We start from the raw sequence: 128,588 nt of genomic DNA, 5'->3' as shown, positions 1-128,588 counted from the left end.
TTGGGTGTGCCTAATAAACTGGACACCGAGTGTATTTCTTTTATCAGTCACATCAGTTTGGTGAGATCCTGAAACAGTTTAACTTCCTAGTTTCCACGACCTGAACACTGTTCCAGCTGGCCAGCCGGATACACCAAGTACTTCTGTGTGTGTGTGTGTGTGTGTGTGTGTGTGTCTGCCTGCCTTTGTGTGCAAAAAAAGCAAATCTGTTTTTGGGCTCATGCTGTTCGTCCAAATGTGGGTGCCTGTGTTTGTATCTGGTGACATGTATGCATATGTGTGTGTGTGTTTGTGTTTTTCTTGTCTTTGAGTTTGAATGTGTGCGTGTGTGTGTGTGTGTGTGTGTGTGTGTGTCCTCTCAGGGATCCTGTGGCATTCAGTTCACAGGTTGGCAAGAGGATGTGAAGGTCAGTAAGCTCCACTGCAGGTCAACAGTCATTAAAACACATGTTACCACCCCCCCAACACACACACACACACACACACACACACACACTGATGTAACCCCTTTCCTCTCACAGTACTTTGACATGTTTTCATGAATCTAGTGTTGTGTGTTCAGGGTTAAAATTAAAACTTTAAAACATAATTATTAATAATGAAACTTGATACAACAGTCTGGATAAAAGAGATACATACAAGCCTAAAATGCAGAATAAGCTCAGTTGTTTTGGTGTGCGCAGGTGTGAACCAGACACCAGGGTCTTTGCATGAAATCTGAGGTCACTAAACAAAACTCTGACAACAAAATTCGATCCAGGACGTGATAGTCTTTGATTGTATCGACTAATATGGTAAATTATCATGCTGCACTTACGTGAAACACCCAAATGGTGTCAACCAGCATCAGTAAGGTTCATATCAGTGTAATAAAAGCCTGCTCCTCTGAAACATCTGTTTGCCAGACGACATCTTGCACATTCTGCCTCCTGAAAGGAAAAACTAAACTGGATCTTTTCAGCAGCAATCAGTGCAGTCAAAACATCAGACTGGGAGCAGTGAACTCAAACTGTAAACTGTGTTCTGATGCAGAAGAAATCAAATTCATGAAAACCGTGCACACAGATCATGCTGTCACTCCTGAAATCACAATACTGCGCTATTGACAAGCCAACTGCAACAATCCTCCTGCTCAGTGTTTTCTTTTCATCACGAGGTGAGGCCTCTGTTGTTCAATGCATTGAGGCGCTGAGCATCTAATCTGCACTGAGTGCTGCACATTTATCTTTTTTTTCTGGTGTCCGAGAGTTGAAAAATGTTGAACTTTGGGCAGGGACTTGTGGCATCAGAAACCAACGAAAAAAGGTGTAGTTTAACGTCGGCATGATACTCGGCCGGTTGCCATTATATTTTAACGGCGCCTGGCAGCGTCAGGGGGAAATACGGCGGGACAAGGATGAAAGTTAAGGCGGTGAAATCCGAATATGGCGGGCAGGAGGGGTGGTGGATTGTTTTCAACAAACACTGACTTTCACCCAAGAGCGATGTTTGCGTCCCGTAAGACTCTAAAGCCAAACCCTGTTCTTTTTTTCTCAAACTAACCACTTGTTTTTGTCGTTTGTCAGTGCTTTTATTTTGAAAGAGACTGTATGCAAACGTTAAATTTCCCGTGAAAACAGAAGTGTATTTTGAAAGAAGACAATGCATGTCACAGACTGAAGTTGACTGGGCGTCCGAGAACATCAGCAACCAACACACCCAGGGTACCTTGGATGTCAGTATGTGGACGTGGAAAGTCCATGACCAAAAGGTCAATATGTGACGAGGTTGGAGTGAGGATGTGTTGGGGGGTCTGCCCTCTCTCCTTACATGCTTCAACATTCCCTTCATCGATTACTCTACCTTGTGCCCATGTTTTTACTTCCGTGGATATTCCGTATGATGGCAACTTAACAAAACCAAAGTGTCTCAGCTGAAAAAATGCTGCGCCCTGTTACTGCACGCCTCATTGCCCCTCTGTGTTCTGTATTTAACAATGAACAAGTATTTAATATGTTTTAAAGCTGTGTCATCTTTACTGGATATTAGTCTAATAATAATGTTTATTTATATCTCACTAGAGTCAGGGTAAATAAAGTACTTTGCAAAAACAACAACAGCAAAAGAAGAGAGCGCTAATACCAGATATTACACTGCTGAGCTGCTGTTAATCACAACAGGGAAGTTCTTTAACAGCCGTACAAACTCTGTGAACTGCAGCCCCTGTAACTTTTCTTCCAAACAGCTGACCTAAAAAAAATAACATTACATAACAGCGACACATCTCATCATCCACCGACCTGTCGACTAAGTTGTACGCTTGGCCAACACACCTGTGCGGTATTTCCACATCCAGGTGATTTTCAGAAAGCGGGCTGTTTCAGACTTGTTTGACTGTTTGATGATGATGGATGATATTCGCTGTTAGCTCGTAAAACACTGTTCACACCACGATACGAGGCGTTTCATGTCTGCAGAGCCTCGTAAATTCTTTCCGCTCACTGTCCTGCACGACAAATGACCCTGGACTTACTGGGTTTCTGGGGTAACTTCCGCTGATGTGCACCGTCATTCATACACACACACACACACACACACAATCACAGACAGACAAACTGTATGTACACGCACAACAATGTTTTGGATCCTTGGGGTTACATCCACTCACACACACACACACTGAGACATGAGATATCATTCTCTGATGCAGCTACAAACACATACCAGAGATAAATGGTTAGACAGTCTTTGAAAACCAAATAAACCCTTTCATTATATAACTAACACACAGACACACACACACAGTTCCCAAGTGGCAGTGAACAGGAGGAATGTACATCTGTATTTGTTCTTGTCAGGACGGGACTGAGGCCTTGTTTGTATGTTTGATGTACAGGCTGACCCACGTAGACACAAACTGTCTGGAAGACAGACGACACGACGCACAACTTCCTCATTACTGTCGCTACTTTCCCCCAAAAAGAAATTATAGTACAAAAAATTATTGACCCATAATTTCAATGTGACTGTGACTGTCTGTACGATCTGGTTACACGTGTGAAGATGTGCTTCAATCTACTTGTTCTAATTTGTATTTTCAGTTTGTTCATAACACTTGAGTGGAAACAGCAAAAGTTTGAAACAAACTGAAAATATTGTAGAACGTTTTTTTTTTAGATTGGCTGAGGGTGAAACAGGTGATGAAATGATACCATTGAGGGGTTTTAGGGCATTACTTTGTATTGGATTGAAACCAAATTTTGAGGTATCACACACCCCTACTTGTTGCGTCCTCTTCCTCTGCAATGCTTTAATTTCATCAGACTGGATTAGTGCCACCTACTGTTTATCTTGATGACCCTAATATTCACATAACAGCAGTGGATGGAAACACATAAATTCACATTTAGTTTTGCAGTTTTTCTGAAAATTCAATTAACATTTGCACTACAGTTGGATATAAACCTGGTTTGATATAAAGTTGCATCTGGCACTGTATACAGTAGATGAGGCTTTGCTTTGGTGTGTTTTGGCGTCAGCTTGAGGTTTTTTGCTCTAAAAGAGAAGAGGAAAACATGAGAAGCTGCGCCACAGTGACTGGGTGTATTTACTGATTCACCAGTCAGACAGCTCTGTCTCATCCCCTCCAGATTAAACACAACACACTGATCCAACAGCTGCTGGTGAATGCAGAGTTGCTCACTGATGGCCCAGCATTCGATAACATTACCTCACTAGCTGTGTATGTTCACTCATTGTTTCCATCTCCCATCAGCTGAATCACCAGCATCTTGTCACGGTCAAATGTTTTTTGCATTAAAGCTGCACTAATTAACATTTTTATTAACAACAGAAATGAAGCTCAGAGAATTGTCACCCGCCTTTCAGCTGATTGTTTTGTATTTTACTTCACTTTGTGCAACTTTACTGTTCTGATCCAGTGGTACTATCTGTTATCACGACATGACTGTAAAGCCACTGTGCACTACCTGCTCAGCAGCAAACAGCAGACAGACACAGTAAGCGATGCTGGTGCTGGCTTCGCTTGGTTTGACTCGATGTAGCGGGGATTTGCATCTCCATAAACCAGGGTTTCCTGATGACGTCTTTGTGATTGTGAAGCAGCAGATCCATTTTCTGACTGTCCCACTGGTGTTTTTGTGGTCAACAACTTTCCTCTATCATTGTCAGAGTTTTTTTTTATTTCCTCTCAACACTGCACAATCCTCTCACTCTAAACAATAAGCAGCGCTTGTGCTTCTTGACGTTCTCTTTTCTGTTTGCTGTTTTTTTTTTTTAAGCAGTTGAAACTGATAAAGTATCTGCTATGTCTGGAAACAGAGGCTATTCAAACATGTTGTTCAACTGTCACTGAATGTTGATGCTGAATAATGATGACAAAGCCCATCTGGTGTCACAGCATCCCGCCTGGAGGCGGTTGGGCGTGCTTTGGTCCAACCCTGGTGATGGTCCATCACAGACATGATTCGGCATGTCTAAACTGATGACAGAAACACAAACTAGCAGATCATGGTTTACAGCAGCATGGCCAAAAGTGCCAATGGAGAAGCCCTATTGGACTTCAGGTCATCAAAAACACAAATGTGAATGTTGCCTCATGTCTGACGCAGATGATAACAGGCAACTGTTTGCTAACAGGTTTGCCGAAAAAACTTTAAAAGATACTGACATGTGAGTGTTGTCAGTTCGTTCTGCTGCCTACAAATGACAGAAAAAGAACAATTATTGCTGCTTTAATCCAGAAATTCACCACATTTGAAACAGTCTGAAGGCCAAGCGGCAACGTCCGGGGCTGGAAAATGAAGCCAACGCGGAAGTGCCAAAAACTGCAGGTCTTTGAACAGCCACTTGAGGCTGACTCCAGAAGCCAGTCAATCCCCATCAACCCCTCAATGTTAAAATGCTCAACTCTACAGTCGAAAATAAACATGTTTACAGCCTAGTACAAAAAACGGATTTGGTCTTCATAGCTTTCCCCCTTTATGACAGCTGTACGGATTGAATTTTTATACAACTCACCCATTTTCATGTTATTAAAGCTTCAAGTTATGCAAAATTGAGGGCGGGCTGCAAATAGTGTCCTCAGCTTCTCAGTCAGATCCACCCCTCACTCCTCCACAGCTTCAGTCTGTCATCCAAATATGGTCACTTCTGGCTCCAAAACACCAAAATGGTGAGGGCTGCTGAGGCTACAAAACAGGAGTCCACAAACCAATGGGTGACATCATGGTAGCTGCCGTGATATTTACTGTGCAGCAAACAACAATAGAAACAATTAGGAAGTGTTTCTGATAAAAAACTCAATGACTAAAACAAAAATCTTACCTAATATAACAACTTTGTTTCAATCTCATGCCGTCTTGACTTAAGTCATTTACTTTCCTCACTTTCATTTTGCCATTCAGAGTGATTTTATTCTCTTACGGGCTCCACGTCTCCAACCCCGATTCACAATGCTGAACCATCAAGGGAAAAGAAGCTAACTTAGTCCAACGATGCAGGACAAACACCACAAAAACTAGGGTGACAGACGCTCACCCACAGCCTGACGACTGGTGTGTCAGGGTCCTTACAAAACATTTAGCCAATATTAACGGTACATGTGTCTGCTGAGACAGTAGATCTCCCAACTGAGTGAATGAGAGCTGCTGCAGGTTTAGATTAAGATTAAAAACACAGAATCATTTCATGGAAAAAGCCGAAAGTCAGCGTTCACACAATCCTCCCATCTTCTTCCCCAGATCCTGTTTTGTTCCAGGGCATGACCACCACCACCACCTGGATATAATCTCTATTAACCATCATTAGCATTCCTCCCATATTTCCCATGCTCCGTTAGCTTCTGACAATTAGCATTCTGCTCATATTTCTCCAATTGCTCTGACAGGAAGATTCCTCACTGAGAGCTCCTGTCACCACCGGCAGCTGAACAGCTGTGAGCAACAGAAGATGATGTCTGCTGATGAGGCTCTTCTCTGAGGACAAACTGATACTGTCTCTATACTAAACCCATTAATGGCTGAACAAAGAGCGTCATCTGTCTGTCATTTGTCTTTTATCTGCCTTTTTTCTTTGGATATAACTTTTATCCTGAGCTCTTTCCTCCTTTCATCTTTCTTTATCTCTGACGTTCTCCTTCCAGTCAGTATCGGTATCGTCTCTGACGGCCTTTTCATTCTCGTCATATTTTCTGCTTTTTCGGCCTTATTTTCGCCGGTCTCCCTTCTCTCCTTCGCTTTTCACATCCTCTCCTTTTTTGGCCTGTCTGCATTTTCTCATGTTTCTTCTCTTTCCTCACCCCTCTGCCTGTCCATCACACTGATGTCGAGGTGATGACATACAGGAAGAGGATTGTGGTAAAGCAGAGCAGGTTTGGACAGTAGGCTCCTTTATCCCACTGTAGTACACAAAGAGAGCCCAGAGAGATGGGGGCCCCTTGACCACACTGTGAGGGATATGAGGTCCGGGGCCCCACTATAATACTGCTCCACTGCGCACACAGACAGACATGTGTTTTCACTGTGAGGATTCAAGACTTTATTCTTATCCAGTTTCCCTCTGACATTAAACACAACACTGAGCTTTACCCTGATCGTATTCTTAACCTTAATACGAAAGCTAATCCTGACCTTAACCTCTTCACCTCTACCTCAAACTTCAGCCCCAAAAGGACTCCAGATGATTTGCTCTTATTATTCCTGATTAGAGGTAGAACAACATCAATAGAAGATTTTTATCTACCTATTTTACTTTGTGAGCAGTCTCCTTGTTTTTGCATCGCTAAGCCCCCTTAAAAAATTGAAAATACATGAGTTCAGTATATTCTGAAGCTGATGTACCCGCATGATTCTAACTATGTTTGAGGTTAAATACACTTATTATACTGTATGTTGTTTGGATAAAAGGCACTCAGAGGATGAATCCTATTGGCTTTGGTGGTCCTCTGACCTTTCCTCTACTGCCACCATGAGATCAATATTTCAATTGGTCCAGTACTTTGATTTATTATTAACTATCTGCATTTAGCTCAGAGCACAGCAGAGGACGTATTTTAGCCATGTTTTTCAGACGTCCGTCTCACCAATGCCTTCTCATCCCAACTCATCAAATACCGATGCTTTGTTAGTGGACCTACATGTCAAGATATGACGCTGTAGGTACTCTCCTCCGTCAGTTTTGGAAGTTCAGGGAACGTGTGTCAATTTATGCTCCTGTAGGGATGCATACGTCTGCAACAAGAGAGAGGAACAGGATGCACGGTATCATTTTGTATCTCAGATAGCCGACTTTCAACAGTTCAGATTTTAAAATTCAGGTAGATAACAATGATGAGGCGGAGGAGGAGGAGGAGGAGGAGGAGGAGGAGGAGGAGGAGGAGGACCGCACACAGACTGATCAGCAGTGTGGAGAAAAGGAGGAAGGACAGGCAGATGTGGTGCCAAATGCCAGATGTGGACAGAGTGGCTACAGACAGGGAGGTAACTCCAGTGGTGGAGGAGCAAAGCAGCAAAAGTGTCTTCACATTTAGTTTTGTATAGCAATGAATAGAACAAAACACACCAGACTCAGTGTGTTAGGCTCATCTGCATTATGTTGTTTTTTAAGATGATGGATGGAAAATACACTTCCATAAACAAGAAACTTGGTGTGCAAAGGCCTGAACTTGTATTTGTGATTTGGTTTGGTTAAAAATACAACTAAACTGCTTTCAGTTCAAACATTACAATACTGAAACAACTGAATACAGCAGTCTAAGATGGAGCCTCTGTAAAGAGACACTGATGATCGGGTACAGTGCAGAGCACAGAAGAGTGAACATCTGAACAGCTGCTATGGCAATGTCAGTGATGTATTTAACCATATTTTATGAAGAGAAATAAAAAAGATAAAAGTCCTGGTACATTGAATCGAAGGGTGAAAACCAGTCAGAGAGACAGATTTTCATCTCTTCAGCACATAAAACCTGGATGAGCACCAATTTCCTGATGTTAAATTCAGACAAAACTGAAGTTATTGTTCTTGGCCCCAAACAACTCAGAGACTCTTTATCTGATGACACAGTTTCTCTAGATGGCATTGCTCTGGCCTCTAGCACTACCGTAAGAAACCTCGGAGTAATATTTGATCAAGATTTGTCTTTTAATTCTCATTTAAAACAAACCTCACGGACTGCATTTTTTCATCTGTGTAATATTGCGAAAATTAGGCCTATCCTGACCCGAAAAGATGCAGAAAAATTGGTCCACGCTTTTGTTACCTCAAGGCGGGATTACTGTAACTCTCTATTATCAGGTAGCTCTAGTAAGTCCTTAAAAACTCTCCAGCTAATTCAGAATGCAGCAGCACGTGTACTAACAGGAACTAAGAAACGAGATCATATTTCTCCTGTTTTAGCTTCTCTGCACTGGCTCCCTGTAAAATCCAGAATTGAATTTAAAATCCTACTGTTAACTTATAAAGCTCTAAATGGTCAAGCTCCGTCATATCTTAGAGAGCTCATAGTGCCATATTATCCCACCAGAACACTGTGCTCTGAGAACGCAGGGTTACTCGTGGTCCCTAAAGTCTCCAAAAGTAGATCAGGAGCCAGAGCCTTCAGCTATCAGGCTCCTCTCCTGTGGAATCATCTTCCTGCTACGGTCCGGGAGGCAGACACCGTCTCCACATTTAAGACTAGACTTAAGACTTTCCTCTTTGATAAAGCTTATAGTTAGGGCTGGCTCAGGCTTGCCCTGTACCAGCCCCTAGTTAGGCTGACTTAGGCCTAGTCTGCCGGAGGACCCCCCTATAATACACCAGGCACCTTCTCTCCTCTCTCTCTCTCTCTCTCTCGTACTGCATCTAGCTAACTCGGCCATTCTGGATGTCACTAACTCGGCTTCTTCTCTGGAGCCTTTGTGCTCCACTGTCTCTCAGATTAACGCCGGATTTCCACTGGATGCGTGTCCGTTGCGGAACGGCAGTGCTGGTTATCTGCTGCGTGCTCCGCCGTCCGTCAATACCCACCAGCTGCGTTTGCTGTACGGTGCAGTGCAGCTCCGCCGGAAGACATCTCGGTGCACTGCCATGATTAGTATCTCCTCGTCCATGGTGTCAGCGGGGTGAAATGATGTCTGAAAACCTCTGACCTGTTGACTTCAGGCCTGCCTCTGCCCATTATGTAGTTTTTAAGGTGTAGTGCAGGGAAATATGATCCGCCGTGAACACTGTGTATTTTATTTTGAAAATTAACCGGATGTTTTATTGTGTTTCTGTGCACGACTTCCTGCCCCGCACGATCTGCTCTGTGTTGAATTGCTGCGTTGTGCTCCGACGTCTGGAAAAAATAGAAGTCCTGCGTATCTGTTGCGGAGGGCTCCGGAGTGCCGGAGCTGAGACGGAGCCGGAACGCAGCACAGCCGCAGCCGGTGGAAGCACACACATTGACTAGAATTGAATCCTATCGGCTCCGCTGCCGTGCCGGAGCGGAGACGCAACCAACACGCATCTGGTGGAAATTGGCTGTAACTCATATCACAGCGGTGCCTGGACAGCGTGATGTGTGTGGTTGTGCTGCTGCCGTGGTCCTGCCAGATGCCTCCTGCTGCTGCTGCTGCCATCATTAGTCATTAGTCATACTTCTACTGTTATTATACACATATGACTATTGTCACACATGTATACTGCCAGATATTAATACATACTTTCAACATATTGTACCACAGTAGCCAGAACTATAACTATAATATTATTACTTTCATTAATGTTGTTGTAAGCTACTGTCATTACCTGCCTCTCTCTCTCTCTCTCTCTCTCTCTCTCTCTCTCTCTCTGTGTCATATGGATTACTGTTAATTTATCATGCTGATCTGTTCTGTACGACATCTATTGCACGTCTGTCCGTCCTGGAAGAGGGATCCCTCCTCAGTTGCTCTTCCTGAGGTTTCTACCGTTTTTTTCCCCGTTAAAGGGTTTTTTTTGGGGAGTTTTTCCTTATCCGCTGTGAGGGTCATAAGGACAGAGGGATGTCGTATGCTGTAAAGCCCTGTGAGGCAAATTGTGATTTGTGATATTGGGCTTTATAAATAAAATTGATTGATTGATTGATTGATTGAAAATATAAAATGAGGGATTATGTATTTTTAAAAAATATGCAGCAGAATGAGAGGCTGTCTTTCATCGTATGATTTGACAAAACAGAGTCAATGTAACAACTGTCCTTCTCGTTTTTAGATGGTAAAAAGAGGTTATATCCAATGTGAAGAAAAACAGCCAAACAACCTCATACTGTGGAGGGTTTAAAGTCATTGAAGTCTTTATGTAACAGAGAGGAGGTGGAGGTTAAGGGCTTGAATGAAGAATGAAGGTGTGTTCCTGTAGATGAGAACCTAAGAATGGGCCCTTTCATATGGCTCCTCATTCATCAGGAAGGATGCAGGAATGGAGGGAAAACGTGGAGGGCGTCAGTGTTTTGGGCACGTGAATCTCTCAGTTTGAAGTTTCACCCACATGATAGAGATTAGGAGCCCTGAGACCAAATGGTCTTGTGTTTCTACCCGTCTCCTTCCTCTTCTCTTGCACATGTTTGTCTTGCTAATGATGAGGAAGAGAAGGAGGAGGAGGAGAGGAAGGGAGAAAGAGTGCAGGAAGAGAGACACATGCCGCTCGGTTCCTCTCAGAATGTTCAACACGTGAGGTATGGAAGGAAAGTGGAGGCCTCCGTATTTGTAACAGTCCTCACAGATTTTGGTTCATATCGACATGACAGCATCACACAGTTGCTGCAGATTTGTCAGATTCATGATGTGAATCTCCCGTTCCACCACATCCCAAAGACGCTCTTTTGAATGGAGATCTGTTGACTGTGGAGGCCATTGGAGTCAAATGCACTCTGTTATTTTCAAGAAACCAGTTTGAGATGATGTGAGCTTTGTGACATGGTGCGTTATCCTGCTGGAAGTAGCCATCAGAAGATGGGTACACTGTGGTCATAAAGGGATGGACACGCTCAGCAACAATACTCAGGTAGGCTGTGGTGTTTAAACCATGCTCAGTTGGTACTAAGAAAATCTCCCCCACACCATTACACCACCAGCAGCAGCCTGAAGCGTTGATACAAGGCAGGATGGATCCACGCTCTCAAGTTGTTTATCAAAATTCTGGCTCTAATCTAATCTCCACTCTAAGATAATCTTAGTATAACCATCATGACTAAATGCCTGAAACCCTTAAGGTGTTTGCACACTAAGTCCATATCTTTTGTTTGCTTTTTAAAAAATCTGTCATCCAACAATTGTTAAGCACAGAAAGCCTTGCACACTGAGTCTGATGCGTTTTATTTGTTGTAAAAATCCACTGTACAGGTGAAGACAAACGTGCGCTCTTGCTTCTCTCTGATGGAGGTACCTTCCTGTCTGTCGCCACTTTCTGTCTTGCACTTGGCACTGCGGCTACTTGTTGGGGCTGAGCTGTCCTCCCTCACTGTCTCCACACTGTTTCTCTCCCTGTCTGTGTGAGGTCTTCATCCTCTATTAAATCCTCCTCATCATCTGAATATTACTATCTGACCTTTTGAAAGTAGGTTATCTGAGTTATGAAATGATACTGTGTGCCCCATTCTTTTCTCTTGTTGCAGATGTATGTGTCCCGCAGGTTTCGCCACATTTTTTTATGCTTTTTGTAATCAAACAACTCTCCGAAGGCTTTTGCCAGATGCGAGAAAGTGTGCAAACGTGACTGACACAACATGAGATCGAATTTATGTTAACATCCAACAATTCCAGACGAAAAATACAGACTTGGTGTGCAATGGCCTTTACTCTAACTTAAACCTAATTCTAAACCGAACCTTAAAGCCAAGTCTGAACCATCGAACTGCTTCTAAGGTCTGACTCAAATGAAAACTCAGATTGGTTCTCAAAAAGATAGAGGTACATACACACACACACACACACACTGAGTACAGTATTGTTGCTGAGTTCATCTCAGGTCAAAACATTCATACCTGCCTGCTGCTCTTCAGGAACAGCTGGAGCGAGCTCTCAGTTTGCACTCAGATAATGTCTCTACGATGTGATTAAATCTACAGAGAGAATTCAATGTAAGCACAGTCATGACGACACAGAGTCGTGTACTGATGCATCGTCCCTACATCAACTGAGAGAAAGTCTATGTCTCACTCATACACCACGAGATGACTGTTTTCTGTGAATGTAATCTAAAATGAATGAAGGACTTCCTCAGGTTCTGTCTGAGCTGATGAGAAGCAGCCATGTTAAGAATGAAAAGTATGCAACGGATGAAAAGAGAATGAATTTTGGGTTTACTGTAGAGCAATGCGGCCACGTGGGAGGTCCTGGCATGCCTGTGTGATTATCTCCTGCTTCACTTGTTTGGAACAAAAGAACTACACAAACTTAATAACTCAAAACTTAACTTCAAGAGATCAAACGTACAGTAGGAACAAAGACGAGAGTCGGCTGATGTCGGCTTTGTGAGTTTGTTGAGTTTTCGCTGCTACCAGACACTTTAATTAATTGGATTAACATAATAAGGATGAGGGCTTTAAAAGGGACAAAATGTGAGGCTGGCGCGGACGTGTTGGACGTGAGCCGAAAGGATTTCTGTCATCGCTCTGCTCTGCAGTCTGCTGTGTATCAAATCCGTAGTACAGCAGAAGATCACAGGCAACAGAAAACAGAACACAATGAAACCCATTATTCCTGAAACAAAAAGGTCAAATCAGGTTTTTTGGGGAGAGCAAAGCAAAGCTCGGGCAGCATTTTACTGTGGAAGCTTTGACTCTGACACACGTCCTCTCAGCTGCCTCTCAGCCTGAACTGATGATGGACTACTGAAATATACTGGGCCTCCTGCAAGAGGATTTTACATTTTTGTCTTTTATCTGTCACTTTTTTTCACGAGGTTTGCCTGTAGGAATGTTTCAAGTCAGATTCACCAAACTCTCTTAACTGCACAGACTTGTTTTCAAATCTCTTGTTTCGGCCTGATGAACGTCACCTGTTCACGAGCAGGTGTGTGTTAATGAGATAAGATCATCAGCATAATTAACCCAGCAAGCATTTTTTGGTTTAAAAAACATCTAATAGCTGTCTAAATGAAGACCTGACGTCTAGGCTAAATCACGGCTGAATTTGGGCTGTCAGTGAAAATTTGGTAGACGTCTAACCATAGTCAAAGTGTAGACATCATCAATTATACGGCTTTGTAGAGACCATGTCCAAAAAATGGAGACAAACATATTTTAATTACTGTTGACTCTCCATACGTGATTGAATATCATACCGCACGCCATCTGCAATGGCAAAAATTACATTTAATCAATTTCAAAATGAAATCGGCTAGATTTGGGTTACATGTAGCTAGACTAAATCGGTGCTAAATATAGCCAATAGGTTTAAATCACGACTATTGCTTGCTGGGAACACACCTGCAGTGAATTACCATATTAAGCTACTTCTTGTGTTCTGTTTGTGGGTTTCATTCACAAAAATGTTACCGAAGAGTAATAAGAAGAGTTTTACACTGTGGTGCTTCAAATACTGCTGACAGGAATCAAATACTGCTGTCAGGAATCAGCAGACACTCAAAATAATTACAACATATTAAAAGTGCAAATGTTAACGACTTGTCATCAGAGCAGAAACAGAGGTGTCACATTAAGTCAAAATGTATTCAAGAAGCAAAGCTGTTTATGACTGATATGGGAGTTATTCAAGGGGACAGGGCAGTCATGAAAATGGTTGAGTTACTATTATACAGTAGATGATGTTAAACTGGCATCCACATTATTATAATAAGACAATATTTGGAATCTGATGCAGTTCATGTAAACAGCATATTCAGTTTGGATTTTCTGAATTAGGCTTTTTACAAATTAGCATTTTCCAATTAAGTTAGTATTATATGGGTTTTAATAGCATTCTTTGGGCATGTTTTCAGACACTGAGTACTGTGATCCAGTCTGGTGGCGTAGCCTCAATGCCAAGAAGCTGGACACCGCACTCAACGCCACCCTTCACACTGACGGAGTTACTGACTGTAAACTGAACATAATTGCCTGAAGTCTTTTCAGCATGACACGCTTAAAGTTTCCAAACGTGGTTTTATTAATATCAAAGAAAACAGAAAATAAAAATTTACTCTAAACAGATAAAATGCATTAAATGTAACCGTTATGAGGAGTTACATTACATAATACTTTTCACAATATTTGATATTTTAAACATCAAACAGGCCTGTTTTATTCTATTTCTTGAAAGGTGTACTGTGTTTTCTCAATGGCACTAGTTTTTGTTAATTTTTGTAAAAACATTTTGCCTAAACTAAACTGAACTGTAAATGTCCTGAGCCCCTTCTGTCACTCACCAAAGTTTTGATGTTTCAGTGATTGAAAACATTCAGAAAAATCATCTGGGAGAAACTCGTGCTGCTGTTTCACTGCTCAACCCAAGTGAATTATTACAGTTTAACAACAAAGTGCCATTCACACACCCCCACATCCACACACACACACTCAGATTACACTTTAACTTCCATCTTTAACACAGAATACTGAGTTGAAAGCTTCTCAGAGGATCAGATGGGAAGCAGACAGAGTTTCACGGCTGCTTTCTCTCACAACCCTCGACCTTCAGCTCGCGTGTTCAATCTCCGGAAAAAACTTCCCCCTGCTCGCGGCAGTCAGTCTGTCCATCACACTGTAACTCTCTATAGGTCTCTGTTTAAATCTTTCAGGCACTCACAGTTCATTTTTTCCCACTCTGGGCTCTTTTATAACCTCTGAACACATCGTATAAACGTCTCTGTATCAGGGCAGTGTTACTCAGGCCTTTTTGTTACAGCGTTAATATTCACAGAGGCAAATTTGTACTTCTGAACTGTAGTGTGGACTGGGTTTACACACAAGTTCTTATGGATGACAACAGATCAGTGGTGGAAGAAGTATTCAGATCCTTCATTTCACGTCACTAAAGTAAAACTACTGATAGCACACTGTAAACACTATAAGTAAAAGCAAGCTTTGTATCATAACAACGTGGATAGTGTGTGTAAATAAACTGTGGTAGACTTCCCTCCATCTTGCCAGCACTCAGATCTCCCTGCTCATTTGCCAGCAAAAAGCATTTTATGTCATTCAGCGGATTTTCGCTGCTGTTGCTCGAACTACAGACTGTGCTTCCTCACTGCAGAGAGAGAGAGAGAGAGAGAGAGAGAGAGAGAGAGAGAGAGATGCTCCTCTCTCTTTTGTGATAAACAAAACACGTTGCTCTTGTTTGACTGAATCGTCTGTGCTGTTGCCTATTTCTTGCTGTCAGCTATTCTGTCAACGCATCCACATAAAACGGTTCATGTGATATCCTACAAACTGGCGCCCCATGAATGACGTTACATCCTTAACTATAAGTTACATAACTAATGTAAAGCTGGGGTTTGGTTTAGGAAAAGAAACATGGGGACTACGTACCTTAAAATGACACAAAGCTCACATCTTTCCAAGCATCGGTCTCCTGGGGAGAGTCCCTGGGGACGTCCTGTGTTTTGTGACAATTCCACCACCACAACCTGCCTCCTTATGGACTGCTCAGGACCACTTTCTTGTTTACTCCTGTCAGCGCATTTCTTAGTGAACACAGCCTTCCAAACTATGTGGTTTATGCACAAATTTGGGTACATTACTTTTTGTAGGAAAATGTACAAACAGTGCAGCCTGATTCTGTACCTTCACCAGGAACTGGTGTGATCTGGACTGAATTTTGACACCTTGTTTACTATCGTGGACAAATAACTATTTTTTCCAGCCTGCACAATTCACAATTAGTTTTTTAATCTGATTTTCCATCATATCCACAGAATATTTTAATCCAATGAACATGAACTATTAAGAAGACAAAGAGGGAAGATTGTGGTCCAGAAGTTACACACAGTTCTTTGACTCAGGAGCAGCAGTGATCCACAACGATAAAAATCAGTTTCTTTCAGATAACCAGACTTTGCTCCAAACATTCACCTGAGGGCTCCACCTCTGTCTCCAGGTGACAGACAGGGAGTCTAACTCTGCATGAAGAGGTGGAAGTTGGCTCTGGTGAACTCCTGATGGATGGTCTCTAACAGGATGTCGTCCTGCTGGTCTCCGTCCACGCCTCCCTCTCTCTTCCCTCCTCCTGCTGCTCCTCGGACGGATGGCGGTGGCTGGAGCTCAGGGGTGTAGGTGAAACTGAAGGACGTGCGATAGATCAGGCCATCCAATCGGATGAGAGACAGAGGGACGGTGATGATGCGGCGCAGACAGCGCCAGCCGTCACTGAACACGGAGACATCAGGAACGACACAGAGGAGAGATTTGGGAGACCTGAGACGAAAAAACAAGAAGACTTCTGTATTAAATTGTGCTGATGGAAAGCAGATGGACCCAGGCTGGACCAAGTAAAGGTTAAACTGGAATCCATCACAGTCCTTCTGTTAAATTATCTCCTATTAATACCTTAAAACCTGAGTTAACGGTAGATCAACAAATGTTCCAAATCAAGTAAATTCTGCTCTAATCAATATTTTATATAAACAATGGATCACGTGACTTCATGTATGTGAGAGGAGTGTCTAATTCTGATGAACCAAATTATCTTCTGACTCTGCAGCTCAAGAGAGTTTTACGGTTTGCAGTTTTACAAACTGGGTGTTGAGTCCCACATTCTTGGGAAAAATCACAAGCAATGCACAATCATTAATAATCCACTCTTACAGACACTGAAACATACATACATGCAAACACACTGTTTCTGCTGTGTTAATCCTTTCATTTTGCTGCAGCTGCAGGATTTATGAAAAAAAGCTGATAGAAATAAATAACCAGCCTGGTTTCAATCCTTACAGGGAACCCCCACTGGAACTGAGATGTAAGAGAGATGTGAGTTGCATGTAAAAGTGCTGTCACCCAATCCACAGTAATTCTGTCCTCCATAAACGCTGACCTATCAGATGGTGATGACTCTTTTGGAAAGTACAGCCAAGTAAAGTTTTGCTTACTCTTGCCATAAAACTGATTTTAAATAAATTTTGATTCAACATATTGTTAATCTACAGGTTTGTCTCAGCCGTCTGTCAGCAGCAGCTGCTGGGAGCTGAGTGGACAGCGCTAACCTGTCTTCACCAAGCTGACTGACAGCAGAAATAGTTTCCACATCATAGGAAGAAATGTGTTTTTATCAGGCTCCAACGACCACCACACAGTCTTACTTTCATTTTTTCCCAGTGGCCACTTGCAGTATTGCAGCGTTTCCCCCGTAGACCACCACTGCAAAAGACACGTCTGTAAAACCGTTGACAGGACACTTTGAACTGCAAACAAGATCAATTATGATTCTTTCTTTTAAAAGTTTTTGTTCCATCGAGGTTTTTAAGCAATTTAAAAATGTGTGACCTCATCTCAATGTAACTTGCAATGGGGCCAGCGTGAGAAACACTACTGCACATATTCGGAGGGCCGCATACTGTGGAAGTAAACCTGCAAGCTAGAAACTTTTTTTTGGCTTAACTCCATTAGACTGAATAGGCGCCATCTTGGTGTCCGGTATCTTGTTACGTTCAAAACACACATACAGGGGAACATTTGTGTGATTTTAACAGCTGTCTGTGCAGATTACACTTCACTAAATGTTACAATAATAGACTTGAAGCATAAAAAAACTGAGGGGGTGTCACCCAGTCAGTGTTGACTGACACATTTAATGAAATGGAAGTGTATCTTTTCTGTGAGATGCACAAGTGACGCTTCTAAAAACTCTTCCAGTCTGGACTGACCATCAGTCTGACAATAAACACACTGCATATACCACTTAGCGACACAGGAGCTGTGTAACTGAGTAACTGATTATTAAACTTAACTTACACAGAAATTTTTAAAACTGGAAAAAAAAAAAAAAAAAAAAAAAAAGACAAAACAATGTTTAACAACGCAGGTGTAAATGAGAAAGAAAACAAAAACTTTCTGATATTATTTTGTGTTGTTTTTGAGTTTTTGCAGCAGGACTTTCTTTTTATAAACTGAGCAACAACAACACCAGTGAAAACACTGATAAATGAACTATGGACAGACAAAGATTAAACATAATTCTGTGGTTGATAAGAAACACTAGCGAGCAGCAGAAACTTCAAATGCCCTTTTATACATACAGGTACTTCACTGAAGCCTACACTACACCTCTGGCTTGCATGGCAGTGAGAGATCATGTTCCTAATTGGCTGCAGCTTCTCGTACAAACAGCACATTGTGGATGACTGTGTTATATAAATACGGCTTTCCTCTTCGCTGCCGAGCTGCTGCTGATGGGAGGAATATTTGCAGAAGCCGGTGGCGAGCCGCTCTCAGCCAGAGACCCTGACTTACGATGCCTCAGCACTTCAGTTGTGGGTCTGAGGTGGACTCTGACGTCAGAGAGGTTGTTTTGATTTGGGATGCATCACATGAGATTCTGCGAGGAGACGCACTGAATGTCAGGTTTCTGCTGCGGCCTTCTCTAACTTCTCCTGCACAAGAGTTAGAGAGAGGATTGTTCCCTGAAAGCTGAGCTGAGTTCCTCCACCGATGTTGAATATAACATAAGGCCCTTTATGCCTCTCGGGTCAAAGCTTGGCTCACACTCTTTAAACGGATGAATTCAGGTAAGTTCAGTAGGAAAGTTCAGTACATTGAATGTCATGACTGTCAAGATTATTTTTAGTCAAACTTGTTGGGAAACTGCCCGCCTTCTATCCCCAATGAGTCTTAACAAACAAGATTCTTTTTCTTAACAAAGCCACAACAAAACTCTTTAAAACAGAATCAAACGCTGAAACAATTTGTCAATTAATCAATTAATTTAAAGCAGAAAATACAAACACTCACACATAAGAGCTTCTTCATTGAGAAGATTTGTTGCCTTTCCTTGTTGTAAATGATTGTAAACTGAATTCTGGCAGTTTGAACTGTTGTATGGACAAAACAAAATGTTTGAAGACATCACAATGTTCTCTGTAAACTAGGAAAGACGTGTGTCACTATTTCAGACACAATTTATGATCAACTGATGAAGAAAATATGTGACATATTAATGGATAATGAAAATAATAATTACTTTCAGTCGTAATCCATTGAAAGAGGTAGTTTAACATTTTGGGAAATGTGCTTTGAAGCTGCAGCCAGGAGCCTGTTAGCTTAGCTTAGCATAATGACTGGGACCATATGGAAAAAGCTAGCATGTTTGTTTTCACACTTTGGGTTTTGTATGGGTGAATCAAATGAAATATATGATATCTGGGCACAGACAGAGCAGTAGAACATAGGGTGTAGTGAAAGTCAACCTTAAACGTTCCTTGCACTGGTCCAAAAAAAGCAGCTGCTCTACTTGTCTGTTGATCTGATTGCATTGACTGGTCAACTGTTAACTCCACTAATCCAACTGCTGATCATAGACCCACATGAACGCAAAGACCTTTGAAATTGAGAGAGGGGAACCAGAATGACACACACTGAACAATAAAGTAACAAAAATGTTTCTGTCCCAGTGGATGGTCAGCTGGGACAACAATAATATATTGTATTGTGACATATTTTGACATATTGATGTATTATCACTAATCTGCACAAGAAATACCTAAACATATGTGTTTCCTGTGCAGATTAGTGATACATCAAACTTACTGGACAAGTCACCCTCACCTTAAAGTCATCATCTTTTCCTAAAACCAGCCACAGTCTTCAGCAGGACAGACACACTATGTTGTTCATTCATGGAAATTCCTCAACAAACTTCAAAATGACTGCTTTCAAATTCTGGGTCAAATGAAATATAATTTGCTTAGTTACATAACATTTGGTGCTGAAGTGCCACTTAATATGCCATAAAACCAACTTTTATGGGCAGCCAGCTTCACAGAGCTGAGCAGTCGTACTGAAACAAGACTAAAACTTTAATTTGCCCTTTGTGCTGCAGCTCGGCTCTACACCTGGTGTCTCTGTGGTGAAGCTGCATGAGAGCAAATGTCACAAAACGGTCATAAATAAAAGAAACAGGGCTTCCTAAACTGATTGTTAAAGCAAAAATTCACCTACACAGAAACGTTTTACAGGATCACCTTACATAACTCAAGTAGTATTTCGAGGTCAATCTACTTTAAGTATCTTATTTTATATTTAAAGGTCCAGTGTGTAGGATTTAGGGGGATAATTAACAGAAAAGTAATAAAATAAGTATGTTTTTTTCTTTAGTATATAATCACATTAAAAAAAAACAAAACTGTTGTGTTTTTGTTACCTTATGATGTGTTCACACTACAAGTGACACAGCAACAGGTTGCCTAGCTAAATTATCGCCAAGGTGACGTTTATGTATTTTCAGGCACTTGTTAACATAGTACCGTCGTTATGGGCACATGTGTGTCTGCTACCTGACACAAAGCACCTCCACTGAACGTCATCTAAAGTGTGTATTAGGACATAAAGTATCTGCTTATGATCAGTGTCTGAGCCCTTTTTCAACATCACATTTTGCCGCCCCCTTGTGTCTCTATATGCACCACAATACACAGAGAGTTAGCTCAGTGTCAGCTAACCAAACCAGCCATAAACAAACCACGTGATTGGTTGACACCTCACGGCATCACTGGAGTGCTGAAAACAGCACAAGCTAGCTCAAATTTCGTTAACTGCTTGTCACGTCCTCAGCGACAAGTGTCTGGCATCAGTTTGTGGTGTCATGACTGGCTTCCATTAAAAATGAATTGTGGTCTGTTGCTGTCTCACTCGTAGTGTGAACACAGCAGTAGAATGAGCCGTTTATAGTTACATAGGGAGGGTCCTCATCTGCAGAGATCACCATGTTGCACCGCCATGCTTCTACAGTAGCCCAGAAGGACAAACCAAACACTGGTTCTAAACAGGGCCATTCATGTTTTTGTGTCGGCCTCCAGAGTTAGCAGCTCCTCGGTGAGGAGAGCACCTAAAAACACTGATTTTTGATTTATTTAATGTTTTTACTGGTTTAAATTTTTTTGAAGAAGAGACCTCTTTAGAGATGTCACCGAAAAAAACAAAAGAAAAGTGAATTAGATGCGTTTTAATCAGCTGATTTGGAGCGAATTAACGAGGCTACAAAAAGCATAGTTTGGTCAGGTCAGTCGGTCCAGGCTACACTTCACGAATTCTACCAGTAAACAGAGTACAAGAAGTAAAGCTTGTGGACAAAAACAAAACAAGCTGCCTTGGCCATGTAACCAACTATGAGAGAAAAAGGAACACACTCCAGAAGTGGTTGCAGTTGGGCAAATTGAACATAATTATGCAATGATTCTAATGCAGTAGGAACAGCTGATCAGTCAGACGAGTTCATGTTTGCTACATCAGAACTTTTTTGGCAAAGGTGTTTCTATGACACCTTTAGAGAAGCGTAATTTAGTTTCCATTCAGCCTTTCTACTTCAAAATGTGCAAAAAATGTTTTTATGGAAAAACAGCTAATGTTTCATTTATATAAGTGTTTGAAACCCAGAGGAGTAAAACTCTCCAGTACTTCACAGAAAAGCTCAAATTTGATATATGGTTGAAAACTGAAAATAGATTTATGTATCAGAGCTTACACAGATAACTCACGACCCCTCAGATTTATGTGATAACCCTTTGGAGGGGCCCGACCCCGGGTTGGGAAACACTGGACCAGTACTGATTGAACTTTCCTAGGCCATGGAAATAACATGGGAAATATTAAGATAGGGAGTGCTCCCCTTTTTAACCACAGGACTTTTACTTGCTGTGTTGGTAGTTTTACTTGAGGATCTAAGTACTTTTTCCATGACTGCCAGAGACCAACTTTGATGACGGTCCTGGCACACCAAGCCAACAGTTAGCTGTCAGTCAATGTCAAGCTGTTGGTGAGTGTCTGTCACCCTAGTTTTTTCCCATGCCAATTCAGCATGTTGAATCAGTGTTGCAGACAGTGAAGCATGTTGGTGAATGATCTGATTGTCAGTTCAGCTCAGCAGACAAGAGGAGAAACGGAAGTGAGGATAGTAAACAAAGAGCTAAAATCAAGAGGGAGTAAGACTGAAACAGAAAATATGCACATGCAAAATATGAAAATACGCACAGTAAATATGCTGTTCTTTCAACGTTGGATTGTGTTGTTAATGTGCTAACTGGCTAACTAACATCAAGACAGTCCTCTGATTTCCCTTTTTGGTGATCACAGACTACCACCGTCTGCTGGTGTGGAGAGTTATTCCCTCTCACGCAGGCGCAGAACATATGTGCTGGTTGGCCATCAGCTGTAGTCTTTGCAGTGTATTCATGTGCAACTTTTTGGCTGAGACACAGAGGACGTCACATGTACAACAGTTAGTTTATGCCACCGCTGGTTCTTTGATGTTGGTTTGGTGTGTCTGGGCCTTTAGCAATCCCTTGATTTCAAAATATTACTGTAACTGTTATTTTCCTGTTTCTGTTGTTGCCATTGACTGCATGTTTGGTAAAATTATGATGTAACTTTACTGTAGCTGCCTCTGAGGAGCGAGTGAAAGCTGCAGTTAGGGGAACAGCTGAGAGGCAGAGGGAGAGGTTCAGGATGCCAGATGGCCCGTCCACCCCTGTTGTTGGACAAAGAAAGACGGTTTTGGTGAGTTTTGTTCGGTTGCTGTTGAGTTTGAATGAAGTGTGTTTTACGACGAGTTAACAAGGCAATCAAGCTGACGTTAGTGTTCGTTTAGTGGAAGAGAGAAACTTGGACTGGTGAACAGTGGTATTTTTCTGTTTAATAAGGGAAATAGGATAATAAGAATAGGCAAAAACTGTGTGTGACGCACTTTACGGCCCCACTGACGTGTGATGTCGTCATAACAACAACTAACAACAATTATCACTTTCTTTTGTAATTGTCTGGTAATGACAGCAATTAGTTCAATGTCTGCTCTACTCTCAAACTATTTCCATGGTTTCACTAGTAAAAGTGTTTTTTTAATCAAATTAATATTGTGTTTTAAAACATGTATTTTATTTGCCTGAGGCAGCATTCATTCTGTCAGATCTGGAGCAAGATATAAACAATATGTTTCACTGTCTGAAACAAAGTATTTTTCCCATGTGGCCTCCCGACTTTCCAGAAGCTATTAAAGCCAACCAGACAACAGAGCAGGCGGCCAGTAAAAGTATAATGACAACTGTTGGTACGTGCGTCTGCAGGTAATACTGTACGCTTGTTAATGGATCTGTGTTTATATTTCTTCCCTCCTTTCTGGTTTCTGGGTCAGTGTGTTCAGGAGAAGTCGTGCACACTGATGAAAAACCAGTAACACAGATACAGTTGCCAATGAATCCCATCAGGGTCTGTTTGATGAGCTTTATATCTGCTGTATGGCACCTGAAAGCTTCTAACAGTTCTGAAAATGCCAAATGTTTTGCCTCACTGAAATAGTATTTCCCCTTCATCTCCTCTAGATTTTTCTATTCTTCTCTTCATCCCTTTCACTGATCAGTCCTCATCCTGTCTTTTATCTGATCACTTCTTTTCTTACCTCTTCTCTGCATCCTACCTGTCCACACTTCTGACTGTCTGTTGACTTTAATAAATTTCCTCTTCTCCTCTCACATGCTGTTTTTGTATCTCCTGTTAACTCACTTAAACATCGTCTCAGCCTCACTGTTTCCAAACCAGACTTTGAGATGAGGGCTGAAGTTTTCTCCGTTGATCTCCAACATGGCGACGTGTCCTCCACCATTCACCTGCACACACACAGACACACACACACACACACGTTTGTTTTATCTTCAACTGCTCACATCACCACATATTGGTACAGGTTACAAAATGATGATGCTGAAGGATGATCTGCTGTACGTCAGGTGATTTTCAAGTGTTTGCAGGTTGATTTTTGTACTGAGGTAATAAAAAAGGTAGGAAAAAAATCCAGAAACATATTTTGTTTTGGAAAATGGTTGACATTAATGCTAATGACCCAATCCTGAATTATTTGACAAACACTCAAATAATAAGGGAGCAAACACAACCAGGATTTGTAGTTACATGTCTGAAAAATGCAAAACCATCATCTTTATGACCTGCAGCAGTCGTGTTTCCAGCTGGTTCACCTGTCTGTATAGTATAGCAGTCTGTATCGTCAATTATATAGTCTCTATTTCATCATTGTTGTTTTGAGTTTTTTCTCTACTAATATTTTTCTATGTAGCACTTTGTAACCCTGTTAAATGAGCAGTACATAAGACTTAGGGGGATTTAGTGGCATCTAGCGGTAAACACTGCAGATAATAGCCAGCTAAAACTTAAAAAATTCCAGGTTAGAATTCCTTCAGTGCTCATCATTCAGGAAGTTTTACCAGGAGCAGAGGTTGCTTCCTCTCCAGGGACCAGGTGTCGCATTTATAAACAGTGTGTACGCACAAAATGAGGCTTGAAAGAGGTGTATGTCACTTTCCACGCAAAAGTTGTGATCTATAATTAACAGACTTTGACCCATGCTTATTAATATTTTGTAGACTAGAAATTGGTGATGAAGATGGTGAGCTGGAAGCCTGACTGTAGAAATTGACGAATATTTTTTGGCGCATGCCATTTTTGGCTTTTTCCATACATCCATTTTTTGCATGGATCCTGAGCATTGTTTTAGAAATGAGACCCCTGGTGATTACAACAAGTAAAACATCATACAAATCAGTGTTTCTTCAATGCTGTGGAGGAGGTTTTCACTAGGAGGCTAGTCAATGAATAAATGAATCAATAAATCAATAAATAAACACTGTTTTCTTCCTGTATTCTCCTCATGGAGCCTAAATGAAAAGTATCTTTGTTTAAAACATTCCTGGAGAAAACAGTTCGTCCTCAGCAGCTGTGCTGACTGAGTTGGGGTGAACCAAACTGATTGACCTTTTAATTCCCCCGGCATGTGTGCATGTGTCAGTACCTGTCTTCCTGCCAAACTCACCTCTAACCCAGTGATAATAGGGAAAGGAGTGACTGGTGTCTGGATGCAGGCAGGACCCTGATTAAAGGTGAATTCCACTGCTTCCACTCCGATGATGGTCCAACAGGAGCCGTCGTTCAGCACCACCCTGCTTGGGTCTCTGACATTGGACGGTGCCTGAAGGAAGGAGAAGATGAAGATGTTTGAAAAGGAAGAGCAGAGGAAGAAGAGTGAGAGGAGAAACAGAAAGTGTGGGGGCTGAGAGGGTCTCACCTGGTACTGTATGATGGTGTCATTGGATAAACACAAGTATGTGTGTGGATTGTCTCTGAACTGGAAGGCACACTTGTGGAGCTGAGAGACCGGCTCATCCACGTCTAAGATGGCGTGCTGCTTGTTGACCTTACGAATAACCTGGAGACAAGAACAAGACGAGGGAAAAAATAACTCAATAAGCATGATCTAATATCTCAAGAATCTTTTCAGAACTGAAAATATGATTTCCTTTGAATAATCAAGATGATATTTTCTGTCATGATACCAGGAGCTCTTAGATTTGTCACAGATACACAGTCAGGAAAAGGGACAGAACATATGAATTTCTCACAGTGTATTTATTATAGGACTCGCATCATAACACACTGACAAGAATATCAGTGTCTCCTAAAATATAAACTCATCTTGACAAGACTGAGAGTCTACTGCCATGCTAGCAGCTCTGTGAGGCTGTACTTTGAGCAAAATGTAACATGCTGATGTAGGAAGGTTTACCATTATCCTAATTTAGCATGCTAACATTTTTATTTAGCACTGAACCCAGAGTCCAGCTGAGGATGGTGGAGATGTAATTTTAATTGGACAAATTAAAACGTTTGACCTGATGATGGCACTAGATGAAAAAAGAGGATCACCAAAGTTATTACAAGTCATCCTGAGGGGAACATGAGTCTTTACAAAAGTTCATGGCAATTCAGTCTGGACCAAAGTGTCGGACCTACAGACCATTATTTGCTTTCAAAGGTAAGAGCTTTCATTGAATAATAACATAAACCATCCCTATAACCTCCCTCTGAAATAAAAGACTTACCCAAATAATTTTACCCCCTGGCCTCCATATACTGTATGTGTTTTACTCCCCTAAATAAATTCACTATTAAAATTAATGATTTTTCTATTAAAACCATGAGTCAGTGTGTCAGATTTTGGGGGATTGAGTGTATTCTCATAGTGAGGACTGCAGACTGCTTAAACTTCTCCTAGTTAGAATTCCTTCAGTGTTCATTGTTCAGGAGGTTTTTACCAGGAGCTGAATTTTCCACAGAGGTCGCTCCCTCTCTGAAACAAACAGACCAGATGATTTAAACCAGTAAAAACACTGAATAAAGCAGTTTCACGTAAAAAATCAAGTATTCTTCCAACGCAGCTCGTCACAGATGGGCTTCTAACTACGGTGGCCAACCTAAAAAAACTAGTGTCACTATGTAGAGCCAGTGTTTGGTGTGTCCGTTCTGGGCTATTCTAGAAACATGGTGGTGACATGGTGATCTCTGTAGACGAGGATCTGCTCCCTATATAGATATAAACGTCTCATTCTGAGGTAACAAAAACACAAGGATCCTTTTTCAGGTGATTATACACTAAATAAAACATACTTATTATATTACATTCCACCTCTGCCAGTATATCCCCCTAAATCCTTCACACTGGACCTTCATGTCCAGAAATTTGCTGACCCTATGTAACCCTAATTAGGAATGAAATATGATGCATACTTTCAGTCACGTTCCTAACTGAATCCATAGCATAACCTAACTCCGCAGCCTCATGAGGGCAATAATAGAGCTTAAAAACAAAGATAACATAAATGTAATTGAGTGTTATCTTTCTGTTTTCTCTGTTAACAGAGCTGCAAACGTAACATCAAGAGGAAGAGACGGAGTTTAAGATCAATAGTTGGGTCAAAACATCCAGGAGTTATATACAATTACAAAAGGTCCCAAAAACAACAAAACTAGTTTACTTTATAAATGTAGAGTACGAAGAGAGTTTTAAATTAGAACATCACACAGCTGCCTTCAGGAAGCTGACACAGCCAGTGGACGGTTCAGTGATGGGATTTTAAAAAGGTGTGTACTCTAAATAAAAACCAGGTGGTCTGCACAATGAACTACTTCTGGTATCTGCAGACCTTGAGCCCCCAGTCCTAAGTATTAACACATTCAAACACACCCTTTACTGCGCCGCACGCAGATGATAAAACCCTTACATTTAAGTCTTTTCAGAGCTGCTGATCCAGCTGAACATTTCGGTCTATTCGTCTCCCTTCACCTCTTCAGCTCCTGAACGCTGACCACAACCAAACAACAGAGCCGAGCAGCTCGTCACGCAAAACGACTCAGCAGGAAACATTTCTCTATCTTCAAACAAACCATGCAGCAAAAGGCCTCAACTACAAAAACATATCAAGGTGCAATGTGTAGATATACCTTCACCATCCACCAGCAGGCAGCAGCTGAGGTTGTTATGACAGCAGTTTAGGAGGAGAAAGAGTCTGCTCAGCGGATTGTGAAGGATTCTGCTAAGAGGTTTGTCTAAGTTTAACTTAAAGTGGAGGTCGGGCTCAACAATAACAGCATTTATGGGATTATCGGGTTATGTAACACCTGCACAAACTCACATCTGTAAGACATATAGACTCAGAGTGATTATACCTAAACTTTGTGGTTGAAATGTTGGATAATCACACGAGACAGACATCTTTTTTCACTTTCCTGTGGTTATACAAACAGTCACACAGGGCTTGTTTTTGATGCCACAACAACTTTCATTACTTTTTGGCGGAATGGTCAACTGAGTGTGCATCTGTGCAGCTCTAACATAGACTTTATAAAAGAAGTGGATGTAGTCACCAGTAGGTTTGTTTACTTCCATTTTCAAGCAGGCATCCAGGTAGTGTGCCAAGCTTTGAAACCAATTTTCATAGTGGCCAAACAGTGTAATTACACTGTCACATGAGGCCCTGCGGCCAAAAAAGACTTTTACTGCATTAACTTAATGGCAAAAGAGACGTCTGCAAATCAGTGGATACATTTTTTTTTGAGCATCACAACATTCAAGTTATCAGAGGGCTAAACCGTAAGTAGCCAGCTCAGACAATGGAAGTCTCTAGCGTGCTGGCTCTATGGGCCGCACAGTGGGGAAGCAGTGCCAATCATTTAGGTAATTTATAGTAGATGAACTTTTTTGGCTTCATGAGCCCCTGAGAAACAGGGTACTGCCTCCAATGCTGCATTTAGCTCTCTTTATACATCCACGTTTTGAAGCCTCATGTTTGGCAATTGGCCGTCGCCATCTTGTTTTTTTATGCAACCAGAAGTGACCATTATATGGACAAGAGGTTGGACCTAGCTTGGCTAGCAAGGTGCGTCCGTAATTAACATTAACTGTGATATTTGGAATGCTGATTTTGGCTGGAAAAAACAGGTGCATTCCATTTGCATTGGAAAAGTTGAAATTTACAAATTCCCAGGCAGAAATGTGAACTGGAACTCCCCCTGAAGTCAGATATCAGACTGGGAGAGTCAGAGAAACCTCACCAAACCTGACCTAAAATCCAAGATAGCTGCCTCGCCCATCAACAGTAGTGAAAGCTGCAGTAATATACTGGTTATTAGTCTGTCTTATCTGTGTCTCAATAAATCAGTCAAACACACAGTCCTGTCCAACTTCCATCTGTGGACCTGTTACTACAGTGTTTGTGTGCACAAAATACAGCGTAATGCATTGTTATCAACAAGTATTGCTAACAATGGCTAACCTAGCTAGAACTGGTATTGCGGAGTTGTTGCACTGGAACACACGGTCAACTCAGGTCAGTTCCGATTTCAGACATCCAAAGGTAAATGCGACGCAGCACAAAACAAAATCTACTTACTGGAGAAAATGAGCAGACAAGCCCTCTGAGTGGCTTTCAAGACAACACAATGGTAGTCACTTGTCCATCACAAGATAGCCACACCCTAAAACACACCCTGCTGTATCATCTATTTTACTTTGAACAGGACAGTAAATCACAGAATGAACATCATGCTGAATTAAAGAAGTCTTGAAAGTAGCAAATAAGACTATAAACTCATTTAAAAAATGTTTACATCAAGAGAGAAGTCGGGTCATTTTCTCACAGGCTCCTAAGCTATCAGACTATCACAGCCAGTGTGGTCACCCCCTGCTGGCCATTATAAACAATGCAGGTTTCAGGCACTTTGACGTTAGCTTCAGTTTTCACACCAGCAGATTACACCTTGTGCTCGACACAAACAAACTAGTTTAAGAGAGTGAGATATTTCCTGCTGGTTGAAACAACATCACAGGATTTCTTTTCAAAAAAGGACTAAAACCCAACAATGATTAATCCTTTTCTAAATAACAGTGGCACTTTGAGGTGGTGGGAATTTAGTGTCTTGGGTAAAGGGGAAAAAAACACTCATATTCAAAATTCACATGTTGTTCCTATGGTCTGAGACAGACCAAAAATATTAGTTAACATGCACAACTGTCTCCCAAATCCAAAATACAGAGAGCTAAAATTTATATTGGTGATGTCATGGGGTATCAAGTCTGGGGCTGCTCCACAGATAATGAATGGTAAAAGATGTTACAGATGAAACTAAGAGCAGCCAGCAGAGTGTTCTGAGTATATAGGGACAGTTTCTGTTTCAGAGCTGAGAGCTCTACAATAGAACAAAGCTCATTTAGGCATAAAAAATAAAAAAAACATTTTGTAGGTCAACAAAATCAGAGTTTGAGACTTACTCTGGTTTCTGGCTTTGAGAGAGAGTAGCTCATGTTCACAAATATTGATTGAACTTTTCTTTCCTAGGACATAACAGCTTGGATTTCTTAATTTAGGTTGTGTTCCCCTTTAAGGACACCACAGCAGGTTGTACACTTAGAGACACGGAGATTTAAATACATTCTCAGTGAATCAGCAGGCTTTTAAAAATTCCTCACTGTTATTATTTTAATTTCCTGAACTGAGCTACGAAGGAAATCCAGTGGTTGCGAGGACATTTTATCACTGCTGAACTTTCAGGGTGATTTTAACTTGATGGTACATCTGATCCTTTTATGTGACTTTGTTTTGCACATAAATGAAAAACTGAGGAGAAGCATCCAGCTGTTGCTTTTATAGACACTCTGGGTCTTATTGTGTGATACAACAGAAAAGTCTGCAATCTTTTGTGTTTGTGTGTGTGTGTGTGTGTGTGTGTGTTTTACCATGGGTGGCAGAGCTACTCCAGACTCGGTGCACACTAACTGGACCACATAGCCGTAACAGATGAAGCCTTCGCTCAGCACAAAGTCCCCTTGGTCAGCACGCTGGTCCTCCACTACACACACACACACACACACACACACACACAAACTACACATGAATATTCAAACACATTCATGGACATACTCCCATGGAAACACACACACATTTTCAGTTATTAAATCTTTCCTCATTAAAAAAACACATTTCTTTCCTAGTATGGCTTACATTTCTACCAACAGATGGATAAAGACAAATGCAAATTGTGTGTGTGTGTGTGTGTGTGTGTGTGTGTGTGTGTGTGGTGATAGTAGAGAGGAGGAGCTGCAGACAGATGAATGATTGAGGTTTAGGTTTTGGTGGTGGGAGGTCTGTGCACACTGGGTTTAACTGTGTTAAATAAATAACCTCACAGATCTTTAGACTTTTCCAGACGTGTTTCAGGGAAACGCTGCTCACACACTGACTGTATTTATGCCCGGTGGCCGGGTGGTGAAAGACGCTGTCTAGTGACTGGAAAGTAACTACTTTAATGCCAGTGTTTATCACTGTTTCAGTGTCTTTGTCAAAGACTCCTGATGTAACCCCACAGATGTATGGATCTTAGAAAGTATCCACCATGTTTACAGTTGTAGCATGGAGTGACTCCAACTGAAGGAATGCAAAGAAAAACCCAAACATGTCTGAAATTGTCTCGTATCTATCCACCCATCTATTAATTTTCTTGGCAGCTTCACTTGTTTCGGGGTTGTGAAGAGCAGAAGTCTATCCCTACATGCACTGGGCAAGAGGTGAGGTAAAGTGAGGTGAGGTACAGCCTGCACAGGGTGTCAGTCTGTCACAAGGTTTATAATCAATGATTAGGATAAAATGGTTTAGAGACTTTTACTTTTGTAACTTATGGCTGTTTTTATTTTGTGTATGTTTATAGAAACTAAAAATCTTTAAATGATACCACAGCTCCTACAGTCGTCACTCCTCTGTTGCATTTTTATATATGCTGGATGCGAGGATTTTAGCAGGATTTGTGGGCATAGTTACTCTTTAATCAGTATTGGTATCTTAGCTTTAGTTTAGTTTATTACATTTATTTGTCAGGAACCTGAGAGAGAGATGCATTACGAGCTGTTTTCAGCTTGCGGTCCCTGAGCAGGTCGACACAAACACTAACAATTTCAATAATTACACACAATATATATAAATATAATAATAATTTGTGGCTATGTAGTGTAATGCAGAGGGTCAGGGGACACTGGCTGACCCTCGAGGTAACCGGCTGTCAGACTCTCTGTATCTCTGCTGTAAAGACAGGGGGCCAGATGCATAGACACTGTGTAGATTCACAACTAAAACTGTGTGTACGCACAAAGACAGAAATATTCATCTGTATTCTTTTCATTGGATTTATAAAGCTGTGCATGTGCCTGATTCTGTTTTATAAATATTGATCATTGTGGCACTGGGCGAAAGTTCACGAGCCTCATTTCCAAACCCACAGTTTGCCTTAAATGGACGTAGAAACACCCTTCAACATACTGATAGTTAATAAGTAGATGCTTCTTGTAATCTTCATTTTAAACATCAGTTCAAGTTACGCTCTTGTGTGCAGTGCATCTGCTTGTTTAATATCAGTCTGATGTTTCCTGCCATCACCTGCACTAAGTTATAAGGACTGACAGTGCTTTTGAATGAGAGACCATTTGACATCTGTTTGCATACCGATACTTGTGGCCCTCCACCATTCATTAGACCTGTCCATGTGAAATGCGGCAAAGAAAGTGCAGTTTCACTGACTGCATCACATCACTGAGGTTCTCCAAAGGTGCCAGAGCAACTGTCATTACACATGGCCATTGATATTTGTCGTGCCTAATCATTATGATTATTAAAGAGTAGAAGAAAGGACAATGATTATTCACAGCGCTCGTGATAAAACAGACTTTACAAAGGGCTTCACAGGATCACATTAAACCATGACTGACAGAGATGAATGTAAATTAAAATAATGATAAGTTTAAAGTTTAATCACTTATAAATTATTTAAAATTAACTTGATGAATGCACATTTTGATTGACATTTTACAGAACACCATTTAAGCTGCAAAAATAATAAAACAAAGAAATTGGCAAAAAAATCTTAAAACAATGTCATTCGTGTCTCAGCTTATATTTAATTTCCTTCTTATCACATCACCTGCAGCAATCTCAGCTAAGAACTGTGTGTACGCCTGCTCTGAAGAATGCATGCGCACACTCTCCTTTTATTAATACCAGTTTATGTGTGGGAAAAGAGGTAAACATGATTTTTGTTTATGCATCTGTCTCAAGAAGTCTGGTGGAGCTTCGATTGTCACAACAAGCACATACGAGAGAGTCACTGTGTGGGTACATGTGTTGAAGCAGAGCTGGTAGCTTTACTACTAGAGACACTTTGTGACCTTTACAGTATCGTTATCACACAAGTGGTGACACACACACAAACAAACACACACACACACACACACACACACACACACACACACACACACATACATACCCAGGGTGATGGTGAAGGCTGTCCATTGTCTGGCGCTGGCGATGAAGGCTCCTCTGTCCACTGAGAGGTAACGTGTGCTGACCGTCTGTGAGCGTAAACGGTTGAACAAAGCTACTCTGGAGCATGACGAGATACACACTGAAAACACACACACACACACACACACAGAAAGAGAGAAATGCTGTAAAGATAAAACGTACACTGACACACACACACACACAGAAACACACACTGTACAACACAGGGCTCAGTCCCTGTCTGCCTGCAGGAATTTGCATTTTATTGGTTGATGCATCATTTGCAACCTGTTGGACACACACACACGCACACACACACACACACACACACACCATTTGTCTTTCTATACTTGTGAGGACTCTCATTGACATAATGCATTCCCTTGCTCCTTAACCTGACCTTAACCACCATGACTGTCTCACCCCAGCTCTCACCCTCAGCTTATCTAACCTGAATCTTAAAACCAAGTCTGAACCTTCAGAGAGCCCTTTTAAGTCTGTTCCGCACTGAGGATCGCCAAAAATGTCCTCACTTTCCAACAATGTCCTCTCTCCCAAAGTCTAAACCTGAACTTGTTCTTACAAAGACAGATGTACAAGTACAAACACAAGCACTAAAAGGAGATGTCACTCTGAGCTGAGAGATGAGAAAGCAGATCAGGTGCCGTCAGATCGCTCAGGTTACTGTGACTGACTGTGTGCGTGTGTGTGTGTGTGTGTGTGTGTGTGCGTGCGCGTGCAGTTTTTAAATGACTGAATAAGACTGACCCTGGGGTCTGCAGTGACCCAACAAGTACAGGAAGTCATACAACACAACACTCAGCCAAACCTGGGAGCAATCTATGAGGTCATGAGATGTAAGAAATAACTAGTGAAAATTATACGCATAAGAAAAGACAGAAAAAAAGTTGATTCACATGTTACAAAACACTCGTCAACAGGACTAAAAAGTATATAAAAATGTGTATATTAGAATAAACTAAAAGTATATTTTTCCAAAAGGTTAGACTATTCCTTGATAGGTAGGTGTTAAATCAATCATTTGCCTGATTGAGAATACACAGAAACGTGACTCACGGTCGGCGTTCTTCATGGACTGTCTCTTCTGAGACGGCTTGGAGATGACTTTGATCATCCTGCTCTGGAACGAACCCACTTCCTGTCTGTTGCCCAAAAAGAGTCGCAGCAGCAGACAGAAATGTTTCCTCTTGTCCTGATCAGAGATGAACAGCGACTTGGCACAGGCAAACATCTGATGGAGAAACACAGTGAGTGAATGAGTGAGTGAATGAGGGAATGAGTGAGTGAGGGAGAGCAGGATGTGTCTGGAAAACTTCCATCATACCAAACTTTATTAAAACACTGAGAGGAGACGAAGCCTTAGATGTTTTCTAATATCTAGTCCATGATCAGAAGATGAAGAGTCTTCGGGATGTTGTGCAGATGAAGAGATTATACAGCAGACTTGTACTCGAGGTGGACTCGAATCACATATTTGATGACTTTAGACTCAACTTGACGAAATCAAAAAATATTTGCAACTTGACTTGGACTTATACACCAATGACTTGTGACCTCACTTGGACTTGAGCCTTTTGAATTCAGAACACCTGACACCTCCCCTCAAACCCAAAGATTAAAAAGTATGTTATTACAAAGGTGCGCAACACATTCATTCATTTCCTGAACCTACAAACATTTATCTTTTTAATTCCTTTAGACAATTAAACACAAAACATGGAACAACATAAATTATCACTTTAAAGGAAGAGTACAGGAAGAGAAAGTAATAGACATTTCTCCAATATAAGATGGGTAAAATAAACAAGACGGGACAGAAACATACATGATTCATTCTGCTGTGGTTAATAGTGCTATATCTTATGAAAGTGCCATGTCTTTTTTAAATTATTAAGTTCAGTTACACTTTTCATAACAGACTTTTTATTAATAATAATAATAAGAATTTCACACTTACTTGCTCTGCTATTAAAAAGCCATTACATTTGGCAAAGAGCACATACTGGTTCAGGACTTGAAACTCAAAGTTTAGGACTTGGGACTTGCCTGTTTTTATCTGGGACTTGACTTGGTACATGAGAGCAGAGACTTGAGACTTACTTGTGACTTGCAAAACAATGACTTGGTCCCACCACTGCTGTACAGTAACACAGATGTTGGATCTCTGTGTCTTGTGTTGTCCCTCAGCCAGTAAATGAGGAAGAGGCCGGAGAACACACACAGAGTGTTTACAGTGGCGTAGTTTTACAGTTCGACATGACTGTTTGTCGAGTCAACAGTGCTCTGTAATAAAAGAGGTGATTGTCTCGTCTGGGTGAGCAGACACAGAGCTGTCTGTCGCTCAGACACAACACACTGCAGGTCTGAGGTCAGGTGCAGTTTCCCATTGCTCATCGACAGCAGCAGTTTGACTGATCAACATGAATCAAATGTTAAGCATTACAGTATCGCTTTAGAAGCATAACTTTTTGGTCTCAAGTTAATCTAGCACTCGAGACAAACCTGAAGATTAGCTGAAACCTAAAAATCTGTTTCTACCAACTTACACAGAGTTTTTAAGAATATTTGACAGACAGTCAGTTACAAAGGAGCATAAATCGTATGATGAGTAAGTACATGAGACAACACATTGAACCACTGGAGCTCTGGCTGCCGCAAATCCCGCAAGAACGCAAACTGTCGCAACACCAGCAGTAGTTTGCAGTCTTTATGTGCAGTAAAGGCCAAAAGGACTGTACACAAATATTAAACATGTACCTGGACCTGTACCAATTTAGTCTGATTAGTTGTCACGTCCAGATCATGTCCATGATTTTTAGAAACAGTCATGATGTGTGTCGCAGCCTTAAAACTGTCTCTGAAACAGAGGACGCTCGAAACAACCCCATTCTCACTTTCTGTCACTGATCATGTTTCAGTCATTTAGTGTCCTTCTATCGTGTGCACATTGCCACACATCGTTGGAGTGATGGAGACTTGGGTATGTTTGAAACAAACAAGGATGTACGATGTGTTGTCTGAAAAAAAAAAGTATACATGGATGGCTGCACTTAAAGTCAGGGTGAAAAGTCTGATATCGTAGAGAAGAGCGAGACAGTAATTGACTAAAAAGCCATTTATTCCTCTGGCAAAAACCAAACTTAAGCTGCAGTAAGGTGACGCGCAACATAAGGATGGAAGAAGGTTATGTGAACTCATAGACAGGGGGGCGTGCAATATGTAGGGACGTATTTCTTTTTAATTGTGTCTACGTTATGTCTATTGTTAGTCAAAGTTGTAGATGGGATAACAGAGCACATTATCGCATGAAAAGTAACGGTAATTAATGGTTTGAAATTTTTAAAAAGAGAGCTGTGGAGGGAGGTGGTTTCAGACAACAGGTTTTCACTTTGTTTGAAGCATACTGACACCATTAGTCATTCACTCCAGTGAAGGGTAAATGGTGGACAGCGTTGGACCCCAGGGGACAGATGCATAAACAATGTGTACACACAAAAAACACGTGTACGCCACTCCTCACACATAACTGGTATTTATAAAGGAAGAATGGGCGCACCTCACATATTCTTCAGAGCAGGCGTACACATGGTTTTAGCTGAGACAGCTGCAGGTGAGATGATGAGAAGGAGATTAAATATAAGTTAAGAGATGAACAACATTGTTTTGAGGTTGTTTTCCAATTTCACTGATTGTTATTATTTTTGCAGCTTACATGGCGTTCTGTAAAGTGTCAATTGAAGGCACATTTATAAAGTTAATTTGTAATTATTTATTATTTATGAGTGATTCAATTTATCATCTTTTTTTTAACACTGATCTCCCTGTTAGTGATTGTTTGATTTTATGCTGTGAAGCATTTTGTAAAGTCAGTTTCAACATGAGCACCATGAATGAATCATAATCTTGTTGATGCTTAATAATAATAATAATGATATTAATAATGATTAGGACTTAATCAGAACAGTGGTGTATCGTGATGAATTAGTGGCACTGACGCTACAAACATCCACAGCAGTGCATAATGACGCGTGCTCTGGCACCATTGGAGAACCTCATCGATGTGACACAGTCAGGAAAACTGCACGTCCTTTGTTGTAATTCTCACTGACAGATCTAATGAGTGGTGAGGGGCACAAGTATCGACATGCAAACAGATGTTAAATGGTGTTTCTACATCCACTTATGGTGAACTGTGGGGGTGGAAATGAGACGCATGTCCGTGTGCCCAGCAGTGATTCAAAGCACAATCAGGTGTCTGCACAGCTTTATAAATCTGCCAAAAAGGATGCGTATGCATATTTCTGCATTAGTTAATACACACAGTTTTAGTCACGAATTAATACAGATTTTTATGCATCTGGTCTCAGATCGTTATTTTTTTCACAGGAAAAAACTTCACAGTACTATTGGTTTATATTGATAATGTGTGAAAATAATAAAACTATAAATTCTACAAATCTACAACCCAATAAATATTGATCTGATCCACTGCCGAGGAGGAAGAAGGAAGATGGATACAGCAGAACTTCTGCTGTTTCAAGAGGAATTTAAGGGATAATTGATCCGGGACAAAAGCCAGTTTAAACTGCCAGAAAATTGGTGCCTGTCGCTGACGGAATTTGACAGACGAGCGGAGACGGTGTGGACAGAAACAGTCAAACACAGCAGACAGGTATGCACATGGCATTACATCAGATAAATCTCTCTCTCTCTCTCTCTCTCTCACACACACACACACACACACACACACACACACGGTGCTCTCACCCTGGAGTTTGGCTGCTCATCGAAGACCAGTTTGAATGTGTCGGCCTGAGACTGACTGGAGCTGTCCAGACACATGTAACCACACACTCGATACACAGAGTCTCCATAGCCAGCAGCTGGAGGAGAGGAGAAGTAACAATGGAAGGATGAAGAGCGAGAAACACAGTGAGGAACAGAGGAAGGAAGGAAGGAAGGAAGGAAGAGCGTTTTGGACTCAGATTCAAAGAGCTGTATTCAACATTTTCCTCTGACACTGATTATATTTTCATTTCTTCACCTTTCAGATGGTCCTGCATGACTCTCCATCCGTGACCGCTGATGTAAACACAGGGAGGAGGGCAGAAGAACCTGTGGGTCATACAACGGTTCAGGCTTAAACTACTGAATCAAACATACTATTGAACATGAACACGAGCTGTGTGCGCAAACATTTTTATATATAATTAAATAAGTTATGTTTTGGCACTAAAACTGTTCACTACAGGTAACTCATGAAAATACCTGAAATGCACACAAATCTCAACTGTACCACATTTATAAAACACATTATAGGCTCTACATGAATACTGTATATCAGCCTGTATCTCCAGTGGTGTTCTGTAATCAAGTACAAATTTGAGGTACTTGTACTTTAACTTCAGTATTTCTATTTTATGCAGCTTTTTACTTCTACATATCTCAGAGGTAAATATTGTCCTTTTTACTACACTACATTTGTCTGACGGCTCCTTCCCGTCCAGTGATAACCATGTATCTCTAGATGTGCTGATGTTGAATGTTTGTGATAGACTGAAGGATGAAGTGTTCCTTTATGTGTTGAGAAATGTCTCCTCCTTCTGAAACTAAATAAACTCTTTAAAAACCGTCTGGGATCAGCTGGAAAAGTCGGCGTCACAAAGCTGAAAACAGGCTGTTTTTCTGACCTTTTAGAGATATGAGGTTCTCCCAGGACAGCCACGCTACATACATATGATGATCTTATAGACCATGATGCATTGCTGTAGATTAAACTACCCAACAGGATATAAAGGAGTTAAAATGAGCACAACCTTAAACATCTACAGTGGTAAAATGACAGACATTAAAGCAGCAGTGCTATTCATCCAAACACATCAGGTAGAAGAAAAACTCTGACAGCATGAAACACTTTACTGCACCATCAATACTTCTACTTCCTCCACCCTCCCCTACCTCTCTCCTCTTGTAAGGACTAGATGTGATGAGTGTATTTTTAGTGTGTTGCATGTTTATTCAGCTAACTGTCTGAAAAGTTGCTCAGAATCATCATCAAACCTTTTCTCATTGCCGTAGGACTTCTGAGCGACCTTGGCGTGCAGGATGGTGACACTCTGGTCTGCGTGAGCTTCTTTTCCTGGTTCCCTCGTTGTTCCCAGTAACTGACAGCCTTGAAGCCCCAGGTCCAGTCTACTGATTGGACAAGGACAAACTGTCAGTCACAAACAACCAGGGAATTTGTATTTGTGTGGGGCAGAGTCACAATGTTAAGTTGTCCCAGTGGCCAATTGTGGTACTGCAAGCTTAATTACTAACTGATTATTTTATACACTCCTACGACTTCAGCTGCTCAATTGAGAGGTATTCTGTGGGTGGTTTTAATTGAAAAGTTAATTGAAACGCAGCGTGTGAAGGTTCCTGTACAAATTAATCTTAAACACAGTCTCCTTAAAGTGAACTGAGTGATGTGCTCACTTTCTGATGTACAAACATAAGTCGTAGGACTATATAAAATAATGAACGTAGCTACCATGATGTCACCAATTAGTTTATGGATTCCAGTTTTGAAGCCTTGGGTTTTGACTGTCACCGTCTTGGGGATTTTTGGAGCCAGAATTGACCATATTTAGATGAGAGGGTGGAGCTGTGGAGGAGCGAATGTTGGATATGACTCACAGACTGTGGTGACACCTCACAGACAGCCTAAGCAGCGCTGCTCTTAATTATGTGTAACTTTAGGCCTTCATAACATTTTAACAGGTAAGTTATACTAAACCCGCTCTGCTGACTCGCTCCTGGTGTCAGCCTCAAGTGGCCATTAGAGGAACTGCAGTTTTTGGCACTTTGTGTTTGCTTCATTTTCTAGCCGTGGAGCTTGCCACTTGACTGAAGTGCATTTAAACAGTGATGTGTTCACTTACTGATGTATATACTGAAGTGAATGTGGTTAGTGGCAGCGATGCAACATTACAGATGCTGGCTGCTGTCGTTAAACTCCAAAGACAAAGAGGAAGAAGAAGAAGGAGAATGTGTCTGATGACAAATCTTTGAACTGAAGTGAAGAAGGTAAGTCACACTTCTACCATGCTGAAGTTTCTCAGGCTGGATTGATAAATGTCATTAAAACCAATAAATGTCCACTAACAACGTGTGTAACAAAGTTGCATCTCTAACACACTGACAGAGGGCATCATAAACTACAACATCATCACTCAGCTGTATCTGAAACACTCTGACAGACAAGTGGAAGTGTTTAAAGTTTTCTTCAGTCCCTCAGACTAAACACTCTGTCATCATGTTCAGACACTCCGTCCATCTTTATAATGGACTTGTTAACAGTGAGACATAAATAAAGACGCACCAAACATAGTTTCCGATATGGGAGAACTGCATTAGTGACACATTGTACAATGGAAGAGTTATTTTTGTATCTTAAAAATGTGCTTTTACTTCTTACTGTGACTGACACCAGAGACACACAGTCACAGTGAAATACAATTATGATGACGTCCCTTTTGTTACTTATTTTCACACATTTTACTGACTAGAAATTTTTCTACAAATAAAAACAAATCTAGAAGATTCACATTATACAGCAGAAGTAATGATTCATTACTTATACAAGCTCTCTAAACTAAAACAGATTGTTGAAGGGAATTTAGATGTCTGTTGCTTTTTGTCAAAATATTTTGACTGATTGATTCAGTTATTTTTTCCTTCATTTTTTTGGCCTACTTTATTAAAGTTGATAAAAAGAGGCATTTAAAATAATTAAAGTCTGGGACATTTTGTGACAGCAGCAATCAAACAGCAGGTAAACATCTGCAAGAACCAAGTTTAACTAACTGGAACAAAAGGCAGTTGTGTGGATAATGATTTAATTTACACAAAATCATTCATGCTTTCACTCATCTCTGCAGTTGTGTAATACAGTTTTGATATTTTTGTGAGTTAACAATTCAACAATAACATAAAGAAGAAACACATTTGAATTCTTTGTGACTAGATTTCCTGTAATTCATCTCTGTAAAACTATAAAGTGAAGAATGTGGTGAAAACTTATTTATTCTTCAGTTTGAGCAGCTAATGTGAAATAGTTTGTTGGTGACCAGATTGAAACAGAAACATGGTCTGCAAACTCATCTGTGTGATTAGATCTCATTAAAAGTTCAGCTGAACAGCAGGTAAGTGACTGAGGGAACAGAAACATTAGCGGACCGAGTGGCCCCGTGTTGCTCCGCTAACAATAGCTGCTGTCACATTAGCTGTGTTTCTCTCTGCAGTAACGATGTAATGAAGAGTTACCACCCCGGGGCCAGGAGGCTGGAATGCTACTCATAATGAAGACTACTGACACGAGAGGGAGAGGAAGAGGAGGAGGATGTAGAAAATGCTGATGAGGAGTAGTGAATGATGAAGGAGATCACGGTCAGAATAACTGAGCAGTTAACTGCACCTGTTGCTTAAAATATATGATGTTTGCTTTGCAAGAAGTGAGTTGTGTACCTGAGAAACAAAAATTGTAAGATTAAAATTACAGGTGTGCTATTATCAGATTTAAGAGCTGTCGTATTTTTTAATTTTTTAAATTTGTATCAGTGTGTATGTAGTGTCCTCATGGTGACTGTCTTCTGGTAGTTTGGGAGAGAGGATATTTGTGAGACATGATAATCCACATGTCATTCCATATGCTGATTTCATTTCCTTATTTTCGGGATCATCTATAGGTCACCTGTTAGTCAGTATGTGGTGCTCCAGACAAGACCAGTGTCTGACTGAAAGATACATGAGTAAGTGCAGTTAACGTAATGACTTGTTTGTTGAAAGCTCTCTGCTATACTATAAAAATAGCGAACACTCCCTTGTTAGTCAGAGACTCTTCTGTTGTACTTTTGTAAATCATGGTCCCATTCAAATAGACCGTAAAGCAGGGGATGCACTGGGTCGCGGCTACCTCATGATTGACAAGGTGCTACTACAGGATCTGTCAGTCAGAACAGCGGCATAGTGATGCGTATCCACGGCACTGCGTGCATTACCATGAACTTGTTTTTGGGTGGTGTCCATGTTCTCGTCTTAGAACTCTGACCCTGTCACGGTGACCCTTACATATTAAACTAACGTACAAACCAGCACAGATCTGAGCACAGAAATCATCTAATTTGCGTGTGATTCATGAAACATTCATATCTCCCCAATCAGTGTGGGAATGATCGGTTGTTGATAAATGTTGCAGCTGAAAACAACAATCATTTAAATATCCCGCCCCCCATTTTCTCGGTGTAGAGAATAAACTCCCTAGAGTTTACGACATGGAAAGGGAGAAACTTCTCTGAGCTGGAAATGGAAACTCTGATGTCACAGGTTCAATTTAAACAGCTGGTTCAATCTGGCAGGCTGAAAAATGTCATCAAAGAAAGTCAGGAAAACGCAGTATGTAAAGAGACACTGCTGCGGTCAACAGCAGTGTACTGGACAATAAACAAGCTGAGATTGGAATATTTAATTTATACATCCATGTTATGTACCAATCAATAGTCTGTATATATTAATAATCATAGCCTACATACTATATAATATTGATAGTGTTATAATACTCACATCAAAGCTTATAATTGACCCAGACATGGGTCAATTAGCATGGCCACACGTATCTGGTCTGCTTCTATTTCGCGCATGGTGGAGGAGACACAGACGCACCACCTGTGTTCTCCAACTCAACCATATTTACGCTGCAGCACTGCCAGTCCAGGCTGATTCAAACTTGCGTAAATGACTTGAGACCTGATGTGAGATTTGATCGTAGCCTCCACTCACGTCCACATTATATTATATATCAAGCTTTGCAAGAAATGACCGAATCATTTCAGTTGGTAAATAAGGGCCAGTGTGTCTTCAGTTCATGGTCACCTAAAATAATCTTGTTTAGTGTTCAGTTGAACTAAAAGATACTCTAAGAAGACTGCTGTTCAGTTTTTGTGTTGAGTACTTTTTGTTTTCAGGCTGCTTAAAGGCAAAATTAGTGTCCCGATTTATATCACAGATAATGTGAATTACGGAGGCACCTTAGGAACAAAGCTCGTGAGCTAGTTACAGCTTTATAGTCTATGGTCAGATCCACCCCTCACTCCTCCACAGCCCCACTTACTTGTCCAAATATGGTCACATTTGGTTCCAAAACACCAAGATGACGACAATGAAAGTGCCAAACCTGAGGTTTCAAAACAGGATTCCACAAACCAATGAGTGACATCAAGTGTCCACTTCTTTTATACGGTCTAAAAGAAAGCGAATAGGTACTTTGCACACACATGTAAAACTATTCCTTCGAACCATTTTCAGTGAAAAAAGTAAACAAGTAAACTCTCTGCAGGATATCGGACCCACAGCCTGAGAAGTCCCAGATACCGTTAAAAACAACTGATACAGTACAAACAACATGACTACATAACTTCAACAAATCTTACAAATCAAAAAATTCTTATTTAGGCTACCTGCTCAGAAAGTGTCTGTGAACTTAGCTTCTCTTCATGTCAGTCTGAGCGTTGAGGAGAGAAGAGCAGAGCGACTCTCTAAAGCAGCAGGACGCCAGCTTTAACAAGGACAACTCAGAAACACCACCATCACACAGTCACAACGCACAGAGAGAACACACTCAGAGGCCAACTGAGTCAAAACTACAAGGGTGTTCTTCTCTGCTCATAAAATCACAACAGAAACTTTCGCCAGGATCTTCAGACTCAAAGTGAACAGGATTTAACTTATGTCTCATTTTGCATGAGTACGACCTGTTTCATAGAGTTTTAATAAAATAAACCTGATACAGTATCTACATCAGAATCAGAAACAGTTTTGTTACCAAGTAGGTTTGCACACTCAAGGAATTTGTCTGGGTGTTTTGGTGCATGATGATAAACACAATGATAAAGTCAAAAGTAGAAAAAGTTGAAACTGAAAAAATGAGAAAACATAAAAATACATAAACATTTTGCTGTTTTTAAAGTGGCAGAGCTGCACAGTGTTGTGCAAGGATGTGAAAAATTTGACACTGACCTGACACAGCACCTGTGACAGTGAAACATGGCCGCATGTTTAAAAGCATTTATAGAAATATTTCTGAACCTTTCCTAAAGTAATTCTAGCTTTGTAAAGAGAGAAAAAAATCACAGTCTAGTTGAGTATCTTTGCATTTGTCTCTTACATCATACTGTACGATGCAGCCAGGTGTATTGTTTAAATTCAACACAAGACTGATGATTATCTTTATGTAAAACACACTACCACCCCTTTTCCACCAGGAGACCAGCAGAGCAGAGCAGCATATATGACACTGCAGCAGATGAGTATGCCTTTCTGTGTGTGTGGATTTTTTTTTTGGTGTGTCACGTTGTATGTCCTGAACAGGTCAGGAAACAGGTTAGTAAACAGTAGAAAGCCGTATAGAGGCCTGTGAAAACGTCACAGTGGTAACTCCTTTTCATATATCTCTAACTTATTCAGTCACTCTTCAAACTTGGTGCCGACTAATCTGGACAGTGTTTGAGTGCTGCTTAGGTGGAGACGGAGTGTATTTTGTCATGGCACATCATTGCAACTTGCCAGTAAAGGAGCTAAAATTAGTGCATCGAAGCTGATCGGAGCCAGAGCTGATAAACACCAGTGACTACTGCAGAGTCATTTGACCTGGGTGTGAATGCTGACTGTAACCTTTCCCATTACATTAAAAAGCCAGATGTTAGTGGGTGTTAAAGTTTTTTTTTTTTTTTTTGGTGCAGTGGAAAAGGTGCTTAAGACTGAGTGTTAATTCATGCAGCAGAACATGTCGTCATGTTTTATGAATTGTTTCAAAAACGGGGCCAGTTATTGACAAATTATTTGAAGGGGAATATTAAAATTGAAAAACTTGTGACGTCCTAAAATTATCTGTGACACATTTTGTTTCCGTCTTTCTGCAAAGTAACATCAGCTAAACTCTTCATCGCGTCTTCAGTTGGATGCACCATGGATTGAACATGTTATTCATCTGTGTCTGTCTGTTTTCATAAAGAACTTTGCCTAAAGCTCTATTTTCTAACCTAGTTCCTGCCCTCACACAGCGGTACATGGATTCAGAGGAGAGCAGGCTGCTCCTTGTAAGGAGGAGAGTCTGTCTGAGCTGTATACTGAATGTTTTGTTCATACATGAGGGGGATCCCACTGACCCAGCACACCGCTCTCCACAGTTCACAGTTCAGGGTTCACACTTGACTGGCTCTGTGTGTGTGTGTGTGTGTGCTCAGTCACCAGGGTGCCAGCAGTAGACTAAATTAGATCTTTCCCTCTTCAAAGGTCAAAGGTCAGTGTGTCAGGCGCTCAGACCCTCTGGCATTTCACACTGAGAACAGAGAACGGACAGAAGGAAGACTGAAAGAGGGGGAGGAGAGCAGAGGAGCGCACATTCACCTCCAAAAAAGTACATCTTCTGCTCCAGAGGTTTTTCTGCTGGAGGCTGAAACTTGTAATGACTACAGTCATTCTTTGGTTTGTTAGTGAGAGCGACTCAACAGGTGTCAGTTTAGGAGTCTTTTAGAGGCGTCAACCTGAGGCCAGTGGTGGAAGGACTGAGATCAACAATCAGACACCTGAATACTGTAATGATCATGTATTTGACATGATTAGCCATGTTCACATGCTGAATATAACAAAAACTAGGACACTAATGTTTATGCAAACTTTTTTTGACATTGAAGTCTTAATCTGCTGATGATTTTTCAGTCTGACTGTGGTCAAGTTTTGGACTCTGATTTAATGTCCATGCTGTGTGGAGACATTCTGCTAGATACTGTGCAGAGTTGAATTGAAATGTGACGTCTAAGAGGTGCAGTTAGGATTTAGGGGGATGTTGGCAGAAATTGAATGTAATACAATATGTACGTTTTCTTTATTGTATAATCACCTGAAAATAAGAATCACTGTTTTTTCGTTACTTTAGAATGAGCCGTTATATCTACACAGGAAGCGGCTCCAGATAGGGCCATTCATGTTTGCAATCCACATGCATTTTAGCATGTTCGCAGCAAGTCAAAGACGTCCAGCACCTACTATGTGTGCTCACCCTTTTTCTCTGATAACCCAGTGTGTGCTCACCTTCTATCTGATCCAGACTTTCAGGAGGTTTGAATCATGAGCCAAATTATTTGTAGAGGTCTCCTCGTCTCCGAAATAAATGGACCAGGTGGGTTAAACCAGTAAAAACACTGAATAAAGCAGTGTCACATTAAAAAAGCAGTTTTTCAGTCGCTGCTTGTCGTGGAGGGGCTGCTAACTATGCTGGCAAACGCAAAAAATATCTGGATGTATTCCTGTCCAGAGCCAGTGTTTGGTTTGTCCATTGTGGGCTACTGTAGAAACACGGTGGTGAAACATGGTGATCTTAGAAGAGGAGGACCTGCTCCCTGTATAGATATAAATGGCTCATTCTAAGGTGACAAAAACATGATACTTATTTTTGGATGATTATAGACTAAAGAAAAACTTCATATTTATTAAAATACTATTGTATTGTATTCCATTTCTGCCATTATATCCTTCTAAATTCTGCACACTGGACCTTTAATGCAATTAAAAAATAAACAATAAACCAACATATCATGAGCTTCGGGAGCACATATTTGAACATACTTCCTACATAAAACGTAATGCAGCTCCTCCTGATGACTTGTAAATGAAAATACAATTAATATAGTACTCATTTAATTCATAAGCCTGTTTGTGAGATAAATCCAGCTGATCTCACAGAAAAAGGTCAGCGTGGCATTGAAGACATTTTAAACAACATATCTAAGCTTATGCAAATATTTAACAACTTTAAGGGCTTCAGATTCAGACAGTTATTCTTAAACAGTTTAAGACTGGTCAGTGATGCCACTCTGTCGTGCGCCTCGCTGCGCTCCGTGCGCCACGGCCCCACCTCACCTCTCCAAACGTCTCCAAGCTGCCTGCACAAACTCTGTTTCTCACTCACTGCTGTTCGGATTTCAAAAGGCAGAGGGGTGGGGTCTCTTCCTTCACAAAAACGTCTCCTTCTGTCGTTTTAATACCTCCACACCATCCCTCCACCACCTCATTCCACCAGTGAGTAAAACCGAGGAGAGGTCACGTAGCGAGAGACGCAGAGCGACCCCACCGTCCTGAACGCATTTTCACGCCCGAGCGCTCATTTATCACGAGACGGCGAGTTTTCTCTGAGAGAAAAGTTGGGGATAAACTTCAGCAAACCGTGACCTCACCTCTCTGAACCCGGGACATTGTCTGTGTGTAACGGACTTTCTGTTGCGGAGGCTGAGCATCCAGCTGGTTCGCCTGCCTTACCTGTCCCATCCGGCCGTCCTCGGTGCGTCGTGTCCCGCCAGCAGAGTCCCCAGGTGAGTGAGCGGGCTGACCGGGTCCGGGGACCGAGGAGGGGGGTAGAACAGAGCTGAGTCCGCCTGGGGGAATCCTGGCTGGGCCGCCGACGTGTCTGTCAGATTAAAAGAGACAAACTCAGATGCTCAGTTTGAAGGAACATTTGATTCAAAGCAAAGAGAAGCAGGAGGAGATCTGCAGGGTAACATTAGGACTGGGGCTTCATCATTAGAGATGTTCAGGATGCCAACAAGGCTGAAATCATTAGTCATACAAGAGAAAACAATTGTCCAAGAAAAAACAGTAAACCAAACTGAATATCATCGGGTTTTGAACTGCTAATCCACAAATCAAGACAGCTGCATGCCATTTTAAATCCTTTGAGAAACTGTGATCAGTGTGAGTCTTTATTCTTTGACACTTTATAGGCAAAACAATCAACTCATTATTCTGGGAAATAATTGACACATTCATCTGTAATGAAAATAATCTTAATTGCTGTTCTGAATGTCAACATTAGCTGCTTCGTTTAAAGTCTGCCTTTAAAAAAAGCTCTCAGTTTTGTCTAAAATTAACTTTTGAATTCTCGTCCTCCAGAGTCCAGTGTGGTATTAATAATACATGTTTGATATAGAGCTCTAATGAACTTAAAACACATTTGAACTGTTGTTGAGGCATTTATCTTTGTTGGTGTTGATATAAAGTTGTAAAGCCAAAAGTTTTTGATGATTTCTGAACATTTCTGCACAGCTTTGGTGCTGTGGTGAATGTTTGAAATGAAGTTAAACAATGAGACAAAAAAAAGTCTGGTCATCTTTTAGTCCTCTGATTCTATCAAGCTCAAGTCAGAAAAATGTGATGTGTTGTTGGCAGGCTTAGAAATAGATGTGAGTGAGTGAGTGAGTGAGCGAGCGTAATGCTTTGGGTTCACACTGGTTGCATGGAGGTGATGCTCTGCAGAGCTCAAAAGCAGCATTCATGCAGGAAGACAGATCAGTCAGCAGAGAGCAGAGAGACAGGCGGACAGTTAGACAGGCTGATGGACAAACAGACAGAGAGGAATACAGTTTAATGAGAAGTGAGTGCAGACCTGGTTTTACAAAGATATTTCAGACTGCTCTGTGGTGTTCAGTTTTAATTTTGCCCTTAGATTTATCCAATACAAGCTGGACGATTTGACGAAAATTAAGAAAAAGGTGAGGGCCTATCAGGTTAACTCTGAACTAAAGGAAGGGTCCATATAAATTCAACAAAAATTTTAACCCATTTTCAGGGAATTGGCAAAAAAAGTATGTCTCCATCTACTACAACTTTTAAAAGTTGTTTAATCAAACAGATGGTGCTAATTCTTCAGTCGGTGCCATTAAATGATGGAAGACAGGATGAGAAGAGGTCATTGAAAGAGCTCCAGTGAAATCTCAAACAATGGAAAACCATGTGGAAGAAAACATGATGACAATGACAGTTGTGTTTGTTCCATGTATTAATCGTTTACAGTCCTCTCATCGCTCCACACACAGCTTGTGTTTTCTGCTCTTCACTTTAAGTCATATGACTCATGTTCTGTCTCTGTTGCACTTTGTTAAAGCTTGTTTTCTATTAACTGATTGTTCTGATTTGTTTACTAAATTAAAGTACTGTCCACACATGGCTGGGAGGAAGGCAGGAATAATGAATGACATGTAAATGCTTTCCCATTTTTTAACATTCAATATTCTGTTTTCGAATTCCACTGTGTCTACTCAGCGCACAAAAACAACTGGATGCAACACACTTAAGTAATGGTTTAGGTTTTCTGTAGAGAGTTGGATGAAGTACTTCTCCATAGTCACTGTATTTCATACCATAGATGTTAGTCGGCACGCCCCCGGATTGGAGAAGCAGACTGGAGTCCGAAATGAAAGCTAAGCAATGTACTGCTGTGGACTGAGGCAGCAGCAAAACATATTTTAGCCACCTAAAAACCTTTAAGTCGGTTGAAGTGTATGCTATATTGAGAGTATTTTTACTGCTTTACCTAAATACCAGACAGTTTTTTCTAGCGGGAAAATGAAGCTTTTATATCACTCTCCTCAAAGCCAGACTCCATAGACAAAAACAGTAATTTAACATTGCAGAACACAGGAGCTGCTGGTCTACTGCTGCCTTGAAATGTTAATTTGTTTGCGTTATTGTGTGACTTTGGTGTTTAAAAGGTTTCATTTGGATGCACTAATGTCTCGCAATAGTAAAAACAAACTGGTTGACTAAGGCAGTGCTAGACCAGCAGCTCCTGTGTACAGCAAGCTAAAATTACTGTTTTTCTTAATGGAGTCTGGTGGTTTTGACGACAGCATAGACAGGGAACTGGAACTGTTAACAACTTCCCCACTGGAACAGGCTGTCTGACAGAAAGGTAAAGTGGTGAAAATACTCTCAATACAGTGCACACTTAAACTAATATGGATTTCTTCAAGGTGGCTTAAATAGGCAAAGTTTTGTTGCTGGCACGTCCACAGCAGTATATTGCTTAGTTTCTTTGGTGGTGCTCCAGCCTACTTCTCCAAACTGGAGGTGTGCCGACTGACGTCTACTGCAGGTCACACACTGACGATGGATAAGTGCTCCACACAACTGCGCCACAAAATGAAAACAGAGCTCATAATTTGTGGTTTGTTAACGATGTTGTGGAGCGTGTCATGAGAAGGGAAAAGAGTTGTTAGAGAGATCGGTAACACGTTGGAAACAGAAGTGAGGACCTTGTCTGTCTTTTTTGTTTAACCAAGGAAACTCTGCTGCCTGTTGAATTAGAGGAAGCCACAACATCTGTTAAACGTCTGCACAGGTTTTATGCTTCTGGAAGTTTTTGTATCATTACACTGTTCATGAATTTTCACATTTAAATGCCCTCATAACTGTTGAATTCTTCCACAAACATTTTATAAAGGGAGCTGAGTAGTTTGACATGGTTGCTTGATCAGCCATGTTTTTTTCAGTTTGAAAAATGTTTCAATTTACCCAGAATTCACAGCAAATTTTAGCTACTTAAAGGTCCAGTGTGTAGGGGGATTTAGTGGCTTCTAGCTGTGAGGACTGCAGATTAAAATCAGCTGAAACTTCTCCCAGTTAGAATTCCTTCAGTGTTCAGGAGGTTTTTACAGGGAGCTGAATCATCCACAGAGGTCTCTTCTTCTTTAAAACAAACAGACCAGGTAATTAAAACTAGTAAAACACTGAATACGGACCTGATCACACAGAATGTGTTTTAGCAGCTGGAGCCGGCTTTTTGTAATTGTTTTTAATGAAAATGAAGCTTTTTGCTCGCGTTAATTTATGTTGCCACATGTCTCGCATTTCTGCGCTCTAGGCACCTGATGTTCAGAGCGCTCTGAACTCCCCAAGTTAAAAAAACTTAAACTCAGATTGAAAAAGCACCCCACGTCATCTCTTTTTTCCCATTGTCCAACTGGATGATTTGAGAGGCGGGCCTTCTGTGGTGGTCGAAACAACAAGTTTACTGTAATGGAGGAGAAACTGGTGTTAACGTTTGCTGGATACCCAGAGCTACATGAGCCGATGATAGACAGCAGGTTGTCAAACTGCCCCCGAGTCCTCCTAAAATATGCCAGGAAACGTCCATCATAGATATAAATGGCTCACTGTAAGGCAGTGGCACTCAATTTACGGCCCACAGGCTAAATCTGGCCCGCCGTAGGTTGCTGGGTCACCCACCAACCATTTCAAAAAAAGTGATTTGAACTGGAAGCCTGAATGTCCTCAAATCCTAGAAACACTCCTGTGACGCCTGATCTGTTCCAGTCTGCTGTGACTGGATTTGCCTCTTGGCAAAGATGAGTGAGGAAAGCACATGTCCAAAGGTTGAAAGCAGTTAATTATATGTATTGATGAATATTAATAATGTTTGTTTAATAACTGGCCCCTGGCCTCCTGTCATTTTGCAAAGGTGGCCCCGGAGCAAAACAAGCTGAGTATCACTGCTTTAAAGAAATGAAAACACAATTCTCATCTTCAGGTGATTCTTAATTACTGTAATAAATTACATTGCTGCCAATATATCCCCCTCAATCCTACACACTGGAGCTTTAATTAAATCAAGAGCTGGACCGTTCTGACTTTTACCTGAAGACTGACCATCAGTGTGATCTAACCATAGTCCAGGTCTTCATGAAACCAGCCTCAGGTCTACAGTCAGACAGATAATCACACAGTCAGACAGACAAAGAGTCAGTCAGTCGTACAGGAAGTCAGGCAGTGAGACGGGCACACAGGTAGACAGTAAAACAGTCAGCAGTGAGTGAAACTGCTAACAGTAGCAGAGTCAACATCTGGTTCCAATCTAACGCTGCTAACAAGAAGTGCTGTGTCTTCATCTCAGTGTGGGCTCCAGCTGTCACTCCAACCACCTACAGTACCAACCACAGGCTCCCTGCTCACATCCACCCTCACTGTGCCCGTCTCCCTGCTCACATCCACCCTCACTGTGCCTGTCTCCCTGCTCACATCCACCCTCACTGTGCCTGTCTCTCTGCTCACATCCACCCTCACTGTGCCCGTCTCCCTGCTCACATCCACCCTCACTGTGCCTGTCTCCCTGCTCACATCCACCCTCACTGTGCCTGTCTCTCTGCTCACATCCACCCTCACTGTGCCTGTCTCTCTGCTCACATCCACCCTCACTGTGCCCGTCTCTCTGCTCACATCCACCCTCACTGTGCCTGTCTCTCTGCTCACATCCACCCTCACTGTGCCTGTCTCTCTGCTCACATCCACCCTCACTGTGCCTGTCTCTCTGCTCACATCCACCCTCACTGTGCCTGTCTCCCTGCTCACATCCACCCTCACTCTGCTGTCCTGTCTATCTCTCTGCTCACCTCCACCCTCACTCTGCTGTCCTGTCTGTCTCTCTGCTCACATCCACCCTCACTGTGCCTGTCTCTCTGCTCACATCCATCCTCACTGTGTCTGTCTCTCTGCTCACATCCACCCTCACTGTGCCTGTCTCTCTGCTCACATCCACTCTCACTCTGCTGTCCTGTCTATCTCTCTGCTCACCTCCACCCTCACTCTGCTGTCCTATCTGTCTCTCTGCTCACATCCACCCTCACTCTGCTGTCCTGTCTGTCTCTCTGCTCACCTCCACCCTCACTCTGCTGTCCTGTCTATCTCTCTGCTCACATCCACTCTCACTCTGCTGTCCTGTCTGTCTCTCTGCTCACCTCCACCCTCACTCTGCTGTCCTGTCTGTCTCTCTGCTCACCTCCACCCTCACTCTGCTGTCCTGTCTGTCTCTCTGCTCACCTCCACCCTCTCTCTGCTCTGTCTGTCAGAGATGGGACTATCAGACCTCTGCAGATAATTCAGCTCCTGGTAAAAACCTCCTGAACAGTGAACACTGAAGGAATTCTAACCAGGGGAAGTTTCAGCTGGTTGCAATCTGCAATCCTCACTGCTAGTTCCCATTAAATCCCCCTCAATCTCCCTAAATCTCAAACTCGTCCCAGTTTGTCGTCAGATTTTGGCCAGCTCAACCAAAAAGTTTTTTTTTTTTTTCACTTTGCTTTATTTATTGAAATAATGTATGGAGGCATAATTGTGAGTACATTATCTCCTTCTGTTCAAACAACTACATTAACCGTATCTGCACTCTGAATGGGTGGGGTTTAAATTGGAAGTGGATGGGACCTCACTGGAAGTTATTTTAAGCTTGAAATGAATATGAGGTAATCAGGAGTTGCTACATTAATTATTTATTAGAAAACATTTTTACCGAACAGCCTCAGAATTGAGCTTTTACTTGAATGACACTGGTGCTTGTAAAAAGTAGGAAGTGTTGTCATGATACTTAATTTTCTACCTTTGATACAATACCTTGAAAAAAATCAATATTCAATACCATTTTTGATACCACAGGGAAAAAGGCATAAAATTTAACATATTTATTAAAAGGTTAATATAACAAGGCTTTCGCATGACTACAACTACTTTTTTTCTTGGCTAATAGCAGACAACGGCAGAATAAATGTAGTAAACATTAACAATAAGAGAGAGTAAGAAAGAGCAGCTGGTAGCAGTGTAACAATACAGAGGAAAATGACAACAATTCAACAATTTCAAATATTCAGAATTGATACTCAACCTTAACACAAATTATGAGATATATAGGCTACCTGAAATTTAAAAATAGCAATAGAGGAAAAAAGTAATATGAAATCTTTATTTTGTGCAGATGAAAATATCCTTTCTTTCTATCCTTTTAACTATTTTACAACCCCTCAGATTTATCTAGTGACAACCAGGTTGAAACCCACACTGGTCTGCAGATTCAGCACCAGGTACTTTTTTTTGACAGTTTTTTTTAAGCTTGAATGTGTAATAGAGTCAATGTAGTCTCTGTTTTAATGACACATCAATACAAAATAATGTGTGTATGTTAATTCAAACACTGAACTGGCTGATTTAACAGGAGCATATCTTCTGCAAGTGCAGGAAGAACACACAACACACACTGACTGAAGTTTAACTACAACAACAGTGGAGACTACATATGGTGGAAGCTGTTGAGCTCCAAATCTGCAAAGACCTTGAAAAAAAACCCACATTTATCAGAGCACAGCACTCTGACGGTCAGATGAAGTTGAGTTTCTTTAACAACTCAAACTGTTTTATCAAGCAGCTCCTGCAGTATGTTAAGTCGTCCTTCCTCTGACAAACTGAGGAGCAGTTAGGATGTCAGAGACAGGGTCAAATATCTGTCACCTGTCACCGTTTCTCAACCTCAGGGTCACGACCCCGACAGGAGGTCGTGGGATGGTTATCAGGGGTCAGGAGTTGGATGATTGATTGAATGTGAAAAAAGTAAATGAGATATTATCACATAGTGTATTTTTAACATTGAAGTACACTTTCAGATTTGGTTTCTAGTTCTGTTTGGGAGCAGGTAATGCTTCTCTGCAGTTTGTCAAACAAAAATAATACCAGATTAAAATGTCCTTGTGTGGACAGAGAGACTCAAATCTTCTGCAGTTACAATGGCAGTCAATTAACACCTTTGTACACCAAGTCGGTATTTATCTCCTGAAATTGTTGCACTGTTATCACTTCACATTGAGTCAGTTATGTTTACACACTGACCACTGAACTTACGTCAGTCATTAAAGTTTTCGGAACAGGTTCAGTTTCAGCATTTTTCGCATTTGTGAAAAGCCTTCAGAGAGCTGTTTGATTAAGAAGCTGAGAGGAAAATGTGGCGTAACCTGCAGGACACTTAGATCTGCAACAAGAGAGGAAGGGGACGCACAGGATAATTTCTATCGCTATCATAACTGACATAGCCGACTTTCAACAGGTCAGATAGCAATAATCAGGTGGGTGATGATGATGATGAGGATGTAAAAGAAGATGAGGACCACACAAAGACAGAGAGAGATACAGAGTGAGAAAGTGAACGTGTAGAGACAGAGAGGACAGACAGCTCAGCAAAATTTGGAAAGTCTAGAAGAGCCGCAAGAATAAATCATTTTATCCCCATTCAAGTTAGTGGAGCTCTAAATAGGAAGTTAGCTGTTTGGCTGGCGGAAGTAAGGCTGCACTCGGTTGCGCTCAGCTGCCTCAAGTCTCCAGTGTGCCTGATCTACGGGCTGCATAATGCGGCAGCAGTGCCGTTCATCTGGGTAATTTTAAAAGCGGCAGTTGAACCATTTTGGCTTCATGTGCCACTGAGCAAGTTTCATAAGAATGAACAGGGCCCCGCTGCCAATGCTGTATCCGGCTCTCCTACTGCATCCACCGTACCAGCACAAAATGTTGTTATTAGAATAACTCCACTGACTTATAGTTTCACACGGGAAACAAACAGTGGGCTCCCTTGACTTTGTTGCTCTTTATACCATGGTAATTGCTGCCGGCATCGATGTCTGTTGTCGATGTCTTCCGACAAACTGGCAGTATTTGACAAGTTGGGAATGAGACATTTATGTTCCCCTCAGGATGACTTTTAATAGCTTTAATAAACGTGTCCAACACTTGCTACAGAACTACTGACACTCCCATCAGCCTCAAATGTTCTTTACCTTACATGTCAGAACTGTCTGCTGCTTGATGTCACTCTGAAATAACTCTGATATCAATAAGATGACAAACTCATCTTCTACTCACCTTTCCTGCCATCTTCTCCGATGTCTAACTCATCCATGATGGTCTCTGCTGACATTAAGAGGGGGCGTTCCTCAGGTCCATCATCACTGTTTTTAAGACAACTGTTAACTGTGATGATCTCTTTGTATGTGAAGGAGCTGCACAACAGATCCTGAGTGATGTGGATTAGCTGGACAAACAAATGCACACTTGGCAGATATTGTTATGGAAGACTAAAACAATGACTTCAGTGTCCATCAGCAGGTCTTCGAGCTGTGTAAATCGATTCATGCAGCTGTCCATTTAACGTCACGTTGGCTTTGTGTTGCAGCTTGATGGTCTGTTGAAATGTTAATATCTGTGTAAACTCATCCTGTGTAAACTAAACAAATCTGTCTAACTGGAGATGATGCATCATGGAGTTAAATGTCTAACAGACCCAAAAACAGACCATGAGAACTTGAAAATGAAGTAAAAACATGAAAAACTCATTAATATCCTCTTGTACTGTCAGTCAGACAACAGCTACACAATACATAACGAATAAATAAGCTCTGTTTATTGTTTGTGAGCGGGAGCTGACCTGAAATCAAGCTGGTGGTTAAGATCCTCTAGTTGTTCTCATGATGCAGGTTCAGCTTCTGTCCGTCCAGATGTTCCACACGCTTCAATGATGCACAGTTATCTCACAGTTTCACCATCATCACAGCAGTGCAGGTTAGCTTAGCTAAATATGTCCATCAGCCAGCGTAACCAGTCAGCATGTTTCCACCTCAGCGTACAGTCGATCTACAGTACAGAGGCTTTAGTGGAAAACATATTTAAGTGAGTGTGTGTGTGTGTTCATGTTTGCCCTCCATCCCGGATCTGTTATCTGACCACTAGTCTTGGCGTGTGTGTGTGTACATTACTGTATCTCTCAGTCTGTGTGGGTAAGGAGATAATCACCTGTTGCTGGACTGCAGCTTTCTCACACACACCTTTCCTCTTTGGCAAACACCACAGAGACGAGCTGCTTTTTCTGTAATATTTTGTTTTCATCAAGTGATCATATCAGTCTAAAATACACACCATGTCGCCATTCTTATGGCTGACCTCTTCTCCTATTAATTACACTTCAGTTTTTGTACAGATTAAACAAAGGAAACAAAAGTAGTCGTGAGCTTTAGATGTACTAGAGGGTGGATTTAGTTATCTGTGTTCTGAGCCACTGTGTCCACCTGTTTGCAGTCTTTATGCTAAGCTAACTGGCTGCTGATCGTAGTTTCATACTGAACAGACATATGCAGTGGTGGCACTTCCTGTAGGCGACATATGAGGCTTCCTAGGGCACCACCCAGAACAGGGTGTCAAATTTGCATCCAATTTTATTTACATTAAAAAAAAAAAAAAATCAAACATAAGGGAAAAAGTGATACAAAGATCTACTGCTAATGATCAGTTTGTAGTAAGGGTACTACCTCTAGTCCTGACAATGCAGTGCAGCAAAATGGGTTCATCAGTGAGTGATCATCACAGACAGAAAATGCTCGAGCATCGATGAGGATGGTGGAGTGTATGTTGAGGAGTAAAACACCTTTCTCACTGCTCAACAAACCCATTAACACCCACTAACATGTGGCTTTTGTATGTAATGGCAAAGGCTGCAATCAGTATTCATGCCTGTGTCAAATGACTGCAGTAGTCATGGCTATTTATTGGCTCTGACTTTGATTGGCAGTGATGGAAATACAACACCCAGGTGAACATGCTAATTTTAGCCCCTTTACAGGTAAAACGCAATGAAGCGCCACCTTAAAATACTGATCATCTCCGCCCAAGCAGCGCTCAAACATCATTCCAAATTAGTCTGCATCAAGTTTGAAAGAGAGACTGAATAAGTAAAAAATAAAAGAAGTAACACCATGACACTTTCACTGGCCTCCATGCTGCCTTCTACTGTTTACAAACCTGTTTTCTGGCCTGTCTGTGATGTCGAATATAACACGCCAGGAAAAAAAAAACACAGAAAGGCACACTTATCTGCTGCAGAGCTGTGTACACAGATCATGTCTACTGACAATGGGAAAGGAGTCTATCATATTTTTAGCATGTTTTTCCATGTTTAAAAAACCCTCCAGCACGTGTTAATTTTGATGGAATAGGCGTATAAGAGAAAGTAAAAAGCCTAAAGCCATCTGGGGATGCAGCACCGGGGCGCTAGGGAAAGCTGGCCTAGGGTGTCGGACATGCGAGGTCCAGCTCTGCAGATATGAGAGTGAAATCAAGCTTCTTGTTTAACTCTAAGCAAGACTAAAGAGTAAAAGTGTATTTTCCACAATGTTGAATTATTCCTTTAAAGTGAAAATAAAGCCAGTAATATGATTATAAAACAGTAGAAGCTGTCAGTAAAACAATATCACCCAACTATTTAGTTCAAATGCAACAAGGCTGATAAGTTTGTGCTCCCAGAGAAACAAAACTTGATGTTTACCTTCAGCAGCCTTTATCTTGCAGGGCTGACGTGTCCAGCAGCGTCCCTCTGTCACACAGTCAGAAGCTGCTAAAAGCATTACAATCTGATGAAAACAAACAGCAGGACTCGACAAGAGGTCTGCGTTTCCTATCAGACAGCAGGGAGAAAAACAACAAACAACAGTAAGGATGATCAATCCAAAAATAAATGCCTAAAACATGCTATAGTTTGAGATATTTACTGCCAACTGCGACCAATCACATTATTACTGGTTATTTAGAAATTCTGTTAAAGAGATTTTTTTGTTTAAGATGACGTGAGACGCCAGAGGAACAGTTTGAAGTCACATCAGTCAAACTCTGTTGAGCTGCGATGGAAAGACTTTGGAAGATTTAGAAAAGGATTGATCCAAAATAAACTGAAAAGTAATCAGTTTTGATTGAAATATGTCGTGTCTCTGCCTCGGCTCTGCATGAACGGCCAGCACAGGTCAAACTTTCAAATTTATCATTAATGTGATAAATCCATTTTTTTAAGAGCACATGGTCTGTACAAAAATGGGGTTGAATCGTGGGTAAGATAGAGAGGCCAGAGAAGTGAACATTTCCAACTGAGTCTGAAGTTCAAATACAGAGCACACACATGAGGTTTTTATCTCTATCTACTCTTTATTTCACCAGGACGTCTCTCTATCTATATGAGAAGAGAGACCTGATCTGGTTTAGGTTATATTAAAATAATGACATCCACAGTTAGTGTTATTTAAGAATAGTGGACAGGTGATCAAAACCAAACAGGACAAACATAGAAGATTGCTCCTCTAGAGCTGAAAGAATTTATCAATTAGTCAATCAACAAAATTCATTTGCAACTTCTTTGATAATCCTTGATCATTTCCAGGTTTTCTCCTGCATAGATAATTACAAGGTGGCCCCCTCTGTCAAATTTTGTCTCACCCCCACCTCTCGATAAAACTCTGATGGTGTCTTCAAGGAAAACATTTTCCAAACACTGAACTTTTGGATTTCTGTTATTTTAAGGGCAACTGCAGCATCATGCCAATGTGGTGACAATTTAGATATTGCATAACATCCCAACCCTCACCTGTGGTCATAAGCTTTGGGTCATGACTGAAAGAATGAGATTGTAGGTACAATCGGCCAAATTGAGTTTCCTCCATAGAGTGGCTTGGCTCAGCCTTGGAGATAGGGTGAGGAGCTCGGAGTAGAGCCGCTGCTCCTTCACGTCGTAAACGGTCAGTTGAGGTGGTTTGGGCATCCGATCAGGATCCTCCTGGGCACCTTCCATTAGAAGTGTTCTGGGCAAGTCCAACTGGTAGGAGGTCCTGGGCAGACCCAGAACATGCTGGAGGGATTACATGTCTCATGTGGCCTGGGAATGCCCAAGGATTCCCCAGGAGGAGCTGGAAAGCGCCACTGGTGAGAGGGACGTCTGGAGTACTTTGATCAGCCTGCTGCCCACATAACCCCGGATAAGCAGATGAAATTTCACTGCTGTATAATTGGACATGTGAGTCAATTGAGAAAATACTCAATGATAAATCAATAATCATAATAATCTTGAGTTGCACATGATTAAGTTGATGAACTGGTACATGCTGAGTGCAGCTGAGACTTGTTCTCTATAATCTGTTCTGCAGCAGTCACAGAGTGATGTTGGGGTCAGGTGAGGGTCCACTGACTGTTGTTTGAGTGGACATCAGGGGCCGAAACACAGGAAGTCTGGAAAATGAATTAACATGTTCTGCTCTATAGGGGGCGGCAGTAATGGGACACCCAAGCCTGTTATGTACATGTTAGTGTTCAGAGTGACACGATGCTGTTGTTTACGCTGCTGCTTCTTCATTAAACACAAAAGGGATTCTTTCTTCTCTCATTTCTTTTCTTCTTTTATTGAGAAGTGATCGTCTGTGCTTTGTGTTGTTCAGAATAAAGGAAGTGAAGTAAAGAGGTGCTGAAGCCTGAAGTGTTAAACTACTGTATTCTCAGGGTGAAGGGAAGAACAGATGTCTTTCAAAATGTCCTGAATGTGGAACCAGAATTTTATTTAATCTTCGAGAAATTAACTACATATATTTACTCATTACTGTATTTAAAATACAGTGTTTATTGTGTGTGCTGCTGCTGCAAAGACGACCAAAGTCTCATCAGAGCCCAGCGAATAATTACACTAATATCTGGGTTTCACAACGAGTACCAACACACTCACCTGTAAGCGTAAATGCACAGCAATAAAGAATAAAAAAGAATAAAGGTGAATGGCAAGAAACTAAAGGAAAAACACAGTCGTCATAATATAAATAACATATGACACTAAAACTAAACTTAACACCACATTAACATTAACACAGCACCAGTGATGACGTCACTTGGTGAGACAAAGTAAATTACTATCAAAACAAAGCAAACAAACTTGTATTGCAACAGACAAGCAAAATTATTACACAACAATGGGAACTTTTTACATACACTGATACTCTATCCAGGTGAGCAACGGTCGACGCATTACCTTTGTGCTGTAAATTGAGCAGTCGTTCATCAGCGTTTGGTTCGTCTGTTCTGGGCAACTGGTGCAACCATGGCACTGCAACATGGTGGGCAAGGACCCGCTCCCTGTGTAGACATAAAAGGTTCATTCTAAGTTAACTTAAATACAACAATTCTTATTTTCAGGTTATGATACACTAAAGAAAACATACCAACGCTTGAACAAGACTTGGGCTTCCACACTGAATGTCCACAGAGAGCTGTGGTCACTTGGATGTGGTTTTATTCATAGTACAACTCACAACCCGCTTTAGCCCCCATCAGTAGACGGGAGGGCCAGAAGGTGAGCTTACCGTCCTACTGCCGACACACTGGGTGAGAGTGAAACAAAATGATGCTGCTGTGTCTAGACTGAACGTCTGTCAAATATCCAACTTAAACATAACTTCGCCATGGTAAGACATCTGCGGCTGGCTTGGGACCAGACTGGAGTGTGCGGCAAGAGACTGGAGCAGGCGCAGTCCGCAGTGTCACATAAATGGGCTGCACGCAGACATCCACACAGGGGTCAGTGCAGACCCTCACGGATATGGGTAGATGACAACATTTATATCACATGGACCAGAGCACAAATGTTATTTGTACTTTAAATTAAGAAACAGATATTTATATTTATTTCCAACACTAATTTGGCTGTGCACCACACTGTAAGAGTTATATTTTTAAATATCCATCCTGTCTCATTAACTTCAGCTTCCTGCAGCCGACGGTCGCACTGCAGCTGGAAAGTTATAATAAAACAGGTTTTTTCTTTGAATCGTTGCTGCAGCATAAATCAGACTGGAGGAAATCCAACAGTTTATTTTTACTGCTTGAACTTGAAAAGACCTTTTAAGAAACAGCCACTGTTTCATTTGTCGTGGTAATCTCACATTCATGCCAACGTCAACAACTGCTGCTGCTCTTTGACTCCTGCAGCTCTGTAAACTGAACGCTTGGTCAACGCTCTGCTACTGTATGTGGCATTAAACTGCTCCAATATGTGCAGTTACCTGCTTTTCTTTTGTGTTTTCATGTTGAAATCACATTTTCTTCTAGATAACACATCAGTATTGAGATCATTTAGTTAATCATCCTGTAATTTCATGCAGTAGTTACACAACACAATTTAGTTCTATGAAGAAAATGTGCATCACAGTTTACAGAGTTCCCACAGCTGAGGTAAGTTAGGTTTGATACTTTAAAACATTTTTATGCTACTTTGAATTCAATTTAAGACCAATTTCACCAACCAAATCACCACATACTGATGCTTGGCCAGTAGCGCTTTGTTGTAGGACACTAAAGAACAGAGGCACAGTCAAGCAGCAGTATGAGATGCACCAGCAGCAGCATTTGGTGACACTTCAGGCAACTGCCGCAGTAGAAAGAGCGAGAAAAGTCTCCACAGGACAGGTGGGAGTGGAGGTGGATGGGTCAAACAAACTCCAGACCCTGACCCAGGAGACTGCTGTTCATGTCTCATGGGAAACCAAAAGTCAATCGAGTTAAAATGACCGTACTTATTTTATGCCGAACCTTGATGTTTTTTTTTCTAAACCTAATTAGGTGCTTTTGTTGCTTAAACCGAAGGAAGTTAACCTAAAAATTAAATGTTTTACCTACGTTTTAAGATTATTTCAAAAAGAGAAGATGTATGTAATGAGTGTAAATTGACACACCATCCCTGAACGTCCAAAACTGATGCAGGAGTGTACCTTGCACGTCATGTTTTGATGTCACAGGCTACTGGCCAAGCATCAACACCTTGACAAGTTTGGAATGAGCATGTGTTGATTTTACAGTAACCAAAAATGAAGACAAAACTAAATAAAACAACAGTTTTTACTTTGAGTTAAGAACAATTTTGCCCAAATGTTAATTGTAACATAAAACATGACATTTTTGATCAATAGAAAAAGTTAGATTTGGTTAAAGTGGGAAATATCTGGTGTTTTTTGGAGAGTTTTCTTGGCAATTTTGCGTCTCTCACTCTGCACATGGGATTCCACTGCTTTAATTCTCATCATGATGACTTCCAGTACAGATCCAGTAAATCAGAAATATAAATTATATATATAGAGAGATGTTACGGATCATTTTAGGATGTTCGAAAAATATGATGCATTAAATACTACTTTGCATGTCTGAGCATTTTAAAGACGTTTGAAAGACTGATGTAAGTCATTTTAATACCCATTAAGGTCTTATTTTTAGATGTATAAAGTCAAGACTTATGAAGGATCCACAGTGACTGTGGTTCACATTTAAACTCCGAGGGTGAACATGGTGTATTCCCAGAGGTGGCAAGAGAGCAGACACTGTTTTAATTTGTTTAAAGTGTTAATTGAGGGAAATAGGATCTCCACTTCTATATTTAACAGCTGAGTAAGAAACACACTATTAACTGACTCACAGTCACCACAAGCAGCAGCCTTCACCACCGACCAGTCAATGAAATGTTTAACAAGAAAATATCAGAGCTCAATGATTCGCTTTGTGGATAATTATAGAACATATGTTGGTCTGTGACCCACACTGAGGGGGAGCAGAGGGGTGTGTGTGTTGCACGTGCTCAGTAGTGGTGGGATGGTAGTAGATTGTTGTTTGGCGAGTGGCTGGTGAGAGAGACAGGAAAGGGGTGTTGGTAGTGGAGGTGTCGGGGGAGCGAGTCATACTGAGGGGTCTTTGTCCTACACATATACATACACACACGTAACACACACAAACACACAGTCCTACAAGACTTGGATCGAGCACAAACTCTGAAATTGGTTGATAGCTTGAAAACTCTCCTCTGTGTTTTCAGATAAGCTTAAGTGCATCATCTTTCTCCTTTACAGTATATGTCTCTATTAGTGTCCTATGAAATCACTGTGTAAAGACATGATGGACAATATCTTAATAAATACAGCTCAGTCACCGAAACAGCGCTGCAGTAATGAGTCTTAAAACCCAGAAATGAATTAGCATGTAGCACTCTTGGTTCCGGCGACTTGAAGTCAATGGGTTTTTGTGAATGTGTTTAAGGTCTGTGGTTAAGACAAGCTTAAGAGACTTTTACGTTTTGTTCCACAACATAAAACACTTCAGTAAATACCCCACTGTGAATCTTTAAGTTTTTATTTGTCTTAAAAAAAGGTGGTTCCTAACAACTGTCAGAACGTCATCATCTCGAACACGGCTTTACAGTCTTGTTGTGGTTGCAACATTAAATCTTGCATGATATACAGTACATGAAAAATATCACATTCTCAGTCTAATTAAAGTTTATTTATAGCCCTGTGCGTTTGCATTTTTCTCTTAATGTTGTTTTTGTTATGTTTAGGTTAGGTTTTCTAAAAATATTTTGTACTGTAATTAGACAGTTGGCAGGAGAGTGATGAGATGTAAATTACAGGAACAAATGTCTGCATGTGAACTAGGGACGCTGATGGCTGGCACCTCAACCCCTCAGCCACCAGGGCATCCCATATTTAAAGTAATAAGCTTGAAGATTTTCATTTAAATAAATGTCTGTTAAGTCATTACCAGTCACCGAATGAGGTAACACAACAGTGACTCGAGGCCCACTGATGAAAGCCCTTGCATCTGAAGCATTACAAACAGGGTGTCTGTGGCAACATTCTGGGAAAGATCCAGCCCAATCACCAGAGGAAAATGATGGCATTGTACATTTCTACAAACCACAAAAATGTTTCATTTGTACATTTCATACATATATCAGCATTTCTAGTGAGGTAACATATGAGCTGACTTTGTCATCTGGAGGTGGAGGGGATGGTGGATGGCGTGACACCTAGGCGAGATGGCTGCCAAGCTGCAGACCAACGTTTAAGACCAACAAACTACAAAACAAGTGATTCAGCGAGTCATTGCTGTGTTTCCAGCAACTTTTTAAGCATCAAATGTGGGTGTTTTGTAGCGACCAGTCACTGTTTTTTTTAGTGGCATTTTAGGCACAAAAAGCAGTTGTTTTTTTTATCAAGACACTGCTGCTTTTCTTGCCTCACAGTTAACCTTAAACGTGCTATTTTAAGCCAAACATGATTTTTTTCTAACCACAACCAAGTGAGGTTTGTTTGTTTGCCTAAAGCAACATTTTTTTTGTGTCTCTGCTGTGGTGACCATTTCATCATAAGACGAGCTGATAAATTCACCAGCCTTGTATCAAACCTTTCATCACCAGGTTCACTCATCTCGTCTCATCTCTTCCTCCCACTCCTTCCCTTCTGTCTTCCCACTCTCATTTACATCTGACATTAAACAGGCTGCCTATGACATCTCTTGGCATGTGAGTGTGTGTGTAGGCCTCTGTGCATTTTTTTCTTCTGAGAATTAGTTTTAGACTTTGCAGAATGTGGTCTTTGTTTCAAAACGCAATGCTGCTGGTTGGTCCGAGTTTTAATGTCGAGGAATGACATTATTATTGTTTTTTTTCATTGATTTAAAACTTTATGTCTCAGGTCTCATTTTAAGCACAGGACAAATCAAATCTGTTCCACCATAGTACTGATCCTGTACTAACAGTGTGTATGTTTGAGTAATGGCTGATTAAAGCTAGTAAATGATTCAGAGTTAGATCCTGTAATAGATTCATGAAAAACAGATGTAAAAGATAAGGTATGTAAGCTTGTTTGTTTGTTTTAAAAAAGATCCTGTATCACAGTATTAAGAAGGAAATGTTTTTTTGGCCCAGCCTTTTTTTCTGTTAAGTAGGTTTTGGGATATCCTGCTTCCCCCCCAAAAATATGACCCCCTTGCTGGAGGTAATGAGAAAAACATATAAACATGCACACAGAGTACACACAATACCACAGGACATCCAACACTGGTATATGAGTTGAACATATTAAAATGATATAAAACAGTTCAACATATCCACCTGGTCTGATGGGCGGGGATGACAGCCAAAACACAAACAGTTACCTTTTGTTTTAGTCTCACATGAAAGATTTCCAGCAGGCGGAGGAATAAAGAATGGATGTTATATGGGATCTGTGACCAAACTTAAATGGGACCTATAATGTTTTTGTCTTATTTTCTGTTTTTTATATACATATAATGTTATGTTATATATAAATAATGTTATATATAAAATGTCTGATTAAGTTTCAAATATGAGATAAACCTATATTTCCAACATTTTTTTATACTATGGCTACAAGCTGACGTCAGCTCATATATATATTTATATATGGTCATTTTCTCCTGCTACTGCAAGTGTTTACATTACATACACTGCTACATGTAGCTACATGCTAACGTCAGGGAAACACAAAATCTTGGTCGATGATGTTGCTAATTTCTCCACAATTTCGGATCATATTCCTGCGGGAACATGTTGGGTTGCAAAGATTTTGGATTAGAAACTTTTATTGGCAAATTCCGACCATAGAGAGAGCCGCTATTCTCCGTTACATTTACTCCCCGGCTGCAATTATGGTGCAGAGACACTGTGACATGCTTTTTCAGGACTCAGGCCCCAATCACACCGAGATGCGTCACTACAGGTGTGACCGCTTAAAAAATGCCTCGGAAAGGCGCATCAGGCAAAACAGAGTGGTACAACTGCGAAGCGGCGGCAATCAAATGTGATGAATGGAAAAAAACACAAATCTCTTTTGGTAATCCCTACAGGTCTGCAAATTTGATTGATGGATTGATAACTGAACTGCTAGTAAAATAAGACACATGAGAGGAGCGCATGCCGAACGTGCCACACCACAGGAAAACAATGCTTTTGCTGACTACCCATTTCTAAGGACTTGTGTCGTTGATCGGTACCTTTAAGAGAGTTCAATTTAATTCAGTTTTATTTATAAAGCCCAATATCACTAATCACAGTTTGCCTCAGAGGGCTTTACAGCATGCGGCATTCCTCTGTCCTTGGACCCTCACAGCCGATAATCTAACAGGGGGTGGGGGTGGAAGAGGCTAAAATGGAGCATCTCAGACACTAAAACATGTAAATGTGTTCTAGTTGGAACCTAAAATACAAGTACAAGCTTGAAAATGAGCATGAAAGGTCCCCTTTAAGAATGTGGACAATTCATTCTGTCCATGCCACTGTCAGAATGTAGAAGCCATTACCGCAGTAACAATAATAATGTGCACCAAATGTTTGGCTGACCCTCCGACCACGACAGAGATATAGAGATGAAGAGATGAAAATATGTGGATGACGGTGAGATGATGAGAGAAAGTGGGCAGCGAGCGACAAAGTGAGAGCCACGAAGAAAGACAATGAGACAAACAGAGACATAAATAAAGAAAAGAGCCTTTGTGCTCGGCTACATGTGTTGACTCATGACTCAGACCTGAGCCAGTGATGACCACAGGCTCTGGCTGCCACTCAGACAGCGATAAACCCCTGAAGGACCCTTCTCTGTGGACCAGAGGGAGAGAGGGGGCTTTCACTGTAACTGTTTGAATTGACCGTGTGCCCTGAACGTAAACACTTCCCAGACATTATCATTATCCCCGTGCTGCTGCTGCTGCTGCTGCTGGTGGAGCTGACAGCCTACAGGGATACTGACAGACACATGGGCAGATTAAGAACCATGTGTGTTTTTATCTGCAGCCTTCTATTAGCAGGAGTTACTGTGCACCTTCTCCAGGTGTTTGCAGTCGAGTGTTTTACGATGGGGCAGGACTGGAATGTCCCTCTGCTGCACGCCCCATCATCGACATTATAATCACTTTACAAACACACAAAGGGCAGGAATTTACTGGAGCTGCTACACTCATCACAGACGAGCGATTAGAGAGAGCAGAAACAACAGTAAATTCAGAACAGATTGAGCTTCACATGAATGAACGTCATGTGAAGCTCACAGGGAAAAACATGGGAACCAAAACTGGAGAAGTTAAAATATGAGGTACTCTAAGGTTCCTTTGTGTTGTTCTGGCCACATCAGGTAAATCTTTTTAAATGCATGATAACACGACCTTTAAACAGTCTTGGTTAATGTTTAACAAATTCTGTGCTCCATTTCTTTTCTCAGCCTCAGACTCCCAACAAGTCCTCCACATACAAATAAAAAATCCATCATGAATGACATGAAATAAACGTTTTCTGACCCGTCATTTGGGGGGAAGGGGACAGACTCCAGCTTACTGCTTCTGGCTGTACATTATTGGAAATATAGTGGTTTCGAAACTTTTATACTATTGTTCCTAACATTGAAGATTAATAGCATCTTGCAAATAGCTTAAGTAAAAAAAAAATAAAGGTTAGAGGGTGACATTATACACGATGTGAACTGGAAACAAGAAAAACTTTAAGATTTTTACCTCTCATGGATCTGTTTGTCGACTGAGGTGGAACCCAAAACACATTTCTGTGTTTGCACCTCCTTTAAAGCACACACAAGTTCAGCTGTTTCTTAAGTTCACTCCAACCTGTGAAAGTGAACTAACATATACATAGACACATAGAACTAACATAGACAACACAACATAGACAACACAATAAGATGACACTTAACATGAACCATGTGGTCATAACATGTTTCAAACAGTCATTAAAAACTATTTGTATCCTAGGTGTCGAATGAAAAATCACTTTTAAACCACATTTGGTCCATTTCTGACCTTGACATCTGGATCTGTCTGTTCTTTTGACACATCATTACATTTGTAAAAGTCAGCCATAAAGCTGAAATAATTCTGACTTTCCAAAGGGCACCATCAACTCAGGTCCTCTCATGTTCCCACAAATAACCTCTTTTGCATTCCTGTCTGCTTCCTTTCTATCTCACCCACCACAGTTTGATCCAGCTCCAGAATCCAGCTGTGAGTGACCTGTCTGTTAGATCAGTATCATCAGGATGAAGATGAGACAGCCCGGAGCTCTGTGTGGCTTCATTCTGCTGACCCTGACCGTCCTCGCCACCGCCAGGCCGAAAGCAGGTCAGTCTGCCGATACAGTGAGAAAAAAAAACATGAAGACAAAAGAAAGACTGTTTTTTATTAGCTTCCTCAACATGGGGACATGTGCCTCCTTCCAGTGGAACAGATGAAACTGAGCACACAATATATCTGGCAGTAAGTGGCTTGAGTTGTGAGAACACTGTTTCACGAGGCAACTGAGAGAAAGGGACTTTTCCTTCTTTATAAGATTGTGGAGAGAGTCTAGCTGCAGAGCTCCAGGCTCAGGCCCATCACCTCCGTCAGATCCTTTCTGGTCTCAAGCTTGAGGAGGAAGTTTTAAAACACTCACCAGGGACAATCATCAGGATATGGTGGTATGTGTTTATTCGTTTGAATAAGCCACATGACCTCCACCCAAAACACCAAGGTAAACAATACAACCTTAATATTTCAAACTGTAACTTATACAGGTATAAAGTTTAGGTAACATAACGTTAGCAGCAAATGACTTGAAATAAACTTATTGCTAACATGTCCAGGTAGTGTAGGATGACAATATGATGTAAGAAAGATGAGGTTGGCATGTGACATCTGTAAGATAATGGATTTTGGTTACTAACAACACAACTTAAAACCAACAAAATATCATCTGTCATCAGTGTTCTACATTAAATCGAGGATGGCATTAGACATTGCTCTGATATTGAATTTTGGTCACCCGACATCACAATATTAATTAAGAATAATTTCAACGTCTAACAGTGTCCTGTGCTAGCAGGGAGCTAGCTATGGTAATGTTGTGGGCCAACTAACTTTAACGTTAACTCAAAATTACATTAGTGTTCACTAACATTAGCTAGCTATGCTAATGTTGTTAGCAAAATAATGTTTACGTTAGCTGAAATGATGTTAATTTGCTAACAACAGCAATTTGCTGCTTAGCGTTATGTTAGCTAACTTTTTCCAGTTATAGTTATATCGAAAGTTGAGGCTTTATTGTTTACCTTGGTGTTATTAGTCGAGCGGGAGTGGTTTATTCAAACTAATGAACACATGCGTATATATCCTAATGATCATCCTCTAAACTTATTATACATTTTTTCATTAACATCAAGCACCACAAGCTAAACATATGTAGCCTAAATGTGAAAACAAATCTAATCAGTCAACTTATAATAGGCCTACTTATACACTGTCATGGACGTGATGCTCCGTATTAAATATATGATCAGTAGGCTACTTTATTATTGATAAGCGGGATAAAACAATGCCATGTGCAGTCTAATACAGTAGTATGTAAGTTTTAGTTATCGATAAGAAAGCAGGATAAATGTGATTTTCCATAATGGGTCCTGGCAATGGAGTTGGGCCTGAGAGTGGAGCTCTGCAGTGGGACCTCTATTGTATTTCGTTCATGTCATCTTCATTTTTAGAACAAAGAAATACATGGCAACAAAAACCAAAAAAACAAAAAACAAAAAACAAAAAAAAAAAACAATGTTAAAAGCATCTTCCTTGGGTGTAGACATTTAATAAAACATCAGCCGACATCACAAGCTGTCAGAAACTTAACTTCTAAGTAGTGAAAGCCTCCATGGTGTTTACTGAGCAGGACTCTTCTCATAAGCAGCTCAGTCATGACTTCACCTAGAGGCACTAATGTTTGGGGACATATCAGACTTGTACATTTTGACGTTGTTTACATTGTATCTGCAGCTGAAGGCTGACTTGATAAATATGGCCAGACAATGAGTCTGACATATTTATAACATGTTAAAAACCAGCCGCTGCTCGTCAGTTTGAAACTAAAGACAGATTCAACAACAATCCCACATGTCTACTCTTACTGACACCCAGTCTCCTGTACTGTGACTTTCAGTCGAAGCCTTTCTGAAGAAATCCTGGAAGTGCATGAATCAAACAATTCCTTCTTGACTCACAAAGCCACACAGAAAACACAGACTCGCCTCATACCTCATCCATGACTCCTGTGTTTTTGAACCAAGATGATGTTACAGCACGGGAGTGTGTTCAGTGATGTTGAAAAATTAAAGACAAAAACAGGTGCCTGAAGTCATGGAGGAGTGAGTTCAGATGGTAAATAATGTGAAAGTTACACTGGTGAACAAAGGCCTGAACCGCTGCTTCATTCCAGAGAACTGTAAAACTGAAAACCACACACACATACTTTTGAGGTCACAGACATTTGAAACATTCACATGCAAAAACAATGTCTCTCCCACATTATAGTATTCTGTGTTAAGTAGGTGACACCCTGTTCACAAAGTAAAAGTGTCACACATTAATTATAAAGACACTTCAGCTAGAGTTATTCTGTGTTAACGTATTGTATAAAGTCCCATGAAAAGAGCTGAACCAACAGTGTGTGTTAGTCCCACTCTGTCTGTGGCTCTCAGCTACAAACCCATTGGTTCCCACAAAAGATGTGTATCTTTAAAAACACAAATATATATTGTCATGTTTAAAAAAGTCTCAGTAATTTCCTAAAACAGCTGCTCACTGTAGTTTTTATCAAACAAACAGGAGAAAATAGTGCTTAGCTCTTAGGGACTATTTTCAGCAGTGGATTAATCCGTATTTGGTTCTGTAGTGAGTATTTGTGGCAGCAGGAGAGTGTGTGTGTGAGGCGACATGGTGGTGCAGTGGTTAGAATTGTCGCCTCACAGCAAGACTGTTTCCTGTTCAAACCCATGGTGGCGGGTCAACCCAGGGTGAGGAGCCCCTCTATGTGGAGTTTGCATGTTCTCCCTGTGTCAGCGTGGGTTTCCTCCAGGTGCTCCAGCTTCCTCCCACAGTCCAAAGACATGCAGGTTAATTGGTGACTCTAAATTGTCCGTAGGTGTGAATGTGAGTGTGAATGGTTGTCTGTCTCTATGTGTCAGCCCTGTGATAGTCTGGCGACCTGTCCAGGGTGAACCCTGCCTCTCACCCATTGTCAGCTGGGATAGGCTCCCACCACCAAAATTGTTTAATCCCACTGCTCTTCTAGACCTTCCAACTGTTATCAGAACAAATGGGTTAAATGTGGATAGTGAAATGAGTCATTTTGCAGGGGTTGTGATGCTCAAAAAAAATGCATCTACTGATTCAAAGATGTGAACTGAGAATGTTGATGAGAAAGTTGGTCCAGCTGGTGGGTGGTGCTAAATACTCTCGTTTCAGTGTATCCAACATGGCAGCTGGGTCAAAACTCTTGTTTTACAGCTAAACAGTACACTAAAATATGTTTCTGAAAATATTTGAGGTGAGAAACAGGCAATGCAGTGAAAGAATCTTGATTCATATTTGATCAGTGCTGCCTAGTTTGACCGCAGTTCATGGGCAGTGACTGACATGATTGACAGCTGCGCTAGAGACTCCTTGGCTCTGACTGGTTGTTTTTGTTCACGTGCAGTAACTCGTAACTCGGCCATAACTCGTGCTACACGGCCATAAAGTAGGCAGTGGAATCTATTTTTTCCACAGATTATCTGTCTCATTTAGCGCTGCGTGAATAGAGTGACAGTTTCAGCACAAAAGACAAAAATCATTTTTATAAAACTCATCAGCTACAGCTTTAAATTAGGCGAAAACAATTATGGGGATCAACTGGTTGAACATCTTAATTGTTTTCTTCAGTTCTTCTTCTTACATTGTATTCTACCTCAGTCTTCTCCTCGATTAGAAACTGAGATGAAAATGAGATTTTTTTCGATTTCATTACTCTAAATTGAATATTTTTATTCCTTGTGTCAGGTCCGGAGCAGAAATGTAAGTCTGGTCCAGTGGATCTGGTCTTCCTCATCGACAGCTCTCGCAGTGTCAGGCCACACGAGTTTGAGACCATGAGGAAGTTCATGATCGACATCCTTAACACCCTGGACATCGGACTCAATGCCACCAGAGTGGGAGTGGTTCAGTACTCCAGCCAGGTACTGCAGACACACCACATCCAGATCTTCATCCATGTTGTATTCTTTATTTAATCTTCCAGTGATGTTGTTCAGTGAAGTCTGATGATGAAGGTGAGGATGATACTTAGTCTCTGCTTTGATGAATATGAAAAGTGGATTTGGATGTAATGTTGTCTCGCTCCTCTTGTCTTCAGGTCCGCAGTGAGTTCTCTCTGAAGACACACGCCAAGCTGGACACCATGGTGAAAGGCATCAATCAGATCATCCCCCTCGCTCAGGGTACCATGACCGGACTCGCCATCAGATATGTGATGAATGTGGCTTTCACGGCGGAGGCGGGTGACAGGCCAAAGGTAGTGAAACACAAGTTACTGGTTTTGGTTCATAGTTTTACTACATTTCTGTCTTTTCATGTATTTATTTTAGACTCTGCATCTGACTGCGTACACACTGCCATACATCTTTAAATCACATGACATTTAATTTGTTAAACAAAGTGATTAGGTGGAGTGACGTAGAGTTGATGCTGATCTGACATCCTTCAGATATGAAGCAAAAAATGTATATTTTAATTTGTCTCAGTTTTAAAGTGTTTGTCCTTGTTGTAGTTTTGTGATCCTTTGAAACAGTTTTTCCATGAATGTAACACGACACCATGTCCTCTCTACATTACCTGAGCTCTGATCCTGTTGTCTCTCCTTCAGGTCCCCAACGTCGCTGTGATCGTGACGGACGGGCGTCCCCAGGACCGTGTGGCAGAGGTGGCAGCTGAGGCCAGAGAGAAAGGCATTGAGATTTACGCTGTGGGGGTGGCCAGAGCTGATATGGCATCACTGAGGGCGATGGCATCACCACCTTTTGAAGACCACGTCTTTCTGGTGGAGTCCTTCGACCTCATTCACCAGTTCGGTCTGCAGTTCCAGGACAAGCTCTGTGGTAAGACTTGAAGGAACCTCACTGTCTGTAAAAAATCCAAAGTACACATTACGTGTCATTAACATATTTGCCAAAACCATTTTTCAATCACGAGAGGATCTTTGAAGACGGTTGGTTTACTGTAAGACAAACCAGTCATTCATGTCAAAATCAAATGAGGTTTCACTCTGACTTGGTTTGGATGAGCTGTATAATTTCAGGTTTTGTTACATTAATTCTTTTCAGAAAGTGCAGAGTTTTATGTCAGTACAAAATGTGAGATGAGCAAAACATTTTCACAAAATTAATTTGACTGGAAATTTTATTGAAACATAAACCCTTACTCTCCCAAGACCATATTCGTTACAGATTAAAATACATCTCATAAATTAAATACCTGCCCTAGGAGAGGAGTAATGCTTTATGGATTTGACATCACATTTTTGTAAAATCTGAAGTCTGAAACCAATAAAGACCTTAATGCCACTGATGGATTATTTTTATTTGAAGCCACCTCAACATAAGACAAGTAAAAACCTGCAGCCATGTCTCTGGAATTTAAATTTCATGCTGTTGGCTTCATCTGGGGCAACACCTGATACTTTATGTCTTTAAAAACACAGTGAATGTCTAGTCTGAATAGAAAAAAATCACCATGCCCATCTAACCCCACAGAGCCTAATACTTTTTCATAACAGCATCCATAAATCCTTTAAGTGCAAGATATTTTCCCCTGCTGCTATTAATGTAGACTGATGTAAAAAAAAAAAAAAAAAATCTTTGGTTTTCCTCAGTGGGAGATGGAAAGGAAGAGCAAAAGCAGACAAAGTTTAAAACAGTGAATGAATACACAAAGAATAAAGGAAACAAACACTTAAGGGACCTCATACAGCAACATTCTCTTAAATGTCTTATACTTCTTCTTAGCTTTTTGTTGAGAGAAAAAATAAAAGTCAACTTGAGATTTGCACCAAATATTCTTACCCATCCAGATGTGTTCTCACCAAGGTGTGCTGAATGATGAATCCCATTTGATCATAAGAAAACTATTAGCATAGGTAACTCCCTCTAAGCACTTGGTAGATGTGGTGCAAAGAAGTTGATAAAGAAGTTGATGTTGGTAAAGTCCCTAAAATCAAATCTAATTAAGTACATCTCTAGAACATGAGAGGGAAACCTTCTTACACATTAAAGTGTGTATACAGATGTTAGGTGTGGAGTCAGAGAGAAGTGAGTTTACCAGACCGCTGTAGCCTTCTGCTCATCTCTGCTGCAGGCCAGAGGCTCCAGGATACAGTAGCTGCTGTTGGCATGACACACCTGAATCTCTGACCCAAATGTTGGTGGTCAAGTGGAATTGTGGGTAATGTAGGCACCAGATTTGAGAGGGGAGAAGAATGAGTGGAATAAAAAACAAGCTAGAAGAAACAATCAAAGTCGTACAGAGCTACAACAGAAGTAAAACACCTCACCTTTTTCCCAACTCAGCCTACATCAATCAGTGAGAATGTGTGTGTGTTCATGGAAGACTTGTGTGTTCCTGTAGGACCCTTAATACTGATAATGACCCTGCAGCTGATACTTATTTTGGCTACTGAAATGGATATCATCTCTGCTGTAGGTGTGGATCTGTGTCTGGAGTCGGACCACGGCTGTGAGCACATCTGTGAGAGCTCCCCGGGCTCCTACCACTGCCTCTGTCTGCCTGGATACACTCTGAATGATGACGGGAAAACATGTGCAGGTAACAAAAAAAAGGTCACACACAAGAAATAATATCAACAATATGGACAATTAGGTTGACACACTCACTGGAAACATGTTTATTCTACATTACAGGTGCAATGTGCTTTAGACCGGAGGTTTTCAAAGACACCTTAAGACTTTTTTTTGCCTGAATTTGTTTGTGTTTTGGCTCCATTAAAAGTATGCCAAATTAGCTATTAGCAGTTCCTGTTTGCAGTGTAGTCTTGAATGTACAGACAGCTGTCACTGGTTTACTTTGATATGGAAGAAAACATCAAACTGTGATGATTCTCAGGTAAGTTCTGCAGTCATATGGAGGGAGAACATGCCTCTCTGAGAAGGAGTAAGATGTTTGACTCAAATTGTGGCTATTGCATGGTAAGGGTTAATTACCTTGAGTTCCTCCATAAGCTGTGTGTCTCAGTCACTGCTGACTGTGTTGGTAAGTGGGCCAAACCTCAATAATTACCTTCCTGTTGTTTTCAGAACACAAGCATGTGCCGGCCCCTTTCACCGCACACAGTATCATTACCTCACGTCTCTCTCGGTCTGAAAACCTCTGTTTAAAAACAGAGTGTTAATTTGGTTAAAAGGCTCAGAGGAACATTCAAAGAGAGGAAGACTTTCAACACTCCTACCGGTATAAATGTCGCCTGACATGAAAGTTAAATTTATCGTGAGAGAAAAGACACCAAGGTTTTATTAACTCACCCAGTGCTTAAGATGCTTGAACGCAAACGGTGAAATTATTCATTAATCCACAATGAATGAAAATGCAGTTACTCAATAAATAACTGGCATGTGTGTGATGTGTGTTTCAGCCATTAATCTGTGTGCTGAGGGGAAACACGACTGTGAACAGATCTGCATCAGCTCTCCCGGTTCATTCACCTGCGACTGCAACAAAGGATACAAACTGAATGACGACAAGAAGACCTGCTCAAGTTAGTCTCACATACACACAAACACACATGTAGAAAACACATGTAGAAACTATGATACAACACATGTATTTAGTATCATTTCACACAACACACGTGATAACATCTGCTGATAGCTCCTGGCTTTACATTAAGAAGTGTGTTTGGCTTGAATTCATGTTCGTTCATGCTGAAATGGATTCTGAGCTTCACAAACTGCTGATTCATGATTTCTCTGCTGATTCATGAAGCTGACTTTGGGTTTGCACCATGTTCCTCCCTTTGTCTTAATAAAAGAAATAATTACTTAAATAATTTATATTTCAGCACGTCCTGGCTTGAGATCCTTCTTTTACAAGAAAGCCGTTAAATAAAAACACTAAGATATGTGATAAACAAACAAAAACAGCCATACTCGTAAATCATAAATCTTAAATATTTAAAACCTGATTTGCATTCAACCATAACTTTTGTTGTAATTTTGAGCTCTGAAAGATCACCTTAAAGACATAGTTCAGATATAAGTGGAACTATATGAATAATTTATCTGTAGTCAGTGTTTTATCTACAGTAGATGGCGGTCAGCACATCCCCAGTTTGGAGAAGCAGGCAGGAGTACAGACACAGAAACTAAGCAATGTACTACTGTGGAGTTTTAACGTCTGCCATATTTAGAATACTTTCATTGCTTTATCTTGGCATCAGACAGTGATTTACGATGGAGAACTGAAGCAGTTACATCACTTTCTAAAAAGCCAGACTTCATTGAGAAAAACAGTGATTTAACATGGCTGAACACAGAAGTTGCTGGTCTACTGATGCCTCTATGAGTCAATTTGTTTGTGTTATTGTGCGACTTTGGCGTTTAAAACAAGTTAGTTCGGATTCACCAAAGTCACACAATAACACAAATAAACTACCTATCGAGGCAGCGGTAGACCAGCAGCTCCTGTGTTCAGCAAGCTAAAAATACTGTTTTTCTCAATGGAGTCTGGAGGCTTTGACAAGCTCAAAGATGGTGAACTGAAGCTATTAACAACTTCCACGTTGGACGTTGCTGCTTACCTCTCCAAGCTGGGGGCGTGCCGACTGTCATCCACTGTAGATAATACATCAACTATGGAAAAGAAACCTGTACAACCCCACTGCAGAAGATCAGAACTATCCCTTTAAGGAGCAGAACTCAACATATTATTTCAGTGGTAGTCTTGATTTGTTTAAGGTAAGATTTATAGCGAGACAAAGGGAACATAGATGCAATCCCACACATGTTGCTGCTGTTCGCTCTGCTGCTTATGGCCTCGCTGCTTTCCTCCCCTCAGTGATCGACTACTGTTCGTTTGGGAACCACAGTTGTGATCATGAGTGTGTGAGTGTGCTCAATGGCTATCACTGCCGCTGTAACGAGGGCTACAGGCTGCTGGACGACGGCAAGACCTGCCAGGGTGAGTAACACACATGTGAGACACAACTCATGGTCATTGTTGATGACACAGATAAAAACACACAGTGTTGTCTGCCGCTGGCGTAATGGAGGTGAGGATCAGATTTTATACAGTAAAACCTGCCTGACAGAGCCGCTTACACACATGCATGATTTCAGTGGAAACACATAACCCTCCACAAACTGAAATACCGGCTACTGGCTCATTTTAAGAGTGAGTATGTGTGTAAATAAATGCACAGAAACACACACACTTTAACTTAATGTGTGTGTGTTATTTAGCCATTGACCTGTGTGCTGAGGGGAAACATGACTGTGAACAAATCTGCGTCAGCGCGCCGGGCGTCTTCACCTGCGACTGCAACAAAGGATACACACTCAATGAAGACAAGAAGACCTGCGCACGTTAGTCAGGCCCTCGTGCACACGCACACACACAGCTGTACACACACCAACAGTAACACACACAGTTACAATGAAGGGAAACTCCTGTTTGTGCATCTATCCTGCAGCAGGAGTGAGGCCTGTTCTGTCTCCATTTGTAATGTCAGTAACAACACAAAACAGTTTCTGCCTCAAAGCTTCTTAAATGTGAAGACTTGCTGCTTATGTTTCATGTCGTAATATGTTAAATCTTTTCAGATCTTTGGACTGTTGTTCAGGGGTAAATGAGCAGTTTTAATATACACCACTTTAGACAACTACTTAATAATGAACAGATTATTTAAGCTGTAGAATATTTTGTTTGAGTAGCTGCAACACGTAACTGTCTTTCTCTGGGTGATCAGTAGCATATTTCTTCTTCTTGTACTTTCTACTAAATACATGATCCTCTAGCTAAACCTGAACGTGTGCTTGAAGACATGTAAAACAACATACACACAGAAGTGGAAATAACTTTGTGTGTGTGTGTGTGTGTGTGTGTGTGTGTGTCTGTGTTATTCAGCCATTGACCTGTGTGCCGAGGGAAAGCATGATTGTGAGCAGATCTGTATCAGCGCTCCCGGCGTCTTCACCTGTGACTGCAACAAAGGATTCAAACTCAACAAAGACAAGAAGACCTGCACAAGTCAGTGAATCTCACACAAAAACATTTACTAATATCATGGGTTTTTACATCAGCTCATCTTATGTGAGATCTCACTCTTTTATCCCTGACTTAAAGATTTACCTCAGCTTCAGTTTGTTGTCAAGAATCAACCTGGACCCTGTTTTCCTATGTTTTAGCATCCAAGTGACTAATGGAGACAACACTTTTTGAAACTGACCCAGTATTGAGAGAGAGCGCTGCAGCTGGCTGCGGCCAAACAGGCTGCAATGTAACCACTCTGGCCATTTGTGCGTCATCGATGTACATCTACTAAAAGTGGTTGGTTTCATCACTGACAGGCTCAGATAATTATTCTAAGTGTCTGACAACATTATCGAAAGGATCCCTACAGAGACAGACCTTTTCGTTAAAGAGTAAGATCCTTTTTGTTGAACCAGAAACAGCCCCAAAATCGCCATCACCAAACCCACCAGATTCCATTTAGCGTGTATAGAGGCAGCTTATTTTCACACCAAACTGGTTGAACTGAGGATTTATTTCAACCAAACCAGAGCTGGTGATTGTTGGAGGAGTGCAAAAGCGAACCAAGATGGTTACTGTTAGTTTTGTTTTGTTTTTGTGCACTCTAAATGAAGTTTGCTTTAAGATGATAAAATTACTCTTAATTTAAATGTGTTTGGTGATGGTGATTTAGGGGCTGTTCCTGGTTATACAAAAAGAATCTAATAAATGTCTGTCTTTGTAGAAATCCTCTCCATAATGTCAGTTACTTAGAATAATAATCTGAGCCTGTCAGTGACAAAAACAAGCTTTTATAGTGGCCTTACATAGACAGCACACAAATGAACTTATCTCATGTGTTAAGTAAAGATTAAATAAAAATGGCAATGATAAAGTACCAAATTGTTAAAAGTATGTATTTGTACAGGTGTAATTTATATGTAATCTGTGTGTATTTGCAGACATGAACCTGTGTAACACAGTGGAGCACGGCTGTGAGCACCAGTGTGTGAGCACTCCAGGATCTTACTACTGCATCTGTCCTGAAGGACAACTGCTGCAGGAGGACGGAAAGAGCTGCGGCAGTAAGTCTACTCTGATAATAATCCGTATCATATAAAATCATCTGACCTGGCTGAGCAAACACGGAGGTACTGACTGTTGACAAGACTGTTGACCACGGCGTGCAATAATGGACAGGTTCACTGTTTCCTAAAGCAGACCTCATTATAACACTCATCACTCAGAGTCATGAAACACAACTTTATAGAATAATGGAGCAACTCACCACTGTGCTGCAGTCAGGGGGCTGCAGGGGCATGAAGACCCTGCAGGTCCTGCAGGACCCAAAGAAGCGTTGCAGGTGAAGTATTTAGGTGGAGCAGGACCTCTGAATCTCCCATCACATTTGTCTTCGTCACTCAGATGAGCTCTGCAAAGGAGAAAAACATCAAGAGCTGAGATTAGGATTAGAATAGGAGAAGGAAGGTTATTTCTCTGGAGATGAGAAATATCTGTGTGAAAATAAACCCAATCCCATGCTGATGTTAAAAGCAGCTCAGTTATGTCTGGCAGGACTTGGCTGGACAAAGATGGGATCTTCTTTTGAGTTTTCTTTTCCTCTGGGGAGACTGAGCCTGCCAGTATCCTCTATTTGAAGATTTGTGGCCGTGCAGACGGTCTCATTCATCATCCATCCAAGATTTATACTTGGAGACAACTGCTCCAGATAACTGCAACACATCCTCTGTCACCACGGCAACTCTCATAGTAACCAGAGAACCTGTGAGCGAAATATAATTTCTGTCTTATTTTGTTATGTCTGAAAATTTGAATAATACAGATCTATCAGTCAGCTGATATATTATACTGAGGACATATCGTTCATTTTCCAAAGAGAAAGCAGCAGTAATGGAAAAATAAGGCTGAGACAAAATAGTCTGTTCTTTTTTTCTCAACAAATCGTCACACAGGGTTCCCACACATTTTTACCATTTAATACTTGTTACCATGACTTTATTTAAGTACTGTCTTTTAGAGTAGGTCGGCCTATCTGAACACGCACTTCCAAGGCATTTGCAGATGAGCAAACTGGTAGCACTTGCTAACTTTCCTCGCTCATTAGACAGGGTACATAAAGGTACTTCACAAAACGTCAAGGCTGCGCCCCTCGATACAGAACCAAGAGCCTAAAGATGTCAAAGCACTTTGACATGTGTTTAGATTATAATTTTGACAAATTTGTATGCATGTCTTTCTTGTTAAGTAAATGTTTGTTTTATGGACATGTCTGATTATTGTCTTGCAACCTTGTCTGAACCTGAGTGTACGTGAAAACTTAATAAATTAACACTGATTGCCCTCATGTCATGCAGAGCAGCACTAGATTTTAAAATAGAAATACAAGAAACATACTTCATATAACATTATACATGTTTTGGTATTTTTTAATTATGTTTTTAACAACAGACAAACTGTATGCTCAAAACTTTCCCAAAACATTTTGTTAATTCCAAACCATTGCCAGATCTGGAAGACTGTTTTTCCAATTTCATAAATTTTCCAGGAATTTCATGACCATGGGAATCCTGTATTTGTGTTACCAACACAGTTTTGGACTGAATGACTGACTTCCTCAAATGCACATATTAAGACTACAGCTAATTAATTTTTCAGGCTAAACTGAAATCTGATACTGAAGATCTGACAATTTAATAACAACATGTGCAAAACTAGAATTTTCTTTATAATAAACACTTACAGTAACATAAACACATTTGATGTGAATCCTGTACATTTTGTTGTTAAAGCATTTAGAGTTAGATATGTACAGAGAAGCTGACAAATATGCATGTGTCTATATTACTGTACCTCAAATCATTTTGCTATTTCTGTGCAATAGAAAAAATACTTGTGGTGAATTTTAAAAAAGCAAACTTATGACTGTGTACATTGTCAGTATCTATCCTCCATCTCTCTCTCTCCTTCAGCCTGTAAGTCAGCCAACATCGACCTGGTGCTTCTGATTGACGGCTCCAAGAGTGTCCGCCCCCAAAACTTTGAGCTAGTCAAAAAGTTTGTAAACCAGGTGGGTCATGTTGTCATATAACAACTTCAGTATTTTGATGTCATTGTGTATTGCACTTTACAAAAATAACAACGACAAAAGAATATAATTTAACACATTCAAATCTAGTTATTTATCTGAAAGAATAATTATTTCCTACACAGAGCAGATGTTTGTTTACAGCTAACTGCCGATTGGTTGTGTCGGCAAGCTGCTCCCGGGGCAGATAGAGAACTGGTATTGCTTAACAGGTATCAAAATAAGGTAATCCAATTGTGTAACAAACAATTGGTCAACAAAAGCTCAAATATTCATCATACTGTCCTGTATGAGCACCGCCATATGATCACACCTTTAGCTTTGTCAGCACTGCTGCCAGCGTGAGCCACCTCCACCTTTGCTTGTGACGTCTGAGGTGACTGCCATGTGTAAATAAAAAAATATCTGTGGATTCGCCATGTGATTCAGAGCCACTCCAAAATTAATGTCTTCTTCGTTGACCAATGCTTAATTTTCACCAAGTTTCAAGAAAATCTGGTCAGTAGTTTTTCTGTAATCCTGCTGACAAAGTGACAAACAAATGCACAAACCGAGCTGAACACAATCTCCTTGGCCGAGGTAAACATGGAGGTACACTGATCAAGTATCTGTGCCTTGTGCCCCCAGGTTGTGGACTCTCTGGATGTGTCTGCACATGGCACCAGAGTCGGTCTGGTTCAGTACTCCAGCCGGGTCCGGACAGAGTTCCCTCTCAACATGTACCACACTGCTGACGAGATCAAAGCTGCAGTGATGAAGGTAAAGTTGTTGCTTTTCTCTGTTTTCACCTGCAAGTGATCTTCAGTTTTATGTTCTACTATCAGATGCATCACCAGCTACCGGTGTTCAGAAAGTATTAATAAGTATTTCTGAAATGAAATCAATCAATTATTTTGGTACAAACATGCTACAGACTTTTATTTCATGGGCGTCCAGCAGGAACAGCTTCTTTGTCCTTTTCTAGTGTGAGCCCATAAGAAATGCAGACACTTGGGACTTGAACTGCTGTTTTGTCCTTGTCTAGGTTGACTACATGGAGAAAGGCACTATGACAGGTCTGGCCCTGAAACACATGCTGGAGAACAGCTTCTCAGAGGCGGAGGGCGCTCGTCCTTCCAGCCGCAACATCCCTCGAATTGGACTGGTCTTCACAGACGGACGCTCGCAGGACGACATCACAGAGTACGCCAAGAAGGCCAAAGAAGCCGGTAAGACTCAACTGGTGTGAGGGTCGAATCAGCGCTACAGTTTGTATTTTTAGGGTAATACTCTGAGTCCAGTCCCTGCAGAAGTACGTTTGTGACGTGTATGTTTATGTGCATGTACGCAGGTATCACCATGTACGCCGTGGGTGTTGGAAAAGCTGTAGAGGATGAGCTTCGTGAAATTGCATCTGAGCCTGTGGAGAAACATTTCTATTACACCACCGACTTCACGGCCATCAGCACCATCGCTGAGAACCTCAAACTGAACGTCTGTCCAGGTACTAGATACTATACCTGACTTTAGTCCTGTTCGCACAGGACTGGTGTTACCAGGGGACCTCGTGTGATTTAAAAATGACCCCCCACCACTGAGTTTCATGCGGCACATTTCCACAGGATAAGCAAAGTCTGTATTTTATTGTATTTACTTAAACACTGTCTCTAGACAGGGACATTCAAGTTCTCACGTTGGCAACCGTAGTCAGAAGACCAGCTGCGATGAGCAGTGTAGGAAAAACACTTTTTTTTTTTTAATGTGAAACATTTGTTTTGGAGAGGAGGAGGCCTCAGCAGGGAATTCAGCTCTTGGTAAAAAACCCTGAGCGTCTGGATTTTAAGTTATCAGAGAACAAAGGTGAGCAGGTGTTGGGGACGGGGCCCGTCCAAAGTGCCAAACAGTATCAAACAAACACTGATTTGTAACATTTAACTGCTTTATTCAGTGTTTTATCCGTTTCAAACATCTGGTCTGTTTGTTTTGGAGAGGAAGAGACCTCTGTGGATAATTTGGCTACCGATGAAAAAAACTTCCTGAACAATGAACAATGAAGGAATTCTAACCAGAGGAAGTTTCGGCTAGTTGCAGTGCTCACCATGAAGTCCCCCTAAATCCTACACACTGCTCCTTTAACCACTTCTTTTAGTGGGGTAAAAAGGCAGAACCGAATGTGACACAAATTGTCACATCTCATCTAATCTCATCTCTTTTGAGATTTCGCTCTTTGGATGGGTTTAAGCTTGCTCTTTCTGCCAATGGGTCTCCACACTGTGTAGCTAAATGAACCTCTTCCACCCAAAGGGCTGTCAAAACTGTCATTTACAGTTGCCAACATCAGCCTCCACCATTTCCGACCAGGAAAGAGGCCCGCAGAAAACAAAAAACCTAAATAAGACCCCAAATCACCCAGATGCAGATTCACACAGGACAAATATCATCCCATAACCTGTGTTTGGAGAAATATAGGAGGTAGTTTGCAGCAGAAATATTATTCGGCAAATTACAGACATGGCAGATGGTACAGGATTAAAATCTCAGACAACCTTTACAATTATTACAAATGACCAGAGGTCACCAGGTAATACTAGTCCTGTGTGAATAGGGCTTGAAACGAGCAATATAAAAGAGGAAATATACAACACTCCTAAATGTTACACTGCTTAACAGGGATGGAAATCTTAGTGACTGCTGTTTAATATTTAAAAGCACCCAAATGGTCACTGATCATTGTCTTAATGTCTGTGTACAGTTGATTGAAAAATCAGTTGTAAAGTAACAACCTTTACTTCACTACAGATTAACAAACTGTATGTTTACTTAACATATTTACTGTATATGGTGGCTGAAATTGCTTTGCATTAAAAAAAAATATGATGGGTTATAAAATAAATGATTAATTGAAGAGGTTCGGTGCATAAAATGGCAGAAATATAACCATAATGCAGCACACTGTACAGGCCCATGATACAACCTACAGGGGGAATGTCTACTTTCAACTCTTTTATCACATTGTACTTTTTAATTTGCTTTATTTCAGTATCATAAACATTATTGTGAAATTAATTTATTATTTATTAATTAATTAATTAATTATTAATTTTTTATTTTTTATAATTTATTTATTATTAATTAATTGTAATATTTTCAAAAGACTTTGTTCAACATAAGGAAAATGTAAAAGATGAGACTCACATGTGAAACCTATCCAAGTGTCTGCTGGCAGGTCACTGTGATGTCTTGTTCTCTGGCTCCATCTGCTGACAGAAGTAGGAAATGCACAGCAGTGTGAAGCAATTACAAAACATAATACCAAAAATATGATAATATTACCTTATTAAACAAAGAGGCCTGTGACTTAGAGTTTTAATTTGTTGTTTCATAAGGGCAATTTAAACTGCAACATGCTTTATGAGCCTATCATATGTTTTTCCTGTAAGTAACAAAAGACAAGTGTGTTGAGGTGAAAGTATGAAGTGTCACAAAGAGATGAAGTAAAACTGTTTGTCTGTGACGTTATTTCTTTGCAGAGGAGAGTCAGGGGGAGATCGAGGTGAAGGATCCGTGTGCCTGTGAGAGTCTGGTGGAGTTCCAGCAGGCCACCATGAGCAGCCTGGAGCAGCTCACACAGAAACATATCCTTTTAAAAAAATGTCTTCATCCAAACACAAGAAACCAAAACAAAATTAAATAAATATTGTGTAGAAGCCTCTGTGACTTGGGAAGAAGACTCAATTACTCATCGTGATCTGCAATAAGAAAAGTCCCCACAAGACACCAGAGTAAATACACCAAATTTGGTTGGTATTCTTCTGTGTGTTCATCGGTATGAGGGTCCTGCAGTCATGGATTCAGTGGTAATATAAAAATGATTTAAAGGCAAAGATAATGGATGTTACAGATGTGAAACTGCAGCTTTAGTTACGGCTGTCTTTTGACTGATTTAGACTTGAGTCTGTAGAGCGAGAGGTCCGTTAGCAAACCCACATATCTTACATCATGCACATTTGGTTTTTGCACCTTGTTAGTCTTTATTGTTTATATTTTGATTTATTTGCACTCTTTGCTACTTTGTACTGCAACAGATGCACAACAGTTTGTTTGTATAAACAGATCTTTTTGGTTCCAAATTTTTCCCACAACTGTTCCAAGTCCCACGATGCGACATAAAAATCAGGTAAAACTAAATAAAGAAACTAAACTAAGGAATAACGCTGCTGATATTCTGCAATGATCGATTTCTCCTTCATATTTACAACAGAATGATGCTTACAAAAGAAGGGAAAGGTATCTGCTGACTACAATTGGTTGTTCGTTCTCACATGACATGCGGTGCACACTGATGCCTTCCAACAGTTTAACTTTGTGTATCTCACAACATAACCGTTGCACTCTGGAAAATAGGCACTTGGAAATGTTTGCACACTGGGACAGAATTGCTCTCACGTTGAGCGCGCCTACCATGCGTCCGCTTTGACAACAATAGATTTGAGGACAAAAAGAAAAAAACAAAACAAAACATAGCATGTAAACGGTGCTAGATGTAGTCTACCAAAAATTACCTGAAAGCATCTTTTTTTCAAAAACAAAAAAAAGACGTCTTAATTTCCAATAAATATTTGACATTTGTTCATGCATGTATTTATGAGCAGACTCACAGTGAATACCTTTATATCATTATCATTCCTTAATCACCTGTCTACTGTCTGGGATGACTGCTCGTCTGGAGCAGCTGGAGAACCAGCTTCTCTCCAGGAAGTGATCTAATCATCATCACAGTGAGCTGACGGGACGCCACAGAGGGAGAATAACAGAGTGAGGAAGAGGAGGGAGCATCAGAAACCTTCCAAATCAATGGACAAAACCAAAGTGTCTTTTCACAAAGCCTTTGTAGCTTTCAGACGGTCTGTTCCTCGTCATGCTCATGAGGGCGACATTTATCTGAAAGCTTGTGACAGAATCATAATTCTGGTGTAGATGTAAAAGACCCAACTGTACACTTTTTGTCTTTTAAAAAAACAAGAAAAAAAACAACAGAAACTTTCCCACACGTCACCAAGAGAACCAGCTGTTAAGATGAAAAACAAATGCTTTCATAAAACAGATGGATATTACATTTCCAAGATTCCCCAGAACATCTGTGTTTTTGGTGTACCTACATTATAAGGATGAATTCAAGACTGTTTTACATTTGTTACTAATAGTCATCATGTAACACATGTTATAACAGTCGCGCACACACACACACACACACACACACACACACGGGTTTGTAGGCTATCTTTGTAAACTAGATGTAATCAGTGTACTGAAATGTTCATCACACAGACTGTGTCATTCATACACACACACACACACACACACACACACACACACACACACACACACACACACACACACACACACACACACACACACACACACACACACACACACACACACCCCCTCCGTCTGTCAGTGCCCTGTTTATACTTGATCTGTTTTGTATGGTTTATTAAGTTTTATTATGATGTATTTATAGCAGATTGTTTTTTTCTACCACAGTAGAATAGCAAATTTAAATTAAAAAAGGAGTTATAAAAATGAAGTGTTGTTACCACTCCCAATTTCAAATTGGCTCGAGTCATTTTCATACTAAGTCATTACTTGTTTGATCACAGGTCCGACAGTTTCAAAGAGAAAAGCGGTTTGGATTTAAAACAAAAAGGGATGTTATAAAGTCTGAAGTGTCGTTGTTCATAAAGCTGTGGTCTGAGAAAATGTGATGAACCAATTGTGACAGGACTCAGTATTTTTTTTTAGTCAGAACAAATATGGCCTTACCTTTCAAAAATCAAATTCATTCTCTACTGTGCACTTTCAAAATTTGTCTTACAGTGCCCTCAACACGTCTGAGTATTAGAAATAAAAAAGTGTTTGATATTTTTCTCTTTGCCCTAAAGTGGTCCATCACATCATCAGCAGTGTCTGAGCAGTCTGTTATAATCCAGTCACATTAGACTAACAGGGAGGCCTCACAGGGCGCTGTATGTAAATTAACTTTGGTAGATCATCTCACTCTTGTAGTGTTGTATAAAAATATACCCTTTTATATTTGAATGTCTATGTTTTTGTATATTTTCCAATAGCTTTACCTTTTTTTACTTTTCTGATGGATCCCTGTATTACAGCACAGAAGGCAATAAAAGAGTGAACTTTTCACTTTCGAGTAACGTGTTTTATATTTCCAGTTTCTGTTTTTACTTCAGAATTTGGTGTCTTATTAAGAAAATGTGTTTGTAGATGTGTTGTTTCTCTTTCTGTGACATTTTGCAGGTGAACAAGAACTCTCGGGTTGAAAAACTGCATCTGAACATCAGTATTTAGTTCAGTGGAGATGAAGATTATACAAATACTACAGCAAACGACAGAAAATATTGAAGGAAAAAAATCAAAAGAGCGTGAGAAGCAGGTTCTGTTTTCTTAGAGCAGAGATGTCCTGCTGTCAAACTGATTTGAACTGCTTTACTCATGTCACTGTATGTCAATGAAATGTTGCTCAGTGTGCTCTGCAGCCGTAACATGAAAGACTAAATAACTGAACAGAAAGTAACACTTGATTTACAGGTCTGTGACGGCTTAATAATTTCAAGTTTCCTGTAAAGAACTATTTAACTTGAAAATGTTCCTAAATGAAAAGCTCCATTTAATCCTACATAAATATTTATTAATTATTCATTCATTCCCTACTGGAAACCTTTTCTATAAATGTTGAGCTGTATGTTTGCCAGCAGACAATATCTGCTGTGCACTGATAGGGTTGGGTACTGTTCACATTTGAAGCAACATTGTTATCTGGAATTCAGTACCTGTACCTGGTGGTACCTTTTTTCAGTTTTCCAGTCTCTTAGTCATAAGAAAAAGTATCGTTCTTGAACATAGTCTCACTCTCTTTTTCTCTCTGTACTCCTCTGCTCCACCAATCACATGTAGAGCTGAGTCTCTGTCTGTTTTTGTGTGTGTGTGTGTGTGTGTGTGTGTGTGTGTGCGTGTGTGCGTGCTTGTTTTTCTCCCTCTTTATTAAGACCTCTTTGACAAATATGTGGAATAAATAACTAATTTAAAAAAAGTATATCATGAACAGCATTGATACTAGATTGATGACCAGACACCAAAACTATCGCAGCAGATCACGGCTGCAGAAATAGTTTCTGCTCTTTGGGTCACTTTGCACTGCTTCAGCCTCCTGTCTGAGCCCGGCGTTTTCACCCAGATGTGGGCACCAAAATTTGACACAGACTAACCTGAATCGGTACTCGGTTGTAGTGACTTATACTTGAGTTCAGTACCCAACCCCAGCACAGACTAAATAACTTCCTCAGTTACTCCAGACTTGTTTAAAATATATCAACTGGAAATGTACTAATTAGTTCCTATCAAATCATATAAATAATCTGAAGGTCCATTGTGTAGGATTTAGGCAGTTATACTGGCAGAAACTGCATATAATATTACAAGTATGTTTTCTTTGGTGTATAAGCAGCCTCAGAAAAACAGATCTTTTGTGACATTAAACTGCTTCATTAGGTTTAAATCACCTGGCCTGTTTGAGACCTCTGCAGATAATTCCTCTAAAAGGTAAAAACCTCCTGAACTTCTGTTTATCAGTAACAAAAGGTGAACACAGATTGCACAGGTGCTGGGCTAGTGGCCTGTCTCTGACACGCCCAACAGCATAGGAGAAACAATGATTTGTAAAATGAAACTACTTTATACAGTGTTTTTACCAGTTTAAATCACCTGGTCTCTTTGTTTTGTGGAGTAAGAAACCACTGCGGATTATTTGGCTCCTGCTGAAAACCCCCTGAACAATGTAAACTGAAGCAACTCCAAGGAAGTTAAACTGCAATCAGCAATCTTCACCACTAGGGACCAGTAAAGCTCTCTAACTCTTACACAGTGGACCTTTCAGGAAAACATTTGAAATCTATTTTGGAATTTTGAATGCGTAAAATAAACTTTATCAAAAACAAATATTGGATTTACTTCAGTTGGCAGATACTTGATATTAAAAGACCCTGATCTGGATCAGGAGAAAAGACAAAGCAGCAAAAGCAGCCGGTCCAGGGGCCCCTGACCCCCTGGACCCGTGGGCCTGTTCTCTAATCTATCTATGCCCATAAAGCACAAAGAGCTGAGTCATTACAATGTGTGGGATAGTTGCATAACAAAGTGTTATCAGGAATAAATCTCGTCTTTATTCCTTCAGTAGCGCAATTAATTTCTCAAGTCCAGGGAATCTCTAGTACAGGTGGACAAAATATATCCTTGTACTCTAAAGTGTACTTATGTCACTAACATGATCTGCCTATGAGGGGAGCGTTTAAGCGTCATTGTTTTTGGTTAAAAAAAAATGAATAAAAGGTGGGTTTAAAAACAGAGTTTTATCAACTGTATGGAACTCAAAACTTTCTACTAAACTTTTCTTTGTGGGACTTTAATAGTGAGAATTTCTTCACAACTCAAGCTGCCTCTGAAAGGTGACGAGTACCCTGATGACCAAAGTTCATTCTCAGTGGGTCAACAGTAACTTTTGTTTTTCTAAAGGTAAGCAGACAAGCAAGTAAACGAAACACTTAAAGGAACAAAGCTATTTCCCTGTGGATCCACAGTGTTTAAAGAGCAGTTCCACAGGGATCAGTTACTGCTCTCAAACAAAGAGCTTCATTACTGACAATGACCTTAAACACATTTTCTCTGTAGACTATGATGCAACTTGTTTGTTCCTGTTATTCTTACTTTCAAACTAGCATGACTAACTATAACAATAGTTTTACTAAAACTGCTTAGACTTGTTATTTGGACTGAAATCAACAGATTGGAACAAATACGCTTTCATTGTAAATGTCATAAAAAATATCCACTCACTCAAGGCCTGACTCTTTTTTTGCTACAGTGATAAATAGCTTAGTGTTTATCGTACATAAAATCATCCCAAAGAGTTTCAAACAGTGAAGATTACAGATTTTAAATGTGGGGAAGTATCAGTATCAGTACTCGTTAGAGGCATTTTATTAGGAAAGAAAAAGTGGGATTGGCGCATTGCTACTTAGTTCCTTTGTTAATTGATTTATTATGTAATGTACAAGAAAGGGCCATAATCACTGGGAGGGGGACCATTTTCAACCGCCATCTTTTCCAACCCAACACTCTGAGGTCTTGGGAGAAGTTTTTAGAAACTCAACAGCTAAACTGGTTATTTTAGAGCATTCTGAAACAAAATTTTCAATGAGGGGTTCCCAAAGTTTTGATGACTGAGTGCCATTTTAGGGAGCCAGCATAGGATTGAAGGCCTCACAGAAAAAGTACACATAGTAGTCCTCATTTACAAAGTGAGCACACAACAGAAAACTGGGTGTGTGGTCATTTCCACACAAACCTTGGCATTTATCAATGAAGATTTAAGCGGAGGCTACAATCAAATCCCACATTAGGCCTCCAGCGTGGAGGTAAATAAAACGTAAATCCTATGCGAAAATACTGCCTTTTGTAAAGGCCTACAACGATGTGTTCACAGCTCGCAGTTTCTTGGGACTGGCTCCAAACTGACTGAACACCACTGGTGCCTGGCTCTGATTCATCTGAATTTTTTTTAAACACCAACAAACCAAAGCATCATTATATCATTTATCATTAAACATTATTGAAAAGAAATAAATAAACACTGAAACTTTGTAAATATTAAAATACTAGTTACCTTGGTGATTAATTTTTCACCAGTGTCCAGCTCAGACATAGGTGGTGTGTCTGTGTCCCCACCACCACCTGTTATGCTGGAACTAGAAGCAGACAGATATCCGCAGCCACACACTCCTACTTCTGGGTCAATTATAAGGTTTTGTGGGCAATATTACAATAATATTATTATTATATAATATCTAGACTAATATTATTAGTATATGTGGGCCATAGGTCAGTACATGACATAGGTGTATAAATCAAATATTCCAACCTCAGCTGGAGTTTGTCTGCTACAACCCTGTTGACCGCAGCAGTGATTTCTTTCCATACAGTGTATTTGCTTCTTTATTTGATGCCACTTTTCAGGCAGCCAAATAAAATGCAATAAAAATACTATACTGGTTAAACTGGATCTGGGATATGAGTGTTTCCAGTTCGAGCTTAGAGAAGTTTCTCTTCTCAGCTGTATTACGCCTCTCCATGACGTGAACTCTTGGAACAAGGCCTCTAAACCGAGAATATTTTGAGGCAGGATATTTGAGAGATATTATTTTGTAATATGACTGAATTTTCTATCCATATGTATAAACTTTAAATATATTAAAATTATAAGGAACCTTTGAGTAAACTGTGAGTATCATTTAAGTAGGCTATGTCGTGGCCGGCTGAGTGTCCTCTTTTTTGGATATCAAAATATGGTCACCATACCATTACATACGAAAATAGATATCGCTGTTTCAAATGTAAATGTCCTTTATGATGGCATAGATACAGCTAATAGATTGTACTGGAGGGCGCAGTTTAACACAACAAATGAGGCAACAGTGGAAGAGGTCGTAATATTGCACCTCTAGGAGGAGGCAATGCTGTAGACGGCAGTGTTAATGTGGCCATTATATATACATCCCAGTGAGGACGGAGAGTTCTTTTCATTATATAACGGATTCTTTTCTTTTCACCATAATTCAAAGTTCTTTGTTGTCTCCTAAGGTCGTCTCTCGCTTGAACTATGCTACACTGCCTTTGCGATCTCCAATGGCACTGCTCTGTTGCGTGTATTTCTGTAAGCTTTCAGGAAATGTACACAAGAATGGAAAAAAACAACGCAGAGTACGGACAGAAGGCTTTGTCCGTCTCTGTTTCTGTATGTAATAGTGAGCATAAATGAGCCCTCACACTGTGATTGGTGAGAAAAGAACGTTTCATGAATCACCTGTAAACCCCATCATTAGATGATTTCTGTGTTTGGATCTGCGCTGTTTGTGTGGTAGATTGAACAGTGAGGGCCACTGACTTTTTCAATGACATACTATACTATGACATTTTTGACGTGCATGACATACAAACACATTACAAAAACTAAAATAATGGTCAGTGATAGAGGCTACGTAACACTCATGTTACTTTCTAGTTTTCAGCTTTTAAATACATTTGAAAGTAATGAAATAGAGAAAAAGCACAGTGTTTGACACTGACTGTACCCACAACACTCAAGCAACTGCTTCTGCTAGAGTATGGCAACACCACTTGGACAAACCACATGTACAATTGCAGTACACCATAATACTTTAAACACTTTAATAGTTGTAAAAAGTTGTTAAATGTATTTATGATTACATTTGCCAATGATTACTTTTGGATGGCGGTGTTTGTGTTTTTTTTAATTCATATCTTTTCATCACTATAAGGGTGAAGGGGGCAGAAGTTTGAACATATTTGAATGTTGGAATATCGCAATATTTATAATAATCACAACCTGGCTACAAAATATTAGAACACAGTAAAATACATGACAATTACAAGCTCTCAGAAACCAAGTTGATGTATTTAAATGGCTTCTTTTGTCAGACCAGCAGCCAGAAACCCAAAGATATTCAATTTACAATCATAAAAGACAAATACAACCTGAAAATGAGCTTACTGAAAATGTAACTTAATTCAAATGTATGTTTTATGAATTTAAGATTAAAGAAGTGTGAAATGATGCAACAACTTCACGGTTAAGTTGTGATGATCATTAACAAACTTCTCTAAAGCAAAGTTTCTGATAATTGGTTTCAAAGGTAAAGTTTATGAAAGAGCAAAGAAGTCAGACACGTGAGGAACAAAGACATTCTCCTTGTGGATCAGAGATAAAGAGCAGCACCACAGAGAATATTATTGTTTTTAAACAGCCCTGTTAATGTCAGTGAACTTAAATCACTTGTTACCCACTGAGAATTCTGCAACTTGTTTTTAATTTACTAAAAAAAGACAGTTAAAGTAAATCATCTTAAATATCACAGCTAATGGAGTGACCCCCCCGGCTCCTTCTAATTGCAGATTCTTTTAATGTCAATAATGAGAAACTCTCTCTGAAGACATATCTAATAAATCCCTGTGATGCTGTGTGTGTGTGCACACTGCATGCAACATAACAAACGGCCCCAATGTGCGTGACCTTTACTGATAACAAGGGTTGATTAGGTAGCTGCTCGTTCTGTCCTGCAGCATCACTCACTTCCTGAATACACTGAGGATTACTGAAAATGTCAGGAGGTCCCAGAAGTCCTTCCTGTGGAAAATGCAACTAAGGTCTTGCTTACAGTAAGTTTACCTGAGTGTTGTACTTGAGGAAGTGTGGGAGGCTAAACTGAAGAAGACACAATTTGTTTACCAACAGCAAAAGTTCCATGAAGCACGAGTGACTTCCAAACAAAATGTTCAGAGGAATAATCTCCTTCTAACATTCTATAACATGGCTGTGTGTGTAATGAAAGCTGTTAAACATTTAGTCACTGAGAAAGAAAACTTCACACTGTAGAGCAAAAGTAAGTCACTTAATCATATATTTATAAACTGGATTTACTGGATTTTTAAGGCCAGTTATAATATCTAAGGATTTTTTGGCTCAAAATGACACAGAGGCGGTACCATCCTGATCTCCTGATCACACATACATGTGTTCAGTGCCTTCAACTGGCTCAAGCAATCCTTACTTACTACAAGCGGCACACTTTAAGAGTGCTGATAAGTATATGCTTGAAAAAAAAAAAAAAAAAAAAAAAGACAATAATTAATAAATTGCGCCTTACCGGTAACTGTAAAATGTTTATCTCTTATTTTCTGTAGTCCCATTAATATTTGTTCCCAAAGCAGATCACATGACCTGGATAACTTATGTTTGAGACTGAGAACATGACCACAAATACTAATATACTGAGTATCAATTTTATTCTGCTGGTCGAATATTATCTACTCCAGTGTAGACCTCCTCCTGTTTTCGAAGCATTTAAAAATAAATTTAAAAAACTACATTTTAAGCAACCACCTCTTAGACACTTTTACAAGACACTTTTAAAACACAGCCTTTTCTTTATATCCAGTTATATTGCGTATTTCACTTCCTATTTTAAATTATCTTTTTTCTCAAGCACATGTGGAAGTGATGTTGTCATGTATTGTAATGAACAAATACTATATTTTACAGAGTCTGTTTGAACCTTTGTACTGATAAAGTGGGAATACAGTTAATGAAAAAAAAAAGCCTCTTCATTTCCTTAGATTTCACTGGTGTGTACGATACAAGTACAAGGCTTCCCTTTAGGCGCATAATGACGCATAGGAAGTCACGATCACAAACGCAAAGTATGACTGTCTACGGGATTTATAAACGCCACCTGGCAATATAAAACTATATTAAAACATTGAATGGCCCAGAAAATGAGTTTTGGTTTCTTTACTGATTTTTTTGCCATGGTGGCAGAAACACTGTGGCGTACAGGGCTGGCGGTTGGCCACAAGTAAGTATAACTGCAGCTGGAGCAGCTACATGACCCGTCCACTTGCTACATGACCCATCCACCATACCTAAATGTCAGTCCACCATCAGCTGACTTTGCCCCTTGGTTCAAGGTGACTGATTCAGCAGAGCTGTTGCGATTGAGAAGTTCTTGAAAGTGCTCTTTCAAAAGTGCATTGATGGAATCGTTGTCTTTCAGAAGCATCTGCCCATCCTTTGAGCGCAGGGGGTTTAAGCCGCGGTAACTTGGACCATGGACAGCCTTCGTGGCACCAGAGTCCGCTAGTCTCTGTAGTTCCAGAGCCCTTTCTGTCCACCAGATGTTCCTGAGCTCCTTCACCTGTCTTTGAACGTCAGCCTTGGCTCTGGAGTGACCTGTCCTTTTAGCCTCACATGTTGGGTCATTTTGCCAGGCTCAGAAGACTTTCTGTTTTTTGGAGATGAGTTGTTCTATCTCTGTATTATTCTCATCAAACCAGTCTTGATGTTTCCTAGACTTATACCCAAAGGTGGTTTCACATGAGTCGAGGCTTTCCCCAAGAGAGTCCTGAAGTAGCTGCTTGGTGGTGGCTTCATTCAGGCTATCCAGGTTCAGTCTTCGCTGGGTTTGCTTCTTTTGAATCCACCTCCTTTTTTAAAGTTTGATGGACATTGTGGATCGAATGAGGCAGTGGTCTGTCCAGCAGTTGTCGGAGTCCATCATGGCCCTTGTAATGTTCACATCACAGTGGTCCCTGGCTCTTACAATGACATAATCGATAAGATGCCATTGTTTGGAGCGAGGATGTCTTCAGGATGCCTTGCATTTGTTTCTCTGGCAGAGGAGAGCATTGGTGATGATGAGATTTTCCTCAGCACATTTCCTGAGAAGCAGCACTCCATTGGAGTTTGTGTTGCCAGTGCCCTCTTTGCCGATAGTGCCCCTCCAGAGGTGTTGGTCCTGGCAGACCCTGGCATTGAAGTCTCCAAGAAGGATAATCTTGTCTTCCCTGGGGATTTTTGACAGGATTTCCTCAAGGCAGGCATAGAAGGCCTCTTTTTTATCCACATCAGAGTCTAGAGTAGGGGCACAGGCACTCACTACTGTCGCCATCTGGTTGTTGACTAGCACCAGACGGATGGTCATGAGGAGCTTATTGATCCCTACGGGTAGTTCACAGAGGTGGTTGACAAGCTGTTTGTTGATGGCAACCCAACCCTGTGGATTCTAGGCTCGTCAGCAGACTTTCCTTTCCAAAAGAAAGTATAGCCACCCTTTTCCTCCTTCAGTTGCCCTTCATCTGCCCCTGGGTTTCAGATAGGGCAGCGATGTCAATCTGGCATCTCTGCAGTTCTCTGGTAATGATGGCCATATGTCTCTCAGGTCTTTCACCAGTGGTGCTATCCATAAGGGTGCGCACATTCCAGGCTCCAAAGTTAAATTGTCTGTGCTTCTGACCGCAGTATGGTGTTCCCTCTGAATGCGTTATAACATGAAAAACTTGTACACTTGTACATGTAATAATGTAATACTGATCCATTTTTTCCCCTTGATGTGGCAGCAATACACTTCTGTATTTATGTTACGGCATTCACCCAACTGCTAAAACTCTTGTTTTCCCATAGAATATTGTTTTAAATAAAATGTTATTTGTTAACTTTGATTTAGTGAGTTGTTGCTGTTGTTATGAAATAATTTGCAAGGTGCGTCATATTTCAGTGATTCAACACAATTTGGCTATTGAAAAATATGACTTCAAATAGCTTTTCTAATATACACAATATCTTTTCACACATATTTACCCTTAAAGATTCAAATGTGTCAATTTTGACTGCTAGCCACATCTCTGCTCTGTCATTCTCAATCTGTTTTTGAATGAGCGTCAGAGTGAGCTGTACCCAGCATGCTGTTTGGCAGTGTGACAGTTAACAAGGGTTCCCTCTAACAGGGTGTGTACATAACTCAGCTACTAATAAAAAATGACCTGTAGATTTCAATAGCTTGACACGGTACTTTCTTGGATCCTCAACAATAAACCCACCAAGTGTTGTATATTGTGATGTACTGCAAATTATTACCTTTTTTTTTTTTTTTTTTTACAATTGCAAATTATTACCACAAGGGAAAACTTTGTCAGCATCAGTTTTACATCACAAGACAAAGATTTCAGTCTTCTCATCGACTTTAATCATTTTTACTGCAGCAAAACGTGATGCAAAGCAGACAGACTGACCAACACCGTCATAAAACCTGTCAGAAATGCTGCACACACCTGACAGACTGAACTGTGGGCAGATTCAACACCCTTTGAGTGGCCAGATTAAGGACATGCGCCAAACACTTAACATGCAGGTATCCTGCTAACTGAATGACATCACTATTATTAGAAGCATTTTTTGTTAAATTCTTGTACTGTATTTTGCAGGAGGTCTGCATTGTTTGCTCTGCTGTGACTTTGGTGTACTGCTCTAGTTTGGAGAAGGTGAGACAGCTGTCTCCAGTCCTATGTCAGATAATGTATTGTGCTAGTCTGGAGAACGTGAGACAGCAGTCATCAGTCCTCTGCTGGATAATGTGTCGTTATAGTCACATATGAATCCACTGACCTTGAAGTCCAGGCATCACAGGTTAACGCCAGCCTTCCTGCTGCACTCAAAGATTCTTCAACGTAATGCTGCATGTCTCTGTAGAGCTTGGGTACAGCTGTGTCGTTGTAAAGACGTGGGGACGGAGTCATATACCTGGGCTCATGTGTTTTTAGCATGTAACAAAAGCCTTTGTTTTCAGCAACACTGTATGGACGCATATTTTTGCCCATAAAGTAGGTGATGGACTGTGTTATTTTCTTAGCTCTCAGAGTTGGATGGGAGTTTTGTCAAGCTAACTGTGTCAAGTGTTGGTTGATTTTTTGGCAGAGCAGGTTTAGCATTAGTTTGTCCGTCAGCGGCTAACGCTATCTCTGGATGATGGCGTGTGAGGTGAGCCCTTAATGTTAGTATTCACAGAGTATTTTATTCTCATGTGACACTGCTTGCAAACTGCATGCGTCATACCCAAGGCCTCCTTTCCCTCTGTGTTAAAAAATCCAAAATAAGTCCAGATGTTTGATTTAAACATCGATGGCGCATTTCTGATTTCTTTCTCTGGTGCCTCCATCTTTGTTTTGATGAACTTCCTGCCTACGAACTATCTTGGACAATGTCTCACACCCACTCCACCATGTGCTGGTCAGGCACAAGAGTACTTTGAGTCAGAGACTCATACCACCTAAATGTACCACTGAGCGCCACAGGAAATCATTCCAGCCTGTGGCCATCAAACTGTACAACTCCTCCCTCTCCCCAACTCCCCCATTTTACCTTGACTGTATATATTCTGTGTATTAGCGATTTAGGTTACTATATATATTGTGTAAATAATCTTGTTTAGGTTACAATATATATATATATATATATATATATATATATATATATATATATATATATATATATATTTATTATTTTTTGTTAATAATCCTGTTTATTTGAACTATATATTTGTAAATAATCTTGTTAAATTTCTTACATTTTCACTTATCTTTCCACTCTTGCAAGGAGTGGGGATCAAAAAAGTATTTCTGATTCTGATTCTGATTCTGAAATGGCGCCAACTGAAACCTCTGCTGACCTCACCAGGAAAAAAAAAAAAACATCAGCACCATCTAGTGGACCGAAAAAGCAACTGATTTTATTGTTGTAGTACCAAACGTTGTATTAAAATGTGTATTTGCAAAGATGAACTATGTATATAGTAAAAGATCAATACTTGACATCTGTGTATTGATACAATATTACCACGCAAAATATCGCTCTATCGATTTTTCCCCCCTAGACACCTAACAGACAGAAACTCCTTCCATTTGTAGTAAAATGTAAAAATTTTGTTTAGCATGTGCACATATTTACTCCTTTACTTTGATACTTCTAAAGGCATGTACACACACACACACACACACACACACACACACACACACACAAACATTAAACTGCTTAATAATTCATTCATGTTGCTTTGAACTGTTCTGTACCTACTGACACATAAACCGTATTTACCCAAATTGGTCCTGGTTGGTTGTGTAGTGTCAGTCTCTACAGAATGAAGTGATAAAATCATCTGAGTGTGTTTTACTGGAGTTTTTTTTCTCTGTTGCAGGACATTTTGTACTTTAAATTCTCTCACCCAGGTTCCCAGAATACAAATCTGTGTGCTGGATCAAACAACCAGAAGATAACAGTTTGGTTAAAAACTCAAACATCAACAATTTGACAAAACATGACACTTAATTCTGCAAAAAAAAAAATATATATATATATATATTAATAGCAAAACAGTTTATGCATCTGCTGTTTGAAGGACCTTGAATGCCACAACTATGATACAATTTAAAAGAGCAATCATTTAATTGAAGGATTCACTTCTTATCAAAGGTAGATGTGTATGCTATACTTTTAATTCTTAATCAGATTATTTTTTATGACAGTTTGGGAGTCACACAGACAAGTTATGTTCTTTTGATCCCACATGTTAACAGCTAAAATTTTCATACATGCACTTTAATTACAAAAAACAATACTTTGATATTTATCTTTCAAGTTGACACCCTGACCCTAAGGTGAGTGCTTCTGTTTCTCACTGTTGGAAAGAAATGAATACATTGAGGGTGTTTTTACATTTGAACTGCAGTATCAATTAAAGTTTTAAATATATACAATAAAATTATATCAAATTAAATAAATATGTATATATATATGTAAATGAGTGAAAGTAACTGTGGAAATTGTCATGATCCAGGTTAAATCGTGTTAATCTGAGATTCACAGCCATCCATCATATTGTAATGAGTAGTGATGCACTGATGGGATATAATAATTATTTCTACAAGAGTGTAACAAAACCGTTTTTCCTCAGTTTAACAAACCTTTTGTTTTTACTATGTATTTTACTATGTCATTTATATAAAAAAATCATTATAAATGTCTAACTTTTAACAATAAGTGTGAATGATAATGTTTTTTTCCCAGGTTCCTGTGGTCTTAAATTTGAGGGGACTGTCTCATATGTGGGTCAATAATGTGATTCCTCGCACTCTATAATTATGCTTTTTCCTTTGTTGGATCTTCAGGTTTCAGGAGATGAACGTGTCATCTGCCAATGTGACTGTGGTCATCGCATATCGGGACTCCTTCACTAAGGCTGTGACCAAGAATGTGATTGTCGTGGTTCTTAGCATCTCCATCAACTATATCAATGCAGGCCTCATTCACACTTTTCGTAAACACCAGGTATGACTTTCCTTTAATTACACGTAAACACAAATATCAAATGCACTACAGAAATATGCTTTTTCTCCCCTGTTCCCAATCCGATCCGACTCTTATATTTGCAAACAGCAAGAGGTATACACTGCTGATTCAAGTCTTTTCCAGGCTACATAATCCAAATACTGGAGGTCCTGATTCATGACAGGGCTTCAACAGTTCATACATGATGATGATGATGATGATGATGATACAATACATGAGTCACTGTTCAGTGCCAGTAGCCACATTCTGAGTATATGGTATGTAGATTTATGCACGAGATGTGGAACCAAAGTTCACAAGCACGAGTTCCACCCAGAAATTTTTCAGCCAAGTTCAGAGTTCAGAGTTTATATTGCCTCTCAATACATACTGTCATGCTGTTCAATCCTTATTTATGCTCTAAAGGTATCCACATATAAATAATTTAAGGAGACTGTAAAAACTGAAACCAACATAAAGTTAATGTGATCGCCAAGCTGATATTTGCTGTTTTGAAGTAGTGATTCAGGTGTTGGTATTTTTGTACTGCAGTTCCACATTTACTGTAGGACAAACCTTTACTTTTTTTCATGTGCTTTTCTTCCCACCCTCTAGATCTTCTACACGAATCCACGCTACATCCTTTTTATTCACCTGGTGGTCAACGACATGATCCAAGTGATGCTGACTGTTATGCTGTTCATCATCAGCTACATCCTCTACAAAATAAATGTTTCCGTCTGTTGCATCTTCATCCTGATTGCTCTTTTCGCCACTGAAAACACCCCTCTGAACCTGGCCTGCATGGCGGTGGAGTGCTACATCGCCATCTGTCTCCCCCTTCGCCACGTGCAGCTCTGTACAGTCAAAAGAACGTTGATGCTGATTGGTTTAATCTGGGTGACAAGCATGTTGTCAGTCCTTCCTGATCTCTTCATCACTTTGGCCACAGAGCCACTGGACTTCTTTCATTCCAGAGTCTTCTGTCTCAGGGAAACTGCCTTTCGAAATCCCCAGATTATCAAAAAGAGAGATATTACCTATATTGTGTATCTGGTAATCGTTTGGTTTGTAATTTTTTACACTTACTTCAGAATTCTGTTCACTGCTAAAACAGCTAGCAAAGATGCTAAAAAGGCCAGAAACACAATCATCCTCCATGGGTTTCAGCTGCTGCTTTGTATGGCAACATACGTAGAACCCCCAGTAAAACAGGCTCTGCAGCAAGCGTTCCCTAAGAATTATCCAGACACCCTGTTCGCTTGTCATATTATTGTACAGGTCCTGCCGCGATCTATTAGTCCCATCATCTATGGCATACGAGACAAGACTTTCAGGAAGTATCTGAAAAGGTATGTGTTTTGTTCAATGAGCCCACAGAAACAATCAGTTCAATAATTTCAAAAACTTTCAAAAGCATTAGGGGTTCGTACACATGGCGTATTTTTTGCACCCTTAAATCCACTGTTTTCTATGTAGACACCCGCCAGGCGTGCTCAAAAGCCAGAACAATGCTGCACTTTGAGATGAGAGTTCAACTTCTGTAACCCAGCAGCACGCGCTGCATGTCATTTGACAAGGAACAACTAACCATAGCCGGCAGAGATCGTTCCCTTCTTCTGTAAATAGCTAACTATAGATGACTATGGAGAAGGAGTAGATCATTTTACTGCAGGGCTACCCAGAGCTTTACATCTGTCCCGCGGACTAAAAAAAGGCTATGATACAGTGCTGGATCTGGTTGCTGAGCAACCTTAGATGCAACCTGCCTCCATACTCTAGTAGCATCCAGCTCCCGAACTTGTGTTTTCCAGACGGTTATAGACGTGTGCGGGCTCTTACATGGAGTCAGATCCTAAAACTGATTATTTGTTTGACTTTACTCTGAGTTATAATCGACAGTAAGTTTGGTCATAATTTAGTTACTCTGACTGAATTCGTAAATTTTTGTTGTGGAAAATGAATTTATGGCATAACAGTTCTTTAACTAATGGTGTGTTAAAACAAGTTCTCATCCCAACTCGTCAGCACCATGTGAAGCTTCCTGCATCATTTTTGGATATTCAAGGACGTGTCAATTTACACTTGTCACGTGTCTTTTCAAAATACACTTTCGTTTTCACAGATAATGTATAGTTTCTGCTTGTTACATGGATATAGTCTTTTTTTAAATAAACTTATAACATATGTAAAACACTTCAAAGTTATTTTTACTTCCTTAACCTTAGGCAAGGGAAGCATGTGGGTAGGTTTAGGAAAAAAACGCTACAGCTTGGCTTAAAATAAGTGTGGTTGTTACTGATGTAATGTCACATCGTGTTTGGATTTTTTTTTAAAGATTATTTTTATGGGCTTTTTGCCTTTATTGACAGGACAGAAAGTGAAATGGGGAGACAGAGAGAGAGTGGGGACTGACATGCAACAAAGGGCCGCAAGCTGGATTCGAACCCGCGGTCGCTATAGGCAATGCCTCTGTACATTGGGCACCAGCACTATCCACTACGCTACCAACGCCCCATGTGTTTGGATTTTGAGTTCGATTATCAATGATCTTTCTACAGAATCACAGACACCATTTTTGATGTATTAACACACTGAAAAAATACTTACAGTTGATTATTTTTTCAAATTTCCTGTTACAATTCAGTCACATAATCTAGTCCCTGATATGTTGAATATTACATAAACATGTCAAAGCTGTGTTTGTTTATTGAAGCTGACACTTTTACATTTAGTTTCCCATATTTATGATGGGGCCACTGTAGATTTGCAACTTTTTATAAAACACAACAAATACTCTTGTTTGCATGAACACCTCAACATGTTAACACACACACACACACAGGGAGTCCAGGGTCATTTGCCACCACACCTCATATAAAGTTTGTGATTTCCTGGAGTCATATTGTTGGTGTCCTGGTCTCTAAGCATTAACTGAGGTAAGCACTACCTGCTGTGAACTACTTGACAGCTTTGAACTGTGTTCTGACTCCACTACACAGGCCTGTCTGTGGTGAATTTTTCTCCTGTGTTTTTTAGGATTGTTCAATGTGATCCTTTTCTACCTGCTGACATTTGATATTTTCACTTCCCTGATTCTCACAGCACAGTTTTAAATCAGTTCAATGGACGAAAAAGAAATTTATTCCAAACTAAAACAAGGAGACATGACTTTATGGTTAATCCTATAAAAAAGTATTGAAAACAAAATAAGTAATATACAGCTATTAGAATTTTAACTCAGCTTTAATGTGAGAATTTTATGAGTGTTTGGCAAGTGTACAGACTACAAAAACTATATGCAAAATCATTAAATAACAAAAACTCTTGTTCTTTTCACTATCAAACTTCAATTGTATGATTGTAAATGCATCTAATATTATTACAAAAGTTACATATTTGCTTTTAGCTTTTCATCAGATGATGAAATGAGGACTTCTTTCTTGTGTCACTGTTGTCATTGCGGGGCTTCATGCTGAATTATCCATAAAAACACTGAACTCACAACACCAGCTCTGAATGTCCGACAGTGTCTTGTTCCCTCTGACAATTTGGGAAAATGTTTTGTTTAAACTATCTACCTTTGGCTGTAATGAAGCTCATAATTTTAGTGCTAACCAGATGTGAGTCTGACGTCTCAGCTTCTGATATTAGATTATGAAACACAAATGGAGTATGATTAGTAAACTGTTTTCAGGGGCTTTCAGCTGTACCCAGCATGCTGTTTGGCAGTGTGACAGTTCACAAGGGTTCCCTCTAACAGGGTGTGTACATAACTCAGCTACTAATAAAAAATGACCTGTAGATTTCAATAGCTTGACACGGTACTTTCTTGGATCCTCAACAATAAACCCACCAAGTGTTGAGTCTATCAGAGGAACAGCACATACAGACAGTAGGGGTGGGAATCGCCAGAGGACTCAGGGTATGACATAATCACCATATTGTGATACAATATATTGTGATGTACTGCAAATTATTACCTTTTTTTTTTTTTTTTTTTTTTTTTTACAATAGCAAATTATTACCGCAAGGGAAAACTTTGTCAGCATCAGTTTTACATCACAAGACAAAGATTTCAGTCTGCTCATCGACTTTAATCATTTTTACTGCAGCAAAACGTGATGCAAAGCAGACAGACTGACCAACACCGTCATAAAACCTGTCAGAAATGCTGCACACACCTGACAGACTGAACTGTGGGCAGATTCAACACCCTTTGAGTGGCCAGATTAAGCACATGCGCCAAACACTTAACATGCAGGTATCCTGCTAACTGAATGACATCACTATTATTAGAAGCATTTTTTGTTAAATTCTTGTACTGTATTTTGCAGGAGGTCTGCAGTGTTTGCTCTGCTGTGACTTTGGTGTACTGTTCTAGTTTGGAGAACGTGAGACAGCTGTCTCCAGTCCTATGTCAGATAATGTATTGTGCTAGTCTGGAGAACGTGAGACAGCAGTCATCAGTCCTCTGCTGGATAATGTGTCGTTATAGTCACATATGAATCCACTGACCTTGAAGTCCAGGCATCACAGGTTAACGCCAGCCTTCCTGCTGCACTCAAAGATTCTTCAACGTAATGCTGCATGTCTCTGTAGAGCTTGGGTACAGCTGTGTCGTTGTAAAGACGTGGGGACGGAGTCATATACCTGGGCTCATGTGTTTTTAGCATGTAACAAAAGCCTTTGTTTTCAGCAACACTGTATGGACGCGTATTTTTGCCCATAAAGTAGGTGATGGACTGTGTTATTTTCTTAGCTCTCAGAGTTGGATGGGAGTTTTGTCAAGCTAACTGTGTCAAGTGTTGGTTGATTTTTTGGCAGAGCAGGTTTAGCATTAGTTTGTCCGTCAGCGGCTAATGCTATCTCTGGATGATGGCGTGTGAGGTGAGCCCTTAATGTTAGTATTCACAGAGTATTTTATTCTCATGTGACACTGCTTGCAAACTGCATGCGTCATACCCAAGGCCTCCTTTCCCTCTGTGTTAAAAAATCCAAAATAAGTCCAGATGTTTGATTTAAACATCGATGGCGCATTTCTGATTTCTTTCTCTGGTGCCTCCATCTTTGTTTTGATGAACTTCCTGCCTACGAACTATCTTGGACAATGTCTCACACCCACTCCACCATGTGCTGGTCAGGCACAAGAGTACTTTGAGTCAGAGACTCATACCACCTAAATGTACCACTGAGCGCCACAGGAAATCATTCCAGCCTGTGGCCATCAAACTGTACAACTCCTCCCTCTGAGTGGCCCTGTGACTATTTCACCTACTGTCAACATATGCAATAATTTAACTTGTGCAATAACCCCATTTTACCTTGACTGTATATATTCTGTGTATTAGCGATTTAGGTTGTATATATATATATATATATATACACACATATATATATAATTATTATTTTTTGTTAATAATCCTGTTTATTTGAACTATATATTTGTAAATAATCTTGTTAAATTTCTTACATTTTCACTTATCTTTCCACTCTTGCAAGGAGCACCTGTAACGCAAATAATTTCCCCTCGGGGATCAAAAAAGTATTTCTGATTCTGATTCTGATTCTGAAATGGCGCCAACTGAGACCTCTGCTGACCTCACCAGGAAAAAAAAAAAACATCAGCACCATCTAGTGGACCGAAAAAGCAACTGATTTTATTGTTGTAGTACCAAACGTTGTATTAAAATGTGTATTTGCAAAGATGAACTATGTATATAGTAAAAGATCAATACTTGACATCTGTGTATTGATACAATATTACCACGCAAAATATCGCTCTATCGATTTTTCCCCCCTAGACACCTAACAGACAGAAACTCCTTCCATTTTTAGTAAAATGTAAAAATTTTGTTTAGCATGTGCACATATTTACTCCTTTACTTTGATACTTCTAAAGGCATGTACACACACACACACACACACACACACACACACACACACACACACACACACAATATCTAAAGATAGATACGCACACCCCTGAATCCTGAATGATTGCCCACCGAAGCACATATATATATATATATATAAAGTCATAGCTTTTCCAAATCAACATTGTTGGTGATCTGGACTGAATGCAGTGAGGTGAGTACTGTGCAGTCATGTGGCTTCATATATGTGACAGTAGAAATGAATGGGTTAGGGCTAGAATTGTAATGACAACATTAAACTGCTTAATAATTCATTCATGTTGCTTTGAACTGTTCTGTACCTACTGACACATAAACCGTATTTACCCAAATTGGTCCTGGTTGGTTGTGTAGTGTCAGTCTCTACAGAATGAAGTGATAAAATCATCTGAGTGTGTTTTACTGGAGTTTTTTTTCTCTGTTGCAGGACATTTTGTACTTTAAATTCTCTCACCCAGGTTCCCAGAATACAAATCTGTGTGCTGGATCAAACAACCAGAAGATAACAGTTTGATTAAAAACTCAAACATCAACAATTTGACAAAACATGACACTTAATTCTACAAAAAAAATATATATATATATATATTAATAGCAAAACAGTTTATGCATCTGCTGTTTGAAGGACCTTGAATGCCACAACTATGATACAATTTAAAAGAGCAATCATTTAATTGAAGGATTCACTTCTTATCAAAGGTAGATGTGTATGCTATACTTTTAATTCTTAATCAGATTATTTTTTATGACAGTTTGGGAGTCACACAGACAAGTTATGTTCTTTTGATCCCACATGTTAACAGCTAAAATTTTCATACATGCACTTTAATTACAAAAAACAATACTTTGATATTTATCTTTCAAGTTGACACCCTGACCCTAAGGTGAGTGCTTCTGTTTCTCACTGTTGGAAAGAAATGAATACATTGAGGGTGTTTTTACATTTGAACTGCAGTATCAATTAAAGTTTTAAATATATACAATAAAATTATATCAAATTAAATAAATATGTATATATATATGTAAATGAGTGAAAGTAACTGTGGAAATTGTCATGATCCAGGTTAAATTGTGTTAATCAGAGATTCACAGCCATCCATCATATTGTAATGAGTAGTGATGCACTGATGGGATATAATAATTATTTCTACAAGAGTGTAACAAAACCGTTTTTCCTCAGTTTAACAAACCTTTTGTTTTTACTATGTATTTTACTATGTCATTTATATAAAAAAAATCATACTAAATGTCTAACTTTTAACAATAAGTGTGAATGATAATGTTTTTTTCCCAGGTTCCTGTGGTCTTAAATTTGAGGGGACTGTCTCATATGTGGGTCAATAATGTGATTCCTCGCACTCTATAATTATGCTTTTTCCTTTGTTGGATCTTCAGGTTTCAGGAGATGAACGTGTCATCTGCCAATGTGACTGTGGTCATCGCATATCGGGACTCCTTCACTAAGGCTGTGACCAAGAATGTGATTGTCGTGGTTCTTAGCATCTCCATCAACTATATCAATGCAGGCCTCATTCACACTTTTCGTAAACACCAGGTATGACTTTCCTTTAATTACACGTAAACACAAATATCAAATGCACTACAGAAATATGCTTTTTCTCCCCTGTTCCCAATCCGATCCGACTCTTATATTTGCAAACAGCAAGAGGTATACACCGCTGATTCAAGTCTTTTCCGGGCTACATAATCCAAATACTGGGGGTCCTGATTCATGACAGGGCTTCAACAGTTCATACAATGATACAATACATGAGTCACTGTTCAGTGCCAGTAGCCACATTCTGAGTATATGGTATGTAGATTTATGCACGAGATGTGGAACCAAAGTTCACAAGCACGAGTTCCACCCAGAAATTTTTCAGCCAAGTTCAGAGTTCAGAGTTTATATTGCCTCTCAATACATACTGTCATGCTGTTCAATCCTTATTTATGCTCTAAAGGTAACCACATATAAATAATTTAAGGAGACTGTAAAAACTGAAACCAACATAAAGTTAATGTGATCGCCAAGCTGATATTTGCTGTTTTGAAGTAGTGATTCAGGTGTTGGTATTTTTGTACTGCAGTTCCACATTTACTGTAGGACAAACCTTTACTTTTTTTCATGTGCTTTTCTTCCCACCCTCTAGATCTTCTACACGAATCCACGCTACATCCTTTTTATTCACCTGGTGGTCAACGACATGATCCAAGTGATGCTGACTGTTATGCTGTTCATCATCAGCTACATCCTCTACAAAATAAATGTTTCTGTCTGTTGCATCTTCATCCTGATTGCTCTTTTCGCCACTGAAAACACCCTCTGAACCTGGCCTGCATGGCGGTGGAGTGCTACATCGCCATCTGTCTCCCCCTTCGCCACGTGCAGCTCTGTACAGTCAAAAGAACGTTGATGCTGATTGGTTTAATCTGGGTGACAAGCATGTTGTCAGTCCTTCCTGATCTCTTCATCACTTTGGCCACAGAGCCACTGGACTTCTTTCATTCCAGAGTCTTCTGTCTCAGAAACTGCCTTCGAAATCCCCAGATTATCAAAAAGAGAGATATTACCTATATTGTGTATCTGGTAATCGTTTGGTTTGTAATTTTTTACACTTACTTCAGAATTCTGTTCACTGCTAAAACAGCTAGCAAAGATGCTAAAAAGGCCAGAAACACAATCATCCTCCATGGGTTTCAGCTGCTGCTTTGTATGGCAACATACGTAGAACCCCCAGTAAAACAGGCTCTGCAGCAAGCGTTTCCTAAGAATTATCCAGACACCCTGTTCGCTTGTTATATTATTGTTCAGGTCCTGCCGCGATCTATTAGTCCCATCATCTATGGCATACGAGACAAGACTTTCAGGAAGTATCTGAAAAGGTATGTGTTTTGTTCAATGAGCCCACAGAAACAATCAGTTCAATAATTTCAAAAACTTTCAAAAGCATTAGGGGTTCGTACACATGGCGTATTTTTTGCACCCTTAAATCCACTGTTTTCTATGTAGACACCCGCCAGGCGTGCTCAAAAGCCAGAACAATGCTGCACTTTGAGATGAGAGTTCAACTTCTGTAACCCAGCAGCACGCGCTGCATGTCATTTGACAAGGAACAACTAACCATAGCCGGCAGAGATCGTTCCCTTCTTCTGTAAATAGCTAACTATAGATGACTATGGAGAAGGAGTAGATCATTTTACTGCAGGGCTACCCAGAGCTTTACATCTGTCCCGCGGACTAAAAAAAGGCTATGATACAGTGCTGGATCTGGTTGCTGAGCAACCTTAGATGCAACCTGCCTCCATACTCTAGTAGCATCCAGCTCCCGAACTTGTGTTTTCCAGACGGTTATAGACGTGCCATGTGTACGGGCTCTTACATGGAGTCAGATCCTAAAACTGATTATTTGTTTGACTTTACTCTGAGTTAGAATCGACAGTACGTTTGGTCATAATTTAGTTACTCTGACTGAATTCGTAAATTTTTGTTGTGGAAAATGAATTTATGGCATAACAGTTCTTTAACTAATGGTGTGTTAAAACAAGTTCTCATCCCAACTCGTCAGCACCATGTGAAGCTTCCTGCATCATTTTTGGATATTCAAGGACGTGTCAATTTACACTTGTCACGTGTCTTTTCAAAATACACTTTCGTTTTCACAGATAATATATAGTTTCTGCTTGTTACATGGATATAGTCTTTTTTTAAATAAACTTATAACATATGTAAAACACTTCAAAGTTATTTTTACTTCCTTAACCTTAGGCAAGGGAAGCATGTGGGTAGGTTTAGGAAAAAAACGCTACAGCTTGGCTTAAAATAAGTGTGGTTGTTACTGATGTAATGTCACATCGTGTTTGGATTTTTTTTTAAAGATTATTTTTATGGGCTTTTTGCCTTTATTGACAGGACAGAAAGTGAAATGGGGAGACAGAGAGAGAGTGGGGACTGACATGCAGCAAAGGGCCGCAAGCTGGATTAGAACCCGCGGCCGCTATAGGCGATGCCTCTGTACACTGGGCACCAGCACTATCCACTACGCTACCAACGCCCCATGTGTTTGGATTTTGAGTTCGATTATCAATGATCTTTCTACAGAATCACAGACACCATTTTTGATGTATTAACACACTGAAAAAATACTTACAGTTGATTATTTTTTCAAATTTCCTGTTACAATTCAGTCACATAATCTAGTCCCTGATATGTTGAATATTACATAAACATGTCAAAGCTGTGTTTGTTTACTGAAGCTGACACTTTTACATTTAGTTTCCCATATTTATGATGGGGCCACTGTAGATTTGCAACTTTTTATAAAACACACCAACTACTCTTGTTTGCATGAACACCTCAACATGTTAACACACACACACAGGGAGTCCAGGGACATTTGCCACCACACCTCATATAAAGTTTGTGATTTCCTGGAGTCATATTGTTGGTGTCCTGGTCTCTAAGCATTAACTGAGGTAAGCACTACCTGCTGTGAACTACTTGACAGCTTTGAACTGTGTTCTGACTCCACTACACAGGCCTGTCTGTGGTGAATTTTTCTCCTGTGTTTTTTAGGATTGTTCAATGTGATCCTTTTCTACCTGCTGACATTTGATATTTTCACTTCCCTGATTCTCACAGCATAGTTTTAAATCAGTTCAATGGACGAAAAAGAAATTTATTCCAAACTAAAACAAGGAGACATGACTTTATGGTTAATCCTATAAAAAAGTATTGAAAACAAAATAAGTAATATATAGCTATTAGAATTTTAACTCAGCTTTAATGTGAGAATTTTATGAGTGTTTGGCAAGTGTACAGACTACAAAAACTATATGCAAAATCATTAAATAACAAAAACTCTTGTTCTTTTCACTATCAAACTTCAATTGTATGATTGTAAATGCATCTAATATTATTACAAAAGTTACATATTTGCTTTTAGCTTTTCATCAGATGATGAAATGAGGACTTCTTTCTTGTGTCTCTGTTGTCATTGCGGGGCTTCATGCTGAATTATCCATAAAAACACTGAACTCACAACACCAGCTCTGAATGTCCGACAGTGTCTTGTTCCCTCTGACAATTTGGGAAAATGTTTTGTTTAAACTATCTACCTTTGGCTGTAATGAAGCTCATAATTTTAGTGCTAACCAGATGTGAGTCTGACGTCTCAGCTTCTGATATTAGATTATGAAACACAAATGGAGTATGATTTGTAAACTGTTTTCAGGGGCTTTAAAATCGAGACATGAACGGCATTATGGATTTATCACCCTTCCTGTCTTTATCTCTGTTTACTGTCAATGTTATGATGGAAATATAAAGACACACGACTGACAAAAAGTTATATATCAGCTGTTATAATGATGTTTTTCTTTTTTTCCATCATCAATGGTCACTTTAAAAGAGATAAAACAGTATAAATCAGGAACCAAATATATTATTTACACTTGAAAGTGTTTTGGCCCAAAAAGAAGACGATAATTAAATGATTCAAACTTCAGTTTAGTCAATGTCCCCACTGTGTTGCATGACAGAGAAGAATACTATTGGAATTTGGATTTTGAATACGTTTTTCCAGTCCGAACAGTGTCAGTGGCCCTTGATTATTACTGAACTACAGCCATGCAACAAGACTCTAAATGGTTAGTGTGTTTTTCGTCAGACCCTCTGCAGTCTACTCAGTGGTTAGACTGGAGAGGTTGAAACTGTGGTTTTTCTGTCCATAATTGTTCCACTGATATTCCAGCAGTGCTAACCCCTCTGTTCCTACTGTGAAGTCTGAAGAAAAGCTTTGCTAAAGCAACACATTGCCTGGTAATTGTTACAGGCATTATTGTGCTCCTGACAGTGAAACAGGAACCTGTTGTTACACACACACTCTACTTTTTACACACACAGGGGCATGGATGTGTTGTGAAAGGTTAAAAAAAATACATCATTAATAAAGAAAATATTAATATGATTAAAATCTGTGAAAATAGCAGAGATCAGAGCAGAGCTGCTGTCAAACTCCCCATTAAGAGAGACACTACGCACATTTATGAACAAGGAGAAGAGGAACTTAATTATTTTAAAAGCTGAAAGTTTAGTTCTGTTTCTTCTGTCAAGTTTCAAACTACAGCTTTTAGTTTTGCTTCTATAATGTCCCACCATATTTGCTGCAGTGACATCACTGCTCTTACTGCATTACTCTCTGCAGAAAACCACAAGCTTCTCCAATTGTTGAATCCGCACTGTTAATATCATTCCATTACGCACCTGAATACAACCTCTGCCCCTTTGCTCCTTATTTGTGAACAGATTATGCACCGTTTAACGAGAAAAGTGGAGTTGAAATCCTTGAAATAAGGCTCACTGTCTATAATTGCTGTGAACATCTATTTATCTCTGAAGCTTTTTTAAAATCTTTTCTTTTCAGCTTTGAAAGATGAACACATCATCTGCCAATGTGACTGTGGTTGTACAGTCTCGAGACTCCCTCACTAAAGCTGTGACCAAGAATGTGATTGTTGTGCTTCTCGGGATCTTCATCAACTACATCAATGGAGGCCTCATTCAAACCTTCTGCAAACACCAGGTCTGATATTCATTTGACATGTAGGAACTAATGTGTGTGTGTGTGTATATGTGTATCTGTATTTATATATGTCTATAAATATATATATATATATATATATATATATATATATATATATGTTTGGAGTACAACATCACGGTTTTTCACTGTGTCAGTTAGGTCAGCAGTTGCATTGTATGGATTTATTTCCTAAAATAAGTTTTGAATTGAACTATGAATGGTCATCAGAGGAAGATGAGGCAGAGGAGAAGCTGAATCCATCTGAGCACATATCCAGGTTTGTCAGTGTTTCATCAGCGGAGCTCAATGACTTGGAGAAAAGCAACATACTGTTAGATCAGAAGGCAGAGTCGGCTGTACCTGTGAAGCGATGGTCCACCATGCAGTCACCAGAGAATTATTTCACTGGCTGCACAATTAATGGAAATGTGCAGATAAATGTGTATAAAGAGTAAGTGCCTGGCGCACCATGTCTGTGTTACATAGCAACGGTGACAGCGGAGTCCTGAGGGAACTATCTTTGTTGGCGGAAGACAAAAAAAATGCTAAAATTATCTATTTTGTCCTCATTTTTCAACATTTCTTAATCAGCCTTGCTTATTTAACCGTCGAACTGTTGTATAAAAGCAATATCACACTCGAGCTCGTGATGTTATACTCGTAAATCGTCACGGCTGTGATTCGGTCATAGGCACGAGGCCGACATCACTCTCTCTTGTGTGATATTGCTTAAATATATATACAGAGAGAAAGAGAGAGAGAGAGAGAGAGAGAGAGAGAGAGAGAGAGAGAGATAAAGAAATACATATATAAAAGAAACATTTTTACTGTAGTAGTTTAGATTAGTTTTGTGTTTGGTTAATCTGGTATCAGAAATCTGAATGTGAACAACTTCAAGTCTGATAATCAGAAAAATCTATCATTCCTCTAACTTCAGTAATTCAACCTTACATCATGTTCATATTCTTTACTGTGTGGGATTATTTTTGCTTTGTTTTGTCCGAACCAATCAGGAGCAGGTGACGTATCCATCACACCACTGTTATAATTATAAAAACAAAGAACATTTCAAACACTGACTTATCACACAATACAAACACTTTCCCAAATGGCAACAGGCCTGAACAGGCAATAAAACTGAAAAACATCTATTGCTCTTTAAGCCAAAATACAGTTTGCTTTGTCCTCATCCAGATCATAGGCATGTGTGGGTGATGCTGTCAAAGGTACGTTAACATGTTGGATGTGTTTCAATTCACAAATTCTACAACAGTAGAGCAACGCCAACACACCATCTTCATCTTTTACAAAACACCCTCTCTGTTGCTGTTTTATCTGACCTGGAAGCCGTGGGTCTTTCTGCTCGGGAGTTTCATTTGCAGTCCCTAAAGTGTGACTGACTCACACGCCAATAAGCTCATTGAGCTTTATCTTGTAAACTGTGCATGGCCAAAAGCTTCCAGAGGGAATTTTTGCTTCTGAACGTTGGCTCCATATTATGTACATCAATCTACATACTGGGTATTCTGTGTACTACTGCGTGCACCAAAATATGACCTTGGGTCATGGGGCCCGTTCGCAGTGCCCAGCACATTGCAGTGTGTGCCAGGTGGCAGGCAGGGGCGGGAACCAAGGCGTGCTGCCCCCTAGCATCCAAGACTGACTCCAGGGATGTGGAACATCATTTATCTGGCAGGGAAGGAAACAAAGCTGGTTGGGCTCACCTCTACACACAGCACTGTGTGTAGCACTTTTGAAACTTTTCTGGGGTTGACCAGAGTGAGAGGCACCAAGTGGGCGTGGAAAAACTCACAAGCCCCCAACTTAACACTGATGTGTTGGGAGTTCTCCCCAGGAAACGAGAGGGTCACCTCAATGTGACTGTGAGTTGCTGAGAATAGGTCTCAGACTGTTGTTTGTGCTTGTGCACCAAACAGCAATTTGGAGCACCTGACCCGTAGTTGGTATCGAACACCATCGGCCAAAAATTGATGATCCACCTTGTGGTTGTATCATCAGATCTGCTGCTGTATATCTTGGACACTAAGGTGAAGAAAGGAGCAGAGCTGTAAACTGATTATCAACTGGTAGTGAGTTGGATCAGATGGCGGGGGGCTGCCAGATAGACCTGGTAAAGCCAAACGTGTAGCGAGGGTGAACTGTGAATGTCTGGCTGAGGCCCCTGTCAATAAGGTCTTCAATTCTCACCTCGGGAACAACTTCTCATGCATCTTGGGGGAGGTTTGGGACATAGAATCTGAGTGGTCCATGTTCAAAGCCTTCATTGTGGAGGTGGCTGCTAAATGTTGTGGTCAGGTCGTTGGTGCTTGTTCTGGTGGCAACTAAAGAACCCACTTGTGGACACCAGTGGTGAAGAAGGGCGTCAGGCTGAAGAAGGAGGCCTTTTGGGCTTAACTGGCCCAGGGGTCTCCTGAAGCAGCAGACAAATACTGGTTGGCCAGAAGGCCTGCAGCTGAGGTGGTTGCTAAAGCAAAAACTTGGGTGGGGAGGCTATGGAGAAGGATTTTCTATGGGCTTTGAGGAAGTTCTGGCAAACCATTAAATGCCTCCTTCAGATGTTGCCTCCTCTGTGGAGGATGTTGCCTCCTCCACAGAGGAGGCAACATCTGAAGACTCGGGGAAACTCTGGTCCATATCCCTGGCAGAGGTCACTGAGGTAGTTGAAAACATCCTCGGTGGCAAGGCTCCAGGTGTGGATAATATTCGTCCTGAGATGCTGAAGGCTCTGGACATTGATTGGCTGTCTTGGCTGACACACTTTTTCAGTGTTGCCTGAAGGTCAGGTACAGTGCCTGTGGAGTGGCAGGCTGGTGTAGTGGTCCCCATTTTTAAAAAAGGGGGGCCGGAGGGTGTGCAACAATTATCAGGGTAACACACTGCTCAGCCTCCCTGGGAAAGTCTACTCCAGGGTGCTGAAAAGGAGGCTCTGACTGATTGTCGAAGCTCAGATTCTGAAGGAGCAATGTGGATTCAGTCCTGGTTGTGGAACAGTGAACCAGGTTGCTGGAAGGGTAATGGGAGTTTCCCCGTCCACTCTACATGTGATCTGTGGACGTGGAAAAGGCTTATGACAGTGTCCCCCTGGGAGTCCTGGTGGGGGTACTGCATGTTTACAGGGTACCGGGGTTGTGTCACAAGCCACCTGGTCCCTGTACAACCAACGTAAGAGCTGTGTCTGCATATGAGATGGATAGGCAGCTTGGTGCCGCATCAACAGTGATGAAGTATTTCTGGGAGGAGGGAGGTCTGAAGTTCCTTGCTCAGCCTGCTGCCTCCTTGACCCAGCCCTGGATAAACAGATGAAAGTGGATGCAGCAGCTGAGCTGGGGGACTGATGTACCAGACAAGCAGAGCCATTAATATGTTGTTATGATGAAATCACAATGTTATTGTGTTCAGGTATTAAGCAGCTAGCTAAGTAAGGTCGCTGTTGAACGCAAATGACTGACAACTGGCACGAGTATGTGATATGCCCAGTTTAACATAAGCATGGTGTCCCTGTTTCAAACTTAAAGCTCTAGGTTTTCTAAAATTATTTTCCCCCTCATTTGTGCTTTTCTTCCCACCTTCCAGATATTCTACATAAATCCACGCTACATCCTTTTCATCCACCTGGTGGTTAACGACACGATCCAAGTGACGGTGACCATCATCCTGTTTGTCATCAGCTACGTTCTCCACAAAATAAATGTCTCAATCTGCTGCATCTTCATCCTGTTTGCACTCTTAACCACTGAAAACAGCCCTCTGAACCTGGCCTGCATGGCGGTGGAGTGCTTCATTGCCATCTGTCTCCCCCTTCGCCACCCGCATATCTGTACGGTCAAGAGAACACTGATGTTGATCGGTTTAATCTGGACAACAACTTTGTGGTCTGCTCTTCCTGATCTCTTCTTCACTTTGGCCACGGAACCACAGGACTTCTTTCATTCCAGAGTCTTCTGTGTTCCACAAACTGTCTTCCCAAACCCCCTCATCATCAAGAAGAGAGATATCTTGTACTCAATTTTTCTAGTTGTAGTTTGGGTCACTATCTTTTACACTTACTTCAGAATTCTGTTCACTGCACAAACAGCTAGCAAAGATGCTACAAAGGCCAGAAACACAATCATCCTCCATGGGTTTCAGCTGCTGCTTTGTATGGTAACATATGTAGAACCCCCGTTCAAACAGGCTCTGCTGCAAGCGTTCCCTAAGAATTATTCAGACTCCCTGTTCGCTTGTTATATTATTGTACAGGTCCTGCCGCGATCTATTAGTCCCATCATCTATGGCATACGAGACAAGACTTTCAGGAGATATCTGAAAAGGTATGTATTGTGGAAAATCACCCCACAGAAAGAATCAGCTCCTGGAGTATAATTTAAGAAATGCTGAAAAACTTTACTTGGAGTCAGATCCTAAAACTGATGAGTTCTTTGACTTTACTCTGTCCAAATTAAAAACTACAATTTCTAAGACTTGGGCCGGTGTACAAACGGTCAAAGCCAAACCCTGTACCAGATAAGTATACTGAATTTATCAGGGGACTCACTAAAATCTCCTCAGCAGAACATTTTGACATAAAACTTGTGTCTGATGATTGCAAAGCTTCAAGTTACAACAGTTCTCTCTGTCCAAACTGAATCCCTTCCATATGCATTTCTGTTATGTCATGTATACAAACCATGTAGCTATCAGCTGTGCCCTCTACGTCAAACTGAAGCTGTAACCTGTAACCACTTATAAAATGGGTGAGTAGCCTGCTTGATATCTTCCTATTGTAGTGAAATAAGGAGGTGTCATTTGGATAACTCTTCATTTCAATTTCATTAATCAGCAGTTCCACTAAAACGTTTATTGCAATGTGTAATCGCAGTTTAAATAGTAACCATCAGTCCCAATCACTCTTGATGTGATTCGGCTATGGTGATATTTCTGAGTGAGCAGGATGATAGAGTTTTTGTGTTCTTGAGTGATTAACTCTGCTAACTCTCCTCTCATTATTCCAAAAATACAGATGAACTTTCATAAAAATAATAATAAAAAAACCCCCAGTATGCCACTCAACCTCTCCCACCTCTTTAAAAGGCATCTTGATCTCCTTCATGTTGCAGACACAATCCTGGGCTTGGCAGTAAACTGCACTCAGCTGATCAGACACCAGTGGTTCCATTGGTCTGTTAAAAACACAATATCATATTCATCAAGTTGTCATTATTGCTTACTACTAATGCAATGTGAGATTTCACACACCGTGACAGCATCAGCACAGGTTGCCAATGTAGGCAACGTAATTTTTCTGAAACATGCCATGATTTAAAATGTAAGTCTCAATCTTAAAGAGGCAACAGATAGGATTTGTTTATTGTTAGTTTGGCGCCACCTAGCATCAATGGTGTTGTGTCGCACTGTCGCAATGACCAAATTGAGCGTGGGGATCAGAGATAATCAATAAAATGTAGGCTGTAAAGCCACCAGTATACCTCTACGTATATGTAGAATGAGAAGGTGTGTGGACATTCTACTAAATAAATGAGTAAAGAGGCCGAGCAACAATTATCATATTTATCTGAAGAAAAAATAAATAGTAATGCAAATAATTATACCAGAATGCACAGTACCAGTACGAACAACTCACAGTAAATTCTACCAATATGTACAGTATCAGTACAAACAACAGTAGACACGTAAGGGATAATGTATAGTGAGCTGTTGAAAAATGACTCCCGACAGGGGAATGGAACCCCGACGTGCATCGGAGTTATTTTTCAACTGTTACCAGCTCACTACACATTATTTCACTTAGAACATGGCTTACTACTAAAACATTCAAATGTTACAACTGGCATCAATATTATGAAATTGCTGGCAGAGTGTATTGACAGAGGAGAGGCGTTCACCAGACAAACGGGAGCGGAGGAGAGGATTTTACTCCACTTCTCCCGGTCGGAGATGCTGGGTGCCCAGTAGCTGCGAAGGCTGCCCTCACATTTATGGCCAGTGACCGACATGATCTCCCTGCTCTCCAGGCCAGCTTGGGAGAGCTGTGTGGACTAACGTTAACTGATTTTGATGCTCCTCAGTCTAAGGCCGTTGCAGTGAAAAGTCCAGTGTTCACTTTAGCTGGGCGTAACTCAGCTGGGCAGTGTCCCTCGATAGCTGCCTCCGTAAGAAGAGAACAGAAGGAAGGGAGGGGGGTATCACTGTCCGAGGGCTGCCGTAGAATGGCAACGAGGATGTCAGCTGACCAACAGTCGCTACCTGCTCCCTGGTCAGCTAGGAATGAACTAGCAGCCAGTACAGTCCAGTCCTCTCTGGTCTAGCTAACATTTAGCCGTGTTACTTACTGATCCATTAGAAAGAAAGCTAGCTGGACATCGGTTTTGAAGCCTCTTTGGTCACGGAGCTCCCTCCATCTCTTGAAAGCCTGACTGAGGTTTACTCCTGTTTTTCCTCTTCTTTTATCACTCTCCTTTTTGCTCTTCTTTGCCTCCTCAGACAGATTAGCTTGTTTTCTTTTGCTAGGCCGTTTTTCACTTGTCTCCAAACTTTGTCCGTCTGCCATTGTGCTCCTGACTCAACGATCTCATGCCCCGGCCAGTTCCTCATAAGGACCAGCTCCAGTCCCTGATTGGCTGACCAACCAGTTTCGCAATACATGGCGCGTTTCCTGCCATAAAGCAGATTTTTTCCGCGAAATTTCGCCCCCGGTGGCAGAAGCTTACTGCAAAGATTGCAAAGCCACTAAGTAACCTATGTAAATGCTGATAGTTTGATTTTACTGTGGCCACTACCCTGTGCAACCCACATTATTTTCATCATGATTTATTTCAGAAAAGATGCTATCTGTTGCCTCTTTAATGTTGCATTTCAACCAGTTCACCCATTAGCGATAAAAATAGTTAATACAGATAAAAAGTTAACAACAGACCCTTTCAATCATAGTTTTGCTAATGCAGGCCTGTTTGTGTATACTTTTTATTTCTCACTTGCCTTTTTATGATTGTTGAAATGTTTTTCCTCAAAAACCTCTGAGTCCTACAAAACTGTTTTAAATCTGTTCAGTGAAAAAAGAAATGTGTTCCAATCTGAAATGTGAACAATGTAAATGAAAAAAGGGTTTTGTTGAAAAACATGTTCATATACCTGAATGAAAGCGACTCAGATTCATCTCAAACACATTAATACCCAGAACTGGTTACAATATCAACAGTATAATGATACTTAGAGTTGATGTTTACTGCTAGTTTGGTATTTCTGAATTAATTTATGAAATTGATTTTTTCTTTTTAAATATTGTGTGCTACAATTCAATCCCCCCCAGTTCATTCCGAAATTTAATATTGACACTTGGGCTATGAATTCAGCATCAGACAATGACAAAAAAAGCCATCCTTTTACGGCATGATATGCAGCCGGTCACTGTTATTGTGTAATGGCAACCAGCGGCATCAGGAGGAAATGCGGCAGGACAACAACATTAGTTAAGGGGGTAAAGGTCCAAGTGGTGTTGGCAGGAGGGGTGGTGGATGGTTCCAGCAACCACTGACTTATACCTGGGAGGCCGTGTTCACTTCCTGTATGACTGTAAAGCCAAACTCTGGTATCTCTTTCTAAACCTAAAAACATGCTTCTGATGCTGAACCCAACCATGTGGGTGTGTTGGCTACAAGGAACCATGTATACTTGTTGTTGAAGGAAAAAAATGTCATATTGTGGTGTTGTCCTGACGTGGTACGTTTATTTTGAAGAAAACTATATGCAAATTCTACATTTCCTGCGAAAACAGAAGTGTATTTTGAAAACACACAATGCATGTTACAGGCCGAAGTTGACATGGTGCCCCAGAACATTTGCAACAAATGCACCCAGGGTACCTTGCAGGTCATATGTCAACATGGAAAGTCAGTGATCCAAAGTTGATGAATGAATGTGCTGTTTAATCACCCAATCTAGTCACCAATATGTTGAATATTAAACATGTCAAAGCTGTGTTTGTTTATTGAAGCTGACACTTTTACATTTAGTTTCCCATATTTATGATGGGGCCACTGTAGATTTGCAACTTTTTATAAAACACACCAACTACTCTTGTATGCATGAACACCTCAACATGTTAACACACACACACAGGGAGTCCAGGGACATTTGCCACCACACCTCACATAAAGTTTGTGATTTCCTGGAGTCATATTGTTGGTGTCCTGGTCTCTAAGCATTAACTGAGGTAAGCACTACCTGCTGTGAACTACTTGACAGCTTTGAACTGTGTTCTGACTCCACTACACAGGCCTGTCTGTGGTGAATTTTTCTCCTGTGTGTTTTAGGATTGTTCAATGTGATCCTTTTCTACCTGCTGACATTTGATATTTTCACTTCCCTGATTCTCACAGCACAGTTTTAAATCAACTCAATGGACGAAAAGTAAAATTGTTCTAAACTGAAACAGGGACAGTTCAAAGACATGACTTTATGATTAATCCCATAATAATTCTATTAATAACAGATGAAGTCATGCTGTTGAGGATCCTGTCTAAAAAACTAAATATTATTTTTTCATTTTTATTCAGGTTTAACATGAACACACAGGTTAACATGACGTCTTTCTTGTGTCTCTGTTGTCATTGCGCGGATTAATGCAAGATTATCTATAAGAACAGTGAACTCACAACACCAGCTTTGAATGTCCGACAGTGTCTTGTTCCTTTGAATAATTTGGGAAACTGTTTTGTTTAAACTATCTACCTTTGGCTGTAATGAAGCTCTAGTAATTGTAGAGCTAACACCAGATGTGAGTCTGATGTCTCAGCTTCTGACGTTAGATTATGAAACACAAAGGAAGTATGATTTGTAAACTATGGTTTCAGGGGTTTTTAAAAACTAGACATGAACGGCATTATGGATTTATCACCCTTCCTGTCTTTATCTCTGTTTACTGTCAATGTTATGATGGAAATATAAAGACACACGACTGATAAAAAGTTATATATCAGCTGTTATAATGATGTTTTTCTTTTGATAAACAATGGATATTTCATCAAAGATACAAGTGAAAGTGTTATGGCCCAAGAAACACAAGATAATTAAGTGATTCAAACTTCAGTTTATTTGATGTCCCCACAGTGTTGCATCACAGAGGAGAACACTGTTGGAATTTAGATGTGAAATTTGTTTTCCAGTCCGAACAGTGTCAGTGACCCTTGATCATTACTGAACTACGGCCATGGAACTAGGCTCTAAATAGTTAGCGTGTTTTTCTTCAGGCCCTCTGCAGAGGTTTAAACTGTGATTTGCCAGTCCATAGTGTGTTGCACTGATATTCCAACAGTGCTAACCCCTCTGTTCCTACTGTGAAGTCTGAAGAAGAGCTTTGCTAAACCAACACATTGCCTGGTAATTGTTACAGGCATACTCTTGACAGTGAAACAGGAACCTGTTCCTCTTTAAAGCTGCACACATTTTGATGCTAAGCTCCCAGTTTATTTTTTACAATGACTGCTGATTTTCTCTGTTCTGATTCAGCTGTTGCTCAGAGGGATCTTTGTCTCTTTCTGCCATTTCAGACTGGTTGATCCGTTGTACAGCAATTTGTTATCCATATACAAAACAAACCCTTCATACAAAACAACAGCTATTTGTAAAGAGGACTTTCTACAACCTAAAAGTATCAAAGACCATTTAAATATAGTGTAGTCCTCGAAGCCATCTGACTGGACCCGATCAAGCTTTTGTGGCAGGAGATTACAAATTTTTGAATGATGTATGTTAATGAAGAAGTCTCAAACAATAACCCACTAGTTGGTGCTGATACTCTTTGAGATTGTAAAATTGAGAGAGAAGTACAAATAGCCTACACGTTATCATGCTTACTGTTACTCAATTTAAATTGATTTTCTCATAGATTTATTCCATGTTCCTGCGCCCATCTGTGTGTCCACGGGCATGTAGTTCTTAAAATGAGGTGTGGTCAGGCACACTGTTGGCATATTGCTATTTTGAGGCAGTGGAAAGTGATTGTGCTACTGACCAACAAACACCTGGTCTAAAGTCAGAATGGTGCAGTATTTTCCTGCTACATAAACGGTACATTCTTCAGATAGTAAGATCTGCTTACAGAGGAGGGTTCAAAACACACGTACACTCTACTTTTTACACACACAGGGGCATGGATGTTGTGAAAGGTTAAAAAAAATACATCATTAATAAAGAAAATATTAATATGATTAAAATCTGTGAAAATAGCAGAGATCAGAGCAGAGCTGCTGTCAAACTCCCCATTAAGAGAGACACTACGCACATTTATGAACAAGGAGAAGAGGAACTTAATTATTTTAAAAGCTGAAAGTTTAGTTCTGTTTCTTCTGTCAAGTTTCAAACTACAGCTTTTAGTTTTGCTTCTATAATGTCCCACCATATTTGCTGCAGTGACATCACTGCTCTTACTGCATTACTCTCTGCAGAAAACTGCAAGCTTCTCCAATTGTTGATTCCGCAGTGTTAATATCATTCCATTACGCACCTGAATACAACCTCTGCTCCTTTGCTCCTTATTTGTGAACAGATTATGCACCGTTTAACGAGAAAAGTGGAGTTGAAATCCTTGAAATAAGGCTCACTGTCTATAATTGCTGTGAACATCTATTTATCTCTGAAGCTTTTTTAAAATCTTTTCTTTTCAGCTTCGAAAGATGGACACATCATCTGCCAATGTGACTGTGGTTGTACAGTCTCGAGACTCCCTCACTAAAGCTGTGATCAAGAATGTGATTGTTGTGCTTCTCGGGATCTTCATCAACTACATCAATGGAGGCCTCATTCAAACCTTCTGCAAACACCAGGTCTGATATTCATCTGACATGTAGGAACTAATAATGAATTACTGAGGAAGATATCAGCCGCTATACATATATATATATATATATATATATATATATATATATAGATAGATATAGATATAGATATAGATATATATAGATATACAGTACAGGCCAAAAGTTTGGACACACCTTCTCATTCAATGCGTTTTCTTTATTTTCATGACTATTTACATTGTAGATTCTCACTGAAGGCATCAAAACTATGAATGAACACATGTGGAGTTATGTACTTAACAAAAAAAGGTGAAATAACTGAAAACATGTTTTATATTCTAGTTTCTTCAAAATAGCCACCCTTTGCTCTGATTACTGCTTTGCACACTCTTGGCATTCTCTCCATGAGCTTCAAGAGGTAGTCACCTGAAATGGTTTCCAACAGTCTTGAAGGAGTTCCCAGAGGTGTTTAGCACTTGTTGGCCCCTTTGCCTTCACTCTGCGGTCCAGCTCACCCCAAACCATCTCGACTGGGTTCAGGTCCGGTGACTGTGGAGGCCAGGTCATCTGCCGCAGCACTCCATCACTCTCCTTCTTGGTCAAATAGCCCTTACACAGCCTGGAGGTGTGTTTGGGGTCATTGTCCTGTTGAAAAATAAATGATCGTCCAACTAAACGCAAACCGGATGGGATGGCATGTCGCTGCAGGATGCTGTGGTAGCCATGCTGGTTCAGTGTGCCTTCAATTTTGAATAAATCCCCAACAGTGTCACCAGCAAAACACCCCCACACCATCACACCTCCTCCTCCATGCTTCACAGTGGGAACCAGGCATGTGGAATCCATCCGTTCACCTTTTCTGCGTCTCACAAAGACACGGCAGTTGGAACCAAAGATCTCAAATTTGGACTCATCAGACCAAAGCACAGATTTCCACTGGTCTAATGTCCATTCCTTGTGTTTCTTGGCCCAAACAAATCTCTTCTGCTTGTTGCCTCTCCTTAGCAGTGGTTTCCTAGCAGCTATTTGACCATGAAGGCCTGATTCTTGCAGTCTCCTCTTAACAGTTGTTCTAGAGATGGGTCTGCTGCTAGAACTCTGTGTGGCATTCATCTGGTCTCTGATCTGAGCTGCTGTTAACTTGCCATTTCTGAGGCTGGTGACTCGGATGAACTTATCCTCAGAAGCAGAGGTGACTCTTGGTCTTCCTTTCCTGGATCGGTCCTCATGTGTGCCAGTTTCGTTGTAGCGCTTGATGGTTTTTGCGACTCCACTTGGGGACACATTTAAAGTTTTTGCAATTTTCCGGACTGACTGACCTTCATTTCTTAAAGTAATGATGGCCACTCGTTTTTCTTTAGTTAGCTGATTGGTTCTTGCCATAATATGAATTTTAACAGTTGTCCAATAGGGCTGTCGGCTGTGTATTAACCTGACTTCTGCACAACACAACTGATGGTCCCAACCCCATTGATAAAGCAAGAAATTCCACTAATTAACCCTGATAAGGCACACCTGTGAAGTGGAAACCATTTCAGGTGACTACCTCTTGAAGCTCATGGAGAGAATGCCAAGAGTGTGCAAAGCAGTAATCAGAGCAAAGGGTGGCTATTTTGAAGAAACTAGAATATAAAACATGTTTTCAGTTATTTCACCTTTTTTTGTTAAGTACATAACTCCACATGTGTTCATTCATAGTTTTGATGCCTTCTACAATGTAAATAGTCATGAAAATAAAGAAAATGCATTGAATGAGAAGGTGTGTCCAAACTTTTGGTCTGTGAGGCAAATTGTGATTTGTGATATTGGGCTTTATAAATAAAATTGATTGATTGATTGGTACTGTGTATATATATATATATATATATATATATATATAGATACATAGATATAGATATAGATAGAAAAAAGAAAAAGAAACATCATGCTCATATTCTTTACTGTGTGGGATTATTTTTGCTTTGTTTTGTCCGAACCAATCAGGAGCAGGTGACGTATCCATCACACCACTGTTATAATTATAAAAACAAAGAACATTTCAAACACTGACTTATCACACAATACAAACACTTTCCCAAATGGCAACAGGCCTGAACAGGCAATAAAACTGAAAAACATCTATTGCTCTTTAAGCCAAAATACAGTTTGCTTTGTCCTCATCCAGATCATAGGAATGTGTGGGTGATGCTGTCAAAGGTACGTTAACATGTTGGATGTGTTTCAATTCACAAATCCTACAACAGTAGAGCAACGCCAACACACCATCTTCATCTTTTACAAAACACCCTCTCTGTTGCTGTTTTATCTGACCTGGAAGCCGTGGGTCTTTCTGCTCGGGAGTTTCATTTGCAGTCCCTAAAGTGTGACTGACTCACACGCCAATAAGCTCATTGAGCTTTATCTTGTAAACTGTGCATGGCCAAAAGCTTCCAGAGGGAATTTTTGCTTGTGAACTTTGGCTCCATATTATGTACATCAATCTACATACTGGGTATTCTGTGTACTACTGCGTGCACCAAAATATGACCTTGGGTCATGGGGCCCGTTCGCAGTGCCCAGCACATTGCAGCGTGTGCCAGGTGGCAGGCAGGGGCGGGAACCAAGGCGTGCTGCCCCCTAGCATCCAAGACTGACTCCAGGGATGTGGAACATCATTTATCTGGCAGGGAAGGAAACAAAGCTGGTTGGGCTCACCTCTACACACAGCACTGTGTGTAGCACTTTTGAAACTTTTCTGGGGTTGACCAGAGTGAGAGGCACCAAGTGGGCGTGGAAAAACTCACAAGCCCCCAACTTAACACTGATGTGTTGGGAGTTCTCCCCAGGAAACGAGAGGGTCACCTCAATGTGACTGTGAGTTGCTGAGAATAGGTCTTTGTGCTTGTGCACCAAACAGCAATTTGGAGCACCTGACCCGTAGTTGGTATCGAACACCATGGGCCAAAAATTGATGATCCACCTTGTGGTTGTATCATCAGGTGGAGGTTTGGGACACAGAATCTGAGTGGTCCATGTTCAAAGCCTACATTGTGGAGGTGGCTGCTAAATGTTGTGGTCAGGTCGTTGGTGCTTGTCCTGGTGGCAACTAAAGAACCCACTTGTGGACACCAGTGGTGAAGAAGGGCGTCAGGCTGAAGAAAGAGGCCTTTTGGGCTTAACTGGCCCAGGGGTCTCCTGAAGCAGCAGACAAATACTGGTTGGCCAAAAGGTCTGCAGCTGAGGGTGCTGAAAAGGAGGCTCTGACCGACTGTCGAACCTCACATTCTGAAGGAGCAATGTGGATTCAGTCCTGTCCACGAAACAGTGAACCAGGTTGCTGGAAGGGTAATGGGAGTTTGCCCATCCACTCTACATGTGATCTGTGGACGTGGAAAAGGCTTATGACAGTGTCCCCCTGGGAGTCCTGGTGGGGGTACTGCATGTTTACAGGGTACCGGGGTTGTGTTACAAGCCACCTGGTCCCTGTACAACCAAAGTAAAAGCTGTGTCTGCATATGAGATGGATAGGCAGTTTAGTGCCGCATCAACAGTGATGAAGTATTTCTGGGAGGAGGGAGGTCTAAAGTTCCTTGCTCAGCCTGCTGCCTCCTTGACCCAGCCCTGGATAAACAGATGAAAGTGGATGCAGCAGCTGAGCTGGGGGACTGATGTACCAGACAAGCAGAGCCATTAATATGTTGTTATGATGAAATCACAATGTTATTGTGTTCAGGTATTAAGCAGCTAGCTAAGTAAGGTCGCTGTTGAACGCAAATGACTGACAACTGGCACAAGTATTTGAAAAGCCCGATAAAACATGAGCATGGTGTCCCTGTTTCAAACTTAAAGCTCTAGGTTTTCTAAAATAGTTTTTCCCCTCATGTGTGCTTTTCTTCCCACCTTCCAGATATTCTACATAAATCCTCGGTACATCCTTTTCATCCACCTGGTGGTCAACGACACGATCCAAGTGACGCAAACCATCATCCTGTTTGTCATCAGCTACGTTCTCCACAAAATAAATGTCTCAATCTGCTGCATCTTCATCCTGATTGCACTCTTAACCACTGCAAACAGCCCTCTGAACCTGGCCTGCATGGCAGTGGAATGCTTCATCGCCATCTGTCTCCCCCTTCGCCACCCGCATATCTATGCAGTCAAGAGAACACTGATGTTGATCGGTTTAATCTGGACAACAACTTTGTGGTCTGCTCTTCCTGATCTCTTCTTCACTTTGGCCACAGAGCCACTGGACTTCTTTCATTCCAGAGTCTTCTGTGTTCCACAAACTGTCTTCCCAAACCCCCTCATCATCAAGAAGAGAGATATCACATATTCAGTGTTTCTAGTTCTGGTTTGGGTCACTATCTTTTACACTTACTTCAGAATATTGTTCACTGCACAAACAGCTAGCAAAGATGCTACAAAGGCCAGAAACACAATCATCCTCCATGGGTTTCAGCTGCTGCTTTGTATGGTAACATATGTGGCCCCCCTGATCAAACAGGCTCTGCTGCAAGCGTTCCCTAAGAATTATTCAGACTCCCTGTTCGCTTGTTACATTATTGTACAGGTCCTGCCACGATCTATTAGTCCCATCATCTATGGCATACGAGACAAGACTTTCAGGAGATATCTGAAAAGGTATGTGTTGTGGAAAATCACCCCACACTAAGGATCAGCTCCTGGAGTATAATTTAAGAAATGCTAATCACAGTTTTGCTGATGCAGGCCTGTTTGTGTATACTTTTTATTTTTCACTTGCCATTTGATGAGGGTTGAAATGTTTTTCCTCAAAAACCTGAGTCCGGTGCGTCGGTGGCTTAGTGGATAGAGTAGATGCCCCATGTACAAGGCTGTTGCCGCAGCGGCCCAGGTTCGACTCCAGCCTGTGGCCCTTTGCTGCATGTCATTTCCCCTCTCTCTCCATCCCCTTCACGCTTAAGTGTCCAATCTATAAAGGCAAAAATGCCCAAAAAATATCTTTAGAAAATTAAAAAAAAAAAAAACCCTGAGTCCTACAAAACCGTATTAAATCTGTTCAGTGAAAAAAGAAATGTGTTCCAATCTGAAATGTGAGCAATGTAAATGAAGAAAGGGTCCTGTTGAAAAACATGTTCATATACCTGAAAGTAAAATGACTCAGATTCTGCACTTGTATCACATTTGTTGTAAAAAAAAATTGTAACACATTAATAC

At 40.5% G+C, this 128,588-nt stretch overlaps 5 protein-coding genes, 1 long non-coding RNA gene and 1 pseudogene across 9 annotated transcripts; 5 read left to right on the top strand and 2 right to left on the bottom strand.

Moving 5' to 3' along the window:
• Positions 1 to 14,245: 14,245 nt before the first annotated feature.
• On the bottom strand, positions 14,246 to 68,199 carry rbpjl (recombination signal binding protein for immunoglobulin kappa J region-like). Of its 3 annotated transcripts, none has more exons than XM_049589938.1 (18): positions 68,116 to 68,199; positions 67,645 to 67,790; positions 60,332 to 60,435; positions 58,907 to 59,225; positions 57,821 to 57,949; positions 55,931 to 56,150; positions 55,369 to 55,454; positions 47,182 to 47,329; positions 38,890 to 39,024; positions 37,874 to 37,944; positions 37,597 to 37,712; positions 33,886 to 34,060; positions 32,792 to 32,929; positions 30,219 to 30,331; positions 25,215 to 25,355; positions 24,963 to 25,118; positions 23,642 to 23,745; positions 14,246 to 16,351 (listed from the first exon to the last, which is right to left on the bottom strand). In XM_049589938.1, exons 7-18 carry the CDS (start codon positions 55,421 to 55,423, stop codon positions 16,051 to 16,053), a joined length of 1,653 nt encoding a protein of 550 aa, XP_049445895.1. In that variant the 5' UTR covers positions 55,424 to 55,454; positions 55,931 to 56,150; positions 57,821 to 57,949; positions 58,907 to 59,225; positions 60,332 to 60,435; positions 67,645 to 67,790; positions 68,116 to 68,199; the 3' UTR covers positions 14,246 to 16,050. The 3 variants fall into 3 exon arrangements, with proteins under 3 accessions (XP_049445895.1, XP_049445911.1, XP_049445903.1); XM_049589954.1 differs by having other exon boundaries at positions 38,890 to 39,021; XM_049589946.1 differs by having other exon boundaries at positions 67,645 to 67,706; positions 68,116 to 68,189.
• On the top strand, positions 68,128 to 87,480 carry matn4 (matrilin 4). Of its 2 annotated transcripts, XM_049589619.1 has the most exons (16): positions 68,128 to 68,262; positions 71,980 to 72,155; positions 72,332 to 72,490; positions 72,842 to 73,073; positions 74,674 to 74,796; positions 75,620 to 75,742; positions 77,041 to 77,163; positions 77,445 to 77,567; positions 78,109 to 78,231; positions 79,176 to 79,298; positions 81,204 to 81,301; positions 81,947 to 82,078; positions 82,344 to 82,527; positions 82,650 to 82,802; positions 84,829 to 84,933; positions 86,002 to 87,480. In XM_049589619.1, exons 1-16 carry the CDS (start codon positions 68,181 to 68,183, stop codon positions 86,058 to 86,060), a joined length of 2,118 nt encoding a protein of 705 aa, XP_049445576.1. In that variant the 5' UTR covers positions 68,128 to 68,180; the 3' UTR covers positions 86,061 to 87,480. The 2 variants fall into 2 exon arrangements, with proteins under 2 accessions (XP_049445576.1, XP_049445584.1); XM_049589627.1 differs by lacking the exon at positions 77,445 to 77,567.
• LOC125897342 (uncharacterized) lies at positions 78,090 to 84,560 on the bottom strand. Its single transcript, XR_007450413.1, has 3 exons — positions 84,494 to 84,560; positions 79,502 to 79,645; positions 78,090 to 78,184 (listed from the first exon to the last, which is right to left on the bottom strand). It is a non-coding gene; the product is annotated as an uncharacterized LOC125897342 (long non-coding RNA).
• Positions 87,481 to 99,950: 12,470 nt separating the features above from the next.
• LOC125887892 (odorant receptor 131-2-like) lies at positions 99,951 to 101,498 on the top strand. The gene is made up of 2 exons (XM_049574996.1): positions 99,951 to 100,100; positions 100,716 to 101,498. Exons 1-2 carry the CDS (start codon positions 99,951 to 99,953, stop codon positions 101,496 to 101,498), a joined length of 933 nt encoding a protein of 310 aa, XP_049430953.1.
• Positions 101,499 to 107,420: 5,922 nt separating this feature from the next.
• Positions 107,421 to 108,944, top strand: LOC125887885 (odorant receptor 131-2-like; annotated as a pseudogene).
• A 3,502-nt stretch (positions 108,945 to 112,446) lies between these two features.
• LOC125887876 (odorant receptor 131-2-like) lies at positions 112,447 to 116,979 on the top strand. The gene is made up of 2 exons (XM_049574973.1): positions 112,447 to 112,596; positions 116,191 to 116,979. Exons 1-2 carry the CDS (start codon positions 112,447 to 112,449, stop codon positions 116,977 to 116,979), a joined length of 939 nt encoding a protein of 312 aa, XP_049430930.1.
• A 6,308-nt stretch (positions 116,980 to 123,287) lies between these two features.
• Positions 123,288 to 128,064, top strand: LOC125887869 (odorant receptor 131-2-like). The gene is made up of 2 exons (XM_049574959.1): positions 123,288 to 123,437; positions 127,297 to 128,064. The coding sequence occupies exons 1-2, from the start codon at positions 123,288 to 123,290 to the stop codon at positions 128,062 to 128,064; spliced, it is 918 nt and encodes a 305-aa protein (XP_049430916.1).
• The last annotated feature ends 524 nt before the right edge of the window (positions 128,065 to 128,588 follow it).

The sequence above is a fragment of the Epinephelus fuscoguttatus genome, linkage group LG1 (assembly GCF_011397635.1).
Source record: "Epinephelus fuscoguttatus linkage group LG1, E.fuscoguttatus.final_Chr_v1".
In the NCBI taxonomy this organism is placed as follows: domain Eukaryota; kingdom Metazoa; phylum Chordata; class Actinopteri; order Perciformes; family Serranidae; genus Epinephelus; species Epinephelus fuscoguttatus.
The sequence above is the reverse complement of the archived record's forward strand: the minus strand, read 5'-3'. Positions and strand labels throughout refer to the sequence as shown.

Coding starts and splice junctions, on each gene's coding strand:
- LOC125887876 (XM_049574973.1), top strand. CDS start 112,447: ATGAACACATCATCTGCCAATGTGACTGTGGTTGTACAGTCTCGAGAC. Junction 112,597..116,190: donor AAACCTTCTGCAAACACCAG/GTCTGATATTCA, acceptor CCCACCTTCCAG/ATATTCTACATAAATCCACG.
- LOC125887892 (XM_049574996.1), top strand. CDS start 99,951: ATGAACGTGTCATCTGCCAATGTGACTGTGGTCATCGCATATCGGGAC. Junction 100,101..100,715: donor ACACTTTTCGTAAACACCAG/GTATGACTTTCC, acceptor CCCACCCTCTAG/ATCTTCTACACGAATCCACG.
- LOC125887869 (XM_049574959.1), top strand. CDS start 123,288: ATGGACACATCATCTGCCAATGTGACTGTGGTTGTACAGTCTCGAGAC. Junction 123,438..127,296: donor AAACCTTCTGCAAACACCAG/GTCTGATATTCA, acceptor CCCACCTTCCAG/ATATTCTACATAAATCCTCG.
- rbpjl (XM_049589938.1), bottom strand. CDS start 55,423: ATGTCAGCAGAGACCATCATGGATGAGTTAGACATCGGAGAAGATGGC. Junction 25,356..30,218: donor GAGTAGCTCTGCCACCCATG/GTAAAACACACA, acceptor TCTTGTCTCCAG/GTTATTCGTAAGGTCAACAA. Junction 16,352..23,641: donor GAGGCTGAGACGATGTTTAA/GTGAGTTAACAG, acceptor TTTTCGTCTCAG/GTCTCCCAAATCTCTCCTCT.
- matn4 (XM_049589619.1), top strand. CDS start 68,181: ATGAAGATGAGACAGCCCGGAGCTCTGTGTGGCTTCATTCTGCTGACC. Junction 73,074..74,673: donor GTTCCAGGACAAGCTCTGTG/GTAAGACTTGAA, acceptor TCTCTGCTGTAG/GTGTGGATCTGTGTCTGGAG. Junction 82,079..82,343: donor TCAAAGCTGCAGTGATGAAG/GTAAAGTTGTTG, acceptor GTCCTTGTCTAG/GTTGACTACATGGAGAAAGG.